Here is a 115,163-nt window from a genome sequence, read left to right as displayed (position 1 = left end):
TTTATTGCTTTGGACAAAGCAGGAGAAGAAGCCGAGTGGCTAAGAAACTTCCTAGAAGACATTTCTTTTTGGAATAAACCAGTGTCTTCTATTGTTATTCATTGTGATAGTCAATCAGCAATAGGAAGATCACAAAGCAGTATGTACAAAGGTAAGTCTCGACATATTCGTCGGAGACATAATACCATAAGACAATTAATCTCAAATGGGGTTATTTCTGTTGAATATGTGAAATCAAAAGAAAACCTAGCGGATCCGTTTACTAAAGGTATAAATCGAGATCAACTGTATAAACTAATAAGGGGAATGGGCTTGAAAGCCACAAATTAAAAATATTTATAGCGGTAACCCAACCTTGTGAATTGGAGATACTCAAATCCTTGGTTCAATGGGAGAACTAAGTTATAAATATTGGTTGAACACTTGGAAACAATGAAGGCTCATTCCTAAAACGTCCAAGTAAAATATACCTGCAACATGTGGTGAGGTTAATTTTTTTTTTTAATGATTCATATACCTAAGAGGTAGAGTATGGCAGGATACTCTTGATAGGAGATCACCTATATAAGTGCGAAGTGATTGCCGCTTCAAGAACACTTATGAATCTAAGATATGGTCAAGGACCGAAACGGACACAACATGAGAACAAAATATGTTAGAGCTATTGTTGTGTAAATGATGTTGACTTGATTTACATAAACGGTTGAATGGTTCAAGACATCACATCAACTAGCAACTAGTAAATCCGATAGTATTTTACTACGGAAGGTTCAAAGCCAAAAGCTACCTTTCCCGATGCAATAATAGTTCAAAAAAACTTTCAAGTGAATCTGCATCCATGCACTAATTTCATTCATGTGGGGATTGTTAGAAAATGTGAATAAAATAGAAATGTGGTTGTCCCACATTGGAAGCCTAGAGGAAGTTACTTCTCCTTATTAGTTCTAGTATGGACTATGGGTTTGGGCCCCAAGAGGTACCGAAGTTTTTAGAAGGGGGGAGACGCTACTAGGCTAGGTCTCGGTGAATTAAACACACGGCGCGCCCGCCCAACCTGGCCCGGCTCGGTGTGGTGCGGTGCGGTGTGGTGTTTGACAAATATTAATCTTTTGGAATAAATTTATTTGGAAAATATATTTTGTCACACTCGCACTCGCACTCACATACATGCACTCAGAATGAGCAAGGCGCGTGGGTGCGCCACATCCCGCGTGGATGCGTGCTTGTTGCTGATTTGAGGGTCATCGAACAGAACATGGCGCGCGGCAGCGCGGGTGCGCGTGCCTTACGGTGCGCAGACAGAACAGGGCGCGCGGCCGCGCCAGTTCTCACGCGGGTGCGCGCGCTTTGCTGTGCGGAAGAAGAACAAGGCGTTCTTTCACCGAAACAACACGTCTATTCACCAAAGATTGCACCTTTGTACGAAAGGTTGTGTCCATTCGAGGTAATCTTTGATGCTCTATAAATACCCCTTACCTGCATTCATTTGGCATATTTTTTGTTGCATCGAATTCCTTCTCCATCTTGCTGCAGATTTTCGTTCATACTCACTTGAAAGATCTTGCGTTTCTTTGTTCGTCGAAATCGAGAGTTTGTTGTGCTACTAATCTAGATAGGAGTTGTTGTATCTTAGGGACGATTGCCATTAACGTACAGCACTTGTATACGGGCAATATCGTCTTGCGGATAAAGGATTTATCCTTGCCTCGACTTAAAAGAATTGTTGTTGTTACTTTGTTCCAGAATTTCGAGAAGGACACCACCAGATACCAACAAGCAACACCCAAGATTTTAAGTTCTTCTATATAAGCAATATGAGATGCTGCTACAGAACACCTGCCGTTAAGTGCGTGTTTGATAATTGTCTTTCATGCACAACGTAGCTGCAGGCTTTTGTCTTCTTCTAATCTGGAGCTCGAGGCTCCCATTAGTATACAAGTTTCAAGCTTACATTAGCATGTCCTGGACTATGTAGCAGAAGTTTAACAAGGGAAATCTAACCTCAAATCTAATATGACTAAACTATGGTTCATAAAGTAAAATAAAACCACCAAATTGAATTAAGATAATCTTAAACAAAAAGAAACATCTACAGTTTCCATAAACATCCTTCTCAAGATCGAAGACATATGCCGCAGTTTGAAAATTAGAAGTCTTAATACATATTCCCTTTTCATCATTTGAACCAAGAACCGATGGTTAATGAGGAGAGATTCAAACACAAAAATATTGAACTAAATCCAAGTAGAAAAGGAGATCTATCCAGGAACAGAGGAGATCTCACCAGGGCACTCACCCATTCACATTATTGTTTTTTCTAGATTTTATGTGTGATTTTTTTTAAAAATAAATATTTAGCCTCTCAAAAACATTGAATCGGCCCCCTTTCGATTCCGGCCAGCTCGACATTCCTAGCCAAATTGATGTAGAAATCCAATAACGCAGTAAAATTCAAACAAGACATGAAATTCAATTCCTAGGAGCAATGCAAAGCGAAATCAATCCATCTTAAACCACTAAGAAACCAGTGTCATGAGAAGAAAGACGGAAACCTGAGCACTAAAACAAAAACCCATAAATAAAAGAACACAGTTAATGACAGGATTTTGATTCCAGTTCCGAAATTTTCCAAAATCTACCAGATAACTCAACCCCAACCCTTCGACTAAAAGCCACTGCAACAAAAAAGACAGAACTTTAACCCACACAAATCAACCAAAACCCAGAAAACTGCAAGCTCGAACGCCATCCAGTGCCCACATCAAGAAAACCAGAGCATTGAACAAACAAAAGGAAAATATATTTCTTGGCCGCACTATTTCAGCTGTATCTCTACTTTAACTGAAAAAAAAAACCTATACTTTTTACCGATTTCGGAAATAAATTTGGTTAATTTCAGCGCATAATGTATAAATAAATAAAGAAAGAATCATTCACGCAAATGTATAAAGCCGGATTGAGCTTTGTGTAAATCTATATCGAGTTGTGCATGCAAACGATGAAAAGAGAGGATACCTTTAACATTAGACAACACAGTAGCGTGGACTGCGTGCCATCACCGACTTTGAAAAAGCAATGGAATTTTATCTAGTTTCTCATCATACGAAAAATTAAAAATTGAATCTTGATTTTGTTCGGGTAAGTTTTTGTTAAGATGATTCTTGATTTAGCAGTGCTCTTGCAGCAAAAGTGAAAATTTTTCACGTACATTTTTCTAATAGCAAGAAGAAAAATATATTTTGTAACAGAGTCCAAAAATTTATGGATGCATACTAAAAAAAAAATTTATGGATGCAAGTAATTTACTCCAGTTCAATTATGTAACTGTTAATATTTAAAGGTTTTGGTAGTGACTGAATGAATCCTATATAAAAAAAAAAAAACTTGCATTTAAATCTTCACCAATATAATTAAATGTGTATTTAATCTAATAAAGACTGAAACATTCTTAGCAATATTTGATTCACATAAAAAAAAAATTCATTCCCTGGTGTTATAATTATTTTTTCGGATGAAATTCGGTTAAAAAAATGAAAATATGAAACATATATATAATATCGTAGAATAAATTGTTTTAGATGGATATAAAAAGTATTATTTTGAGTATAAATTTGAAACAATTATATTAATATCAGTACTCACTAAACTTGTCTGTGTGTTCAAGTATCATATATTAGTATTCGATGTGAAATAGTTTATACTGAAATATCATATATCAGTACCATATATATAATGTTTTGTACCAATTTTCATCCGAAATAACACGTGTCATTAATACAAATTTTTTATACATATTTGAGTACTCAAAAATCATATATTAGTTCCAAATCTGAAACATTTACTACTCAAATATCATATATTAATATTATACTTTCAAGATTTTGTACCGAATTTTAATCCAAAAAGGCTGTAGTTAATATAAAAATTTGTTATACATGTTTGGATACTTAGAAATTATATATCAATAACGTTATATGTTGAAAAAATTGATTCTCTCTTCTGATGAGGCTTAGTTTTTCTCTCTATTGAGAGGTGAGTTTTTTAAACAATGGAGTCCTCGTTTGCAAATCTTTGCCTCTCCATCGAGGAGGAAGAGGAATTGGTTTTTGAATCATCAGACATCCAGTCTCCAGAGCAGAACTCTGAGTTTTGTATGGTTGGGAGATTCCTCATGATCGTCCAATCAATTTTAACATCATGCGCAATAGGTTGGCGAAAATTTGGCGACCTGCTTGGGGTATGGCTGTAAAAGAAATCAGATCTAACATCTATTTGTTCCAGTTTTTCCACTCTATGGACCTGAGCCGAATAATGGATGGTGGCCCCTGGACCTTCGACAACTTTCTGCTTATTCATCACAAACTCCAACCTGGTGAAGTCCCCACAAATGTGCCATTATACTGGGTCAACTTTTGGATTCAAGTGCATGACCTACTCATGGGATTCATGTCTCAAAGCGTAGGCAAACAATTGGGAGACTTTGTTGGAAGATTTATTGAATACGACGACAAAAACAACTCATCATTCTGGAGGAGTTACATGCGTATAAAAGTTAACGTGGACGTTCGTAAACCACTAAAGAGATTCAAGAAGATTAAAAAGGCAGGGAGAGAGTTCTCAATCGTCAATTTTAAATATGAAAAGCTTAGTATTTTCTGCTTCTACTGTGGTATCTTAGGCCACTCAGACAAGTTTAGTGATCTACTTTTCGAAGCAACCAACTCAAATCCTACTAAAGAATGGGGGATATGGCTAAGGGCAACTCCAAGGCGATCAGCGGCCACCGGCGGAGAGCGGTGGTTACGGGATGAGGACGGTGCTGGTAACAGTCAAAACACTATGGAGGGAAATGTTGAATTTTGGAAAGATGGCCGAGATCTCAGGAGAAATCAAGGGATATCCAAAGATTTGACTCCCCACCAATCAGGAACTCAAATGGTGGTTGCCAACTTGAATATCAATTCGCATAACAAAGAAATCAGAGCACCCGAGATTGTAGGCAATCAAATAGAGGAAAATATTGAACTGACCATCCATGATGATAAGAAGAGAAGACGAGATGGGCTGCGATCAGAAGCCCAAGTTAAAATTATGGACATGGACTCCCCCCATGAAGCACAAGACGAGTCTGACAAACTTCCAAATCACCCAAAGATCCAATGCGAGCATTTTTTAGCGGCAGGCCTGGAACACCAGGCCCGCCGAGAAAGATGATTGTTCTGAGCTGGAACTGCAGAGGGCTTGGCCATCCTCGTGCAGTTCCAATCCTTTGTGAGCTTATCAAAGCTCACAAGGCCGATGTGGTGTTCTTATCAGAAACACTAGTGCATGCTGTTAAGATTGAAGAAATTCGGGTGAAGATGAGATTTGCTGGTGCCTTCTCTGTGGATAGATTTGGCCGAAGTGGAGGTCTAGCGGTTTTATGGAAACAAACAGTGGCTTGTACTATTACAGGGTACTCACGCAACCATATAGATATAGAAGTCGATTCGAATAACATCCCAAGATGGCGCCTTACGGGTTTCTATGGATTTCCTGAAAGAGGAAAGAGACCGGAGTCTTGGGCTTTACTCCGCTCTCTCAGCACTCAATCTCCTCTGCCATGGTGCATTATTGGCTATTTCAATGATCTACTGAGCCCAGAAGATAAGAAAGGAAAGCACGGACATCCGCAATGGCTGTACACGGGTTTTAGGCAAGCGGTAATGGATAGTGGACTCTCGGACTTACCATTAATAGGATACCAATTCACTTGGGAAAGAGGGAAAGGGACGACCACGGCTGTTGAAGAACGCCTTGATCGTGCTCTAGTAACATCCTCTTGGATGGAAAAGTTTCCCAATGCTCAGCTCCATAACCTCTGCGCATCTGTGTCCGATCATTCACCTATCCTCATCAACACTGCACCTCGATTGCAAATGGTCAGAACTCGTGAGTTTATGTTTGAAAAAAAATGGTATAAAGAGCCAGATTTACAAGCTTTTATCACCTCCAATTGGGAGAACAACGTAGGGGACAATATCATGGAAAAAATGGAGTCATTATCTACTAAGCTAGCTGAGTGGGGTCGAAAGAAAAACAGGATTTTCAAAGATGAGATCGAACAGTGCAAAAAAGACATTGAAAGCCTCCGTTTGTCCGATAGTGAGGAAGATGCAGTTGGGATTCAAAGAATAAAGTATAATCTCACCAAGCTAATCAGTCAGGAAGAGATGCATTGGAAGCAAAGAGCAAAGGAGTATTGGCTTCAATATGGAGACCTTAACACACAATTCTTTCACTCAGTGGCTACTCAAAGAAAGGAAAGAAACCAAATCAAATCACTCGACGATGACAGTATTGGGTAAAACAAATAAAAGAAATGGCGAAGAATTCTGCGATACGAAATCGGCTTCAAATCGTGTAGGATCTACACTTTCCTTTAGGCTTTATTTGCTCTCTGTTTTGTGCAAATAAATCAGAGCAAATATCCTGTAGGATAAGATGAAGAAACTAGAAGAAACAATGCACTTTGAATGTTCTAGATACAATATACGTAAGAAAGTTTCTTTCAATAATATTCAAACCTTGTAGATAGATTTTCTGCAGCAAACCTAACTCAAGTTGACCCCTTTTATTGACTTCAATAATTGATGAATTAAACATTGCAACTATTCATATATGGCCTTTCAGAAAAGGTGTAAACCATTCCTTTTGAAATTGTATTGTTTCAATACAAATACAACTTTTCATACACACCTTTTCAATATATACGAATATATTTAACAATCCCCTGCCATTTTCTATATATTGAAATGCCTTCAAAGAATCACCGAATATTCTTGAGAATTCATGCATCAACAATGGTATCTTTCGATTGAACCATTATCTTAGTAAATGTGCTTTATAGTTACTGAATACAAATAGGTAGACAAGCTTTGAACCACCTGTATATAAGAATAACCACATAGACAAATACACACAAATTTAAAACTTCCTATTGTCATAAACGATACATTAGGTCTCGTATCTCTATCCTTTCGTGAGTGTTTACAAAGTCTAGTCCATGAAACTTTGTGGATGCCCTAAATCCAACACCCATATAGGCAAGTACTCAATGCCCCTGCCATATGTGGCATTTAACAAGACTTGTTAAGAAAATTATTCAACCTTTAACTACTGGCAGGAATACCAACACTACTCAACTTTTGGGATGACATCGTAGTGTTCAAATCACTATAACAATGTACTTTTAAATCATTGAATTCAAGACCAGAAGATATATCTAGCATTGAATTGAGGTTTCCATTGTTAGTGATTTTATTTGTTGGACTTTAATCCCATCTCTTTTGATGTTCGCAATACCATTTCTCTGTTCAATCCTTTTGTCAAAGGATCTGCTAGATTTTCTTTTGATGGTACAAAATCAATTGTAATTATTCCACTTGTAATCAAGCTTCTTACTATACTGTGTCTCAATCCAATGTGCCTTGATTTACCATTATACACTTCGTTGTAAGCTTTTGCTAGTGTAGAGGCACTATCACAATGAATAGATATTGGTGCCATTGGTTTGGGCCACATTGGAATTTCAAAAAGTAAATTTCGAAGCCATTCGGCTTCCTTGCTAGTTGATGCTAAAGCTACGAATTCAGATGCCATGGTGGAGTCTGAAATACATGTTTGCTTCTTAGAACCCCAAGAAATTGCTCCTCCACCAAACATAAAGATCCAACCACTTGTGGATGAGTGGTCATCTTTGTTAGTTATCCAACTAGCATCTGAGTATCCTTCAAGAACAGAAGGATACCCACAATATCGTAGGCTATAGTCTTTTGTGCCTTCAAGATACCTAAGTATCCTAGTTATTCCAAACCAATGTTGCTTATTTGGATTGCTCGTGTACCTACTTAACACGCTAATAGCATAAGCTATATCAGGTCTTGTGCAAGTCATTGCATACATTAGACTCCCAACAACTTGAGCATACTCCAATTGGGATACTGAACCACTAGAGTTCTTCACATAATTGATCTTGGGATCTATAGGAGTTGAGGCAGGTTTGCATTCTAAATGATTGAACCTCTTGAGAATTTTTTCTATGTAATGAGATTGTGAGAGTTGAATTGATTCTCGATCCCTTACAATTTTTATTCCTAGGATAACATTTGCCTCACCTATGTCTTTCATTTCAAATTTGCTAGATAGCAATTCTTTGGTTTTAATGACTTGTTCTAAATCGGTGCCAAAAATTAGCATGTCATCTACATACAAGCATATAATGACACCTTTGCCTTCGTTATACTTGCTGTAAACACATTTGTCTGATTCATTTATCTTGAATCCATTAGCAGTAATAACACAATCAAATTTTTGATGCCATTGTTTCGGTGCTTGTTTTAGTCCATACAGAGATTTCACAAGTTTGCATACTTTTCTTTCTTGACCTGATAGAATAAACCCTTCTGGTTGTTTCATATATACTTCTTCTTCTAACTCATCATTTAGAAATGCTGTTTTTACATCCATTTGGTGAATTACCCATTTTTGGGTCGAAGCTAAAGCAATAAGTAACCGAATTGTAGTTATTCTAGCTACCGGTGAATAAGTATCAAAATAATCCAAGCAGTGTTTTTGAGTAAAACCTTTGGCTACTAATCTGGCTTTAAACTTGTCTATTGTTCCATCTGTTTTCATCTTCTTTTTGAAGATCCATTTACAATCAATAGGTTTGGAACCAGGTGGTAAATCCACTAATTCCCAAGTTTTATTAGCCATAATTGAATCCATCTCATCATTTATCGCTTCTTTCCAAAACAAGGCATCTTGAGAATTTATTGCCTCATCAAATGTTTTGGGATCACTTTCGGTAATAAAACAATAAGGTATTTTGTTACTTAGTTCTTGTCTTGTTCCTTCAGTAAGATAAGTTACAAAATCTGAGCCAAATGACTTAGTTATCTTGGCTCTTTTGCTCCTTCTTAACTCAATAATTTCTTCTTTGTCATTTGAAGCTTTTAATGCTGTGAAGTCTTGTTTTATTTTATCACAGACTTCCTTGTGCATTGAGGAGAACCTAGACTCATCAAAAATGGCATCTCTTGATTCAATTATAGTATTAACTGAAATTAAATCATGAGGTTCTACCACAATAAATCTATAGGCCTTGCTATTTTGTGCATATCCCAAAAATGTGCATTCAACACCTCTTTCTCTCAACTTTCTTTTCTTTGGTTCAGGAAGCTTCACTACAGCTCTACAACCCCAAACTCTCAAATATTTGATGTTTGGTTTTTTATTGAACCAAAATTCATATGGGGTGACAGAATTTCTCTTAGTAGGAATTCTATTTAGTATATAACAAGCAGTTAAAACTGCTTCTCCCCAATATCCTTGACTTAATTTTGAGTTTGACAACATGGCATTAACCATTTCGATTAATACTCTATTTTTCCTTTCAGCCACACCATTTTGTTGTGGCGTATACGGAGCAGTTACTTGATGTTTGATACCACTAGTTTCAAAGAAATTGTTTTGATAGTATTCACCTCCTCTATCGGTTCTAAGACATTTTATTCTAGATTCACAAAATAACTCAACTTCAGCCTTAAATATTTTAAATTTTTCAATTACTTCATCCTTAGTATGTAATAAAAATACATAGCAAAATCTACTGTAGTCGTCAATAAAAGTAGCAAAGTACTTTTTTCCTCAAAAAGTTGGTGTACCATGTAAATCACAAATATCACTGTGTATCAGTTCTAATTTTGAAGTTTTTCTGTCTATTTTAGGAAATGGTTGTCTAGTTATTTTTGTGAGCATGCAAGTCTTACATTTTCCTGCATCTTGTTTAATCCATGGCAACAAATCAAGTTTTATCATTTGATCAATTCTTTTATAATTCACATGTCCTAATCTATTATGCCATAACGTAAAAGGTGACTCAATAAAGTACACAAAAGAAGATATATCTTTATTCTTGTTTATCGGCATGACATTTAATTTAAACATGCCGTTACAAACGTAACCCTTTCCAACAAACATTCCTCTCTTGCTAAGGACAAACTTATCAGCTTCAAATACAAGTTTGAAACCAAACTTGTTAAGCATACTACCACTAACAAGATTCTTTCTTACTTCTGGCACATACAATACATTTGTCAAAGTTACAACATGTCCAGAAGTGAATTTTAAATCTACTTCTCCTGTACCTAAGATGGAAGTAGTAGATGCATTTCCCATATATACCACTGCATTGGGATCATTCATGACCTTTAAATTCTTGAAAAATTCCTTGTTTTTGCACACATGTTTGGTAGCTCCTGTATCAACCCACCAGGAAAAGTCTTCCTCCACCATGTTCAATTCAGAAATCATGGCAACCATGCTCTGTGTAACTTCTTTTGGTGCTTCACCCTTGTTAATCTTCTTTTTCAAAAGGCGACACTCAAACTTGTAGTGCCCTTCTTTGTTGCAGTGATAACACTTGCCTTTTCTCCTCTTTTTTTCAAGTTGATCATCTTTAGACTGATTTGCCCTTTTTCCTTTGTTGAACTTACTGGTTTGTCCAGATTCCACCACATGCACTTTGCTTGGTGCATCTTTGTATTTTGACTCTTGCAGAACCTGAGAATTGTTTTTCTCTTGCACACGAAATTCTTCTTCTATTCGAAGAGAGTTAGCAAGGGCCTCAAGAGAAATATCTTCCTTTTTATGTTTGAGATCCTTTTTAAAATCTTTCCAAGATGGAGGAAGTTTATCTATGATAGAACTGACAACTATGGTTTCATCCATGTGTAATTTGTGTTGGTTAAATCTATTAAGCATTTTCTCTACTTCTGAAAATTGTTCCATGACAAGCCTTGAATCTATCATTTTGAAATTCAGAAAAGTAGAGACCAGAAATTTCTTACTTGAAGAGTCCTCTTGCATGTATCTTGCCTCTATTCTGTCCCATAACTCTTTAGCGGTGGGTATCAGATGATAGACGTCAAATAAACTGTCACACATGGCGTTGAGTATATGTCCCCTGCATATTTCGTCATCATTCTCCCACTTTTGACGGTTCCTTATTTCTTCAATTGTTTCTCCATCAGTTTCTGTAGGTTTGGGAGTACTGAGAACATATGCTATCTTTAAAGCCACCAACAGGAAGTGAACTCGTTTCTGCCATCGTATGAATTGCCCACCATCAAAACGCTCCAACTTCACGATATTTGTAGCCAGATCCTTGATCGAACTTGCCATTATTTTGAAACAAAGATAAAGCCTAAAGATTATTGGGTAAAACAAATAAAAGAAATGGCGAAGAATTCTGCGATACGAAATCGGCTTCAAATCGTGTAGGATCTACACTTTCCTTTAGGCTTTATTTGCTCTCTGTTTTGTGCAAATAAATCAGAGCAAATATCCTGTAGGATAAAATGAAGAAACTAGAAGAAACAATGCACTTTGAATGTTCTAGATACAATATACGTAAGAAAGTTTCTTTCAATAATATTCAAACCTTGTAGATAGATTTTCTGCAGCAAACCTAACTCAAGTTGACCCCTTTTATTGACTTCAATAATTGATGAATTAAACATTGCAACTATTCATATATGGCCTTTCAGAAAAGGTGTAAACCATTCCTTTTGAAATTGTATTGTTTCAATACAAATACAACTTTTCATACACACCTTTTCAATATATACGAATATATTTAACAGACAGTGGGGTAAGGCACTCAAACACTACAGATATCTGCAAGGTAGTCTCGACATACTTCGAGAAGTTATTCGAGGAAGCTGAAGCAATCTATGAACCTGTCATGCAAGTCGTAGATAGAGTGGTCACAGATGAAGTAAACGAGAGCTTAACAGCGCCATTCAAAGAAGAAGAGTTCAAGAAAGCTATTTTTCAAATGAAAGCTGACAAGTCACCTGGACCAGACGGCTTCAACCCGGGCTTTTTTCAGAAATTCTGGAATTTGGTGGGCTCTCCAGTGACTAGTGATTGTAAAAAATGGCTCCAGAATCTCCAATTTCCACCAAAGTTGAACAATACAAATGTTGTGCTTATTCCAAAATGCGAATCACCCTTATCCATGAAAGACTTGAGGCCCATATCGCTTTGTAATGTTCTATACAAGTTAATAGCGAAAGTTCTCGCTAATCGGATGAAGGGTGTCCTGCCAGACATTATATCCAAGCATCAGTCTGCTTTTACTAAAGGAAGGGCAATCACAGACAATGTCATCCTGGTGTTTGAAACAATACATTCCATGAACCGAAAAACCAGAGGAAAAAAAGGGGATGTAGCTCTGAAAATTGATTTTAGCAAAGCATATGACCGCATCGATTGGGGCTTCCTAAAATCGATCATGTTAAAGCTGGGCTTTTGCAACCGCTGGATGAACTATATCATGCTCTGCATCACATCAGTTTCCTATAACATCAAAGTTAATAATAACAAGGTCGGGCCAATAATAGCAAAGCGGGGTCTTAGACAGGGCTGCCCACTATCCCCTTACCTATTCATCATTTGTACACAAGGACTCTCATCATTGATGTCCAAAGCTGAAGCAAGGGGAGCCATTCATGGGGTCAAAGCTTGTAGGCGGGCGCCGCCTATCTCACACTTAATGTTTGCTGATGACTGCTTTCTGTTCTTCAGGGCAGAAACTGAGGAGAGTAACAAGACCGTGGACATCCTTAAAGCATTTGAAGCAGCATCGGGGCAGATGATCAATTTGCACAAATCTGGAATAATGTTCAGCCGCAATGTTTCTTCATCCCTCTAGGCCGATCTCTCTTCATCTTTGGGAATCTCAAATCCCCTAAACACAGGAAAGTACCTAGGCCTACCATCGCTAATAGGTAGTAAAAAGAAGGCTATCTTCGCATATCTCAAAGACCGATTATGGAAGCGAATCCAGGGTTGGCATGGACGAGCTATCTCAAAGGCCGGGAGAGAAGTACTTATCAAATCAGTTTCACAAGCTATACCAGCTTACTGTATGCAAATATTCCTCCTCCCTGTTTCCTTAGCCGACGAACTCCAAAGAATGATGAACTCTTATTGGTGGGGAACGAGAGGCAACTCACGTGGTATCTGCTGGACAAACTGGGACCAACTCTGTGTGAAGAAAAAGAATGGTGGCCTGGGTTTCCGTAATCTCCATGGTTTTAATCTCGCGATGCTTGGCAAGCAAGGGTGGAATATAATGTCCAACCCCCATACTCTTGTATCTCAAGTCCTCAAAGCAAAATATTTTCCAAACAAGGATTTCCTGAAAGCAGCTTTAGGATCTAATCCTAGCTTCATATGGAGGAGTATTTGGCATTCGCAGGCCTTAATCCGCGAAGGTTATCGTTGGAGAATTGGAAACGGCAGCAACATTTCGGTATGGTCAGAGCCATGGCTACGAAATCTGGACAAACCTCGAGTAGAATCCCAAATCACCCCGGGTCTAGAATCTCTGAAAGTTGCTGATTTAATGGATCCACTTACACATGGATGGGATACAGAGCTCATTGAAGGAATTTTCTGTACAAGAGACACTTCAGAAATCACAAATATTCCCCTAATGACCAACGATCCAGATGTCCGCATATGGAGATACAGCAATGATGGGAATTACACTGTGAGGTCGGGGTATCATCTAGCCATGAACACAATCTACACAGGACGAGGGAACAGCGTATCTGGTGCATGGAATAAATTATGGGATTTAAATATGCCACCCAAGGTTAAAACCTCGCGTGGCGCATGGTGCGGAATTGGCTCCCTACAAGAATAAAGCTTCAGGAAAAAAATCTTCTGGTCCCAGCCACATGTGTAAATTGTAACTCTATGCTAGAACAACCTTGGCATCTATTCTATACATGCCAGTTTGCTCAAGATTGCTGGGAGCTATCTCAAGTGAAGGCTGAAGTCAATTCAACTCCCCCCGAGATCGAGAACTTTGAAGAGTGGTTCTTTAATATCTTGGAAAGGCTGGATGTCGTGAGGCGGCGAAACTTTGTGATGATTCTCTGGAGCATCTGGCACTCACGCAATGACAGAATCTGGAACAACACTTCGCATTCTGCAGATCGGACGATAACATACGCCCTCGACACTCTTAATGATTGGCTTGCCGTAAGATCATTAGAAAACCAGCCAAACCAGTCACCGAACTTGCGAGCGAACGCGGTCTGGAGGAAACCCACGGAAGATTTCTTCAAATGTAATGTTGACGCGAGTTTTGGCATCGATAAAAGATTATTTGCGGTTGGTTTGGTAATCAGGGACTCAAGTGGCTCATTCATAAGTTGTAGAACCAGTCTCCACCATGGAGCAGCACTTGTAAAAGAAGCAGAAGCACTTGCTATCCTCGAAGCTCTAAGCTGGATTAAAGACATGGGCTACGACAAGGTAATAGTGGAAACAGACTCAAAGATAGCAGCAGTTGCAATCCACTCCGATGCACAAGACCATACTGAATTTGGTCTCACTATCACAGCCTGTCGGGCCATCATCAGGAATCAGACTTCTTTCAAAGTTGATCACGTTAGGAGACAAGCTAATAGTGCCGCTCATACTTTGGTTAAAACGGCTCTCTAACAAGCTTGTTTTGGTATTTCTGTAGTCCTCCCTATCTCTATTAGCACAATCATTATGAACGATTGTATCTCTCAAGTTGAAGATTAATAAAGCTGTTAGTTGATGTTAAAAAAAAAAGAAATTATATATCAGGGTCATATAAAATATTTAATCCTGAAAAATCATATATTTATTCTAGATTTTCAATGTTTTATACCAAATTTTATTCGATAAACACATGTGGACCTAAGGAGTACAAAAACATTTTTTTGGGTTAGTCAGGATGACCAAAGAAAAATCGATTTGACAAATATTTGAGATATGAATTTATTCTGATTGAATTTTTATCTAAACTCAAACCGTAAAAAAAAAAAAACCAGCTTATTTATTTAATTTTGAGAAGTAAAACGAAGGAGACACACATATGTCAGACGTTTTTGTATTTTTTTAATAATTACTGCACCTTTTTATTTCTTCGTACGCTTCAAATTTGTTGCAGAGTGATGTGTCACCGACTAAAATATCGGATGCATTTATTAATTTTCCCGACAAATTTACGATTTATAAGTTTTTTTATTGCCGACACATTATTTAATAATTAAAATAAAAATGGGCAATTCATTTAAAATGCAAATGGAAGAAATAAAAAATTTGATTTAGGATATAATATATTTTCGCTGAATATAAGACTTTGACGAGTAATTCAATCAAAAAAGTTATTCTCGTGATGCAGTATTATAAACTTTACCCATTATGATAAAAACTTTATAATGTAAATTCCAACACAATCGATTTGTAGGACTATATTTCCACAAGCCATGTTATGAATATGGGTTGATAAAAAAATACACAAATATCGGGTGGATATAAAATTGTGATTAATCATTCATCCGTAGGTCTACATCAGAAACTGTGGAACATTTAGGCCAGAACCCTTCATTTCTTGTTTTCTAAGAAGAAATACTGAAAAAGAAAATGATTTAGAAATGCCATTTCCTATTAGACAACGGAAAATATTCAAGGAAAGTCACAAGCTAATACGTAATATCTTCGTGTTATTTACAAAGAGTTACCAGACTCAAGTATCTGAGTGAGGAGTCATGGACCACGAAGTTACTAAGATTGTGCATAAACGTTTGTTTTATTGAGTTTTTAAGTTCTTGAATTTGTACAGAAGTGATTCTATTGATTTTTGTATTCTGGAACTCTCCACTTGCTTGACGGCTTGAGATGCCTCATGCAAGCTTCGGATTCCACGGCCCAAACTGGCTATCGATGGAGCCGCAGGCAATGATTCGGCAACACATTCGATTCCATCACCATAGACAAGCAAACCAGCACAAGTTGCAATACTACACCCAAAGGTAGTCCAGGGTAAAGCTCGCATTGGTCGAACTTTTCTTTTTCTCATGATTTCGTAAAACGCTGTTCTCATGGCAGAAAGGCTCGTTTTTTCTGCCGAGGCTATCATACTGTGAGCCACAAAACGTATTTTCTCAGCGGATGCAGCAGCTTTCACGGTAGAGCTTTTCAACATAGAACTTGCCATTCCATGAGCAATCACTTTGCTAGGACCAAAAGCCTTGCCAATAGCAAAAATAACAGCCTTTTGGGTCTGAGCAAACATGAGTTTCAACGAAGCAGGGATGTGGATAAGTGTTGATGCTGGAATAACTTTGGTGAGGGAAGAGACTCCTAAAATTGCTGTTGCACCAGCCCCAACTGCCACCACAGGTTTATCCGCCAATAACCGCTTTCTGTAAGAATAGTCATCGAGCTTACCCTCATCTCCAAGATCAGTGAGGAGTTGTTCGACCATGTTTTTTACGTCAATTGGCACATCGGTTTTCCAGTGTTTCCTAAGCCCAGCTAATGCACTAGCATCAACTACAGCAACTAATGATTTGTACTGCTTAGTATGACTTCGAAGAGCCTGAGCAAGAATAGCATGTGACATGTCCTCTAGAGGAAGTTCAGAAAATTTGGTATTCGCAGAGATGGGATTTCTTAATTTGCCCAATGATACTCGACTGGCATTATTCAGGGCAATTCTCAGCCCCTCAACTGCAATCTGAAATGCATAAACTTCTGAAAGGAGTCGAGTCTCAATAGTTTCTCCCTTTTTCACATCACAAAGCATTTTCTGTGCACATGCCAACGCCGTCTTCATAGATGGAATTTCAACAAATATATCATGCAAATCAACAAGTAATGGATAGACTGATTTTGCGAATTCCGGAACATCATAATCTACTAAAGGCTGAACAACTTCACTACCAACCTTTGAAACAGGACTTGAGTGAACCAAATGTGATGATAACGACTTTACCATTCGAGACTCAATACCATCCGTGACACAAAAGGCCCTTGAATTCACGGAGGCCACCGAACTTACCATTCTTCCAGGAACCAAGTTACTTGTTTGTAGACCGAATGAATTTTGGATTCCAGTACTCGACTTTGCAACCTCGTTCTCAGTGTCCAAATCACACTCACTAACTCCACCTGTGCTGCATTTTGCAAAAGGTGACTCGAGCATGAAAAATGAAGAACCAACTTCCTCTGCCGCCTTCTTGGCTGCCACAAAATGCTGGTTAAAACTCACCCCGAAGATTTCCCTCAACACCACACTCCCTGCCATATCCTCATACTTTTCTTTGTTAATCTTATGCAAAAAACATCTCTTTAACACCTCAAACGACGATGTTGGGACACTGCATTCGTCAATTGTCAGACCATTCTCAACAATACTACTACTACTACTACTACTCTTCGTTGACTCGGTTCCACCATTTGAAAACCCATTACCACCTAAACCATTTGATAGCCCTACTTGAACAACTACAGCGTCAGGTTTAATCTCTTTAATCAGACACTCAGCATCCAAAGCTGATCTCTCAGACAAATTCTGAACAGACAGCACATATATCACAGCCTGAGATTCAGGCTCGGGAATCGCATAAACAAAATGCTTCGTGGTTTCCGGGATCCGCAACTTCCTAACTATTCCATCTGATGCTCTCAAGTCATTGAATACAAACACAGAGAAGGGCCATATATTTTGCACATATTCCACTACAACCCCCATTGATCGAACCTCGCATAAAACATCCAAATCAAGAAATCCCAGTTTCAATCAATTAAATTTCACCCAGCGAATATCTCATCCACTAAAAATCGGAGCAGTCAATCTTAAGCACACGTACGCGAGTGTGAAGAGAGAGTTTGAAAGGGTTTTCCGTACCTGGTGAGAGGAAGGTCTCCACGGTTGTGGGTTAGGGATACGGAGAAGGAAGAGACGGTTTTTCCAAAACCGGGACGGGCAGGTTTTGCCTTTCAATTGAAATGATTCACTTGTAATTTGTAAATTAAGGGAGGTTTTTGTATTAGGCTGTGTTTGGTTCATGGGATTGGGTGGGTTTATTATTATTAAACTTACATAATCAAGTGTTTGATACGATTTTTATTTAACCAATCCAATCCTTATTATAAATGATTAGGTTATATTAGGTAGGTTAAAATAATAACTCGTCACTCCCTAGGATTATTTATCTCACTCTTAATACATCCTATTTTTCCAATTTTACTCTTCTCTTAAATCCAAACTCACCACCACTTCCTTTCACCGACCGCCCACCACCAACCCCTGCCGCCCTCCGCCGCCCATCGCCGGCGCCACTTCCGGCCGACCGACGCCGCCTCCGGTCGATCGCTGCCGCCACCTCTGGCCGACCGCCACTTCCGGCCGGCCAACCTCGCCGCTTCCGACTGGCCGGCCGCCACCACCGACCGACCGCCGCCCCCGCCGACGCAACAATGGAAGGGAAATTTTGTCAATTCACCAAAAAATGATTAATTATCGCATTCTTATCCATCATACCAAACATAATATTATTTTATCATTATATATTATATTTCTACTTCAATCATTCTTCTTATCATTTCTCTCTTAATAATTTCATTATCATATCTTTCAAACCAAACGCAGCCTAATAATACTATTTTTTTCATAATTTAATTAATAATTTGTTGGGTGCAATAATTGTCCCTGCTTGGTAGAGCGATCGAACCGTGGTGCTTGTGCTGCTGTGCGGTTTAAAAGATTTGAGTTGCACCATTACTACTAGCTATATGGTAAAACGGTAAGCACTCGGTCCTACAATTGGTATCAGAGCCAAGGTCACGGGTTCGATTCTCATTGATTGCAAGGAGTGCAATTATTGGGAGGGAGATTGTTGGGTGCAATAATTGTCCCTGCTTGGTAGAGCGATCGAACCGTGGTGCTTGTGCTGCTGTGCGGTTTAAAAAATTTGAGTTACATCATTACTACTAGCTATAGCTTTTGGTAAAACGGTAAGTACTCGGTCCTACATAATTCTTTTTAAGTTGTATTAAAATATTAATAACATTTTTTTCCTTTTTCAAATTGATATTTATAAATTATAATCTTCAGTTTAAATTTTTCCTAGGAAATTTAAATGTTGATTTTGACAATATAAATATTGGTAAGAAGGAATTTTTTTTTGTAACATTTGTGTGTAATAAAAATTTATCGTATATGTATTGATTATGAAAAATTAAAGAAATTATCACTCCCCAATTAAGGATTATACAGAAGATTTTTCTCGAGACGACGATGTTAACACAATTTTCACTTATTAAAATTAAAATGATATTCTATAAACCATTTTTTACATTGCATGAATCTCACAATGCTCGCGTATCTCATAACCTCAGCATGGTAAATAAATATTGTCAAAAGTAATTTTTAGTTTTGATTTGTGATTAGATAAGCAAGGGCAAATATATAACACCGAGTCATATATATACATAGCAAAAACTTGTGTAAGACGATCTCACAGATTGTATTTTATGGAAAATATCTCTGATTTAAATCTTTATGAAAAATATTATTTTTTATGTTAAGATCATATTCGTTTGACAACAAAATTTCATGTGAACAATAAAGACTATATAGGATTAGTCCATACACGATGGGCCGATTGATACTAAAATGATAACTGTGAAAAAGGAACAATTAGATACTACAATCTATAGCCTACGCTTTCAGCTTGCCACTTACTCTACGCTTGCTATGCCAACCACTTTTGTCGCTGTTCATCTGGTTCTTTGCAGCAACTGAACATTGCTCACCTTTGCTACCTTTACCACCAATTTCGGTTTGGAGCTTACGGCGCCTAATCCTGTTTTCAAGCCTTATACCCTTCAAAGCACGGACACTCTGCTCAATCTCCAGAGCTTGTGAAAAGTTCCATATCCTGACAACACCTTCTTCACCACCGCAAACAATACGATCAGAACCGATGCCCACTGAGAACAGATTGCACCCAAACCCATGCAGCATTCTCTGTGGGGGTTCTACATTATTTAGGTGCACACAGTAACCCTTGGAAGTATTACCAGAAAAGGAACTCCGACTTGTCTTCAACAACTTCCTCACATCAATAAGTGAAATCTTACCATCACTGGAGCATGAGACCAACCAAGGGAACTCAAATGCAAGAGAATAAACAGGCCCAGTGTGAGGAACCCACGTCGCAACCTTTAGGGCACGGCATTTGACACTCCTAATCTCAAACATGTGTATAGAACCGTTTTCTCCTCCAGTAAACAAAAGCTTCCCTGTGTGACTTCGTGCCAAAGAATATGCATTACCAACATGAGTGTTATTAATAACAGCAACTTGGCACCCAGATATAGTGTCCCAAATGTAAACACTAGAACCTGCAGTGCTCCCAATTGTAGTATCGTGAGGAGCAAGGTTCCAGACCCAGTCATCATGCATCAAGACCTTCATGCATTTTAAAGAAGAGCGATCCCATATGCGTATAGTCATGTCCCAAGAGCCACTGTACATCTTAACTAAATCCAAAGCAAGACAAGTTATAGGCCCCTCATGTTCACAGACTCGAAATTCCATGTTTTGATTATGAGGTGACCTAATATCAAACAAGTGAGGGTTCCCATTTTCCACCTTCCAACCATGTATGAACCCATCCGTACCCCCAGCAATCAAAAGCTTAGTATCAGCTGTAATCGCACGTATAGTGCAACCAAGAGGACAAGATGATGCAATTGAAAGGCCTTCTTCCATGTCCCACATTCTTACTACCTGATCATATCCTGAGGTGAAGAGCAGCTTTTTAGAAACCAAAACAAAAACGGTCCTAACAGCTTCAGCATGCCCATACAGGGTGTCAATGCTGTAGCGGCCCATAAAGGTCTTACTCCGGAACTCTCTCTCCACAAAGAGTTCCTTCCACGATTTCTCATATGAATATTCTGGCCCTAAATTGACAGCAGATATCAGATGTCCCCACCTCTCGTAGTAAAAATCCTTCCACACTTGGTGATCGGATGCGAGCCTGTACAAAGATGTGCTGACACAAGCAACAATCCCGAGTTCTTTGGGATCAAGAAAATTCAGGATTTCAGAAATTAGTGCCGGAGGTAGATCAGAAAACGAACCACTATGAGACAGCAAAGCTTCACTGAAAGGGGTCTCGATTCTGGCATTAGCTTTTGACACAGTATCTGAGTATACAGTGTTGAACGATCCAAAATTTTTCTTGTTGATCTCAACCAATTGATCTGAGTCACCTTTTTCTACAACTGGATTATCCGAGCAACTTGTAGAAGTGTCTCTCAACAAAATTTCTGTATCCTTCTGGCATTCAAATTCCATAAAACACTTTCCCCAAATTTGATAACAGGAGAAATCGAACTATTAGAACCAAACCTGAACTATTATTTCAAGGATAGAAACGCACAAATCGACAGCACAACAGGGACAAATTGGAGTACACGTAAAAATAACGAAAAATCCAATTCAATCACACCCTCAAGAACAAGAGAGCAAAGTCAAACAATTCAAACCCTAGATCGGCAAAAGTAAAAATCAAACAAATTTCATCTACTTCAAGAAGGTAAAAATAAAAGAATGATAACCCAATTTAATTCAATTAAAGTAGAAATATTTTTCGTGAGAAAATCGGAAATTTATTAAGTACCCAAAAAGAAATCTGACAAAACCTAAATGCAAGGAACAAAAGGAAAAAAAAAAAAAGCTAAGGTGTTAATAAGATTCAGATAGTTAGGGTGTGACTGAAATTGAGGAAAATCTCAAAATATTCTGATTTATTTGCAAATAGCAAACTGTTTCCAAAAAAAAAATTTATATGAGACGTTCTCATGTGTATTTTATGAGACGGATCTTTTATTTGAGTCATTTATGAAAAAATATTACTTTTTATGTAAGAGTATCACTTTTTATTGTAAATATATGTATGATTGACATGTCTCACGGATAAAGATTCGTGAGATCGTCTCACAAGAGACCTAGCGATTCCTTTGTTGATATCAAGAATCTATCTTTTTGTTTCATTTTTTATCCTTTTTTTTAATCTACCAAATTATCATCATGATTTTATTTTTTTAACAAATAAAATCACATTTTTCTTCTTCTCATCAATATCATCTTCTGCAATCTTTGTTACTGTTTAAATTTTTCTTCCCCAGTCTCTCTATTTTTCCCTCCATCTCTAGAAGGTAATACCTAAATTCCTCTTTATAAAATCTTCTTTCTTCATTTTTGTTGTTGTTGAAGTTTTATGTTACATTAGGATATGTGTTTGTTAAATGACGTTCCTTGAATTGGATGCTGAAATTCTAGAAAAAACGACAAAAAATTAATTCTGAAATAAGAGCCAAATCTTGGTTCAAGATATTATCAATGATGATATGTGAAGTTTCTGAATAAATAAATGAGTAATTGATTCATATTTTGGGGTGATGACTAATTTAATTTTTTTTTTTTTGCTCTTTGAAAATAAACAATACATTATTAAATATGTTGGTTATTTGATATTTAGTTGAACTGTTTGGTTATTATCAAGTACAGTTTTTTAAACACACTTTGATAATATATTTTCTCACTTTTAAAAAGAAAAAAAAATCATAAAAGTAAAATAAAGTGAACATACATTCTGTACGCTTGTAGTTTTATTAATTTAACTTATTTAATTTAAAAGGTTATTTGTCAACAGAAATAATTTCATTACATTCTGTTTATTTTGAGTCACCAATCATAGTATTGGTTTATTACATGTATTGTGGTTCAAGACTGGCGAGCTACAAGAAATCTTCACTACAAAATGTACAAGAATCATCTCGGAACCTAATCGGCTCCTGGGCGAATCTTCTCATTTATCTCCAGATTCCTCGGATTCGGTACTAGACTCCTCTTTCTCGAGCTTATAAACTCTGAAAATCGCCAAATTCGTGTCCCCTGGTGATCATCGCGAAAGCCAAATAAGGGAAGCTGGTAGCAATACTAAAGCTCATTTAAATCGGGAAAGATTGAAGAGGTGACAAGCGCAGTGGTACAGTAGTGTATATTAATGTATCTAAGCATACCAAACGTAACAAGATTTCCAGGTAATGCAGCAGATACAACTCCAGGTCGAAGCCGTTTTTCGCCAATAAATGTGCCATTTGTGCTGTCCAAATCTGTTATCAAGAGATTATCCTCCGTTTTCTGAATCCGAGCATGCACAGCAGATACTGTATTGAGTACGACCAGGTCATGAAGAAACAAAAATGTCAAGAAATGATATGAATGCTTGTATCAATACAGTTTCAACCGCGAATCTATGAAAATCCAGAAGGCCGATACGAGAGTCTCCAAACTGAATAATCAGATAAAATTGGGCACCTGTGGGAACTGGTAACACGATGTCTGATTTCTCACGATCTCGTCCGACAGTGACTACACTCTAAGTCGTGTAAAATATTTTAGTATTTATTATTCAACATTATCTCTATTTAGCACTTTCAAGAAAATCTTGAAATACTTACAGAAGCTATTTCGAATTCACCAGGCACTGCAATCTTATAACCAATGTGCTTTGTATCTCCATCACCTGAAACATTCACAATATTATAGCAGATTTCAGTACATGAATGCACGAACACGCTCGCTAACGTAATTCAAAATTAGATCAGAGACTCTCTGAATTGGTACTTTACATCCCTTGGAGAAGCCAACGGTGGCATATTGTTGACAGTATTCAAATGAGAATCTAATCTACCAAATATTATTGATTTACTGGGACAATTTGCCTAGAACATCTGACAAATTTCCGATGAAGGGACCTAAATGAATCCCCCAACAATTTTCTCGGGCATTTTCTATTGAATACAAACTTTACGATATTAAATCATGGCTAGAAGCTAGATCTTGGCTTGACTGAAAGAACAAAATTTACGTCGTCTAAACGACATTCTGCAATGGCTTTGAATTGGTTTTGGATGCTAGTCCTTCATAAAGTAGAAGATGACGAGTTCAAGTTTTGAACACAAGTTTACTAGCTTCAGCCTCGCAAGACTAAATACGTCAGCCTCTATTAAAAATTCCAAGGGAATTGGCCATGTATAAATTAACTCTTATATTGATCTGTTGGGGAATTACCCCGAAGCGATGTTGTGAAAAAGTAAAAATTTATGGTAAAAAGTAAAAATCTCAAACTCTCAAAATTTACCAAACTACACACTTTATAATATTTTTCTCTCTACTCAATTGTGATTTTCTTCACAAATGAGAGATCTATTTATAGAGTTTCATTACACATAATCCAAAAATAAAATACATCATTACCTACATCATCACACACAAATTTCTAACTTTACAACTCTTATTTTCAACATTCAAATATTCAACTATTACTTTTTCCATATTAAAATATATTATTTCAACACTCCCCCTTGTGATGATGATCATGATACGATGATGTCTTCATTACGTGTTTTGTACTGCCTCGTTAAAAACCTTACTTGGAAAAACCCATTGGGATAAAAACCATAGTAAGGGAAAAAGAGTGCAGTCACGTAAACTCCCCCTGATGTTGACATGAATAATTCTTCACAAATTTCGTAGATTGCGCATCCCAATATTATATATGTGCTTTCTGAATATTGACGTAGGAAGTGCCTTTGTGAAGAGATCTGATGAGTTTTCACTTGATTGAATATGACGAACATCAATACATTTATTCTTCTCAAGCTCCTTGGTGAATGCGAAGAACTTAGGAGGAATATGTTTAGTTCTGTCGCTTTTTATGTATCCTTCTTTCATTTGAGCAACACATGCAGCATTATCTTCATATAGTATCACAGGCTTCTCATCGAATGATAATCTGCATGAAATTTGGATATGTTGGGTCATTGATTTTAACCACACATTCACGACTTGCTTCATGTAGTGCAATAATCTTGGCATGATTTGATGAAGTTGTTACGAGCGTTTGTTTCTGTGAACGCCAAGATATTGCAGTGCCTCCACGAGTAAATACATATCCAGTTTGGGAACGTGCCTTGTGTGGATCAGATAAGTATCCAGCATCGGCATAACCAATTATACTTGGATTAGCATCTTTTGAATACAAAAGTCCCAAGTCTGTCATTCCTCGTAGATAACGGAATATATGTTTAATTCCGTTCCAGTGTCTCTTTGTTGGATATGAGCTAAATCTTGCCAACAGATTCACGGCAAAAGATATATCAGGCCTTGTACAATTTGTAAGGTACATAAGGGCACCGATGGCACTTAGATATGGTACTTCTGGACCAAGAATATCTTCATCATCTTCACATGGACGGAATGGATCCTTTTCTTTGTTTAATGATCTAACAACCATTGGAGTACTTAAAGGATTTGCTTTATCCATATTAAAACGTTTAAGGATCTTTTCTGTATAATTTGTTTGGTGAACAAACATTCCACATTCTTTTTGTTCAATTTGTAAACCCAGACAATACTTGGTTTTTCCAAGATCCTTCATTTCAAACTCTTCCTTCAAGTATGACACAACTTCTTGAATTTCCTTATTCGTTCCAATGATGTTTAAATCATCAACATATACAGCAATAATTACGCATCCGGATGTTGTTTTCTTAATGAAAACACAAGGGCATATTGAATTATTTACATATCCCTTTTTTATCAAGTGATCACTTAGTCGATTATACCACATTCGACCTGATTACTTTAACCCATATAATGATCTTTGTAATTTCACAGAATAACATTCTCTGGGTTTTGAATTTTGTGCTTCAGGCATCTTAAATCCTTCAGGGATTTTCATATATATATATTACTATCAAGTGATCCATATAAGTAAGCTGTAACAACATCCATAAGACGCATTTCTAAATTTTCAGATACCGCCAAGCTAATCAAATACCGAAACGTAATTGCATCCATCACAGGAGAATACGTTTCTTCATAATCAATTCCAGGCCTTTGAGAAAAACCTTGTGCAACAAGTCGAGCTTTATATCTTACTATTTCATTTTTCTCATTTCGCTTTCGAATAAAAACCCATTTGTATCCAACAGGTTTTACACCTTCAGGTGTAAGGACTATAGGTCCAAAAACATTACGTTTATTTAGCGAATCCAATTCAACCTGGATGGCTTCTTTCCATTTTATCCAGTCCTGCCGATTTTTACATTCACCAAAAGATTTTGGTACATGATCTTCATTATCATTTATGATGTCGATTGCCACATTATAAGAAAATATATCATCAATTTCATCTATATCTTTTCGGTTCCATATTTTTCCAGTATTAATGTAATTGATAGAGATTTCATGATTCTCGTCAGTTTGTGGTTCTGACAGAACATTTGCATCATCATGTGTTTCTTCAGGAACATCATTCTCTATTTTGTGATCATCATGTGTTTCTTCAGAAACATCATTCTTTATTTTGTGATCATCGTGTTTCTCTATGAATTTTCTTTTTCGAGGATTTTTATCCTTGGAACCGACTGGCATTCCACGCTTCAGGCGTTTAATGACATCATGAGTATCTTCCATTTGTTTCTTTGGAATTTCAATTCGAGCAGGGGCATTTGCAGCATGTATATATGATTTAGTTACCCCTTTTGTGTCTGCAAATGCATCTGGTATTTGATTTGCTATTATTTGCAAGTGTACAATTTGTTGTACATCTTTTTCACATTGTTTTGTTCTTGGATCCAGATGTAACAATGATGATACATACCATGTAATTTCTTTTTCGGTATGTTTTTGTTCTCCCCCTAACATTGGGAAGATTTCCTCATTAAAATGACAATCAGCAAAACGTGCTGTGAACACATCTCCTGTCTGAGGTTCAAGATATCGAATGATTGATGGACTATCATAACCGATATAAATTCCAACCTTTCTTTGAGGTCCCATATTCTTTCGTTGTGGTGGTGCAATAGGCACAAACACCATACATCCAAAAATTCTCAGATGAGAAATGTCTGGTTCTCTACCAAATGCAAGCTGCAATGGGGAGTATTTATGATATGCACTTGGTCTGATGCGAATTAATGAAGCAGCATGTAAAATTGCATGTCCCCATATAGAAATAGGGAGCTTTGTTTTCATAATCATTGGTCTAGCAATCATTTGCAGACGTTTAATCAATTATTCAGCCAATCCATTCTGTGTATGTACATGAGCAACAGGATGCTCAACAATGATTCCCATAGACATACAATAATCATTGAAAGTCTGGGAAGTAAATTCACCAGCATTATCAAGTCTAATTTTCTTGATTGTATAATCGGGAAACTGATTCCTCAATTTTATTATTTGAGCAAGTAATCTTGCAAATGCAACATTTCGAGTTGACAATAAGCATACATGTGACCATCTGCTGGAGGCATCAATCAATACCATAAAGTATCTGAATGGTCCACATGGTGGATGGATTGGTCCACAAATATCACCCTGAATACGTTCAAGAAACATTGGTGATTCAGTTTAGATTTTGACTGGTGATGGTCTTATAATAAGTTTTCCAAGAGAACATGCTTTACATTGAAACTTATTATTCTGAAAGATCTTCTGGTCTTTCAGTGGATGACCATGTGTATTTTCTATAATTCTTCGCATCATTGTTGAACCAGGATGTCCCAATCGATCATGCCAATTGGTTAATATCGAAGAATTATCAACTACCATGTTTGATTCAATGGGACTTATATGTGTATAATGCAATCCAGTAGGGAGCATTGGTAGTTTTTCAATAACATATTTCTTTCCTGATTTATATGTGATAAGACACATATATTTCTCATTCCCTTCATTCATTGTTTGAGTATCATACCCATGGGAATATATATCATTAAAACTCAACAAATTTCTTTTCGATTGTGGTGAATATAAAGCATCATTGATCAAAAATTTTGTACCATTAGGTAACAAAAATTGTGCTTTACCACATCCTTTAATCAAGTCTACAGGACCTGATATTGTATTCACCGTTGTTTTTGTTGGTTTTAGTTCAAAGAAATATCTTTTATCTCGGAGGATAGTGTGCGTTGTACCACTATCGGGTATGCAAACTTCAGCTTTGCTCATAGCATTTTCCATATTTGAACTTCAAAAAAATATGCAATGAAATAAAATTACTGACAATACATATATAAATATAACACATATCATAATTGTACAATAAAACATTATTATATGAATACATGAAAAACAAATTATTGTACATTTATATTCTACCACTATATTGTTCATTTTCAGAAAAATCATTGAGAAAATCTGCAGCATCAAAATTGTTCATTTCTATCCCACCAACATGTTGATCATTTCCAGAAAAATCATTCATAAAATCACCAGCATCAAGATGAGTTGAATCACTCAAACGGTCACTGCGTTCAGTGAAGTTGGTCTCCTTTTCTTTCTCCTTTAATGATTCTTTATAAAGTTTACAAAGGTGCTCAGGGGCTCGACAAACTTTGGACCAATGTCCTGGAGTACCACATCTGTAACAAGAACTTTCATATCTTTTTGAGTGATTCTCATTAACACTTGTATTCTCATGATGTCTTTTCTGTGGATGGTTTGGGACGCTCTTTTGAGATGAGTTATAACTATCTCTATTATTTTCAAAACCACGGCCGCGTCCATGACCACGACCAATTCCACGTCCACGTCCACGTCCACGACCTCGACCTCGACCTCGACCAAAACCTTGTCTTTGAAATTGATTTTGGTTTTCAGGTATAAATTCATTTTTACTTACAGCATTTACTTCTGGAAATGCTGTTGATCCAGTGGGTCGGGACTGATGATTTCTCATTAATAGCTCGTTGTTCTTTTCCGCCACAAGAAGACAGGCGATGAGTTCAGAATATCTCGCAAATCCACGTACTCTATATTGTTGCTTGTAGAGTAATATTTGATGCATGAAATGTGGAAAATGTTTTTTCAAGCATCTCAGATTCTGTGACCTCATGTCCACAAAATTTTAATTGCGAGATTATTCTATACATCGCCGAATTGTAATCACTGACTTTTTTAAAATCTTGGAATCTCAGTGTGTTTCATTCATCCCGGGCGGTCGGAAGTATAACTTCCCTTATATGTTCAAATCTTTCTTTTAATCCCTTCCACAAAGCCATGGGATTTTTTTCAGTCAGATATTCACATTTCAATCCATCGTCGAGATGTCGACGCAAAAATATCATGGCTCTTGCCTTTTCTTGTGACGTGCATATGCCATTTTCTTTAATGGTCTCGCTTAGACCCAATGACTCAAGATGCATTTCTACATCTAGAGTCCATGGCATATAATTCTTTCCCGTGATGTCGAGCGCAATAAATTCGAGCTTTGTTAAATTTGACATGGTGGTACTAAAAAAAATTACGATGCATTTTATTAGTTAATAAATATTGCAATACAAAGTAACGGATAAACAACAAGTACAAGTATTTGTAAAAATAAAGAAAACGCACGAGGAGGATATTCTCCGATAAATACAAGACTCGTGAGTATGATAACCAAAATAATTAAAAATATCCTTGAGAAAGCCATCTTTTCTTCGAAAAAATTGATGATGAATATTTTTTAGAGAAGAAGAGAAAGTTGGAGTGATTGAATGTGTTTGTGAGATGATATTTATAGGGCAAAAACTAGCCGTTTGTTACCGTTTATGACCGTTGGTGTACAAAAAATAAATGTATGTATTTGTATAATTTTATGGTAATAATATGATGTATATAATATTAGACATGTTTAAATAATTATGTATATCATATTATAATATTATAATGAGTGTCATAATTTATTTTGTTTAAAAACCTTATAGGCTTTTATACTTGTCGTATCCCTTACCGGGAGTGTGGGATGTCGTCTTAACATCCTCCCAGGATTTATAACAAGTTTATGAAAAATTTATTTTTATTATTTCTAATAATAACATTATATTGTATATTAAATAAATACACAATAAATAAATAACAGTAAAATAAATATTATTACTTTTGTTACCTTTTTCTTCGGTTTGGAGCTTGGAATAGTATGTAGGACTTTTAGAGCTTCGTGCTGATAACGTGTTGTGAAAAAGTAAAAATTTATGGTAAAAAGTAAAAATCTCAAACTCTCAAAATTTACCAAACTACACACTTTATAATATTTTTCTCTCTACTCAATTGTGATTTTCTTCACAAATGAGAGATCTATTTATAGAATTTACACATAATCCAAAAATAAAATACATCATTACCTACATCATCACACACAAATTTCTAACTTTACAACTCTTATTTCAACATTCAAATATTAAACTATTACTTTTTCACAATTTTTTCCAATCACGATGATAATATAGTGCCAAAATATTGCAGAATAAAACAACCAACAAGAACTCAAAGATTTACGTGGTTCACCCAATATAGGCTACATCCACGGAGCACTGCAACTTTTATAACCGGAAGAATTATTACAACAAGTGTATACACCAATACACTCAATATCTCACGATCTCAACCCCGAGTATACCGAGAAAATATTTTATCTAACTCACAAAACAGAATTCCCGCACTCAAGAAAAAAATACACTCTTTTTTTCTATGCACTTTTTTTTATCAAAGCTGAAAAGCTTTTGATTTTGGGATACAATAACTGAAGGAATTGAGCTATATTTATAACTAATTCTCTCCAGCAACTTTGTAAACTTTCCGATGTGGGATGAGAGATTTCTGAATATTTTATTTTGACGTGGGCCCCACACCTCACCTAACATGATCTACATTATTTTATGACAAAAACTTGTGTGAGACGGTGTCACGGATCGTATTTTATGAGACGAATATCTTATTTGGGTCATCCATGAAAAAATATTACTTTTTATACTAAGAGTATTACTTTTTATTGTTAATATCGGTAGAATTGACTCGTCTCACAGATTAAAAGACCTACTCTTAATGGACTTTCATGCAAAGTTGAACCATATATCGTCAATAGATCTCTTTTATATGTATTGTTGGAAAGATTTATTAAGATATCGAATCTTAAAGTCCTATTAAGTGTCCATACAATGATAATTAAAATATTTAATTATGCATACATTTTATCTTATCTATCGACCATAGATTTGTAAAGATCTAGATGCGCAAAATTTTGCATTGATAAAATTATATTTTGATAAATATATACTTAGTCTCTCTCTTCTATAACTCACAAGCATAATCTTGACGCTCTCGATCGACCTTCGTTGATTTGTTCATGAATTATGCTGTGCATCGCTTCTGCATAAACTTAATTTTTTTTATTCCTACATGAATGCTACAATTCATTGTAGCAAACCCATCAAGATTCAAGACTGAATTCACAGTTCGAAGTCTAAAGGGAGATTGTATGGCTAAGAAAAATCAAAATCTAGGCCAGAACATATGATATACTCCAGGCGGCATTGCCCTTATATTGCATCAGCCAATTAACTTCGACACTTAACCAAAACTAACCATAGAACACATAAAAAACCTTGATCTAGAAAAAAATAATTCGAATCGGGTAGCTTGCTAACCTATAGGCTGAAGAAGCCATCGTACGGAATCATCAGTTGGACTGGTATCAGAATCAGAAGCACTTACAGCACCCAAGTTCCTCGACTGTTTTGCACTGCATTTTAACTTTCTTGGTAGGCAATTGTAGCCCACAAAATTAACAGGCTTGTGGGATAAAACAGTTGGTTGGGGTGGTATGAATGGAAATAAAGATTTAGACTTTGCATATGAAAAACATTGGGTAGTCATTTCCATTCTCTCTTCTTTCTGGGTTATCAAGGAAGATCAGCTTAAGAAATATCTCGGCTGTGATTTTGTGAGGATGATAGAAGAAGAGGTCGAAATAGATGAATGGGCACATGTGTACCGTACGTGTCGCAGCACTTATTATTATTATTTTTTTAAAATCTTGTTTCCATGATATTGCGTAGGAGTAATCAATTTTTTTCAAAGAGTATTTCCTAATCTTTGTATATGAGAGCAACTCTGCTGATATTTATAATAAAAAGTAATATTCTTAGCAAAAAAAATATTTTTTTATTGATGATCCTAAATAAGAGATCCTGTCTCACAAAATACGACCTGTGAGACCGTCTCACACATGTTTTTGTCTTTTTAAATAACCGTCTGAATCGTCTGAACCGAATTACACTACACCGTTTTCCTAATATTTTATAAAAATCACGATTAAAAATATTAATAATAAACTGCACTACATATGTGGTTTGAATTTTTTTTTTTTTGCCAAAAACAGCATCAAGCCGCATCGCCTAAACCGTTTGTCATAATATTTGGCTTATGATTATAATAATTTGTAAACAATATATTCAAGACAAAAACTTGTATGAGACGGTTTCACGGGTCGAATTTGTGAGACGGATCTCTTATTTGGGTCATCCATGAAAAAATATAATTTTTTATGCTAAGAGTATTACTTTTTATTGTGAATATGAGTAGGGTTGACCCGTCTCACAGATTAGTATCCGTGAGACGGTCTCACATGAGACTCACTTTATATTCAATTAAAGAAGTCATAATTCATTATATCTCAACTTTCTTCGAAATTATTACTTATAAAATGAAAACTTATCTTCTTCTTAATTATTCATCATATTAAATTAGAATATATGTTCCTATATTTTAAATTTAAAAAACTGTAACCGACCGCAACCGCATCAAACTGTTCAAAACCGTAAGACTAATTCTACATGTAAAAAAATAAGCATTTTTAAAAAAAATAAATAAAAAAGTAATGAGTTTTAATATTTATTTTGCATAGCTTAATGATAAAATGTTGTTACGCCACTGATTAAAAAAACTGTTTTTATAGCATAATGGAGGCACTTACCAAACTTTAACAACACATCGAACTTATTGTCAAATTTGTATTTTTAAAAATAACAAAGTCTTTATAGGAATATAATAAATATTGTAATAATATCATTATTATTAGTAATAAAAAAATGAAATTTAAAAATTTAAACCAACCTTCCTTCGGATTTGGGCTTTTCGGCTATCGGTGTACTAAATTACAGTGGAGTATTCAGCATGGGACATTATGAGTCCAATCTTTAAAATTACTCTTTTGGGCACCAAATAAAATTCATCAAGCCCAAATTGTATGCGTTTTGGCCCAAACATTGAAAATATTTATATTTATTAGAAAATATATATAAATTATAAAAAGAGGCAATAAAAAGTAAATAATTGAAGTAATGGACTGAGAGTTCAGTTGGACGGCCCCCCCGGAGTTAGAATTAGACTACACGTACGTGGGTAAAAAGTACATCCAAATTTACAGGCCTAAGTAGATGCAGGAACACAGCAAGACAAAGACATCTTTAAAAGATCGGAACGGAACGGAACGGAACGGAATGGACTAAATCGAACCGAATTCATTAATGAATGGATAAGAGAGTCTCATCACTTGTGAAGCTGGATGGACCGGTTCCAGATCGATCTGAAATTAGAATTGGTTTTTAAAAAAATGAAAACAATTTTTAAAATTTAAAAAGAAATCTGAACTGGTTGGAACCGGCAAAAGAACTCGTCCATCCACTACCGAACATGTAGTGGATTGGATTGCTTCCAAGGTATATATCTTGGAATGGGAACGGTTCCAACACCGTAGATCTAAAATCGGTTTGGACCGTCTTGGAACTGGAATCCCGGAACCATTAACACACCCTAACTTCAGTCAGAGTATATGTCTTGTGAGACGGTCTCATTAATATTTATTTTTGAGACGGGTCAATCTTATCGATATTCACAATAAAAAATCATACATTTTCATGGATGACCCAAATAAGATATCGTCCCACAAATTATGACATGCCGTTTCACACAAATTTTTACGCCTCAGCCAACTCTAATAAAATTATCTGCTTCATTTCATTTTGTGTAAAATATAGCTAAATATTAGTCATTAATCGTCAATATAAATATATACATATATATCTTCCATAAGATTTGAGGACCATCAAACAGTATTCGAATTAAATTTCCTGGTTTTGAGAGCTAGTTTTCGACTTCTTTTGTCTTCTCACACGCGCCACGCCAAGTTAACTGGAGAGAGCAGAAACAATGCAACTATGGCGGATCAAGGAAATTCATGAAGGAGAAGGAGCTGGAATTGTTGAGTTTCTCTTTTTGATTTTGCTGATCAATCTGCAAACGGGTTCGAATTTATCCTCTATGTTCTCTCTTCTTCCGCCTTATGATCTTCTAGTTTGCTTTTTATTTTCTCCCGCTCGATTTCCGTTTCCGACTGACACGTGACTTGTTTCTGTATCAGTGATTTTTTTGGATAAGTTGATGTTGCCGTCTTTCCCCTGTTGAAACGACTGGGTTCTTGGAATTTCGTTTCTCCTGGGTTCTGGGCCATCTAAATGTAGAACCGAGAAAGATTGATCGAAGCTGTTTTTGGTTTTCTCATATCCTTCTTATTTGTTTGCCCTTGTAGAATTTTCAGCTCACTGTGTGTGAGAGTTAATTCAGGCTCAGATTTACGTTGTAGTATTTTTCCTGATTTGAAAAATTATTTCTGAAAAACCTGTGCTCACGGATTTCGTCGCGAGGAAGCGCGTAGCATTCCCCTTCCACGGGGTTGGGCTATCAAGGTATAATGAACACGAATGAGACTTTTTATTATATACGTGATTGCTTATTTCGATTTCCGTGATTAGTGTTGCATGCCTGGATACATTCTAATTTTTGTGGTGCAGATTTGTCTGTTTATGTACCGCACTTGAACAATTTCTTGAACTGATTTCTGCTTTTCTTGGATAGATCTTGGGCGTGGCTGATCTGTATTAATATGCTTATTTCGAGTAGTCCAATCTTTTTCCTTCGGCTTTCGATGTCATTGTGGTAGATGATCCTTGTTTTATCGAGAGATATCTTTTGGGATGCGATTGTGCGGTACAGGGATGAAGGCTAGTGTTTTCATTTTTAGGGGAGAATAACCGATATGGAAGATAATTGTTCATTCATTCCAACTGAGAAAATAAATAAAATACAAAGTTCTTCCTTTTTTTCTGTGTTACGATTACAAGAGCATGTAACTTAATCGGTTAACCAACTGGCTAACTGTTCTTCTAACTAATTAACTGCAAATGTGAACTGTAATATTCTTAAGAGTATAAGTTAGTTTGCCAAATTATCGTGCATGTCTTTTGGTTAGGATGCAGCTCAGCAGTTATGTACTATTCTTGGTGAGATTTATGCAATGTTGTATGATTGAGGATAAAAAGTGATGGTTCTTATTTATTTAGTTAAGTCGTCATTCGTGCTGTATACAGGCGGTCTCACACACAAAATGTGCTTTGAATTTTTATTGCCTACCTTGTTTGCAGTGATGAGTTTCTATGACTTGTGTATCTGTTCTGACTCGGGTAACACCTTTGTTTAACACCACATTATAGTGAGTTTGACTTCCAAGGATTAGTTTCAATGATGATCCATAAAAACAAAAGTGTTTGTTTCCCTTGTTTAGACTTTAGATTTAATGATTGGTGTATTTTGGTGAGTTTACTACATTTCTTGGTACGTGATATACTGTCAAATAACTCGAAAATGTTGCTTTCTATCTCCATATCTTGTTAACATGTATGCCTGCTTTACATTTTTCTGGTGTAAATTTTTCTCATTGTCTTTAATATATTCTTGTTTGATTTTGTTATTTTCCCCAACATGTCAATAACAGTTGCATCATATTCTTTTAGAATCTGAGCTTTCGCAATGAGCTGCTGCCTTGCATACCATATTGATACTTTTCCCTACACATTCAGGTGATTAGTATGACAAATGACAGTGAGGACATGATGCCAATGAATGGTGAAGATTCACCATTAGAGGATGCTAATGATGGAGGAAATGTGGGCGGAAATGTTTCGCTTAAAAAGGGTCCCTGGACTACTGTTGAGGACGCAATTTTGGTTGAATATGTCACCAAGCACGGAGAGGGGAACTGGAATGCAATTCAGAAACATACGGGGCTTGCCCGCTGTGGAAAAAGTTGTCGTTTGAGGTGGGCAAATCACCTTAGACCTGATTTGAAAAAAGGTGGATTTACTTTAGAGGAAGAGAACTTTATAATTGAACTTCATGCCAAAATGGGAAATAAATGGGCTAAAATGGCTGCTGAGGTATGCATTTGTTCTTCCTAATGTTTTCACTTAGTACAAAATATTTACCCGTGGTCTATCTGTTGCTGGTTTGGATGTCCTACTTGTTACTTTTTAGTTTTTTTTATATATTTCTACTTAATTATTTAGTGTTTATAACATAGAAAGGAGCTGTGATGTACATTTGATGTGTGTTTATGATATGGTACCCTGTTATCTATTTGTGTATGGTCTTTTCATTCTAGTCATGTACATATTCTACTCTCTACGTGTGATGTGATATATTTGCTAATATGCAAATGGTTTGCATTAAACAAGCAAAATATGATAAATCAGTGCTTCTGGATGAGCTATAGTGTAACGGTGCCATGTTATCCATTTATCTATGTTATTTTCATTCTAGTCAATCAGATACTCTGCCCTTTTGTCTGTGATACAATAGATATGCTAATATGCTAATGTTTTCCCTTAAATGAGTTGAGTATGATGGTTCCATTGCTTCTGAAGAGCTTTAGTGCTATTTTACTGATTTCTTTGTTCTTACTCGTCCTGTTGTCTATTCTTTTTCTTCTTAGTTACCTGGACGCACAGACAATGAGATCAAGAACTACTGGAACACAAGAATCAAAAGAAGGCAACGAGCCGGATTACCCATCTATCCACCTGATTTGCACGTGGAATCATTTAATGAGAACCAACAAAATGATGATACTAATACGTTCTCATCTATGGAAGCACCGAATTTTGACTTATTTAACACGGAGATTCCAGAATTCAAAGTTTTTGAACTCAATCAGCGGTTGTATTCTGTCAACAGCCAGCTAGCACAAGATCAATACTTTTCTCAACCAAACGAGTCTCGTTTCTCATCATCTCATCAATGTAATCACCCTCAAGGGTCCGAATGTTTGTTTCATGGTTTAAATCCGGTTGTTAGTGACATCACCCCAGATGTTAGTCAACATCACTATGATGGTTATTTGCCAACTGCCAACTCTTTTCAATTCTCTTCTGCATTTGAATACAATTCAAGTTCTTATAATGGATTATCCTCAAGTGCACTTCCTTACAGCCAAGCCATATTAAATGGCAAACCTTCTTCTTCTTCAGAGCCTACTTGGGCAACGAAGCTGGAGCTCCCTTCACTCCAAACTGAAATGGGTAGTTGGGGGTCACCCTCTACCCCATTGCCTTCCCTTGAGTCTGTTTACACGTTAACACAAACTCCTCCATATGAATTGTGCACTCCGGCATGCAATCTATCACCGCGAAACAGTGGCCTACTGGATGCAATACTGTATGAATCACAAGCTATGAAAATCTCGTCGAAGAACAGCCACCAGCAGACTTCACATGCTTCTGGCATGGAAGATGATATAGTAGATATTTCATCTCAGGATCTCCAAAAGACGGGATGGGAACCATATGGTGAAACAGTTTCTCCTTTAGGCCATTCTTCTCCTGCCGTGTTCACTGAAAGTACCCCCATCAATGGGAATTCATGGGATGAATTCCAATCTATTGAGGTCATGCCAGGTCTCAATGCTTTATTTTTTACATCGACTTCTTGGCTCCACCTTAGTTTATATATTTCCTCGTGGAGATATTCTGTTTTCGTTTCTATTTCTCCCTTTTTTTTTCTTTCTTTTTTTTTTTTTTCCTTTTTTCAGTTTTTGGCTTTAAGCTGTGCTAAAACAGTTTCTCTTTTATTTGAAGGATGCATAGTTATAGAAGTGTCCCACCTGGCATTAATGACACACGACTCCTACGGACAGACAACAAGCGACTTGATTTTCTCGAGGCCAGATTTCTTACTTGCCACAAATGCTGCATTTGGTCTTAATAAAAACCATATCAAGGACCGTTCCTTGCTTAAAACATGCAGTTGGAAATGCTTCTTGGCAATGATTCATCAGCTCTCGAGCAAAGTAAGGTTCACGTGTACAATTCTTGTGCTTGGAAGGCTGCGTCTTGTGCAACATGCCTTCTGACAGTTTTTTCTGCAGAATCAATAGTATTTCTGGTTTTATGCATAATATTTCATTTGCAGTTATTAAAATCTTCCATGTTAATTGATTGTCATGTGTATCAAATTTGCAACTGTTTTTCATTTCAATATACTAACAAAACTACCACGACAATAAAAACTCAACGCCTTAACCATTGATTGTACACGAAAGTAAATTTATGTATAATTTTTCTAAAATCCAAGTTCAGAAGATTTTTTTTTAGCTGCATACGTTGACATGAATTATAAATGGCAGAAATTAAGCAAGGCGACTTTCATTCACATTAAATTAAAATATATTTACATTCAAATTCCAATCTCCCTCATTGATTCACGACGATTCAAATCTCATCAATGGCATTTCCAACATTAAGCAGTGACTTATTCACCATCAGCAAAACCGTACTGGTTTCCCTCCTGATTCTTTATCAAGTCCTCATTTTTCTTTTCAACTGACAAAACCCTCATCTCTTCTTGATCAAATGGGCATCGACTACAAAAGCGTGCTGTTACATAACGGAATTAGAATAACCGTCGCTAAAATTAGCGATGTTAGCAAAGGTTTTTTCTAAATCCGTAGTTGTTTTGAATTTGCCTACGATTTCCTTAAAACATTACCATAGTTTTATGATACCATGGCAATTTAGCGAGGTTTTTACGACATTATAGCGACGGAAAATGTGAAGTCGTCACAAAATATAGCGACGGTTTATGATAAATTGTTTCAACTAAAGACATAGAGATGGTTTATGATAAATTATTATCATCTAATATTTAATCTAAGTTATATATATAAATTCAAATATTAATATATCTTTGTATATATGTATATACTGTTTTAAAATTTTCATATTAATTGGTTTTATTTTAATTATATATTAAAAATACTTATTTTTTAATGTTATTTTCCTATGTTTTGATATTTTTAAATATTGCAGATACAAATATTTATATATATATATATATATATATATATATATATAAATATATATATATATATATGTATATAATATTTTTTAAAATATTTATAAATTAATATCGATAGTACGTGTGTAGAGAATTTAATTTTTAGTCAATTAATGTACATATTAAGTACTTTTATTTTTTTAAGTTTGGAAATAATAATTAGTTTTGTGTATACATTTTATTATTGTCTCATAGAGCACATAGCAGTTTGGTGACAATGAGTAGTGTAAGAAATTGTTGTTGTGCAGGAAATAAATATAAAAACATTATTATAATGTGTGTATCAGAAGTTAGTGTTGTGTCCGGTGTTGTCAACACTGTACGCAACACGGCAGCGGAATTAAGTATTTAACACACAAATATAACTTTAATAAATTAACTCTAGATTTAAATTATGCACAAGTACGAATACTTGTGTGATGCCTCATGGCAAAAAATTCACTAGAAAATTATGTAAATCGTTTACACCAAAAACAATACTAGTGAGAAAACAAAACAAAATTCCTTGACACTCCAAGGAATTAAAAATGCATCAAAACACACCACATAAAAACTAGATGCATTAAATAAAAAAATTGTGTTGCTTAAAACCAAACGAAACCACTCTTCGATCAACACTCTGCGTCAGTGTTGTTCTTGAGTGTTGGCAACACCAATCGGCAACACGGTATAACAGTGAATCAATCACACAAACACTTCAAAATCCTTGTGTCTCAATGCTAAATCTCACGGTGACTCAGGTAATCATGAAATCCAGGATAATGATTCTGATGAACTCACATTTGAATGTGCACAGGCCTTGTATGGACTGAAACAGGCTCCACGGGTATGGTACGGTAGGTTAGCTGACAATCTGATAAACTTGGGCTTCAAACGAGGTGAGGTTGATAAAACCTTTTTCATTCAAAAACTGAAATCTGATATTTTGATCTGTCAAGTATATGTAGATGATATTATTTTCGATTCTTCATCTCAAATACTTGTGAATAACTTTGTGGATTGCATGTCATCACAGTTCAAAATGAGCATGGTAGGAGAACTAAATTTCTTTCTTAGATTACAAGTTAAGCAATTACATGATGGTATATCGTGACAACTCAAGTGTTATAGCATTTCTAAGAATCCTATTCAACACTCTCGAACAAAACACATAGACATAAGACGTCACTTTATTCGAGATTTGGTTGAAAAAGGCGTAATTCGACTGGAATTTGTTAGGACTGAGAATCAACTGGCTGATATATTCACGAAACCTTTGGATTTTGAGAGATTTTCCAATCTTTGGAAATCTCTCAGCATGTGTGTACTTTAAAAGAAAAACATTTGTTCAGTGTTGTCAGTGGTGTTGCCAACACCAGAGACAACATTTGTTTTTGCATGACCATTACTAGGATATTAGGCATACTGCATATTCATAATCATCCTATTTATTTGTGCAATGACTGAACAGTGGAGGCAAATTTCTGAAAGGTACCCCTGAGTGTTCATACTTCCAATCGTATGTTGAGAAATAGATTTTGCTCAAATCCAAGGCATTGAGTAGTTGAGGACAGTCATGAAAATCGTGATCTTGTATAAAGTGAAAAGATGACTTGGAAAATGTGAGCAAAAGGAGAAAAACAGAAAAGAGGTAAATAAAAAATATTAGAAGAAAATGGAAAAAGCTACCTAGAGGAGTCCATTGAAGACCGTTCTTCTAGTGTGGGAGCTACCACTTCTAAGTAAAAATAGTAATGGAAAAAGCTACCTAGGGGAGTCCATTGAAGACCGTTCTTCTAGTGTGGGAGCTACCATTTTTGAATCAAAGAAAAAAATTTGTGGAAGTTTGAATAAAACTCGGTGGTGTTGCTAGAAGGTGTTGCCAACACCAAGTTCTGTCATAGCACAGTTTATACATTGCCTGACATTTTGATAATTCATCATATTGGAGGCATATTTAGGACATGCATATTGACTTTTGTTTCGTGAATTCATCATGTGCAGTGACATATCAGTGTTGACCTATGACAGTTGATAAAAACCTTGATTATCTAGATTTTGAATTTATGTGTATACTTGTGTCAGTGAGTTATAATCGACGTGGGTTTTACTGGATTTTCTTTTGAAATCGTCGTAACAAGAGTTTGAATCAATTTTACTGTTTGATTTTGGGATAGAATCGTTTTGAGTGTTTTGGGTAAATTTCGGAAATATTACATTTACCATGCGGTTTTTTTTTGGAGCTGAAGGATTGAATCGATGTATTGTTTTTGTTAGAGTAAGAGCACATAAGTTTTGTTATAGTCTGATTTTGGAACTTGGCTTACATTCTGGCCAAAAAGGGGGAGTATGAGGACCAAAAATGCTAAAGAATGATGCTGAGTATCTGGAGTTGCTGAGCTTGAATGAATACTTATACTCTGTCTTTAATGCTCTTTTTAGGTTGCTTTACATGATTAATGAATTTCTCATTCGTATGACTTCTTATGTTTTCAGGTGTTCTAATGATGGTGTTGACAACACTGTCAACAACACCAGTGCTCTAACATGTTTAATTCTGGGGGAGATGAACTTTGACTCACGGGGAGACACACTCCAATGCAGGGGGAGCTTAACTGACTGCGATGCTAACCAAGATTATCATTTTTGGATGTTTTGTCCAGAAAGGCAAAAAGGGGGAGATTGAAAGGAATATTTTATTCCTTTATTATTTTGCTAAATTGATATTATCAATTTATGATTTTGCCTTTCTAGATTATCAAATCTTGCTTGATTTAATTTAAATGATAATATCTTGGTTTACTTATTTGTAGACTATGAGATCTTGCTTTATGTATCTATAGATATTATAGTATTTGTTTTTAATATGATTTGTATCTCCAAGATATTTTATCTTTATTTGAAAGTGTTTTTATCTAATGAAAATCTTGTTTCCATATTTTGTAGGACACTTTTATGGAATAAATTTTAGGTCAAACTATTGATATAAATATGGATACCCTTGCAGCCGTACAGTGGGGTTTTTGGAGAGGAGAGAGTTGGACTAGGAAGCTTTTCACATAGAAGAAATTACAAAATCCAACATATATTTGTTCTACATTTTTATGTGATCGGGTTGTCACTTTATTGTGTAGGTGCTAAAGTTTTGTGTGATTGTGGATCACTTTGTTGTGAAGAGAAGCTGCTGGAGTTTTTGGGAGTCTTCGGGAAGGTCGGCAGAGGAGTTCTTACATAGAAGAATATACGAAAGCCGAGCCTATTTTTGATGAGCAGTTTTCGTGTGATCGATTGATCACTTTGCAACGCAGAAAGCTGCTGGAGCATTTTCTGAATACACAAGTTCAGTATTGGAGATTTTCGTGTGAAGTGTTTGTGTGATTGATTCACTGTTATACCGTGTTGCCGATTGGTGTTGCCAACACTCAAGAACAACACTGACGCAGAGTGTTGATCGAAGAGTGGTTTCGTTTGGTTTTAAGCAACACACTTTTTTTATTTAATGCATCTAGTTTTTATGTGGTGTGTTTTGATGCATTTTTAATTCCTTGGAGTGTCAAGGAATTTTGTTTTGTTTTCTCACTAGTATTGTTTTTGGTGTAAACGATTTACATAATTTTTTAGTGAATTTTTTGCCATGAGGCATCGCACAAGTATTCGTACTTGTGCATAATTTAAATCTAGAGTTAATTTATTAAAGTTATATTTGTGTGTTAAATACTTAATTCCGCTGCCGTGTTGCGTACAGTGTTGACAACACCGGACACAACACTAACTTCTGATACACACATTATAATAATATTTTTATATTTATTTCCTGCACAACAACAATTCCTTACAAGGAGGACTACGACTACGACTATGACGTCGACGAGACGGAGTCGGAGTCGGAGTCGGAGTCGCTTTGGGATTTTATTATATATATCCATGTTATTTCACAAATCGAATAATCATATATATACGATATAATGAAAGTTTAGACAAATATACATATTTCATAATAAATGTCATTTGGTTGAAATTTTTTTAGTTAATTTATTAATGTGATATCTATTAAATCCATTTATTCAAATTATATTTTTATATAAAGAATTAGTAATGATTAGCAATATAAGTATATAAATTATTAATTTTTTAAAAAATAAATATTAATATTTGATACTAAATATAAAAAAAAAATTAATATAAACTATGATTTTTTAAAAATATTTGTGCCGGATATTAACAAATCATCGCTGAAAATGGGCAAACTTCGTTGCAAAATAGCAATGATTTTTAAATTATATTTTCGTTTAGTAGCGACAATTTTTAATTTAAATTTTTTCTTAGTGATGAAATCATTTAATGAACAAGTCGCTTTTTAATTCACGTTTTAATTCAAATTGTCGCTACACCATAAAATCATTTAATTTCCGTTGGTTGGCCACATATTTTTTTATGAATCACGTCACTATTTGTGAAGAAATATACCATGATTATTGTCGCTATAACGATTTTTGTATGCCCAAGATGCTCTACCGTAATCCAGCAGTTGGAATGCCATCTCCTCTCCTCTCCTCTCCATTCCATGATGGTCAAAATCAAAAGGCATGAATATGAGCTGTAGGTGGAAGAGGGTGAAGATGATCAAGCCAGAGAGACAGTCGATGACCAGTTTACAATTGATGATGATGATGATGATGATAGGGTTGGGGTGGATCTGAATAGAAATCAAGCTAGTGACCAACTCGTGATTGAAGTTGAAATGCCTGAGAAAGACACTCAACTGGCAACTCTTCAATACATTATCAACCAGACAGACAGTGAAGATGGTTATCAAGCTTGCTATCCAGAGATAAAAATTCTTTCTTTTTCTCAAAAAAATTGTTATGTTGATGATTCCACCATTGGTCCACATGGTGTGGATGTTTCTATGTCTACCGATGACCCTTCCTCGCTGCCTGAGTCTGTTGAACATCAGATGGCACCCATGCCTGAGGTTCCCTTGACCTCAATGGATGATGTGATCTTATATGTTTCTGAACTTGAATTTTTTATGCGTCCAAGCTAGCCTCTCCTCCTGCAATGCAAAACTTTGTTATGGATGAGGTGGAGATTATTCACAATGAGGATGATTCTATCTCAGACGCTACAATAACTCCTTGCTCTCCACCTCCAATAGCTCAAGATAGCGGAGATCTTAATAATGTAGATGATGATATCACTCCAATTGTCGTTATCATTGTTTGTGAATCATTGAAAGTTCTAGCGGCTAATGCTGAGATGGATGACTAGCCAGACCTTAATTCTTGGAATATAGCTCAAGCAGGTCCTTTCGAGTCTAACGAGGATGATGATTCTTCCGAGAATAAAGAAGAAACAGACGAGTCTGACATGCATCTACGTATATATTCGCTCATATATATGGAGTCCATTGTGAATGAATTCGGCGGTCTTGAAACTCAAAAAACTGATTCAACAAGTTTCTTCATCGATTTCAAGAAACAGATGTTAAAAGAACTCTATTTTCTCTCTATTGTTGTCACAGTGAACTACAAACGTATTGAATCAACGAAGAATGACAAAGAGTCTGCAGTAGTGCTCTTCGACCAGATCAAAAAGTTTAGCAACACTTAGAGGCCCAGATTGACAACTTGCAATTTACCCTAGGCAGCCAGCTACAGGAAATGATAGATTATATGCAACATGGTTATGCCAAAAATGGGGAAGAACAGAAAAGAAAAGACAAGGAACAGAAGAAGAAGAAGAAGAAGAAGAAGAAGAAGGAAAAAGTCATGAGACAGAAGGTCGTGGACTTTCATCAAAAGAGATGAGGTAGTGGTGGACAAAATGGTACGTAGCGGAAGTGGACAATATAGAAATAGGATTGTATGTGTAATATGACATATTTTATACAAATTTTTGTAACGATGTAATTCATTTACTCGATGAAATACATTCTTTATTTTGTTTAAGTGTTGAACTGTTTGGATGTATTTTGTTGAGTCCAGCAGCTTATTTTTGTCTTCACCAAAAAGAGAAAAATTATTTTACTGAAATTTCATAGTTTGGTGATAACAAACAACATCGAAAAATTTCAAAATCCGACTATTATTTTATTGTATTTACAAGTTTTAAGCTGGATGCCATGGACACACGTCGTATTGCTTATTATTCAAGACTTTAGTAGGACTGCATTTCTTACAATTAGTTTTTTTAAGTCATGATAGATAATTCTTCTTTAGCTCAATCTGCTTCAAGATCGAACCTCAATTTTTTAAGTGTAATCAAGCCGTATATTGGTCTCGGCCAGCTAGTATTCTCATGCATCAAGTTATTCTCTATACATAACAGCCGGGCATGTTTTAGAAAATCATTTGATCAATCAATGCACATTATCCGACATCTCCAGTTGTTCAAGAATGTCTCCTAATAAGACGAAAAATGCGCAGAGTTTTCTTTCTTATGAATCAACTTTTCAGAAACCGTTAGTTGTTATATTTGGATACATGCCAAGGAGTATTAATGGCGACTTACTATGAACAGACAAAAGACAATGTTGCTTTTGTGTCGGCCATAGAGTTTTGATTGTTGAAAAAATTTGAACGTTAGATATGTTCAATCATATAAAGACAATGAATCAAGATTAAATAGACGAGTGGAGCATTCTATCACTTGCCTTTAACAAGATCTCGATAACTCTTATTATTTCTATCATCAATCTGCTCAACTTAGCACGCACACACTTATTATCTATATTTGATCATCAAGCATTATCATATGTTGCACAACCAACTCAAGATGTTCAAGCTATTTGTTAGAGTGTTGTGTTTTCTTGTCTATACATAGGGTTCAAAGAGACAGTTTGATTGTGTTTTCTATTGAAGTGTGTACTGGGAGTTTCATTTTAGGTAGTAGATAAAGTCTAACTGAAGTGGGTTGTTACAAAATTTGTAAAACCAAAGTTTTCTAGTGTATTTCTTCTTTGAGTGGAAAAAAGAAAACATGAAAGGATTTTGAATTCGAACTTTCTATATTTTTTGTCATTTACTTTGAACTTTACATTTCATTTATCTATATATCAGTGTTATTTGTTAAAAGATCATCTAAGTATATATGAGGTCACAAAACCATTTGGCCCCTTCCGCACTTTAAAAAACCATTTTCTAGTGGTTAGTTGTGTCTAGCTAGTTGAGAAATAAGAATTAACAATCAACAACTGTTAATACTAGCTTGAATTTAGAAGAAATTTTTTAAAAGAGTTAACTCACTTATTCTAAAATCCATCTTCGTTCCTAACATCAAATCCACACATCCATTACCCGTGCATGTATTTTCTCATAATCAGCTTTGGATATTTTGAGAAGTTTTGCTAAATTTAGATCATATTGCAACATGTCATTTGCCAATTATTTGTTATTTATAATTTCTACAAATTTTAGTTCCAGTTACTGATTATTTTGCATAATAACAAATGCATATTGAGAGCAAAATAATTATCGATAATTATATCATTTCAATTCCAAACTTTATGAGACAACAAATAATTTGTTAAAATCTCATATTTTAATATATTTGTTATTCTTTATGAATAACATCATCCAAATTGGATGCACTGAATTTGTTGGTTGATCATGCACGCTTTTAACTTATTTTATGCTTATTTTCAAGTAAAACAAAACGTGCTCATGCAGGATATCGATTTATTTCAGAATGACCAACTTCCATTATTTTTGAATTTTAGATATTCTCTCATTTTTTTTAATGTGTTATCCGTCACTTGAGACAAGTTGTATACATCATTCAACTTAAACATTAATGCTAAACAACGTCAGTGATATTATACACAAGATCAAAGAAAGTATTTTGAGAATCAAACTTTGAACTTCATGTTCACTTTATATTATAAGATCGAAATATAAAAATAAAATACATTCTTAATAATGTTTTTTAGCTTATATTTTTCCTCCATTAAGGTTGAACACATTGATTTACAGGAATAACAAATGAGAAATATTGTCATAAAAATCTTATTGTTATTAATTCAAAATTGTGACGACCCATAAGTCTCATATACATAAACCCATTTACTTGATGTGTAAATTTAATAATAAACAAACATAATGTACATCTTGCAAAAGACGTACACATGGATCAATCCACACACACCGAAAACTAGGGGTGTTCAAACTTCGGATAAAACCGAAAAAATCGAAAATCCAAATCGAAAAATTCGAACACTAAACCGAATTTTATAATTCGGATATAAATGTTAAAACCGAAATTAATTTGGTTCGGTTTCGGATTATAAATGTCGAAATCGAATCGACCGAAAAAACCGAAATTTAATTAAATTAATAATGTTATTTTTATTTTATATTATTTATTGAGATGATATTAGTGAATGAAGAATTATTTTGAATAATACTTAGTTGATTATTGTTTATGCAATTCATAATTTGTACTTTATATTTAAATATTTTACTAAGAAATCATTTCAAAAGATAACATATTATATTTTATAATATCTTTATATTGTTAATTTAAATAATTGTATCAAAACCGAAATAACCGACCGAAATAACCGAACCGAACCGAAGAAATATGGTTCGGATATCGGATTATATATTTGTAAAACCGAAAATCGAAAAAACCGAAAATCGAACCGAACCGAACCGACCGCTGAACACCTCTACCGAAAACGACTCAATATATGTTACTTTTATGGTACGTCAAAAATTGAAAAAACTTGCTTATTTTCGTAGGAAAAAGGTTACCTTGCGAGTAAATGTATAGAAAAATCAATCCACACACCATACGAACAAAAATCAAAGCATATTTCTGGGATGATATGTCACAAATTGAATTAAACTTGTCTTAGGGGATGAGATATTCCGAGTCCGGAAGTTGATTTATAGCCTCAGATAAATAAAAATAAAAAATAAAAAATAAAAAATCATTGAAGCGAGCAGAGGGTTTTCAAAATATAAAATCACGTTATGCTAGTTTAGAGCCACCAACATCATGATACTTTATGAACACTAATATATCAATAATTATAATTGTGCTACTTCTGGAGCACTATTCAATATATTATAACATTGAATTGAAAACACGTTGTCCTGCTTAAAAAGCATCGACATTAAGATTTATTGTAATCCTCAATTGATTACACTGTCGTGCTAATAACGTTTTATAAACAATAAGAGAATTCATAAGAATCAGTACTCATGTGCAAGTTTTATTGAATTTGATCGTCCTATTTATAGGAAAAAATAATATAATACAAATCTGACATAGATTATCTTGTCATATTTATCTCGATTACAAATATTTTAAATATAACAATATTTATCTACAACAAGAAATTAAATATAACAAAATATACTACTATAATAATTTTTATTAAACTCAATCACCAACTACACAATCCAAATGATGAATATTTGAGACTAAATAATAAAATAAATTCACGATCAATATTCAAAAAAATATTTGTAGTTATTAAGTTATTTGGATTACTTAAGTAATACCACCCTTCTTCTTATCCATATTATTTTTTTATATTTTCTCTCATTTTGCCACAATTTATCAAACTAATTAGATCATTAAAATAATTTACCAGCTGTATGAATCATTAAACAAGGTCTATTGGTCTAATCGATAGTTATATAACATTGATAACGAATATGTCAAATAATGCGTCAAGTTACTTTGTTATTAATGTAACTAGATTTTTTTTATATATAATTTATTTTGGACAAAAACTTGTGTGAGACGGTCTCATGGGTAGTATTCGTGAGACGGATATCTTATTTTGGTTATCCATGAAAAAGTATTATTTTTTATGCTAAGAGTATTACTTTTTATTGTGAATATGGGTAGAGTTGACCCGTCTCAGACATTAAGATCTGTGAGACGGTCTTTCATGAGACTCACTCTTTATTTTGTGAACACTTATCATTCATTAGTTAGTACTTGGTACTTCAAGAAAAATGCTTTGAAGAAAATATATATTAATATCAAGAATAAATATCAGCATTACATTAGAATTAATATTGATGTAGTACAATGTATAATATGGATTCATGCAAGTACCAAAATCGTGAATTAACAACTTTATTGTCGATAAATTGTGTAGGAACGAGCGTTTATCGTTTTATAAAAAGTTATAGTTGACGATAACGATGGAATTCAAATATTTTAAAACGTATAGCAGATCAAGCACCAAGTTTCACTTACTCTATCCAGTATAGACAATTCTTGCACTCAATAATTTCTCTCTCAATTATTGCACTTTTTGCAATAAATTATAATCGAACTCGTGATCTTGACTATGATACAAATTTTAAGGACCACAAACTTATCGTTTTATCAAAAATTATAGTTGGTGGTGATATAGCAACTCAAATATTTTAAACCGTATGACAACTCAAAGACCATATATTTCGGTTAATTATTGCAACCAAAAATATTTATAGTCCCGATAAAATAGATATATTTATTACAGCTAACTGATTTATTATTGTGAATGAATAGTAGCTCTTTATTGTTATCAAGTGAGCCACCAAAGAGGCTTTGACATGTTCTAGTAGGGAAATAAATAACTATATGACGTGCAGTTATGATTTATGCCTTTGTTCTAATAAGGAAAAAGCCATGTTACCGCACCAAACAGAAGGAGTCACATCGCAAATATCGTCCACGCGAGATGATGTAAACCAGTGTGTAACATATTTTAAGAAATGCTATGAAATTACGACAATGATGCTTGGTTTTATTTCAAATATGAGAAAACTGACCCTAAACAAAGCTGCGAATTCTTCAGTATGCTTCAAAAGGAAAATACAAATATATATTCATGGTACAACCATTAATTTTGCCACAGTACAACAATAATTTGCAATTTGCATCATACAATAATTAGCTTCTTACATATGTATGTCTGTATCAGCAAAACACTCCTTCCAGGCAGCACAACAGTACGATGCACTAAAAAATACACAAACTCGCGAAGTTGAACGCGTAGTCTAATCATGAAACTTTCTAGTATAAACACAGAGGGGATGCGATGATACTACTTTGGTGTTTCATCACAAAGCAGTCATGCAGAGTCATTGCTGCTGCCAATTATACTGTTGATTGCGACTCCCAGACATCATATTCGAGCCACGTCCAGCTCCAGAAGAACCATACTGACTACTACCATGAGGGTAATTAGGCCCTCCGGTACTAAAGCCACTACCTCCGCCTCCTCTAGGGACACCACCACCGGACATGCTGCTAGACCCGTATGGAGGAGCGCGTCCTTGAGGTGGATATGGACCATTGTTGTAACCACTGCCACCTTGGCCACGATTCGGGTTATTGTATCCTCCAGAAGGGTTTCTGTTGTTGGGTGGATATCTCCGTGGCCCTGCTGAAGGTCCACGTGGCTTCCCATAATGATGGCTAGGTGCCCCGGCTACCTGAGTCCCAGCATGCAATGGAGGATTCGGACCCGGGCGCATCTGAGGTTGTCCATGGCCAGACTGTTGGATTGGTGGAAGGCGAGAGTACTGCTGCTGATGCTGTAGTTTCTGTCGCTTAGAATTTTCTTCATGTTGTCGTTGCTGCTGACGCTTTTTCTTTGTCTGAAACTCGTGTGAAGATTCGTATTTGGGCAAGCTGATGACATGATTTAGTTTTAATAAAAGATGTTGTAAGAAAAGGGTGCGGTGCAGATGATAGAAGATAAAGAGTGGATGAATGAATGTTGACAGATGAGAACCTCTTAGGATCACAAGGTAAGGGGTCTGTCCAGAAATACTCAGCATCAAGAGCATCCTTAGCTGATATTCTCTGCATATATAGTTACGGCAGTAGGGTAAAAACATAAGCACACTATCTCTTGAAGCATGCATATGTGAGGGTGCTCATACAAGACAAGCATCAAGACAAAATCGAGTACGAACAAAATTTCAAAAAATTCAGGTAACATACCTGAGATGGGTCGAGAGTCAGCATCCTATCTAGTAAATCCAAAGCATGCCGATCAAAGCTAAAAGTTCATTCATACTTCAAATTCATAGATGGAAAAATAGAAATAAAACCTTAGTTAACAACAAAATTTATCACTTACTGCTTAAAATGCTCTTTAAGACGTCTCTTCACAAGCTTTGTTGGCTTGAAGTTGTTATACCAAGGAATCTTTGAGACTCCAGGCCAAATTTCCTCATTAGGAGTACCACAGATGTCAAATATTTTATTTAATTGTTCTGGCTTCAAGAGTAAACCATGACAAATACAGTGGACTGTCACAAACACTTGATATTAAATATAAACAGCACAACATATGCAGAGGGTGAATTGAGGAGGTTTTGGTTTTTATGACATGTTCGCCTGTGTTAAATTCACTCCTGTTGTAGCTGTTCCTGTAATTAGGGAACTGAAAGGGCCCTTCGTCAAACCCTAATGAATGTTACAAAATAACAAATTCAATAAACATATCTGGGCAATTTAATTCCGAGGGAACTCTCTTTATTAAAATAAGTTCTGACTAACAAAGATCTGATTTCTCAAACAATAGCCCCACTAATAAAAATTAGCACATTTATTGTATCTAAAACATCTGATTATTCTTGGTATTTTCATCTTGTTATACCAGCCATACCCACCTGCCTAAAAAAATTAAGCAGCATTAAATTCTGGAGAAAAACCAAACAAAATGACTTGTGCAATACTTCTATGTTTATGAACTATGGAAGTTTTCACGTGTTGCTATCCCCTACCCTATTTGTGTCAAGTAAATACTTTGTATCCCAAAAGGATCGCCACATTGTATTAGCGAGTCTAAGATTTTCCAGGGCTTAGTTATACTAAAAGACATACTTGCAACATGTTTTGGCGAATCGACTAACAGTGGAAGCGACCTACCTCATCCTTCCCAGGAAATATCGGTTTTCCATTTAAAAGTTCTGCGAAAATGCAACCAACTGACCACATATCAACAGCAGGGCCGTACTTTGTTGTTCCAAGTAACAACTCTGGAGGCCTAAAATATGTCATCGAGATTCGAGATTACTGTACCGGCAAGATCAGACAACTTACAAAAAAAACAAGTTTGGACACTACATGGAGGCAGGCATCCACGAAGCTTACCTATACCACAACGTAATGACACGATTTGTAAGATTAGCATTCTGATCACTTGAAAATGACCGAGCTAGACCAAAATCTGCAAGCTTCAAGTTCCCTTCGTTGTCTATTAGAAGATTTGAACCTGCAAATCAAGATATAAGACACCTAATTTTCAGCACCATAAACGGGGAAAGAAACTTGAGCCAAGTACTTATTTTGAATAGAACCTTTAATATCACGGTGAAGCACTTGATTTACATGACAGTAGTGAAGCCCTGTCAAAAGCTGTCGCATGTAGCACTAAAAGGAGGGCAAAATGCAAATCAATATATTGATTGTCACTCTTCTTTTCCAAATTCCATCAGAAGCACCTAATATGAGACTAAATTAAATAGTCTTGCATACTAAGATGCTCTATGCTACCTTAATTTGTGGCACTGAAAATCTCATCCCAGGACGATCAGCAAGACCAGTCAAATCATGGTCCATATACTCAAAGACCATGTAAATTCCACCTTTGTACTTGTTGCCATCTGTAGTAGCAATTGAAATGCAAAGAGTGTGAAACTATCCATCTTAAATTTGCACAGCCTTATCAAAGTCCTCAGATATCAAAATATTCATGTTACTTTAACATAGACTAACAATAACGTTGATTTGATACTGTGAGCACGCATATCAACAGAAGGCACACACATCAAGCAAAAAGAAAATCAATAATTTACCTGATGGCCCTTGCTCATCCTTCTCAGGACCTGGAAAACAATGACAAACTTCAGATGCCATAATCTAAATTCAGTTGGTAGAGAATTTAAATTCAAACTACCATAAACTTAAAAGATTACCAGTAGATGTTACGATCTCTTTCAACTTAATGACATTTTCATGGCGAAGCTTCTTTAATATTTTAATTTCACGAATCGCCGTTATGGGAAACTGTATGGAGAGATGATTTTAAATCAATAGCCATAGAAATGAACTGTCGCTGATGGGGGTGAACCATCAATTTTATTGCTAGCGTAGAACCAGCAACAGTAAGTGTCAACAGACCAAAAATTAAAGATTATACCCCTTCTCTTTCATTGTCCATTCGAATTTTCTTTAAAGCAACAATTTCCCCAGTTTCGATTTCTTTTGCCATGTAAACTTGTCTGCAAGTACAAAATTAACTCGGTTTAAACAAAAGAACATAAGGAAAACTTCATAAACATCGGATACGAGAAAAGGATTGTACAAGCTAGTTCCTTTTCACTTTTAACAAGGAAAAGTTACCATTTCTGTCCTTCAAAAGCCATACCCACACGATAAAGATTAAAGCTTTAACAGGAAACATACAACATAAGAGTATTGCATACAATGAAATTAACCGTTTACTCTTAATGTTTGGCTCTGGAACAATGGGTGGCTTGCAAAGATGTCAATAAGTAGTACCCAGAGAAATTACGACAATTACAAGCGTAAAAGGATAGAAGAGATGAGTATACCCATAGGTTCCTTCACCAATCTGCTCCAATTTCTCGAAGCAGTCAACACTTCTCGAACCCCACGCAGGAACTTCATTTACATTCAGCTGCTCAGGCGCTGCTATTGCCATAATATTCCAAATCAACTAACGGTAATTAATTCCTTACAAGAATAGTAAATTCAGATTTCGATCAAATTCAGCAGATGTGATCGAATCCGAATTTTGTGTTTCCGATTATGGGAATAAGAGGTGACCAATAACAAAATCAGGTAGTAAGAAGAGAAGGGTTTGCGATACTTTCTATATCCAAGTATTTTTCCTATTCCGCAACGATTTAAAAATTTGAATATGGAAATAAAAAAAGAACTGCAGTGATGAGACCAAACTGGAGTCGACCGGCAGTGGGCGGCGGAGGCGCCACGTGGTCCCCCGCGGCGAGGGAGAGGGTATATTTGAGACAAAAACTCCCTATAAGGCGAGTGACCGGTTGGTTAAGCCCGAAACCAGGTTCGATAGTGTGAAACCGGACCCAAAACCACTTCTAATCCATTTCTCAATGGATTGAACCGCTTTAATCACCTATTGAACCGGATCCGGTCTGATTCGGGATCGAACCCAGAAAACTTAAAAAAAAGACGATCGGGCAATTGCACTCGTTGTCGCAAGTAGGGGTGATCACGGTGCGGTTTTGCGGTTTTTTGTAAGAAATTCAAACCGAATTGCCATTTGCAGTTCGGTTATACATTATTTTTTTTATTTCGGTTTTATATGAAAAATCGGTTTCGCGGTTTTGAGCGGTTTTGAGCGGTTTGCGGTCGGTTTGCGGTGTTTTTGTGAATGATTAGTAGAATGGAAAAAATAAAATAAATAATCAAATTATTTAAATTTAAAATAATTAAAGAAAACAATAATGAACAAAATAAAACTAGATAAAATAACAGTAAGAGACAAAATAAAGTTAAACAATTCTAATATGTTTTTTTTTTGTTTAACCATATAATCACAACAATTGAACATGATATTTTCCTTCAAAAATCACATCCTTAGTTGCAATATCCCCATCATTTGTCACTTTCAAACTTTAAACACTAGATATGGAACTAGCAAATATAAGATCTTCTCATTCGGCTGCATAAGAAAAGAATTAGAGTATTCAAGTGTTAAAGAAATAAAATATAAGCATAAGAAAATTAAAACAATAATGCTTATTAAAATTAACCTTTTCAAAATGCTTCTTTAAAATTAATCATCATCTTCATCTATTTTACGACTCGATCCCTCCAATTCTGAGAAATAAATAAAACGTTGATAATAAAACTAACAAGCACTTGAAACAATAATTAATAATAAATAAAAACAGAAAGTACTCACCTTTTTGTAGTTTTTCAAATAATTCGGCATCATCCTCTATTGTTGTGCGAAGATCAACTAAAGAAGTTGTACCACGTAACCAATCTTGACTGCATATAAGAGCCTCTACCATTTTTGGAGATAAAGAACTCCTAAATGGATCAATCACACGACCACTTGTACTAAAAGTAGATTCTGAAGCAATGGTAGACACTGATATAGCTAGCACATCTCTTGCAATATTAGAAAGAACAGGATATTTCGGAGTGTTCACTTTCCACCAATTCAAAATATCAAAATCATTGCTTGACTTTTCACACCCATCAAATAGATATCTTGATAATTCAGATTTACTCTCAACACATTGCTCTTCTTCCAAATGCTTAGCAAATTGAGATTCCAGTAGCTCACTTATGTCATATTCTTCATTTTCTAGCATATACTTGTAGCATTGAGTATTTTCATCTTTGCCACTTTGTTGAGAATTTGAGCTTGCATATTGCTTGTATAACAAATTTAACATTTCTTCTACCTTATCCACCATTTTCACATCAAAACAGCCATTTTTCTCATAAATTGTTGAGAGGACAAAATTAACATACTTTAACTTGTATCTTGGATCCAAAACAACAGCAACAAACAACAACCAATTGACCTTATCAATACTTCCCCAATATTTGTTAAGCTTTTCTTTCATTCGAGTTGTCATAGAAATCATATGATAAACTCCTTTATTAATCATATTGGACAAACCAACATGCATAATCGCAAGCTCACGGAAAAAAATATTTGAAGTGACATATGATGAACCAGAAAACCTTAAAGTCACATTATAAAAAAGTTTCAGAAATTTAACAAAGTTTCTTGCAACAATCCAGTCAATCTCCAATGGAGGACCAATTACCTTCCCTTTTCCTTTTTTCCCATCCGTATTTTCATTTTGATTCAATTCATAACAATCAAAGTAGTTCATGTATTTTTGATCTTCATCCCCATACCTTTCAAAAGCCTTTTCAAATTTTTCAGCAGCCTCAAGCATCATATAAGTTGAATTCCACCGTGTTTCAACATCTAAACAAACAAGTCTCTTAGAATCAATTTTTTCTTTTTCCACAAACTTCTTGAAAGCAGTTAGCCTTGCAGGAGAAGATCTGACATACTTAACAGCATTTCTAATTCTCATAATTGCCTCATTTTGCTCTTCCAATCCCTCTTTGACAATCAAATTAACAATATGAGCACAACACCTTACATGCATGTAATCATTATTCAATATACTATCTTTCCACTTGCATTTCCTTTTCAAGTGATTGATTGCTCTATCATTAGAGGTAGCATTGTCTACGGTAATCGTGAAAACTTTATCAATACCCCAATGAATCAAGCATTCTTCAATTTGTTTCGCAATTGTTTCTCCTTTATGATTCTCAACGATGCAAAAGTTTATAATTCTTTTTTCCAATTTTCAATCACTAGATATCCAATGGGCAGTGAGACACATGTAATTCAAATTTTGTATTGATGTCCATGTATCAGTAGTCAAGCATACTCTTTGCGTTTTCAAAATCCTTTTCATTTTTTTTTTTCTCATCAAGAAAAAGTTTCATGCAATCTCTAGCAATAGTATGCCTAGATGATACTTCAAATCTTGGTTCCATAGCTTCACAAAACAATTTAAATCCTTCACCCTCTACAATTCTAAAAGGTAACTCATCAATGATTATCATTTTTACAAGACTTGTCCTAATTTCTTGAACATTCAAGGTCTTTCCTTTATTTATAAAACTTCCACTCAGATTCTTATAATCTAGCAAAGTCTTTTGCGACTTATCCAATTTGTATGGATACTTCTTGCATGAAGACTCTAAATGTGTCCACATACTAGTTGTTCCATTTAATTTTGGATGAGCAGCATAACTTTTACTACAATAATTACATGCGGCTCTCGGTGGATTACTATCTTTTAATCTCGTGAAATGACCCCATATTTCAGAGCTAATATTTGAACCCTCTTTGGTAACGACATCAACTGCTTGTGCTTTCCTTTTTTTTTCAGGTGGTTTTTTGTGAAAGTTTTTAACTACTTCTTCTGTGACACATGAATTGATATGTAGAGGGACATCACCTGATTGATCAATATTTGAAGCTTGCTCTTGCTCCTTACTTAGAGCCGTTGTTTGGGCTTGAATTTGCAAAGTTGAAACTTCATTCGAAGTTCTCGCATCCTCCTGTTAAAAAATATATAAAAATTCAATTAAATTTAATCTTTAATTTTTGTGTGCAAATTACTGTTTGAAATATTTTAAATTTCAGTAGGAAAATTACTATAAAATAATTTGCTTCTTATTTCTCTGTTGTAATACAACTTGAATCTAGACTAAATTAGAAGTGAATGCCACAACTAGCGTGAGAATTCCACCTACTCTCATTCATAACATACACAGGGTCCAGCAGAATGTGCTGATTAATTCTTAGATTCAGATTTCAGAAGTCCAATAGTTAAAATGACTTATTCGCTTGCTTTGATTCAATACCCATATCAACCACAAAAATTAAACGAGAATGGAATAGATTGACTAGAGCCGTAGCTCCGGGTATTTCTTTAAAACAAAGATGGGTTAAGGATGAAGATTGCTAAAAATTCTTAAACGTGGAGAAACAAATTAAAAAACAAAATCACATATCCAAAATCAAGTTTAAAATAAAAAAATTATATGAAAAACCTAGAGGCAGAAATATAAACTAAAATTTACCATATTTGACATATTCTCATCTTCTAGTGTGCTTGAAGTTTCATTCTTGCTCATGGTTACATGAGAAATTTTTTTCTGAAGAAAAGTTGGAAGAGTGGAGGCGGCGGCACGAATGAGAAAGGCAGAAAGCTATTGAATAATGATATAATATATTGGGCCCATAAATAATAACCCTAGATTCATTCTTTATTTTCAGTTTCATTTCATATTGGGCCCATAAATATATTGGTAATAGGCCTCGATTTCACTCTTGCAAATAAGGTAAATAAAATTGTATATGAAGGGACGGTGCGGTGCGGTGCAGTTTTGGTCCAATATTATAACCGCACCGTGGGGGCAGTGCGGTTTCATTTTTTTTATTGCGGTTATTTATAAAAAAAATAGATACAACGGTGCGGTCGGTTCAAGCGGTTTTCGGAAAATTTTGATCAGCCCTAGTCGCAAGGCCTTATTTTAAAAAAAATGAATACATGAAATTGATTGTAGTTTGGGAGATAAATTGTAATGATATATTTTTTATCCCAGAAATCAATTATAAATACAAATACTTTCTAAACATGTTCACTAATTTCTAAACATTTTCACTGCATTTTTTTATTCAATTCTACATTTCACTACAATCAATTCTCTTTTTTCCATCATTTGTCGATATATATTCAATAAATTTTGTTATAATTTTATTTACACGCAATATTCTCTTTATTGCTATTTCACAATTCACTCTTATAAATAATTCGAATTTCAATGACGTCATTTTCAAAATATGGTAATCGTGAAGGTGAATACATTTCCGACTTTGATGAATATTTTGGCTATATAACCGACTTTAATGAAGTCGAACTTAACCACGAGAAGGAAGAAGCCATGGAACTCCTCAACAAAGACGTAGGGCTATCGTCCGCCCGAGCAGGAAATACGATGGGAACGAGCACAACGACAGTTTGATCAAAGCGAATCAAAGTTTGGGATCATTTCGACATTGAAAAAGAAGGTACAAACAACTCTTCTGTTGTATTTAAAATTTGCAAAGCCAAATATTCTTACAAAACGGTGGTGATTCTGGTGATATCGTTACTCAGAAAAATTATTTGGTCACTGCACACAAACTTGACTTTGATACTCTACAACCATTCGGTACTGAACGAACCCAAGAACAAATTAATCATTCAAGTAGTAAAGCTTTCATAATTAAAAAATATTCTCGAAAATTCCTTATTAAATTTGTTACGAAATGTTGTCAACTCTTTATAATAGCTGAACAAATAGATTTTGATGAATTTACTAATATTACATGTCATTTGATCGATTAAACTTTGACTATGCACAAAAGAAGTTTAGTGCTAGAAAATTTAGAATCGTTACACAATGCATGCACTGTAGCTAGATATGTTTAAAATGTTGTTAAGATTTATGATATACAAAGTAAAATAATGCTGATCACATTAGATAATGTGAGTCACAATATTTTTACGATTAAATACTTTAAAAATTCATTAAAACAGAGAGTGCAGCTAGAGGAGAGATCGACAGAAAAAAGCCAAAGTGGAGCACTCAACTTGTAGCATCCCAAAAATTTGAACGTCCACGTGAACCACATGCATGCAAGTTATCAATTTTTTTTATGTATTTTAATTAAATGATTTTATTTGCATGAATTAAATATGGTGTGCATATTTACATGTTTAAAATATATTCTTATACACGAATGCATAAAAATGTGTTTTAAAAGTTATTTGAGACGCGATCGATGAACAGAGACCGGGACCATATGAGAGAAAATATCTTTATTAAATAATTATTTTTAATTGCTTAATGTTTGGTGTATTTTAAATGAAATTTTTGAAAATGATGTGTTTTGAGGTATTTTGATACACTGAGTTGTATTTTAAACTGGCAATCGATTTTCGAAAAAATAAGGGTTTTTTTTTAGAACTCGGATATTATTTTCACAAACTTTCTCAATCAAAATATTTTAAATATTAACTAATGTGTTTAATCAACATATTATACTTGGTTAATGGATCTAAGCTTGCACTATGTATTTTAATTAAAATATAAGCCAAAACCCTCACCAAAACCCACAAAGTCACTCGCCCCTTCACCCTAATAACACCTTGACTCTCCATCAGTCAAGATGCACGCACATCACACGAAAATTTTGAAGGAAAAACCACGTGGAAGTCGAAGAATTTCAGCAAGATCTTCCCCTCGTCAACGTCTCTCGCATCGTAAGTTGATTTTCGAGCATAATAAACGTAAATTCACATCTTAATCTTCCTTCAAACATCTTTCACATCATATTATGTATATTTGATTATCCTTACCTAGAAAATATGATTCATTATGTTTTCGTTTTTATGGCTTCATATGTATAAAAGTATAGTTTTTTTTAAAAAAAAAAACTCTTCCTACTTATGCACAAAGGATTTGCCATGATAGGGACACTTGAATGGATGTTTTTCTATATGTTTAAGGGTCCTTAGATGCATAGGTAAGGGCTGGACAAAGAGGAAATAAAGTTGAACGAAAATTTGGAGGTTTATGAACTGAGGTTTCGGTTTTGGCTTCCTAGGTGCAGGCGGCTGCTAGCTGATGTTAGGGCTCATCCAGGGCTGAGCCATGATCCTAGGTAGGCTGCATGATGCTAGGTTCGAAGGGCTAAATGATCGCGTGAGACAAGGTAGGAAGCCGCGCATGTTTGGGATGGGTTTGAGGGGCTGTGGGTTTTAGGCTTCTTAAGCTTGGTCTAGTAAGGTCCATAATGATCCACTAGGGTCCTAAGGTGGTCAACTAGGGGATGGTCGGGTTTCTTGAGGGCTAGGGTCGAAGCTTGCATGGCAATATGAGCTAGGGTTTCGAAAATAGGGGCAAAGAGTTCAGTAACTGTCCTAGGCTGGTTGATGCGAGAAATATTATGAACTCAAAGGTTTTTTCATAGAATAATGGATATCTTAATACATTACAAAGCCCATATTTATAGCCAAATTTGGGGCAACCACAAATAAAATATTATTTTTTTTACACATAAATCTTCATTGGTATTCCAAGAAATTATGTCATCATATATATCACTTTTGAAAATCTTCTAATCCGAATTTTCTTTTCCACATAAAACAAAACATTTGGATAATTGAGTTGTTTGAATTGTGGTATTTTTTTTACCATTTGACCAAGTAATTTGAGAGATATGGTCAAAATACTAGAGCATGGTAAAACTGTCACTCCTTTGGTAACTTTATTTGTTTCTTAATTTGATCTCAATTGTGAGATGATTTTTATCTCATGCTTGCCATCAATATTTTAGATATTAACATAAAGTTTCTACAGGTCCAAAAATCATATTAATAACATTTTCAACGCCAACATTATTCTTGTTTTATCTAACCTGTAAAAATAGTAAAAACTTATAATTACACAATAAATATTTTATACAATATATTATAAAACATATAATATTTAAACATTTAGTAAAACAAAAACTATAAATTTATATTATAAAACATTTAATTAATGTACAATTTTTATGTTTATCACTGATCAAAGGATTTAATGGGCTTGAATTGGGTTGTGTATGGTTTAGTTAGGTGTTAATAAGCTTTGGTTCAAATTTGGGAAAGTTTGGTTACATTTCGAGTTCATACGAGTCAAAACCGGGATGCACGTCTAAATTTAAAACTAATTAAGAAATTAGTCGAGAAGTTTAAGTTTAAGTCTAAAAAATATTTATGTGTATATTTTAAGGTGCTATGTTAAGTTTGGAATGATCTGAGTCGTCATTTTAATGTCTAAGAATAAATTGTGAAAGTTAGGGTTTCAGAGATAAAACAGTCATTTTACACCTGAAAAATGTTAGACGTCTTGGCGGTGCCCAGAAATGTTAAAATATTTATTTTAAATGTTTATGAAATTTTATGATGAAACGTTAATGTTAAAAGACATGTTACGTGCTTGGTTTAAAAGAAAAATGATTTATATGTACATTAATTATTGTAAATAATGGAAATATGAAAACTTGAAGGAGGAGGATTGTGTGACTAATACGATGATATGTAAGGCCAAGACTCAGTCGACGGGTGAGAGTGTCACTGATGTCCCCGCCGCCCGTTACCGTGGTAATACATAGATGGATCCATCGACCTACAGCTAATACGAAAGTCGTAATCGATGATCCAAATTCAATAAAAAGGGAAACATATACATATACGATGAAAAGGACAAAATATATGATGAAATGAAATATGTTTTAAGTTTATGTTCGTGAAAAACTATTTTATTAAAATTATTTTCACTTTTGCTTGTGAATATATGTACTGAGTCAATAGACTCACTAGGGTGATTGATGCTGGTGAGCATGAGATAGATGTCGAGGTCTTGATGGTTGAACTAGCTAAACTGAATGTGCACACAATCCGAGGATCATCGCTATAGCTATATATATATAGATGGGAAAAGAAAAAAAATCTAGTATATTAGTGGATGTTTCACAACGATAACAACAAATTACAATGAAATTCAAATATATCTAATAAACTAATATACGTTAAGAAACATCTGCTGCAACTCTGTAGTTGGACTGTAGAGAGCAATCGATAAAAGCCGATAGATACAACCTGACGACACTCAAGTCTGAGAGATAAAATGTTCAATTAATTTTATGAAACCATGATGCCATTTATTAAAAAAAATCAGTAATCTAAAACACGATATATATATATATATACTGAAAACTTTGTGTAGTTACATGTTTTGGAGCTTTATGTTAATGTCACATATTTTAATTATAAAGATTAATGATATTTTTGAAAAAAATAAAAAATAGAGAACTCAACGAACATATAAGAAAATAAAAAATGAGAAGAAAATTATGTTTAGAGATATGAGTTATTAATAATTTGTTATTAAATGTAAATTAACATGAAATTTCTTCAAAAATGATCGATAACCTTTTGGTAAGGTTAGGGACACGACATGTGTTTCAATCAATTCACTTATTATAGGTTAGCTCGTCACACGAAGTCTTTATATTAATTTTGTTTATATATCAGAAGGAAGGCAGGCACCAGCGAGTGGAGGAGGGATAGAGCGAGCGAGAGAGGAAGGGGACAAAAAGTACGGCGGAGAAATCCCGGGAATCGGGCGGTGGCCACCACCTTCTCCATCCGGCGCTGGGCTCGAGGCCTCGTGAATCAAAGCACCATTATCGTTATAGACCCAGCCTTCAGTACTAGACTAGATCTGCGCTGTCCACTCGCCTTTTTTTTACATGCTCATGCTCCCCACCTTCCCACTCTAAATTAACATTCACGCGCATCATATATTAATTATTAATTAAGAGCTAAGAGATAATACCACTATAGTAAGAACTGTTAGTTTACGAAACAGTCTCATATATTTTTATTCATGAGACAGATAAATAATTTTTTATTTACATAAGTGACTCAAATAAATAATATGTATCATAAAATTAATGTGTGAGACTATTTCAAGTGAGTTTTTATGTTATGGTGACTCCTGTAGTTGAGAATTTTGAATTGGAAATAATATTTGTAGTGATTTTTTTTTTGAATTATTTAAATTGAAACAAAGTATGGATTCAATAACTTGAAGCTCAACTAGAAACAAAAGAAGTTATATGTTTTTAAACGTTATATAGATCAATTTTTTAATTTTTAAAAATTCAATATAATATAAGCATGTAATGCATGTGCAGAGTAGTTCGGAATAGATTTAAGAGAAGCTAGAGCGATCAAAATATATTATTAACATTTAGTTACTAAAAAAATATTATTAGAACCGATCGAATTTTATATTTTAGAGGATATTATTGGATGCTTCAAAAGTGTTATACATTAATTAAATATAATAATGCCAATAAATTCCATCCCACAAATGAATTTAAAAAAGGTTGATAATCCCACTTATTTTTTAAAAGTACCAAAAAAGTTATCAAACAATAAACGATACCTGTTTATAAAGTTCCTTAATATTTAAAACATTATATATAACTTAACTTTCCAAAAAATTCCTCAAATTTGATATTAATATATATGATAATTGAAGATTAAATATTTCATATCTGATACTCAAAAATTTATCTTTTGTACTAGATGTAAAACAGTTAGTTATCAAATATTATATATTACTATCAAATTTTTAATGTTTTATACCAAATTTCATCTAAAAAACATACGTGCCTAAAGAGTATATAAATATTTTCACAAAAACTCTTGTGAGACAGTCTCACGGATCAATTTCGTTGGTCGAATATCTTATTTGAATCATCAATGAAAAATTATTACTTTTTATGCTAAGAGTGTTACTTTTTATTGTGAATATCGGTAGGGTTAATCCGTCTCACATCTAAATATTCATGAGACTGTCTCACAAAAAACCTACTCAAATATTTTTTAAATGAATCAAAAATTTCAGGAATAAAATTTCTGACATAGACCGAACATAAATACAATTATATTATTGAAGATTTAAATGTAAATCTTCATATGACATAAGCATATATAAACCCGAAAAGAAAAAGGCCATAATCACAGATACAATCTCTTTTAATTTATTAGTTTAGTTTAATAATGCTCGAGTATTATATATATTATAGTACTAATAAGACAAGACGTTCCCTTTTAATACGTTAAATATATTTCATGCATATCATATATATCTATATCTATATATATAAAAATATAATTTTTATCAAAATAAGAAAGTTCTCGTTCAAATTAATTACTAAAAAAATATAATATTTAATTTTTCTTTAAAAAAATTATTTAAGTATTAAAAATTATAACTTAAAGAATATTTCCAATGAATATTAAATTATCATTTAGTAATTAGAAATGTTTGGCATCAAATGTATATTATTTCGAAATTATCTTAATTTGAAATAATTAATGCATAATAGTTTTCTTCAAAAACCATATCTATATTATATCTCTTGGTCTGCCTTCTTAAAATTCAAATAAGATAATCCAGAAAAATAAAAAAAAGAGATATTCAAAATGGTTTCAAATATAAATTAAACTACCCCTCAATAATCAGAAATGTTTGACATTCAATGTATGCAATTCAAAATTTCCATAATTTGAAATAGTTAATGCATGATATAATTCTGTCAAAAGCACCCGTTGTATAATTTTTTTCCCTCTTGGGCTGTCTTATTTGAATTTTAAATTATAAATAATTCATTGTTGAATAGTATATCGGAAACCAATTTTATTCTATTTTTTTCTTACTAAATTTATGTACTCCAAAACTGAAGTATGAAATACTCTTTTTTTCGGTACCATTTATGAGTTGAATCTTTTCAAGTTGCAATGGACGTTTAAATTTAGATTTGTTCGCTATTATGAACTAGTACATATGGCCTTAACGAGAACAATGAGACATTAAGTTTGGAATTTGTCTTTCATAATCGAGAAGTAAAAAATATTATTATCATATTCGTACAAAATTTGAATTATTATGCATTTGCTAATTTGATACTTTTCTTTTATGTTACAAAGTTAACTGATACAATGCAGTATAAAATGTCTCATAATTGTGGGGATCCGGACGCTAATCAAGTTTTTAATCATCATTGGGACTAATTAATCTCACAATATCACATTGACTTATACCTTTCTTTCGTCGGTTTCTGGCTCAGTCGAAGTCCTGAAGTCACAGTCTGTCTGGCAATGACAATACCAATAATCTCATGTCAATATACCTTTCAAATCAATAACAATTTGATAAATCTGGATTTAATTCAAATCATCGGCATAACGATACAAATTCAATATTTCCGTCAATACAATATCCTCAAATCACAGTTACAATCCATAACCCATATCTAATACAATCCGTAATTCAACCGTAAATCAAATCTGTCCGGTATAAATCAATATACCCCAGAAAATTCATAACAATTCCATAATCAGTTCGTTTCTTAATCTGACTTCGATTCTATGATGTCTAATATGTCAAGAACAACATATATGAGTTCCATTCAATTCTGACAATATCATAATTCCAAAACATGTCACAACGTAGTAAAACTTACGTCCAGTTGTAGCCTACGTCGATAGGAACTCAATACCAAAGTCGGATTCAAAATCAGACGGACAGATTCCTCACAAAAGGCGTAAGGATTTTTCACTCTTTTCCCCAGAGCTTTTCTCGATTTCCCTACTGATTTTCGAAGGAATTCATGTTATATATATATATATATATATATATATATATATATATATATATATATATATATATATATATATATATCATTGCATACATACGGCGAGGTGGCCTCATCTTTGCAAAACACGTCGCACAGCGGGTGCGCTACATTCCGGACCGCGGGTGCGCTCAGCGTACTGATCCACATCCATTTTTCCAGAAACTATGACCGCGGGTGCGGTCTTGTTTGCACCGCGGGTGCGGTCTTGTTTCTTACCGCGGGTGCGGTCACCCTACTGTATCAATTCCCAAAATTCCAGTAGCACGACCGCGGGTGCGGTCCTGCATCATATTTTTTCATAATTCCGTTTTCAAATACGTTTCTCGGTGTCCCGATTGATCCCTTCCTAATCACATGAAATTACAAATCAATCATCATTAATTACAGTGACTAATTATCGGGCATTACAGAAAAAGATTAAACCAATTCTAAAGGAAGTACACATCTTATTAGATGACACCTTGTAAAACGTATTGGCATTGTTTTGGAATACACATAATAAATGTTAATAAAATAAATTTTTGATTCATACATAATTTACTTATAATCACATATTTCATTTTTTAGGAATATTAGGTCGTTGTGTACATTATGAATAGATTTTGTTGATAAAATTACAACATATTTGAATAAAGATATTGATAAAACAATTGTTGTTATCCTTCAAATGCGTCGAACACGTATCAATGTATCATGTCACAAAATTGTTTTGTGAATGAGGATTCGAAGTTATTAATTTTTGAAAATAGTATTTTTCATTAGTTTTATTGAATTTGATTTAAAAATATTTAATTTTCACGTGTTAAAAAATAATAATATATATAACTTCTCGGAAATCAAAGAACTAAATATGTATTTAGGTTAGTGGTCGACATTAATACATTAAACACGATAACAACAATGTCATTTCTTTAGATTAACATAATTAATCTACATACATTATATATAAGAAAGTTTTTCAAAATTAACCAAAAATAGTTTTTATTTTTTATAATTATATTATTTTTCTTACAATTTAAATAGATATTATTTTTTATATTTATTAATTTTTAATAATATCATTCTATACATAGCACATATTCAATATTTTTTATATTTATTAATTTTTAATAATATCATTCTATGCATAGCACATATTCAATATTAGTTAAATATAAAGATTTAGATGCCAATATATATATATAAACATATGTGTATATTTTATTTAAAATACGTATAATGGAATTCTTACGGCTGAAGTGGTTTGTGGGAAGACGAGTGGAATTGTGGCTGCAATAATTGTTTCATTAATGCGTTTTCCGGCAATCCGATGATGTTGTAGCCTTGTAGGAGAATTTCAGAATACCATTATAAAATGAGCAAATTATTTGCTGAATTACATATTAAATATTTTTATATATTTCTTGAAAATATAATTGTTCCATAATTACTATGCCAGCTTGGTTTCGTAAATAGTTCTACTTTTTCAAAAGAAAATACTTAGTACCATATTTTCATTTAATCTATCTAAAATAATGGTCTCTCATAATAAGTATTAATTTAGTTAATATCTCCAAAGATGCATTTTTCCAATATATTTTTAACAAAATATTTTCAAAAGTCACGACATTCAAACTACAACGCCGCCACTATTTCATTCTCTAGGTGTCCAAATATTGCAATTTTGGTGGTATTGTTGTATTTTGGTGGTAAACATGGTTAATAATGCAAAAGTTGAGGATTAGAGAAACTAATCCCATTCTGTTTCATTTCTCAAAATTTGTCAGACTCATATTTTCTTACAATACAAAAACAATGAAAAGGATCCTCAGCCCAAACCCTAAACTACTTGACCCCAGCAAAATAGTATTAATTTGCTTAGCTTTAGAGAATCGATAGATAAAATGAAAAAAATAGATTTTGTTGTGTTTTGAATAATTGATGTCACATATCAGATCGGCATATAATTTGAATAATTGATGTCGATCGAATACATATAACAAATAGTGAGTCTCATATGAGACTGTCTCACGGATCATAATCTGTGAGACGTGTCAATTCTACCGATATTAACAATAAAAGTAATACTCTTAGCATAAAAGATAATTTTTTTCATGGATGACCCAAATAAGAGATCTGTCTCACAAATACGACCCGTGAGATCTTTCACACAAGTTTTTGCCAATAAAAAATACATAAATACTTTCAAAAATACGAGCATAACATATAATAAACGTGAAGAATTGAAATTTATTTTTTCTAGGATTTATGATATTAGTATCTCATTGGTAGTCATTTAAGAGCCGAGATCATACAAAGGTTACAACAATCTTATCGTACATGAGCCATACAACAATTACAATATCGCTTTATAAAGGTTAGATCTTATCATAATTTGAAAATTCTTTCTCATATCACGTCAAAACATATTAGTACGTGAAAACATTTCATATTTAAATAAGAGATGAATGAAAAAATTACGCTCGAACAAAAATTTTGAAAACAAGATTATAGGACGGAGATCTCATACATGGACATACTTTTTAAAAATAAGTCCACATATCGTATTTATTTTGTTTAATAATGCCAAGGGCAAGGGTGTTGCTCGAAAATTTCTTTGCTCTTGCTCGAAAATCTTATATTTATCTCAAAGTTTATTTTATCTCTTGATATACTTATTTCTAAAATTCTTATCTTGGTAGACTTATATCAACATTGCTTTATATTGCCAAAATTCGAAACAAATATCAAAGCTCAACATCATCTTACCAATCTGTTCACACCATTAAACATGCTCTAATAACGAAAATCGTGAGGTTATGGGAAGACGATAATTAATCTCCCGATGAAAATTTTCAATATGACCACAGGTGTTCTTATAAAGTTTAATCTTGCAAACTATCGAGCTTCTATTTTTTGTTATATATACATATAGTTTGGAAAAGATGGAGAATACGAAAAGGGTAGGAGTGTGGCATGTGACTTTAGGGCTTCACATAATATTACAAAAAACCTACAAAACAAAGAATTATTATTTTTCTCTTACTTTTGCTTTGTTTGTTTATTATACTCTCTCCAATAATCACATCCCATAATCTTTGCAGGCGAGAGGCAGACAAGAACCCACCTCATTTCTTCGTCAAACCAATCTAGTATTTTTGATAATTGGTCGGCACCAACACTAGTACACTAGCTCATGCCTTAATTGTGGATGTGGGGGTCTCCTCTTCTTCTCGATCTCCTTCTGGTGTTGGATTTAATTCATAATTAATATCTTGCTGCTTTCGGTTTCTTGAATTCTGTCTTTATCTCTATTGTTGGTACTGGCATGGGAAGCTCACAAGTCCCTCTCTCGGAGAAACTTTTTCCATGAATAAAGCCAAGGGGACAGTATCAGTAAGTAGCAGTAATATATGGTGTGGAAGCTCCAGCAGAAAGGAAGAAGACGACCACATCAGCTCTAGTAATTGCCTCTGTATACTTTGTGTGTTTGTTTTTTTATTTTTTTAATCTGTCTTGTAAATCTTCTCCTGCTCTGAAGAATTTCAGTGACCCCACTTTTTTTTTAAGAGCATAATAACGACTGCTTCTTAGATTCTTCAAGATTTGGAAAAAGATAGAGGCCATCTTGCCCTTGATAGAGACAGATATACTTGTTTGATTTTTTTTAATGTATTTGAGGTGATTATTGAGGAATTATTTGAAGAATATAGAAGAAATTAGCAGTTGTGGCTACTACTCGGAGGTTAGCTTCCGATTCTGGCGCGTTTGCTGATTGGGTGGCTTCTTCTTCATCCGCAGCCGGGGATCTCTCCTTAGGCTTTAATGCGGGATCTGCTGGGGCCGCTGCTCCCGGTGGGAACACCACGAATAATAGCGGAGCTGTTGCTGGGGGAATGTGGTCTTCGGTCGCTTCAACCAGGCACGTTAACTGCGGCCTACCTCCGGAGTTTTTCTTTGTTGCTCCGGCGTCTTCTTTCCAGCATCACCACCCAGATGCCGCCGCCGCCGCTGCAGCCACTACAGTTAACTTCGACACTCATCCATTTAATGCCTCCAGTGCTATCGGAGTCGGTGTAGGTGTGATCCCCCTCCTCACTGCCACCCCATATTTAGCTCAGCAAAATATAGGCAGCGGTGGTTCGGTAGATGACGATGTGTTAAACATGGCACGCAGCCGTAGCAGCGGTGGGATGCAGCTGTGGCAACACCAGCAGAGTCAGAACTCCTCTGGTTATAGCTCCAAAAAACCCATGATTCTAGATCATACGAGTTTGCTTCAAAGTGGAACTGGCGGAAGCACAAGTTGTGGAATTGGAGGGTCTTCTTCCATGGGAGCTACAACTTGTCAAGACTGTGGAAACCAAGCCAAAAAAGACTGTGTCCACGGGAGATGTAGAACTTGTTGTAAAAGTAGAGGTTATGATTGTGTCACACACGTGAGAAGCACCTGGGTTTCTGCTTCCCGCCGCCGCGAGCGGCAGATCGCTAGAGAAAACATCCCGGCAGCGGGGTCTTCGCAATCTACTTCCGGAACCAAGAAACCTAGGCTAGGCGGCACTTCTCAAACCACCACTACCGCTTCCCATACTTCAACATCTAACACCACTCCACCAAGAAGCTTCGATACCAGTTCTAGCCACCAAGGTCCGATCTTTTAACGATTCTCAGTCAATTTTTACAGTTAATGATATTCCCTTTATTTCATGCAACAAATCAGACTATTTTTCCTCGACAAAAACAAAGATTTATACTTAACTGTGTCAATAATGGGACAAATAGATGCATCTTTTAAAGATTCATTGCCGGGCCAAGTGCGTGCTCCCGCAGTTTTCAAGTGTGTAAGAGTAACAGCGCTTGATGATGGAGAAGACGAGTATGCATATCAAGCTATTGTAAAAATAGGAGGCCATGTTTTCAAAGGCTTCCTATACGATCAAGGGATAGAAGGAAGAGATGGATCATTTCCCAGCATATCTGAATTACATTTAGGCGGAGGCGGAGCCAACATCGCCGGAAGAGGCGGCGGTGCTTCCTCCACCCCACTGGTTCTTCACCCACCCGACATTCTTGCAGCACCCGGCGGCGGCTTTCTTGAAGGAACTAGTTATGGTAATCCAATGAACTGATTTTTTTAAATCAGGGTTTAATGAGCAAATCTAAAATGAAACGATATTTTGCTTGCATTATTATCCATCGTCACTGTTGAGGAAATAGGGTCTTGATAATTCTGTATAACCCTCGTCTCACCATAGGTGTAACCAGGTCTTTCCTCTAGCTACCCATCCCTAAAATATTCCTTGCTCTTGTATCATATAATTGCCAAAAAGGATAAAATCCCTTTCTTTACTGTGGAAATAATCAATCGCTGCATGTTACCTCCATTTTTTTTAATTAATGAATGGATAGCAACAACATAGGAGGAGTATTGTGAATTTTTATAATTCAAGTCCTATCAGTTGAAATATATTCCCACCAGATTATATAATTAATTTAATCTCTCGTAAAAACAGTTTCAGTTACTTATCTTGTTGCAATGTGTCAAGAAAATCTCTGTTACAGTGTTTGGGCATGTGAAAGCATCTTTTTTCGGTGCACATGGATGGAAGAATTTTATTTTGGAAGTTCGTATCCCATTTTCCGAAGAAATAAATCTACGTCAGGCACACCCAAGTCAAATCAAATACAAATTTAACTGGTAATTTCGTGAAGAAATTTACTTTGTGTTTAACTGGGAATTGTTGGTAAATGTATTCGTCTTTCCCCTTGTGTTCTAACCTTTGAAAAAATCAGGATCAGGTTCCACTTTTTCAAATGTTCATGTTTATTCAAACGATTTCCTAATCCGCAACCAAAGGGTAAAAGACAATGAGTGCGTCATTCGTAGTTAGATCAACTAAAACCCAATAATAATTACTGCTACATCTCATGATTTTAAGCCCTTGTAAGAACATATAATGTAGTTGTAATTAGTTTACCCTATAAATATGGAAGTTAGTCATCCTCTTCCTCGTATTTGCTTCCCCATATAATACATGCCCGTGAACCCATTATATAATACTAATTTAAAATTTTATACGTTAAATTATGCAAATTTAAATTTTTTTAAATAACAGTATAGATTTTTATATTATTATCAGTGAAGGGGACAGTTTATGCATAGAAAAACACAAAAGTCTCGAACAAACTAAGAAAGTAAAGGGATCACTGCATTAAAATATGGTAATCGTTGGAAATGGTATTTATTTTCAGAAGGAAATTATTTTATGAGAAAAGATGATGTATGATAATCTTGAAAGTAATTTATATATATATATATATATATATATATATATATATATATAGAGCAATGATACCTTGCACACTCTTTTCTTGCACACTTGTGAGCGTCTGTCTACGTGGCACGCCCACAACTACACAAAATTTGTTGTTTTGTTTTTTATAAAAAGGCTGACCAATCATGCACCGCAACGTAGGCGGATATATATATATATATATATATATATATATATATATATATATATATATATATATATATATATATATATATATATATATCGAATTTGTTACCCTGCACACCAGGTGTGCAGGGTATCATGAGCACCACCTATATATATATATATATATATATATATGCACAGACTAGGGATCTTAAACTAAGCAGGAACAATAATTGATATACTAATTTAGACTTGAGTTGTTGCGATGTCACCATCATCATATATGGCTGAAGAAATAAGAGCAGTGCTGAATAATATCGGGGCTTTCCACTTTCGGCTGCTCCTTCCAAACCTGCATGCATTTGACTTTAAAAAACGTTTTATGGCTTTAAATCGCTCTGCCGTTTCTTGGTTCTTGAAATTCGTTGCCTTTTTTTAAAATTTAATTTTGTATTTGTTTATTATTACATTTATGCGTTGCTCGAGAGATTTTGTGCGAGATTGAGGCAAGCAAGCTACGTGGGCTCTGGTGGACAAAATTTCTATGATTTATACGTATTGTATATTAATTTATTTTGGCTGCTATATTTGACCTTCTGCCACTTTCATTCACATGTGTTCCATTTAAGTTTTAATTATATACATATAGAAGAAATGATGCTGTTCATGCGCCAAGTGTTTATCGTTTTTCCGGTCGAGGTAATTATTGTATCATTACAATCATTTTTCAATAATTGAACTCGTAATCATAATACATAAAAATCGAACGCGTACCTTTGAGTCTCGTTGTAGTATCATGTATTTGACGTTGAATCAAAAATTATATTTTTTTAATCATGTTATTCAAATTTTTTAAATCGTATAATAAATAAAATACATACGATTTCTCAATAGAATATTATTATATGGAAAAAAAATAAATATTGTGTGGGCGTAATGGATTGATATGCCACCTTGGGATTCAAGCCACGTTCATTTAATTTGACTAACATCCTTTTACGTGATGCGACTCTTTTAACTTTCGGCGTAAGATATGAGCCATGCTTTGTCTTCACGTATGAATTTTTGTACGCACACATATATAATTGGATTATATATACGCAAAAACTTGTGTGAGACGGTCTCACAAGTTGAATTTGTGAGACGGATTTCTTATTTGGGTCGTCCATGAAAAATTATAATTTTTTATGCTAAGAATATTACTTTTTATTGTGAATATGGGTAGGGTTGACCCGTCTCATATATTAGTATCCGTGAAACGGTCTCACATGAGATCCGCTCTTATATATAAGATATAAAACACATGAATGTTTTATATAGATTACAATTTACACGGAGAATTTTTTCCGTCAAAATTTACGTTTATCTAATATATATTATATACACAATATTATTATAGACAAAAACTCGTGTGAGACGGTCTCACGAGTCGTATTTTATGAGATATCTTATTTAGGTCATCTATGAAAAAATATTATTTTTTATGCTAAGAATATTACTTTTTATTGTGAATATCGGTAGAATTGACCTGTCTTACAGATAAATATTCGTGAGACCGTATCACAAAAGACATATTCTTATTGTATTATTAAGTTTGAAACACTTAGAATAAATAACTTTAATATTGTGGTGAATTTTTAAAATACCAACAATGTCTTTTCAAAAACTATAAAAGTATTCTATTTTATTTAATAAAAAAAAATTATAAAAATTTATTTTATTAATTATGTTTGGGTGCAATGATTCTCTGCTCATTAGAGTAATTGAAACATGGTGTTTGAGCTTTTGTACGATTTAAAAGATTTGAGTTGTACAATTATTATTAAATATAAGTTTTGGTAAAGTGGAAAGCACTCGATGCTACAATTGGTATCATAGACAAGGTTATATGTTAGATTCTTATTCAATGAGCGCAATTATTGAAAGAAATATTATTGAATTGCAATAATCGTCTCTGCTTGTTAGAGATATCGAAATGTGGCTCTTGAACTGCCGCACAATTTAAAATATTTAAGTTGCACCATTATCACCAACTATAGTTTTTGGTAAAGCGTGATCGATCTTACGAACCTTATGTATTCTCATATCACTATCATATCCACTTTTCAAAATTTTAAAATCACTAAAATATTTTCTTTAATCTTTATCCAAACTTTTAAACTTTTATATGATTATATCATTCATAATATAAAAAATTATTATAAGAAATCATTAAATTAAAAATAAAAAAATTAACATAACAAATATCAAATATATGTATACAATGCGTGCCAATTATTACTGATGATTTATTACATGTCAAAAACTTGTGTGAGACGGTCTCACGGGTCATATTCATGAGACAAATTTCTTATTTGGGTTATCCATGAAAAAGTATTATTTTTTATGCTAAGAGTATTACTTTATATTGGGAATATTGATGGGTTGACCCGTCCCACAGATTAAGATCCTTGAGACGGTCTCACATAAGACCCACTCTTATTACATTTGAATTTCACAAAAACTTATTTGAGATCATCTAACATGTCAATTTTATGAGATATATCTTCAAACCAACCTGATTAATGAACAAATATAATCTTTTATGTTAAAAATATTTTTTTAATTATTATTATTATTATTATTATATATATATATATATATATATATCATATTAATTCATCTAATGAAAATAGATACCTGAGATTGCTTTTATAAAGACAAGGAAATTAAAGGGATCAAATGAATATATCAGAAAATAATATAATTTATACATATCTTATCATTCTATATATATATATATATATATATATATATATATATCATATTAATTCATCTAATGAAAATAGATACCTGAGATTGCTTTTATAAAGACAAGGAAATTAAAGGGATCAAATGAATATATCAGAAAATAATATAATTTATACATATCTTATCATTCTATCGTATACCATACGACATGTTTGGCCAATTGTGTTGGTCCCACGTGCGGAATTTGAGATAATAAAACCCGAAAATAAAGAATAAACTGGACACCGAGATTTACGTGGAAAACCCCTAAAAATTATTAGGGTAAAAACCACGGGCAAGATGAAAAGAATTTCCACTATAATATTTTACTGGTGTACAACTCACTCACTGTGTTTCCAAAGAGAACACACACTCTCTTAATACAGGAGAACAAAACACCTCACAAATATTATAGAACTAAGCACTCAAATGCTTATAAGATGAGAGAAAACTCGAAGAAGGGATAATTTCAGAATGAAGGGGGGAGCTCTATTTATAGAGCCCCTGGACCGTGTGAACACGCGTTATAAACGCGTATTTCCGTCCAACTTCCTTACGCGTCAAATATGCAACCTCCACGTTTTTATTTAATGAATTTCATTGGTCCCCCCCTTCCTTTGACTTTTCATACCGACATTTCTCCCACTTGGAGATTTGATTGAGAATCAAACACATCTCCACACATCCTTTCAATCTTGCCATTCCCTGCTGCTTACGTTTCCGCTAGACCATTTGAGAATCTACACCACTCAAACTTATCAGTGTTCACTGGCTTGGTCAGAAAATCAGCTATGTTTTCCTTTGTATGGATCTTCTGCATATCCACACTTCCTTCTTCTACTACTTCCCGCACAAAGTGAAATTGTACTCCAATGTGTTTCGTCCTGGAATGAAAGGCTGGATTCCTTGCGATGTGCAAGGCACTCTGACTGTCACAAAACAAAGGAACACTCTCTTGTTTGTGCCCGATCTCCTCCAATAACCTTTTAATCCATATTGCCTCCTTACAACCTTGAGTAGCTGCCATGTATTCTGCCTCTGTTGTAGATAACGCCACAACCGTCTGCAGTTTTGAAACCCAGCTTACTGCTCCCCCTGCAAGCGTAAACACATAACCAGTAGTAGATTTCCTCTTATCAGGATCACCTGCATAATCTGAATCGACATAGCCCCTGAGTGTAAAATCCGATCCTCCATAACATAATGCAGCATTCGAGGTACCCTTAATGTATCTAAGGATCCTCTTAACAGTGCTCCAATGCTCTCGTCCAGGATTCGTCATATACCGACTAACTGCTCCCACTGCTTGAGCAATGTCCGGTCTTGTACATATCATGGCGAACATCAAACTTCCCACTGCTGATGCATATGGTACTCGAAACATCTCCATCCTCTCTGCTTCACTGCTAGGACACATCTCGGAGGATAACTTGAAGTTAACAGGAAGAGGGGTCGATATTGGCTTACTATCTTGCATGTTGAAGCGTTGCAAGACTTTCTTCAAATAATTTTTCTGGGAAAGCCAAATCTTTCTGTTACTTCTGTCTCGGTGAACTTGCATCCCTAGAATCTTGTTTGCTGGTCCCAAGTCCTTCATATCAAATTCCCTAGCCAACTGTGCCTTCAATCCTTGGACCTGATCTTTGTTGGGGCCTGCTACCAACATGTCGTCCACATACAACAGCAAAATGATATAATCATCACCAGACCTCTTGAAATACGTACAAGGGTCTGCACTCAGTCTGTTGTATCCAAGGCTCATGATATAGGAATCAAATCTCTTGTACCAACACCTCGGCGCCTGTTTGAGACCGTACAAAGATTTCTTCAACCTGCAAACCAAGTTCTCTTTGCCTTTTTTCGCAAAACCTTCTGGCTGGAGCATATAGATTTCTTCTTCAAGATCTCCATGAAGAAACGCCGTTTTTACATCTAGCTGTTCTAGATGTAGGTCAAACACCGCACACAATGCCAACACTACTCTGACTGTTGTAAGCCGAACCACAGGAGAAAATATCTCATTGAAGTCAATACCTTCTTTCTGAGCATACCCTTTTACTACCAATCTAGCACGATACCGTTCCACTTGATTATTGACATCTCGCTTGATCTTATAGACCCATCTGTTACCGATGGCTTTCCTCCCTCGTGGTAGTGTAACAAGATCCCAAGTTTTATTCCTGTCTAATGCCTCCAATTCTTCTTGCATTGCTATCATCCACAAAGATACATCCGAGCTTTGAGTAGCCTCGTGGAAACTCGATGGCTCACCATCTTCTGATAATAGACAATATGCAATGTTGCTTTCAGTGACATAATCTGAAAGCCAACCTGGTGGTCTTCTGTCTCGAGTTGACTGCCTCACATTGGAAACCTCAGACTCAACTTGTTCTTGTTCTTCGTGCTCTGGTACTGCTTCACAAGAAACTTGACCTTCGTCTGTCTTATTTTCTACCTGAAAAATAGTAGTTTCTGAATTCTGTGTGCCTTTGTCTCCCTTTACTTTATCTTCCTCGAAGATAACATCCCTGCTGATGACAAGCTTGTGAACAGTAGGATCCCACAAGCGAAACCCCTTTACTCCATCAGCATAACCCAAGAAGATACATTTTCTGGATTTCGAATCCAACTTCGATCTTTCTTGCTCATTGTACAGAACGTACATCGGACTTCCAAATGTATGCAAATGAGAATAATCTGTTGGCTTCCCAGTCCACATCTCCATCGGAGTCTTCAGATCAATCGCCACTGAAGGAGAACGATTGATAATATAACAAGCGGTTTTGACTGCTTCCGCCCAAAATGACTTTTCTAGACCCGCAGTCCTCAACATAGCTCTTGTTCTGTCCAACAAGGTCCTGTTCATCCGCTCCGCCACTCCATTCTGTTGAGGTGTGTAAGCCGTCGTGAACTGTCTTTTGATGCCCTCATGTTGACAAAATGCATCAAACTCGTCACTGGTATATTCTCCTCCATTGTCAGTCCTCAGACACTTGATTTTCTTTTCAGAATCAAGTTCAACCCGCGCTTTGAAATCTTTGAAGATCTGGAAAGCATCTGATTTCTTCTTGATTGGATACACCCAACATCTCCTAGAGAAATCATCAATAAACGAGACAAAGTATCTCGCTCCTCCTAGGGATACAACCGGTGCTTGCCAAACATCCGAATGAATCAGCTCCAATATGCTTTTGCTCCTGGCAGTAGAAGTGCCAAACTTTAATCTGTGTTGTTTACTGGTAACACAGTGCTCACAAAAGGGTAGCGACACTTTTGTAAGTCCCGGCAGCAGCTTCCGTTCTGAGAGAATTTTCAACCCTCGTTCTGACATATGCCCGAGCTTTCTATGCTATAACACTGTTAATTCTTCTTCTGAACCAATTGATGCAACAGCTAATTCTGCCTCTTTGTGTGTTTCTCCCAAAAGTACATACAGATTTGCAGCAACCTTTTCCGCCTTCATAACCACAAGCGCGCCTTTCACAATTTTCATGATCCCATTCTCGATACGAGTTTTGCACCCGATGTCATCCAATTGCCCCAAGGACAAAAGATTTTTCGTCAGTCCTTTCACATGTCGTACCTCCTGTATGGTGCGAATGGTGCCATTAAACATTTTAATTTTGATAGTACCGACCCCAGCGATTTCCAAGGCATGATCATTTCCCATGAATACAGATCCTCCTGAGATTGGTTCATAATGATCAAACCATTCTCTCCGAGACGTCATGTGCCACGTCGCTCCTGAATCCATAATCCATGTGTCACAAAATTTGTGTCTGCCTTCTGCAACTGTTGTTGCTTCGCTGAATAATATTTCACCACTGCCTGAAGTACTGGCCACATTTCCTTCATCCGTAATCTCCACCGGTCTATCTCCAATAGCCGCCAAGCAATTTTCATTTCTTAAAAATGCTTGTATCTTTATTTTCCACAGCATAAATTTGCTTCCATTGAACTTTGCTATCTCGTACCTTCCCGCCATTATGTCTACGACAATTTTAGTAGACCGGACAAAATAATCCCGCCTTAAATAAAAAATCTCAAAAAATCTTTTCTGATGTGGAAGATCAGTCTAGGCTGCAACCACAGAGCATACTCAGAATTTTAAGAAATTTTAAACCAAGGCTCTGATACCACTTGTTGGTCCCACGTGCGGAATTTGAGATAATAAAACCCGAAAATAAAGAATAAACTGGACACCGAGATTTACGTGGAAAACCCCTAAAAATTATTAGGGTAAAAACCACGGGCAAGATGAAAAGAATTTCCACTATAATATTTTACTGGTGTACAACTCACTCACTGTGTTTCCAAAGAGAACACACACTCTCTTAATACAGGAGAACAAAACACCTCACAAATATTATAGAACTAAGCACTCAAATGCTTATAAGATGAGAGAAAACTCGAAGAAGGGATAATTTCAGAATGAAGGGGGGAGCTCTATTTATAGAGCCCCTGGACCGTGTGAACACGCGTTATAAACGCGTATTTCCGTCCAACTTCCTTACGCGTCAAATATGCAACCTCCACGTTTTTATTAAATGAATTTCATTGGTCCCCCCTTCCTTTGACTTTTCATACCGACAAATTGTTCATTTGAACGAGCGCTCGTGTTGTGTCCACGACAGATTGCATAAATTTGATAATCAAGTTGAGCCAATAAAAACTTCTGCTCGATAGGGAAAAGTTTTAAAATTTTGTCATTCGTTTATTTAATTTTTTTAACCTTCATTATTTTCTAAAAAGTAAATTAACATTTCAATTAAAATTATTGTTATCTCGTGGTGAGAAATATAAATCATTTTTTTAAAAAAAATATTACAGCTTATTTCCACATGTCATGGAATTAATTCTTAAAAGTATAAAACTATGATGAAATTATTTTATGAACTCTGATGGAAAGAAAAGAGTCAAACTTAAAACAAGTAAACAACCATGCATCAGAGAGTATCACTTGGCATCGTCTGTAGAAAATTTGAGCTATGACGTAGAGATTGTAGGACGGAGAGGTAGCAGGAAAACTAATCAGCATCGTCACGTCCTCAAATGAGACCCGAATAATCTCATCCTGAGACGAGACATGAACAACCTCATCTTGAGATGAGACTTGAATAACCTCATCTTGAGACGAGGGCCGAGCAACCTCGTCCCAATGAGAATATGGGGAACCTGACCTTGGAAAAGTTGTGTCAATTCATTAACAAGACAATAGACGATGCCATGAAGAGGAACCGAGATTCTATGTTTGCCGAAGAACAGGCCACTTGCCATGAACGAGAGGAGAATGTGGAGGGCCGTCAGAGCAGGGTTGAAGAGACACGGCCCCTCCCAAGTGAAGAGAATCCGGAGCTGGAGGAGATGTGGAGGGAGATAAAAATGTTGAGGCAAGAATTAGAAAACATAGCTCCAACTCCCAAGAAATAGAGTCATTTTCCCCGGCCATTTTGGAGGAGTTAGATGATGAGGGCATTGAGGTTTTATTTTTCTGCTGAGGCATTGCCTAGCAGAGAATTCAGAGGGGAGTTGCGGAAGTTTTATTATCTGGGTTATGCCCTAGTAGAGGAGAAAAGTTGATGAGCAGAAATTAAATTTTACATACTTAGGCTGCGCCTAGTAGAGTATAAGAGTTGATGAGGATAAATTAAATTTTACCTACTTGAACTGCGCCTAGTAGAGGAGAAGAGTTGATGAGAAGAAAAATTAAATTTTATCTACTTAGGCGCTTAGTAGAAGAGAAGAGTCGAAAAGAAGAAAAAATAAAATTTAACCTACTTAAGTTGTGCCTAGTAGAGGAGAAGAGTTGTGGAGAAGAAAAATTATATTTTACCTACTTAGGCTGCGCCTAATAGAGGAGAAAAATTGAGTAGAAGAAAATTTCAAATTTTACTTACTTGGGTTGTGCCTAGTAGAGGAGAAGAAAAAAATTAAATTTTATCTACTTAGGCCCCGCCTAGTAGATGAGTAGAAGAAAAATTAAATTTTACCTACTTAAGTTGTTCCTAGTAGATGAGAATAGTTGAGTGGAAGAAAAATCAAATTTTACCTATTTGGCTGCGCCTAGTAGAGGAGAAGAGTTGATGAGAAGAAAAATTAAATTTTACTTACTTATGTTGCGCCTAATAGAGGAGCAGAAAGTGAGTAGGTGAAACTTTTATTTTCTTGCTAAGGCATCACATAGCAGATGAGTCAGGGTGAGGAAGTAAAACTTTTATTTTCCTGCTAATCCATCACCTAGCAGATGAGTCATGGGTGAGGAGGTGGAATTTTTACTATCTGGGCTGTGTTTAGTAGAGGAGTAGTATTGGAAGATTGAAAATCATATTTTGCCTACGTAAGTTATGCCTAGTAGAGGAGAAGAAGAAAGGAAAACAAAAGTTAGATTTTATTTGCTAAGCTAAGCATGACAGAAAAAATATGTGACGAAAGGGAGAGAGCTTCGATAAGCTCGCACTCGAGCTGATTTTATTTATCCAAGTGGTTCCAAAACATCGGAGATAATCTCAGAAGAAACGGTATATTCAAACAGAAGATACTGAATGTGGCATAAAATGAGTCTCATACATACCAAAAGTGTGCAAAAAGAGAGAACCAAATATAAGCATCGTAAAATCCATAATTACATAATAGTACAGAAAGTAAAGCAGTGCAGCGCGTGACAAATACGACTCGAAGGCATGCTCGTCTGCGTAAATGAGAAATAGCATAAGTAAAGGAACATGGTCTAAGGGTCAGGAGAGAAACTTGCTATGAAGTCCTCGAGGTTGATGAAGTCGGTGGAATCACATGTCGGAGGGTAGCCTCGAGCCTTGAAGAGGTCGACTGCACCCTCAAAACCCACCTCCAAGTAGTGAAAATCTTTCGGGCCACAAATCTCATTAAACTCTTCAGACTTGAGGAATTCTTTCTTGAATGAGGATGCTTCTTTCACATGTTGCGCCTTTGCGTCTTTAAGGTCCCTACAGGCTTGTGCTGCTTCAGCTCGGGAAGTCTTTGACTCTTCCTTCAACTTTTGGATCTCTTTTGTCTGGTCTTCTATTAGTCGTTGAAGCTCCTTGTAATGACCATGGACTATCCCGATCTTGGGCTCTCTCGGGAGGCCTTTTCCCGTCTTGAGTTCCCACTTAGGCCTTTTCTCTTACGGGCTTTCCCATGCACCAGTACTCATAGGACTCTCCACACCAATTTGGTGGAGTGATATCTTTCCAAGTCTCGAACCCATGACCTCCTAGTATAAGTACATATTTCAAAAAGACTTGGTACCAATTGAGCTATTGAGAACCCAAGACGGGAAAAGGCTCCTGAGAAAACCCAAGATCGGGATAGCCCATGGTCACTACAATAAAATGCGGGTTTTATTGTAATGACCCGACACCACTCACCCGCGACCATTACTCATAAGACTTCTCAATCTCAGGCACTGAAGCTTTTACCTTCCTAGGATTCGAACCCAAGACATCTTGGACATATATGTCAAGACAGTTAAGAGTATTAGTTAGGAGCCGACCATTTGTAGAACATGACAAGTTTATCTAAGTGGAATCCATTTGTGCGCATTAAAGAAATCAATTGTCCGATCAAAAGACAATAATGAACGTTGCATTAGAGCTTAAAGTCAATACTTTCCAAAATGACTTTCGGAAAGTACAAGACAAATTGAGGAACGAATTCAAACTGAAACGAGCATATTTAATGAGTCTTGATGTACGGTCACGAAGCCTCTTTAAATACAAGATCAAGACCATCAACAAACAAGTGTGAAAATAAAGAGAGAAGGGCACGATCAATGCATATCAGCTTACAAGAAGCAATCCGTCAAGATTTGAGGGAACACTTCAAAGTGTTATCAGTTTAGATTAGAAACGCAATTCCCTTAATGTGTGAGAACACTTTCGCATTGTATTCATAGATCAATTCTCATATATGCAGAAAATCGAGCGTATTGATAAGTTGAGTGAGTCTTGCACAAAGAAATTAAACTTGTGTATGTAGTCTTTAACACATAAACGTTAAACAAGTGTTGGCTAGAAGGTGCTGCCTTCAGTCTAGGCTAGGAGTTTAATTAGGCAGTAGTGTAAGTCCTAGGCTGAATGGATTTATACAAGGCATTGTATAAATCGAAGTCTTCTAGTGGATCCTACCCGAGGTGGTAGAAATGGTGACGTATGAGCAGTTGAAGTCTCCAAACATCCATGAACATATTTTGTGTTCCTAACTGTTTAACTTATTTTAAAACTGATTTTATCAGTTCAGCTCTTACCATAACTGAACTGATACAAGCCAGCTGAGCTGATACAAGCCGGAACTGATCCCCTTACTTCAGTTACTCAGTTGACACAAGCTAAAAGCTTTAAACTGGTCAGTTTTCTTAACGAATGATTAATTCGAGTATTTTCAGCTTGGTTTAAAACCAAACTCGATCTAATTCATCGATGTCATTTTCAGAACACGAGCTATTGCAGCTCATTGAGAATATTGTGTTTGAAGCACATTTGCATGTTTTAGAACCGATCCAACAGAACTCTTTCAACGATCATGTTTTATCCACCATCAATTGTACTATACACATGCTTCATTGGTTTTTATTGGGCTTATTTTAAAATTTTAGGCATCTGCATTTTGGATCAGGACAACTTTGTCTGGGCTTTGACTCACACAGAAGACAATTTTGTCTGGACTTGTTTGTAATTAAAAAATTAATAAAAAAGTGAAAAAACAGATAAACAATTATGTGAATATTTTAAAGTAATTAATTTTCATTTTTGCAGCATACCAATTTCTTTTCCTTCATCGATCATTTTATGAAAAATAAATACAATGAAATATAAATTCAAAAATAACTAACTAAACTATAATTAATATAATGTGAGGTTGGTATTAAGATAAGTGAGAGGGGTAAAAGTGAGAAACCGACAATCTTTTCCCATGCGGCATTCGGCATATGCTTGGGTGTATTTACGTGACCCAAAATCAAATGTAGGCGCTAGGTTTCTGCCTCCATTTCCCCATTCTGCCCTTTCTGGAATCAGAATTATTCCTCAGATTCCTTCGCCCTTATTATTTTGGTTCCAATTTTATCTGCAAGATTTGTGCAGCTATTGTCTAGATCTGTTTTCATAATCAAGCTGAACATTTTTTTTTCGCTGTGTAAATAAATAGTTCAAGATTCGCTATGTCGGCTGTAGTTGAAATCGTCGATCAACAATTCGTTGACGGTCTTAAAGATCTCGCGATGCATAACCAGGTTTCGCTCTTTTTTGTCCTGATTCATCGAATTTTCTTTAGTAATCGATCGATTTCTGGGGTATTTTTTTTTTTTTTACCTGAAAAGGTGGTTGAACTGATTCGAGTTGTGGGATCTTTTTTTCCTTCGAATCTGGATGTGGTTTGTTTGAATATTTGTTGATTGTTGATGTGGTGTGGATGATCAAGGATTTGATTTGTTTTTCTTAGCATATGTTGTGAGATGAGTGTTGAATGTGTTGATTTCAGAAGGGAAGTTGTACAGAAGCAGAAATTGACCCAGTAGTTTGTGAGACTAACCGCATGGAGAGCTACTATTATAATGGGGATTGTGCTATATGTTTGAACAAGATTGTGCTTCAAGAAACTGCCCTTGTAAAAGGTTGCGAGCATGCCTACTGGTTTGTCTGAATCTCTTTCGATGTACTTGTCCCTTCTGTCATGTTCACCATGAATTTCTATGCTATAGCCTGTGTATACCAACTTGTGTGTGATCCCGCGTTATTGAAGGATGTGGCAAATCGCAAACCTCTGCGTTTGTTAATAACGTGAATTGATTGATGCTTGGATAAGCTGGGTTTCTCATTCTTCTTTTGTATAATTTTAAAGGCATTTGGGATTTATCTATTTCATTTAATGAATTGAAACTTAACTGCCAGTTTTCAATCTTTTCTTGAAATATGTGAAATCCAGTTTCAACAGACAATGCTTCAGTTTCTTCCGTAGAAGTAAGATGTGGGAGTTGTTCTTTCTGAATATTATGTTATAGTTAATCAATACAAGTTGGTCAGTTAATTATTGCCATTTCTGTTGGTTACAACAACCTTGTTATTGGTTTGGAAATGATGACATGTTTTGATTTGCCTATTGCCAATGATTAAAATGCCATCAAGGCTCTCCACTTATTGACGTTTTTTTCGGTCCAGTGTGACTTGCATCTTGCGATGGGCCTCTTATAAAAAGGAACCCACATGCCCTCAGTGTAAAATTCCATTTGAGTTCCTCAATATTCATCGCAAACTTGATGGAAGGTAATTTGGTGTTTCATTCTTATCTTGAGATGTCATCTTTTTGGGCAATCTGGTAATAGATGTGGGTTATTTCAGGATGCTGGGCCGTAGAAACACTGATTCTGTCTCTTACTTTCACATTTTCTAGATTAATAGTCGTGAAACTCTAAACTTATGTCAATTATGGGATGCCACAATAACATTATAGAAGCTAAGAGATTTTGTTAAAAATATTTTGTTGTTTCTTTGTTCTCTATATCTTACAAAACGTGCCCTTTAAACAGCATCAACGATTTCATGTTTGAGGAGAGTGTATGCCTTCTTCTTAGAGCTTCATGGTTCAATCCATTGGTTGTGGTGGAACGGGAGGAGGCAGATTATGAAATAGAAGATTATTACTACGAGGACGAGGAAGAAGATTTAGATGATGTTTACTTAAGTAGTTCCTCCAGTCTCCGTATTGGCAACCGAAGATGGGGAGACAATGGCTTTGTTAGGTCAGGGAGGCAAGAAGCAAGGCCTGTTTATCACCCAAACATTCAGAATGCAGGTGCTGGTTCGTCCCGTCAGCCTAAGAAGAAAGAGACAGACTCCAAAGAAATAGTCGGGCGACGTGCAAAACGGGCATTAAAGCGCGAAGCTGCCGACAAGGCTGCAGCCGAAAAGCATCAGCAGCGTTTGGTGAGGTTGGGCCGCAAGTAGATCTGTTTCACAGAGAAGAAAACTTCAAGTCCTAAGTGCAGGCACATTGTACAGTATTTTAATGCTTTTGTGTCTTCTGTGTAATAAGGAGACTAGATAGTAAACCTGAGCTGTAACACTAACATGTATATGGCTCCTTGTGTCCCCTCCAAGATTTAGCTGCTGTTACCTTAATACTGTACATTTAATTCTTAATTTAATTTTTCTTCCTAATATCCATTTTCCTTTTATGTATTTGTTTTTCATATACATTTGTAAAGAATTTTCCTTCATTTCACAGAAACACGATCAATTAACGGCTGTCCTGTCTGTACTCTTAGCTAGTTTGTTTTGTATTTTCCAAAGTTCGTTGATGAATAATGGATTCAAACTTGTATGCAGTGCATGATTTATCAACAAAAGGAAAAAGTACTGTGGAATCACTTGCGTATATGCAATAAATGTAAATGTTGTTGAATATTGAAAAACATATATTCTTAGGAAATTGTAAATAACGCGGACTGATTTTATGATCAATAAAGATGACCGAATATTTAATAAATCATCATCTCCTTTCAAAGATTATTTGACTTGACCAAAAATATAAATTAGTTAACCGACAATCGACATATAAATCCAGACATGCAAATAATTTAAAAGTAATCATATTAATGTTGTTAAATAAATTTATATTATTTTTTTAATTTAAAAATACAAAAAATGAAAAATGGAACGAAATTGGCTAAAAATTGGGTTGATAAAAAAAGTCCACGCCTGAGTTACAGGCTCTCCCGGAAACATTAATATTTAGGCCCAGTTTGGTAGGTAGGATTAAAGCTGGATACACTATTAATCATTTGTTTGCTTCGGTTTTTGAACTTGTGATTGACTATTAGTTGGACAACATTCACTGTTCAAGTTGGAGTATAAATCAATGCATTCTAGGGTGGATTATTTTTATCCGGTAGATTGGAAATAAAAATGACCATAGTAGCCCTTGCTCTGAATTAAAATAATAATTCAAATTAGCGACGGTTTGTAAAATTCCGTCGCAAATAGCGACAGTTTTTTTATAAACTGTCGCTAAATTTAAAATTAGCGACGCTTTTTCAAAATAGATCGGCGACGGTTTCACAAAACAAGATCGGCGACGGTTTCGTGAACCAATAAACCGTCGCTAAAACTCGAATTAGCGACGGTTTCTCAAAAACCGTCGCTATTAGCGACGGGTTTTCAGAAGCCGTCGATAATTTTCCGGTAGGAAGGAAACCGTCTCCGACCGGCCGCCTACCGGCGCCGCCACTATCGCCGTCGCGAAGGGGAAGGACAATTTCGTCTCTTCATCAAAAAAGTCAAAATTATCCTACACTTAAAAATCGTACCAAACTTAATATTATTTTACACCATATATTACAATCCTACCACAATCATTTTCTTTATCATTTACGTACTAATTATTAGTTTATCCTATCCTTCAACCAAACGGACCCTTAATTTATTGTACTGCACGATTACTTTGCACTTCGCAGTTAAATAAATATATATAATATTATTAAATTTTTATATTATTAAGTTTGAGATATTTAAAGTGACTAATTTAATTAAGTGGATAGAGTATTTATTTTTAAGGCATAATTCGTGTTCGATTTCTAATATATATATGTATATGTATGAATCCTAATGAATTAAATTAAATTCTCCGCGTCTGCTCTGTGCCACTGTGTCAAAGCTTTGACATCTCTCGGTTCTTGTACAATTTCGTTCGTCTTTTTTTTCTTGTTTCGGGATTTCATCGACATGCTTCTTCTTAATCGGTATGTCAGCAGATCTGCCTTTTTTACGCATTTCTTATCTTTATTGACATGGTTTTTAAGTCACCTTTTTTTTTTTTGGTCTGGGAGTTTGTGAGGGCTTGGACAATGTTTTGTTGTATCTTTTGTTTCTATTGCTTGATCAGATGAATAAATTTTGGGGTTCACTTTTTTTTTTTTGTAAATTTGTTTACTGGTGATACTTAGCAGTGACGGTGGAATTTCTGTCGTTGGTTGTATTGCCTTCTGTTGGGATTGAAGCTGCCTTCTTTAGCAGGTGATTTTTTTTCAAGCCTTTTGTTTGTGCGGCGATGTTATGTTTTATTGCTTCATAATATGTGGTGATGATGATAAAGATTTTTCTCTCGTTTATGGCGTTTTCTTGTCAGGAGAAATATTGCCCTGATCACTGGGTGTATTTGCTAAAGTTTTAAAGTTTTTGGGACTTGGAAAGGCTGAATTTGAGGATATTTTGAGTTTGGTTTTGGTTACCGTTGAAGATTGAACAACTGGTTTGACGGGTTGGCCTGAAATTTTTGAAAGAGTTTGACTGAATTTATTTTATTCAGAAATGTCTGCGAGGAAGAACATGGGGAGTGCATCACCCGTTCTATTAGTATTGTTGGGTTTTGGTTCTTTCTTTGTTACATATAACTTGTTGACTTTGGTGATGCATAAGAAGGTTACGACTAGTACTGAGAAGTGGAATGATCCCATAATTAGCAGGCCTGATAAAACGAAGTTTGAAACAGGTGCAAAATTTCATGTTGCATTGACGGCCACTGATGCACCTTATAGCAAGTGGCAGTGTCGAATTATGTATTACTGGTACAGAAAGATGAAAGATTTGTCTGGATCAGATATGGGAGGATTTACTCGGGTTTTGCATTCAGGAAAGCCTGATAATTTAATGGATGAAATCCCCACTGTTATTGTAGATCCTCTACCAGAAGGGCTTGATCGGGTGAGCAAGTACTACTGTTATAATTTGTTGTTACTACATTCATAATTCTGGACTTTTCCTTTTAGCACCGTGAAGTAATATATGTTGAATTGCATTTGAGTCATCATTAATCCTATCAGCTTTTACTTGAAAGAGCTTAAAATCTTGTAAGGCCAGATACAGCGAAAAAAATTGTAATGTTTCACTGCATTTATTGTGCAAATCATGTTTATGCAAGATTTGAGTAGCTACTCTGTGCTAACATGGCTTTATCTATTTATTCATTTAGTTGATGCTGCACTAATTGTTTGGTGCACTAAATATGCACCAATCATAGGAGTTCAATCTGTTTGTAGCCAGAAAGAGGGATATGCATGAAAATGTGTTTTTGCAGATTTTCATTTTACTGTAACAATTTGTCAGCTGGATGAAACTCAGAATTTATACTCTAGTTTGATGCTCAGAATTTAAACATTTTGGGCTGCAAATGTCTTTTCCTTGATGTAATTAATTTCTTGCTCCTGTTTCTGTCCAATTCAAAGGTTGGATTTACAATGTGCACTATATTTGGATATTGTGACAGGGTTACATTGTTTTAAATAGACCATGGGCCTTTGTACAGTGGCTGGAGAAAGCCACTATTGAGGAAGAGTATGTTTCCCATTCTTGATATTGATTAGTCTATTTTATCTGCATTTGTATTCCCTAAATCTTTACCCCATGTTATGATTAATGCAGGTACATTCTAATGGCAGAACCTGATCACGTTTTTGTTAATCCATTGCCAAATTTGGCTCATGGAGATCACCCAGCTGCCTTCCCTTTTTTCTACATAAAACCAACTGATCATGAGAAAATTGTAAGAAAATATTTTCCCGAAGAGAAAGGTCCTGTGACAAATATTGATCCAATCGGAAACTCTCCAGTGATTATTAAGAAGGTAGGAGTCATGTCCTCTTTCAAACTTTTGAAAGGATAAGTACATGATCTCTAGAAGATGTAGTTTATATATTTTACTTGATACATTGTGTTGACTAATCTTGCTGGTGCAGTCTACTTTGGAGAAAATTGCTCCTACGTGGATGAATGTGTCTTTGCAGATGAAAGATGATCCAGAGACTGACAAGGCTTTTGGATGGGTTCTAGAAATGTATGCAGGATTCTAATTTACTTTGCATTAAATGTCTATTTAGTCTTGAAATCTTCGGACTTGGTGGGAGTGGGACATATATAGTTGTTGAGGTTGCTATATATGGCAGGTATGGTTATGCAGTTGCATCTGCTTTGCATGGCGTGCGACATATTCTTCGTAAGGATTTCATGTTACAGGTCTGTAAAATTGCTGTCAATGGACCATATTTTTATTATTGTTACTGTTATTTTATCTCATCTACCATTGTTAACTTTTTAGTCTCCTATAATTTCCAGCCTCCATGGGATCTGGAAGTTGGCAACAAGTTCATCATCCATTATACGTATGGATGTGATTACAACATGAAGGTATATTCTTTTCTATTGATTTTATGAATGGTATTGGGATTGGGAGGCCTCATTTTTACAGGCACGCAATGTCATGTTCTGCTATTTTCTGACCACATGATATACTAGTATATTGGCATTGGACTGTTATCTTGGGTTTATGATCAAAATGTTAGTGACAAAAAAACGGCATCGAACAGGGAGAATTAACTTATGGGAAGATCGGTGAATGGAGATTCGACAAGCGATCACATCTTCGTGGTCCTCCACCCAAAAATATCTCATTACCCCCTCCCGGCGTTCCTGAAAGTGTGGTATGTTTTCGTATTATTGCAGCATGGTAACAGCATTTGCTATTACCAAATAATAACTGTAATCTAATTGCTTTTCTTTGGTTGTTATGCTAAAACCAAGACTGTCACACTCTTCCTTTAACGTGCAGTTCTTGCTTCATTGTTTCTTTTTTATGGTTCACTCCGCAGGTGAGGCTTGTGAAAGCTGTGAATGAGGCAACTGCAAATATCCCTAACTGGGAGACAGAAAATTCGAGCTGAGATTTATGCCTTACTTCAACTTATTTGGAAAATCCAACAGAAAGAGCAGTTCCCACCCTTGGATTTCACAAGCGTTACATATACAAGTGCTAAAAAGTAATGACAAACAATACAAGATGGAAGATGATATGATTTTTGTCCAAAGTTGGATCCTTTATTTGTATCTCAAGCATCGATACGCTTTTGTTTACACTTGAAATCTTTTGTTTTAATCTAATTGTAGAGGCAATCTTCTTGATTCTCGTCCTATTTAAGTTTAACTTTATGATACCAAGAATGTAAAATATAATAAACATAACTTTTTCTCATGTTTACCCTATTACAGAAACTCAGGCGAATAATTTGGAAAAATTAGAAGCTTATTGTCTCATATTTACAAGAACGTACAGCATTAGAAGCAGTTCCAAACAAGACAAACTTAAAAATTCGAATCGCTTAGCATCACCCAGTTTCTAACATTAGCAAATCGCATTACAAATGAAAGTTGCCTAGGACTAGAAGGCATCCAATGGCTGCTTCTGTTGACGAGGTTTAACCTAACCTAAAGATGACTAAGTCTTAGCAAAAGTTGGTTCTTTCCATTTCATATTACTCAGCCAACTCGACGGAATGAAAAATTTTCCTGTCTGCAAGCTCAAAAGGTTCTGTCTGTAAGGTATCAGTAAATTCCTTAGACCTGCTTGATGAAAAATGGCAAGATTAAAATGTGAGAAAATGCAACCAAGGGTCAAGTGGAAGTTGAGTTTTTAAGAAAGGCAGGTTCGTGTGATACCTGAAATGCACATAAACTTATAGATATTAGCAATTTGAGGGTCGCCTTTTGTACTCATGTGAGGCTTCTCTAGGCACTCCAAGAATGCTAGATCAGCCTTCAAAAGCTCGGCTTGATCATAAGTATCATATCCAATATCATGACAGTAGCAACAGAAATCCAACCAATCAATTGGACGTTTGTCCCAAATAAGAGAGCCTGTGTCCTTCCCACTTGACCAGTTAGGACCACAATAATGTCCATATCGTGGGAACAATTGAGATAGAAAACCTCTCGGACCTGTATGCCATGGAACTTTTGAAACGTAAGGTTTAAATCGTATCGTTGTGTACTGAGAAGCAGATTCCGCGTTCCCACGAGGACGTGAATGCTTCTTTAACTTCCTATTGACAGTGGTGGGCAACTGAAATTTGTCTCTGGTCCTGATAACCCAAGGAACGAGCGAAAGGAGAGACCATTGCCAAAATTTGGCACCAACAGAAGCCTTCTGCTTAGGTTCTTCCAAAATGATGCCACTAGAAGAGAGAGGTGCTGATATGTCCCCGTTCGGTTGGGATCTATTACAAGGAACATACTGTCGCAGTTGAAGATTCATTTAACAAACACTTCTCAGCCTCTACCACCCACCGTTGGAATGTTGGATCACATGTGAAAATAAATTGGAAGTCCCGAAGAGTAATATGCAGTGCAAACTTCAAACTTTATCAAAACAGCTGCAGTAGGTTCAAACAAATATTACAAGAGATGGCCCTATGTTACTGTTAGTAGTAATGTCAAAATGGCCAATAAAATAAGGGTTGCCCAATACTTTAAATGAGAGACCAGCTAACTCGATCGAATTGAATTCAAGAAACTTACAAGTAAGGATTAGAATTATGGTTTGCTTCTGGTAAAATCAATCACAACTACAACAAATACACCAAACACTTCTCCCACAGAACAAACAAACGTAATTCAAATCAATAACAGACATATCCTGTGTATATAAAATGTTCCTCCAAAACACTATTTAATTGCAAAAGGTGATAAAGTTTCAAAAACTCAGACTCCAAATCTTCCGCTCTTCAAGCAAGAAACTGCTGGAAATCAGGAACAGTTCAAAACCCCAACAACATAAAATCTTCCAACTATATTTCACCGATCAGTGAAACTTTCCGGTATTCATGAAACCAAAAAACAGTGAAGAAAATCAAAACCACAAAACCGGACAGCTTGAATTACCTGGACTGTAGAATCATACCTCAGAACCCTCCATCAGCAGCAGCTATAGACAAGATGCAGCACAAACTCGTGTTACAGTGGCAAAGACGAGAGGGAGATAGATAACGAGAGAATTTCGAGGAATTGATTCGATATTGTGAGTGGGCGGTGGGTTTGGATAAATCGTCGGCGTTTCTTAATGGCCACAAAAGGTGGGAGAAAGCTCAAACCGACTTTCTTTCACATTTTTTTGGCTATTTGTGTCGTGTGATTTTCGTTACTTATCAGCAGACAGCAATGTAAGCCAACTCCAAATATTTTAACATTAAATACATAAATATGATAAATTTAAGTCTCCACATTAATTTTTATATTTATAAATGCATAAAAATCTCAAAATTATAATTTTTATTTGTTTTGTAACTAACTACATTAAAAAATACTAAATATTTATCAAATCATTGTCAGACATACTTAATCATGATTAAAATTAAAAAATAATTATCTAATTTATAAACTTAATTTATTATTTTAAAAGAAAAGACATACCTTCAAAATAAAAAAAATTAAAAATAAATAAATGTGATTAATTGTACTTAAACACACTTAATTAAACGTCTTAATTCAGTCAAACTACAATTTAACCGTTTTTCTCTGAAATAGGGCATTTTTGTGAAGCTTCAAGCTTAAGCGTGCTCTTTAGAACACTGCTTCTGAGGTAGCTGGTTTTCCATATTTAATAATACGACAAATTTATAATTGATATGCTTTATAAAACACAACATAATTAAAACATTCATAGTTAATAATAAACACCAATATAATGACAAAAGCAAACATAAATAAAAAAAATGTTTACAAGTGACAAATACAAAGACAAATTTATAAAACATAAACATACACAATCGATAAATTGAATGAATAAACTTATTTTTCATTAATCACATCCGTATCGTGTCCAGATGTGTTCAACCAAGTCGACAAGTAGCTCACTATAATTATGGAGTTACTATTAGAATGCTTGGGTAGAGCCCATGGCAATTCGTGTCGGTGAAGGAGAGTCTTCATCCGACTAATTGACAGATTCATCTCCCTCATTCTCAATAATCATGTTGTACAAAATAATGCAAATATACATGATATTCCTTAGATCATGATCTCTAACTATTGCCCAACGAGCTTGGAGCACTCCAAATACATGTTCCACATCCTTTCTTACATATTCTTGTATGTCCTTGAATCTTTTTCTCTTGAAATCCTCGGGACACGGAAAGCTCTTAACAAAAGCAGCCCATTTTGGATAGATCTCATATGTAAGATAATATCCTTTTGTATAAGATGTTCCCGTTCAATGTGATATGAACACTCCAATATATGATTTTTGAGTACTCAAATATATATCAAATATTGACAGAAAATGTGTTTGAACTTCATGGGCCACATGTATTTTCTTGGATAAAAATCGATACAAAACATTAAAAATATGATAATAATATATGATACTTGAATACTAATTGTTTCAGATTCGGTACAAATATATGATTTTTGAGTAGCAAAATATGTATAATATTGGTATTAATGAAAAATTTATTTTTTCGGATGAAAATGATACAAAACAATGAAAATAAGGTATAAATATATGATATTTGCTGGCCAACGATTTTATATCTAGTACAAAATATAAGATTGTGTATATAATTGAAAAAACTTTATAATATCAACATTTGCTACAAATGTTTGAATACTAAAAAAATCATATAACAATGTCAAATTTGAAATAAATAATACTCAAATATCATATATTAATACTGTATTTTCAATGTTTTGTAACATTTTAATCCGAAAAACAAATGTTTCATTAATACAAATATTTGTTAGACATGCCTGGGTACTCAAAAATCATATATTAATATCATATCTTAAACAGTTGATACTCAAATATTGTACATAGTATCATATTTTAAATTTTTTGTATATATTTTCATTCGAAAAAGACACGAGGGATCATAGAAAGCAAACACATTTTGTTGTAGATCTGATAGTGGTGCAAACAATAATTTTTTGAATGAGACTCAAAAATTTAGGGTGCAGAGATTTAAAACAAATTTTCCCAAAGTAGCTAGCTTTTTAATCAGATAAACGTAGCAAATGTCTACTTCTACGCAAGAGGTTATTTTTAAATTCAAATTAATATGGTCATTGACCTCATTCTCTCAGTATTGTTATCCAACATTGTTTTAAAAAATTAATGTATTTCACCCAAAAAATTTCAAATATTCACTATTATAATTATTTTCAAAACAATTATCAGATACATACACTTATTATCAAGCAATTTAAGAATAGAGGTGGCCATGAAATAAAGTAGGGATAGATATGTAAAATTTTATTTTTATGAAAAGTTTTTTTTTATGTTAAAAATAACTTAAAACAAAAGGAATTATTAGTTAAGAATTTAAAAGTGTGGATACAAGAAAAAAAAGAATAAAACACACAAATACAAGGGTGTCTCACGTAAATGCCAAATATAACATTTGAGTGAATCAAATGCAAAAAAGTTTGGTGAGCTTTGTGGCCGAAAAGAATTGCACAGTTCGAATTGAAGATTTAAAATCGAAAGTTATTTGAAAATACAGATAAGAACAAATTCAATTAGATCATTTCAACAACGGAATCGTCGTTACTGGTATTAAAGATTGAAATTAAGAGTTAATTCAACCTCAAAAACTATCTCAAAATATATAATTTCAAAAACTTAATCTAACCGATGTGAGAGTTTAACAAACCTCCATAATGTCCATGAATGAACTGGACCATTAAGTTTACAAGAAATTATCGGGTAGCTCATAGGATAATCCAACATATACATTGAGCAGAGACTTGTACATAACTCAACCACAAAAACTAGAGGAGAAGATTGTCCAAATTCATATATCTAATCTGAAGCATAAAGTACACAAGATCGGGTGACCCATAAGTCAATTCAATGCATAACCATGTATCTAGACTAAAATTGAGATTTAGACCTGACTCAATCTCAAAAACTAATTCAAAAAGAAGGATTGTTCAACTCCATATACAACTATCAAGGTCTTAATCTAATCGACGTAGAACATTTAACAAATATAAAACACAGACAATTTTGACCAAAATCAAACAAAATAATCAACCAAATGTAAAAATCACAATACATAAAACACAAATGTAGGCATCCTTACACAGGTTAGTTTACGTGCATAGCATGGTCACATTACTCGATGAAATGGATAGGTTGCAGCAAATCATAGCAATTTGCCACTTTACAATCAACCAAGTTTTGGTTAAATAAAGTACAAATTCAAAAGTTTGACATAAATCTGAACTCGCCCTTCATACTAGTTACATTCTCAAAATTCCCACCAAAAATAATAAATAAAAAATAAAAGAAAAAAGACAGGGAACAAGATTGCAAATATATACTAACTTGTCAAGGAGGAAGGATATACGAGAGAAAGATGCTGATAATTTGTCTGAGACAAACATTAGAAGCAGCAACGTCTAGTTCCATCGAGGAGATGATGGTTTATACACGAAATCTTGAGGTATGGATCCATAGTTCAAATCCAGATTGTGCAGTTGCTCCATCAACTGAGACCTCCTTTCCTTGAAAAAGTCGAGACGAGTTGTCAATTCAACCAAAGTCAATGAAGCTGCCGGTGGATGTCGAGAATAATCCAACGACTGTGGGCAAAACACAGCACTTGGTAATTTAAAAGATGACCGTGAACAGAGAATAAAGGTAATGCTCAACACTTCTCAGTATTGGTCAAATCGTATTCTGCTATTAGAGTACTTTTATGATGATTCTGTTTTGATACACGGTTGGTGTTTTGATTACGGCCGATCATATATGTATGACACGCATGAGACCAACAAGCATATATATCAGGTGCATGTAAACTTGCATTTCCCGATAGTACCTAGTTCATGCATTGAATCTCTAATCTAAACTAGAGACGCCAGGATCCATTGTACCTCAGCTGCTCTAGAAGTAGATGGTAAAGATGCAGAATCCACAGCACAAAGATCATCCATGGATAAGCTTGTGGATGCCTCGGTACTTTTAGAATCACTCAAGCTAGTTGCTTCCATGAACTGCTTTCGAGAAGGCTGCCTACTACTGCCACCAGAAGTCAAGATTTGGCCCTTCATATTTCTCAGGTCAGTCCCTAAATATTCCTGCAACCATTAAGGGTAGAGGAGCAAAGACTAAATTTTAGCCAATCTGAGGCAAAAAATCTAAAGGGTGTCAGTTTCTAATCAAAAGAAAAGGAAAACAAAAGCATTCATCCATTTATAAATTTGTTGATTTTCATTAGCATTGAGCAAAGCGAATAGAATGTATGATGCCATGAACAGGATATAGAATATAGCATGTACCTGTTTTACAATAAGCCTCGTAACAATAACCCGGAGAATAAGAAGCTCGACAGAAGCCACCAGTAGATGTGGATCAAGGGCTATTATTTTATGATTGATTTTGCTCTTAGCGGCAATCATGTCCAGAGATTCATACAAAATGTTTCTCCAAACATGCATGTGAAGGGGTAGACCAACATATATGTAGTACTCTTTAAAGTAAAAATGTGTAGATGAATATAGAGAAAATAATAACCTCGCTCGAGGAAAATATTGCCAAGATTCAAATAATGCACGAGTTGCAAGAAATAAAAGGCATAAAACTGATTACATGATAGTGAAAAAGAATAGACGTAACTGACAACGTGAAACTAGAATTGCATGTTAAAAAGAAGACAAGACTGATCACCTCGGTTCTTTGTTTTCTTTCATGGTTACAAACAGCAAGTGTTGAATCAAAATCCTGCTGGAAATATTTCCTGCATCCAAGGATTAAGCTCTTCCAGTAACAATTGTACTTCCCTCCAAAAGTTAAGAACGGTAAGCTTGTTTGAAGCGCAGGGAGATTGCGAAAGGTGAAGACTTCAACAAACTGTAAGTAATGCTCCTACTTAACTTGTTTTAAAAAATTTAGAAAAATACACACAATTTATAGTTGATGTTACGGACCTGGGAATTGGGCTTAGAAGAAAAAAAATTGAACGGAAGCCCATTAACAGAAAAAATTATTCTAGAAGGCTTGGGGAAGGCCTATGGGGAAAGAAATAAACGTGAAGGATGAGAGAACAGTTATTCATTCGGTTATTTTGTTTTCCTCGAGTTTATTTACTAGAATAGGCTAGGGAAAATAGAGTGAAATCTCTTTGTACAGAGGATCTCCTCTAGGAAGTATATTTCCAGTTAAAGTCACTAAATTGCAGCTTCATTTCTTCTTGGTTTTGTTGAATATGGTTAATAAATTGAAAGAAACTTGTGGTTCTAACAGTTGAAAAATTATATTTCGATAATTGAAACTTTGATTTTAAGGATAGTATTTTGGTTAATACATATTAAGCATGTTAACATTAAAAGATATCTAAACAAGTGTTAGAAATCTATGGATACAACCACATAACATGAATATTAGCTCAGATGCAATCCTCTCCCCACACTTTCTACCCTGGTATACAAACATCTACTAAAGCTAAGGCAGCAAGCTACAACAATTTTCATCAAAACAAGAGATTTGCTAAGCAAACCGTACATCTACCAATGAAGTCTGTTGTGTCAATATAATATCTTAAGAAACAAGTCCACCCTGTGTCATCGAAATTTTTACCATCAACAGTATATTGTTCAACTCTCAACCTAGTATTCTAAGCAAAAAAGTAACAGCTTCACTAATCCATGAAATGCATCTAGAAATTTTTTAAGTACTGTAAGGATGCAAAGGACGTTCAGATAGGACAATCGAATTTTCACTCACTGCTGTGAACTCGTATTGGTTGCACGTTGATAGCGATCGCTCGTGTCAGAGAGAGTGCCATAATGATGCTGGCGTTGCTGATTTAATTGATGGTGAAGTTCAGCAACTTTCTGCTTCAATCTGGCCACATCTGCCTCAGCAAGAGCGATCTCCTCAAGCTCAGCCCTTGTCTGCATCAGATGTGAAATGTTACCGCACTTACAAGCTTGGTTGGATAACTGATGACTTGCACGTATAACAAATTGCTACAGACCTTAGAATCCATGCTGCGAGATCCAGAAAACTGATCAGAAGACATGCTCAAACCAACTTCCAAAGCAGCTCGTAAATCTCTCTCAGCTTGCAGCTGTTCTTGCAGTCTTGCCACCTATAAATAGACAACATAAATTCATCAAGTTAACATGTATACGGAACATAGATAGGAAAATATTAGGTTATTATGTCCATGAAAAGATGTGAATGCGGCAAATTTTTTTCCCACAAAATTGAAGTAAAGATGCACAAAATATAGCTTGTTCAAATTAACTATTCAAGGCCAGCCTTCACCAGTTTAATACACTGCGACACGACCATGCCCGAAAAAAGTCTTCGCAAGTTCAAAACAGACATCGATATCAAGAATTGAGCTACAACATGGAATGCACTTACATCTTGTTCGAGAGCCAGGCGACGTTCATGCAACGCTTGCTTCCTACGCTCCAAACTGGCTTGCAAAATGGCATTTCCTCTTGCCTAATAAAGATGAACAGAAAATTCCAATTACCTAACAGTGAATGGCAACATGATATAGAATGAACACTCCCTAAAATTCAATGACGACCTCTTTTGCAATCCTCTGACGCAAATCACTCTTTGCAATCTCCAATCTTTGTATGGCAAGCCTATAATTGAAGCCATTGAACTTCAATATGACAAGAAAACATGATGGAACAAATGATCCAAAGATGGAACAAAAATATCCTTCTAAATAATACAAAATAATAATCAGATATGCTAGCAACATATCAATTTAGCTTCTCTACAATTTAATTACTACCCAATGGAAAAAAAAAATATAACATTTGCCCCAGACAGATGTATTCTCATGAAGGGAATCTCCAAGAAGCTTGGAGAAATAAGGTTTTGCATAAGATAGCAACTCTTGATTTGATAAAGCAGAGAAACGTGTGAATGCTTATAATCTTACTCTTCCTCCCCGGATGAATCTACTGATTCTGTCGAAGATGTTTTTCTCGCCTACAAAAATTCAGAAATAAAGTTCAAATAAAAATTCGAAAGCTTGATTAAGTGCGTGCAAAAGTTAAAAATTTAAAACAATAATCTAAAAAACATGTACAAAAAAAATCACAAAAAAGGGCAGAAAGAAATACAATTCACGTACGAATTTAATTAATACAGTATGTTGCCTTCTTGTGATATGGACGGATGCCCATGCTCAGTAGCTTCTCTTTCAGCTTCTTCCCCGAGGAATAGTACTAGAACTACTACGAAAGAATTCATTACTAAAGGTCATTATCCTCATTTTTGGGATACAATGGAAGAACCACAGGCTACATAGACAGGCCAAAGGCAATTGCTTTAAATATATCTCACCCAGAATTTGGCGAATCTCAATAAATCGATTATCATCCATGAGCGGTACAGACGAGAAACTCGTCGAAAATGTTCTTGAGCAAATTATGGTCAAGACAGAGTGAATTTATATGGTTTTTACAGAGAAGACGCACATTGATATAGTTCTTACAATCCAAATCATTCATGACGCCATTAAGAAAAGGTACATGTCAAGGTGTTTGTGGTGAATGCTTTAGTCTCCGAAGATAAACTGGCGAGTAAAATAATTAACATATATAGTTCATCACCCAACTTGTCTGCGAACGTGCACTAATTGATATGCAGATGTGAGAAAAAAGGACCGGAGCGAGTAAGTGCTAGTTTTGTCCAGCAGATGAAAATATACATTCAAAGAAAGAGGACTACAAAACTAAGACATTTTTGGTTCGGATAAACATGGTTCAATCATAAAGAAGATTGGGCAAAAGTACTTAGATTTGAGCCAAATCCAGGTAACTTAAGATAAGAGAGTAGAATAACCAAAAGCATCTTCTGAATTAAAATATACACCTTTTGCATTTATTAATAGGTTTGATTATTTATTCCTCTGTATATAGTAATTCTAATCACCAGGGAAACTAACGTGAAAAACTCACATTTTTCCTTCCCCAAAAGGTTGATTTCTTGGCATTGAAATTCAAAGTAGTCAGTCTCGGAGTTGGCTTTTCATCCAACATTTCTGGTACAGGAATTGATTGATGTAGCTCTGAATCCATAGATGACAGAATTTCTCCCATAGATCGCTGAGACTCATTACCAATTATTTCTACAGAAGCATCCATCATGTTTTCACACGCGTTCTTTTGTTGTTCTAGCGGCTCATTAACTGAACGACTAGAATCATTAAGAGTTATAGTGTCCAACGCTGGATTAGGTTTTCTTCTAGAGGTATGATTGTGCATGGGAGATCCATTTTCTGAATCATCATTTCCAATGGCCTGGCATAAAAATGCACCAAAAGCAGCTTTTTGGTCAACAAGTTAGGAAAAGGTGCTACATGTCTTACAGGGAATTGTCAAAATGAAAAACAAAACAAAGAGAAAATGAAGAAGTCGTATTCAAGATTTTGAAAAAATGTAGGATCAATTGTTAATGTGGTACAAGAATAATAAACTATCATTCATCGGCATTCCAGGGTAGAGATACCGATTAGTCTAATTTTACAGCAATATGAGATCATACAAAAAGATTATGGAAATTCCAACTTAGACTCAGCCATATTTTTCTTAAGTTGAAATATTCACTTCATGCTCTTACAGCCATATTTTTCTTTAGATGAATGAAAAGACCAAAAGAGGTTGAGAATATATAAAACTCTTACTGGGGCATAAATTTAAAAGTTCGAAATGCAAAGTGTTTTTTAACTACCATCTGTAGCAGCAGTGAAATAGGAATTCTACCCCACCTGTAATATCTTTTTGTCTGTGATTTCTTGATAAGGGCCTCATTTTGGAAATGAAAATTGATCGCCTAAAAGCTACAAGTGAATATGCAATCTTCTTATATTAACATCATACTAACTACAATTTCTGTTATTATTGTTATTGTTCATATTATATAAATACTACAAAATTTAGCAGTGACAGAAACAGTATGCCGTCGATATATTTTTAGGTTCCATTGCTATATTTTTATATTGCCATATTGTTTCCCAAGAAAACGAGGCACATAGAGAAAATTAGAGAAATCAAGGTATAAATGAGTGAGCATAATTAATTCATGGAGCAAGATTCAATGACCCTAAAATTAATTTTAGGTAAGTAAAGAATGCATGCAGAGTGTTTTGGGGGCTGGGTTGGGGGCAGAGACAGACCTTGCAGTCATAAAGATCACTAGCAGCAGAACCACTGCTCTCACTTAATTTCCCACTCAGTCTACGATCACGATCACGATCATAGTCTGTTTCAGGGTCAACTTCATTTTCAGCATCATGGTAACCATTGACTTTTATGTCAGGATTGTCATCATCACTCGTGTCTTCACTTTCATTATCGGTTTGAGAATCAGCAGATATGGAGCATCTGTTCAGATTATCATCCTGGCATGAAAAGCATAGTCATGGTCCCGAAACATCTCAACTATCACCCAATAGAATTATTCTTAAAAACAGGACAATCGATTATAATTACATGTTAACCATGAAAGGGAAAACCAAAGAACAATCAACAAAGAATATAGAACCGACACAGAGACTTTTTGCAGTATTTCTGTCTATGAATGGATAATTAATGTGTATGTTTTGAACAAGGACTTACATGTAGAGCAAACTCTGAAACAAATAACAGTTTGCAAAAGGAATTTATTTAGACATTCAAAATAACTAAATTACTAGACCACATCTAATGGGATTGGTTATGATTTGCTCCCGTTTAGCTGAAGTGCATAATGTCAACATTTTCCAAGAACTTTAATAAATAGCTACAATGACCAATATGACTGGAAATTGGAAACTTAATGAAGGTTGAAGATCTCGCATGAGAGGAGAAATGAGAATAGAAATAATTTCTAATGGCACTGCATCCCTTACAAAAGAAACCCTCTTATTGACAGACTAAAAAGAAAAATAACTTACATCAAATATATTATCGAACTCCTCCAGGAGTGTTGTAATAATTGCTTGTGCATTATTAGCAGCATTGGCAGCAGCAAGTAGCTGAGAAGAATTATCTCCATTGATATCATAATCATCCTCTAACTCACAGTCACCGGCTAAAAGTGGGCGTAAGAGCAATGGAGCCATACAAGCAGCAACTGCGGACGGAGTCATCCGATTCTCAGAAGCATGAGAGGAAATACTATCCATCATCTTGAGAATCCTACAAAATGAAACGATGGACTAGGAAATAAACCTAAACATTTTCTAAGAAAGATAAAGTTTATATGCATATCTTTTTTTTTTTTGAAAGGAAACTAGAAATTTATACGCATATCAATTGCTCATGAGCAGGTGTGTGCAAAACACAAACATGCAGTATACTGCTACCTCTGTAAGAGGCGTCTATTGGGTTCAGGAAATGTTTCCTGTACAGCAGAACGCATTGCATTCACCCGAGCTTCCTTTGGGTCAATTTCTGCTCAAGCAAAGAGAGATCATATTTTGAGCATCCCAGGCATTTCTTGAGCAAATGCAAGAACTGAGGATTGGAAAATATACAGACAGCTTGAGCAACCAATGTGGACAAAACTTACTGTAGGCTTCCAACAGAGCAGTACAACAGGCAGCAGGAACAGGGGATGAAGGTAGCTCTCGCAGAACATGCTGAACAACACCTTGTTAGAATCAGTTAAAATTAAATCCAGAATACAAAACAAAAACTGAGAGTAAGCAATCAAACCTTAACACAGTCACCGATGACATGAGGATCCTCATTATCACCAAATTCAGTCTTGCCTACAGTCAAGTAGCTTTCAAATTGATAAGCATGCCTCAAAAAGTATGGACATTCAAATTCAATTTGTCACGAGGGAGGGAAAAGATTATTACAAGGGTGTGCAAAAGAAATAAATTTTTCTAAGTACACTTTTACTAACTTCAAACATCCCAATTGATATGGATGCCGTTTCTCTTTATATTTATCAAAATTGTCTCTTCAACTGAGAAACTGTATTTAGAGTCATCTGATCTGTGTTCTGTCACGGCATTTCAGTATTTATTTTTTCAATTGATCTTTACAACTAAGATGAACTTTGATTCAGCGGAGTTTTGTTTTGAGTTTCTCCCTATTTTTCAATGAAGAGTAAATAAAAATAAACAAAGACATGAGGGTGCCAACAGTTTCTAACTAAGAAATGACTACATGCTGTTCACATTTAAGAGGTCAAGAGACAGGACAATGTTGGTTGACCAAGTGGAATGAGTTGTAAAAAACGTAATGATCAAATGTTGGCACATTTCACAAAAAAATGGTGAGTATTCACCCTAGTATGATTTGATCAAGTCGGTATTATGTGTTAATGGGCTATTTTTCTAGAAAATATAAAATAAATAGGCAAACATATTGGGCATCCATCTCTACATTAAATATAATGTCTCCACCCTACAACTTTTTTCAAATTAGTGGAACACAATTCTTATAAGGAAACAACGGAACAGAACCCAACCGCCTAAGCAAGAGGTCGACTGAGTGTGACCAAAGCAAAAGACAGAATGCAACCACAACATATAAAAACAGAACAAACAAACAAATGATTTCACAATGACTTGAATGAAGAAAAGACCTTGCTCGTATTCTTGAACTCTTCGGTCAACTTCCTCAACATCTGCAGACTGGCGCAATATTCCTTCTACCTTAATTCCTGTAAAACAGAATAGAAAGGTGAAGAAAACCAAATCTTTTTTTGTTAAAAATAAACCCAATATTATAATCTCTAGTTAAATAACTTTTCACAATTAATCCCATGAAGTGTTTTAAATTTCGGGTTAGGCGGCCGCCTAGGGGCTAGGCGCAGGCTGACAGCACCGAAAAAGTGCTAGTCGGCCAGCCTAGGCGGCTCGGGGTGGCCCAAGGCGCGACTAATCGTCTATGTGCTGTAGGCTTTCAAGATTTTTTTCTTTTGGGCTTTTACATTTAAAATCCCAACTAATAAAATTGGTGTCTCATTTGTTGGCTTGCCCTAACAATTAAAAACTCAGTTTTTAGTCCCTGAGGCCTAAACTAACGTCCAAGAGGTAACAAGAAAACCTAGTCTGCGCCCTGCGATTTGCAGATCATATCTTATGTTGAATATTGTTTCATCTTCATCATTCGAGCCGTCGATCTTGATACTGTTGAATCCACCTAGGCTGCTAGCTGCCTAGACGCTGGTTTAACGCCCGTCTAGCGCCTAACGAATTTTAGAACCTTGATCTCATGATAATGTAAGCATATAAAATCAGACAAAAGAACTACAAAAATGTTTCTGAGTGCCCTGGAAACATATCCGGCATGAAACTCAAACATTTAATCCAGTAATAACATAGCTTCAAGAAATCGTGAGAAAGTGTTTTGGACCACTTGGGAATTACAAAAATAAAAACTTACCATGCTTCTCCAGAAACCGGAGTGCTTTTTCAAGAAATGATGGGCCACCATCAATATCTTCTAATGCGAGTAAAATTGGGCGTCCAACAACCAAAGACTTAACTGGGCGCTTGTCTCTCCCTGAAATCCAATCCTAACGGAATTAGAGCATATAAAAGCCTCCACATGGATTTTAGGAGCATATGGACAATCTATGTGAAAACATTCCAAATGAGTTGAAGAACATGAAAGCAGTTAAAATGCATGCACATACATTGGTGAAAAGAACCCTCAATGGTATCATTAGCGTCACTTCTGAATATTCCATTGTGTCCCATCACAAGGGCGGCACTTGGTGCTTGTGCAAGAGCATGTTCAAGGGCAGTCTTCCAATCATACAAGTCCTCTGATGTCTCGGCCTTAAGTTTTTAAACAAAAATCATAGGAAACTTATTACATTACAAGTTCAACATGATATAAATGCCAAAAGAAGAGACCACTTGAATACAATAAATAGAGGGTTTGACACACTAAATTTTATGCACCTTGAGAGTAAATGCCCGTCCATCGCGTCCATCGGGAAACAAAACAGTGAGGAGTTTCTTGTCTTCTCTAACAACAACACTGCACACAAGAAAGCATTAGAAAGCTGCAAGAGAAAAATAGACATAACATCGTGAAAAGAGAGACCATTTACCTCCCTGAATTATTGAGATCGATGCCGCCCAAAGTCAAATTCACTTCACCGCCACGCTGTGGAAGTGCACTCTAAATGGAGGGGAAGTTGGTCATATTCAGTCATTTCAATATCATATGACAGATTAACAAACTTTAAATATATGAAACTGCTCCAGCAAAGTCATTGTGCAGATAAAACAATGAGTTTACTGAATCGATTTCACAGGCACATTAAAGAGAAGGGAACCAGAGATGTTCATGTACTAACAGGGTCATTCTTGAAGAAAACCAGAGAGGTGCGTGTAAGAATAAACCATCTCTTCTTCCAAGACTTCCACCCCAAACCTGCAAATGTTTGAGTGGTCAGTGAACTCACAAACCGACAATAACACCAATGAGACTGACGCGTCAATCACAATAAAGAATGGAAGCCAAGAATCGGTCCAATTTTTATCATGCACTCATATGTAAGTCAGTAAGTCCAATTTTTTTTTTGTATGTGCCATAATAAATGAGTGCATGCTTATCTCATTTTACTTTTCCATTTCACACATTCATAAACCGTATGCTTTTAGTTACGAGCGTTTTATTAATTTCCCCCCATTTTGCAAACGAATGAATACTACAATTCAAAAACACAAAGAAGGTATGAATTGCAGGTGTCAAATCCTTGAGCAGCTTGTTTTTCCTCATCCAGCAAATTGCCCATACCATGCACAGAAGGTAATTAAATGGACACAAACCTCAAATAACCAGATAAATCCAACAAATTTCATATAATATGTAACCAAAATATTTTTATTCACTCCTCATTTAATTTCCCCGCCTGTACTTTCCCATCTTCCCCATTCTCATTCAAGATAACACAGATTCTAGGGACATACTATTACTACCAGGCCTGCCATCTCATGCCCACCAGTATCCTTCCTCCATTAAATACTAAAAAAACACAAAATGATCTGTGTTCAGAATTACAAGTAATCATTCATTGCTAGGGTCAACAACTCCATAATACAGGCCTTCACCTATATTTTAAGAATCTTCAAACGCTAAACCCATTTATTTTAGCATATTATCATCTGATAAGTCTAAATTCTAAGACTTGCGAATTTATAGTCCCGGGACAAACTGAGGATATAACTCAAACTAAAAGCAGAAAACTTACATAAAGATAGTTATCTTAAACTCCATTACCATTGACAATATCATCATGAGAATCTGTAAGTGTCATAATCCAGATGTTGCCATGATATAATACGCAGGACTGGTGGCAGGGCTGAGTGGGGCAGTTCCCCCAATATAAAAGTTGCAAATATCACACATAATATTCTAAAGTTACGTTTGGATCGATGGATTTGATTTAGGTGGAAGAACTTGATTTGGGAAAATATTTGAAGCATAGATATCAAATGAGAACTTGTATGGATGAATTTTCCCATCACGAGTACAATTGAAAAGGCTTAAATTGAATTTAAAATTCACTTGAATTTCTTCCATCCAGATGAGTCAAGAAATTAAAATCCGTAGCTTACGGAACACATCAATCCACATGCACCCTAAAAGAATTCAAAATCCCCCCCACCCCACCCCCCACCCCACCCCACCCCACCCCGAAGCTAAATTGCTGAGACATGGAAGAAAATTCACAAACGGTTCTCAAATAGATGGAGTGCAAACATCAGCCTTAGAAACTAATTAACGGGAAACCGTGACAAATCATCATCGATAAGCCAGAAAGCTCTAACCTTTTGAAGATATGAGCAGATGCCCGCTCTTGAATACCTACAAATAATCAAGAACATCAAAATCCCAAGTGATAAAACGTAACAAAAAACCAAATGTTAACTACAACACAATATAGTAATCTCTCATCCAACTGAAAGAATGCAAACTCGAACTCAAGACTTCACACTCAATTGACCATTCGTTGACTAAATTTGACTAGAAAAAAAAAAATCGACATCCGAGCCCCCTCATTTCCTCCCCTTTTCAGATAATGGTAAAATCAATAGAATAACTCAAAACATTATTACCGTGTTCAAGTTCCCAATACGAGGACGCTCAAATGCGGCAACAGAAGCAGACATTTCACCGTCCCACACCCACACTACCCTTTCACGGCCGTATCAACATCTGAGCTGACATTCCAATACTAAATCGACCCGGATCTAACTCACACAAAACGATCGGATAAGATCTGAACAAGCGAAACAGATGAACAACCCGAAAAGGGTTTTCTCCTTTTACCCAGTATTTTCAACAAAATAGGAAAAAAAAAAGATAGAAGAAGCAACAGCAGCAACAAACCAGAGGTGCTTTTTTCACAAGTCCTTTTCTTTCTTGTTTTTTTGTTTACGTTCCATTATTGTTTATAAATAATAAATAAAAATACTGAGGAGAGAGAGAGAGCCAGAGCCCAAAGGTGGGCAGGTAAATGCAACAGTGGTTGAGGAAAGTAATCTTCCTTGGTATTAATCTATTTTGTTGCTTTTCACCTACTTCTTGGTCATTACAAAGCAAACTCACTTGTTCTAAATTTAAGAAACAAGAAAATAATATTTTACCCTGCAATTTTAGCTTATCCAAGAAGCAAATGGAATATCCTTTATTTTTTAATTTACTTTTGCGTTTTTAATTTTAATTTTTTGCCTAATTATATCTAATTTTTAAAATTATTTGATTGCTATTTAAATTTCTGATTCAAAAATTATTAGAACCACTATCCAGAGACAGAGCCTACTGGATGGAGAAGAAGACAATATCGGAAAATTTATTATTCTTCTTAAAACTTGATATCTGGTTGGTTTTTTATTTTAAGTAAATACTTAAAATCCCCTAAAACACACACAATTGTATTATTCAGTATTCACCAACCAATATCTCATTCGTCTATGTCTTTTATGAGATGATATCGTGAATTATATTTGTAAGAGGAGTCGACTCGATATATATTTGTGTAAACATTAATATATTTTGCATAAAAATGATATTTTTTTTGGTGAAATAGATTGGATTTTGAGATCTGTATCACAAAATTACACGATCATAAAAGTTTTTGTTATACCATTTATAGTTTTATTATAGAGATTTTCTTTGCCTATCCATTGTATTTATTTACGTATACATAAAAGCAAGTTTTACTAGAAAACACGCGAACAGATGAACAATAAATGAATTATGAAAAATAAATAAAAATACACGCAAATTACATACATTACATTTCTTAAATAATAGAGGGGAAAATAAGAGTTGCACAAAGAAATTGTCTTCCTTTTTTTTAATCTGTTATGAAAAATAATTTAAAAACAGTAATTATTTTGAGTGTTATGGCCAGAAATTATGTAGTCGAAATTACTAAATTCAATGTACCTCGTAAAAATATCAGTAAATGTGTACGAAGACAACTAGGGCCGCTAATTAATGACTGGCTCAAGGGTGAGCTAAGAGTTTAGGTAAAAACTTGTGTGAGACGGTCTCACGGGTCGTATTTGTGAAACGGATCTCTTATTTGGGTCACCCATGAAAAAGTATCACTTTTTATGCTAAGAGTATTATTTTTTATTGTGAATATGGGTAGGATCGACCGTCTCACAGATTATGATCCGTGAGACGGTCTCACATGAGACTCACTCAAGAGTTTATATGTATATTTTGCTCCTAAAACCATATTTCGGACATAACTAATTATGGGGAATATAATAATTTGTTCTTTACAATATATTTTTGCACTATAATTTTTGGAATTCTGGAAATGGGGAGAAAAACTTAGAACTCTCTCGATTATATAAATATCTTTTTACATCATTTGCACCTTCAAAACTTCACAATTTCTTATATTTTCATTTCAAAAATCAAAGTTTCTTCCTCTTCAATTCATTTTCCATCGAAATAAGCAATGAATCCATGGAAAAATGATTATATTAATACTCCTTCATCAAATTTTTCTCAATTTAATTCTCAATACTAGGATGACCAAACCTTGGTCTCCCAAATCGTAATGACGTCCCAACTCCAAAACCAAAAAGAAAAGGGAAGAAGATTGTTGTTGACAATGGAGGTGAAGGCGTTACAATGAAACATTGGACATAGACCAAAGATGAAAGCATGGCAAAGGCATGGTGCATCACTTCCACCAATTTGACACTTGACAATGATCAAAGCAATGCTAATTTTTTTAGATTAGTTTGGAAATAATGTAACAATGAATTGCCAAATGGATGGAAAGTATGTACATGGTACAACATGCGACAACATTCAACTGTTAAGATTGGAACTTGGACCTAACTCAACCCCAAAAACTAGCTCTAGGGGGGAGGATGAATATATTCATTCTGATTTTTTTAAAACTAAAATTTAGCAAATTCTTAATTATGTATAAATGTGTTTAGTATGCCTAAGCTCAAACAATGTTCGAGCAAAATTACGGAAGTCCATGGTCCGATGAGAAAGCTTGGTTAGTATTGAGAGATCGACCAAAATGGAAGATATGTCCTTAGAAAAATTCAAATGAATTTCACAAATGCTACCAAAAAATGGAAGAATATTGATGTTGATTCATCTTCCTCTTCTTTTTTTACAGCTCCAATACACTCATCGTCGAAAAAGCTTTAGTACTTGGGTTTGCCAGATTTTGGATCCAACACTATGCTCAATAAGCGGGCTTTTGAAAAACAATTAAGTGGAGGGTTAAGTATATGATTCTATGCTAAATCTAAAATAATAATCTATTTTTATTTTAATTTAATAAGTTCAATTGATAATCTTAATTTTAAATAAAAATATGCGAGGATAAGAAAACCTTCTTTAACTGTATGAGAAAATCATGTAAATTTTTTTGCTAGCTTTTTTATGGTAAATGTAAAGAATACGCCATAATATAGGGGATACTTATTCTCAAAACAAAAGCAAGTATGGATTAATAGAAATAAGATCGAATTTGTTTGGGTCACATAAACATCAGTTCCCGCGATCATCGAAACTTTTAATTTTTCTGCACGGCTGCACAAAATAATCTTCAAAGTCAGATTTCTTTCTTGGACCAATCCAATTAATATTGGAGTAGGTAGATGGTCTTACGAATCTTTATCCGTGAGACGGATCAGTTCTACTAATATTTACAATAAAAGGTAATACTCTTAGCATAGAAAGTAATACTCTTACATGTATGACGCAAATAAGCGATCGTTCTCACAAAATATGAACCGTGAGATCGTTTCACACAAACTTTTGTCTTAATATTGATGTATATATATTTGATTTTTGTTAGCTTCCTAAGATCCAAAGTAATATGAGTTATAAAATAAAAGAACATATACACGAATTTAACTAAAAATTAAGTTTATATTTTATTTTTTTAATATTTTGAAAATTTTAAATTAAACTAGATATGTTCTTACTTATCCTTTTGCCATGACAGCAGAAGTATATACAAAAACGAGCCATTGACCGGAAATGGCTCCACACCATTCCTAAAACAGAATTGTGTCTCAATTTCTCCAAAATATCTTCAATTTACAGAAATCTTTCTTCCCTACAATCTCTCCACCCTCCACCCTTAGCTTCTCTCTGAAATATTTTGAATGCATGCAAACATCCTTTCGTTAATCTCTTCTCTTTCACGTTTCAACCCCTCAAAAAACCCGTCAAATTCCTCCCCTCGCAGTCGTATCCTCCTCGCGCGGGTTGTATCAATAACAAGATATACATACATTTCCGATGGGTAACTGTTGCTCCGGGAGCACCGTGGATGCTCCACCAGACCCCACTGCAGCCGCAACAGCCACCTCCGTTCCGGACCATACCTCCTCCACAACCCCACCGCGGGCTTCCCCGAACCACTCCACCAAACCCTCCAAACCCACCCCGATAGGCCCGGTCCTCAACCGTCCCATGGAAGACGTGCGCTCCACCTACACCATCGGGAAAGAGCTCGGCCGCGGACAATTCGGCGTGACCCATCTCTGCACCCACAAGCAAACGGGAGAAAAGTTCGCATGCAAGACGATCGCAAAGAGGAAGCTGGCGAACAAGGAGGATATCGAGGATGTTAGGCGGGAGGTTCAAATCATGCACCATTTGACGGGGCAACCCAATATCGTGGAGCTGAAAGGCGCGTACGAAGATAAGCATTCTGTTCATCTGGTCATGGAGCTGTGCGCCGGAGGGGAGCTCTTTGATCGGATCATCGCTAACGGGCATTTCACAGAACGCGTCCGCCGCGTCGCTGCTGAGGACTATTGTACAGACTGTTCATACCTGTCATTCAATGGGGGTTATACATAGAGATCTCAAGCCTGAGAATTTCTTGCTATTGAACAAGGATGAGGATGCGCCGCTCAAGGTCACAGATTTCGGGTTATCTGTCTTCTATAAACAGGGTTAGATTTCAACTTCTGCAATTTTTTCTAGCTGTCCCACTATTTTATTTTAATTTATTAAGCATTTTCCAAGATTTTCTTCCATTGCTATTATTGAAAAAGGTTTATCAACACATACAAAATTAACATAGCCAAACAATCTCATAGTCATTGTTCGGTTCATGGGATAGATGATAGATAGCTAATATATTTGGATAGCAGAATAATGTACAAGTTTAATCATTTTTAAAACTCGAACAAAATGTCAGATGAAACAAAGATATCTAATAATTTATGTCTTATCTTTTGCTCCAAACGGTGTCACAATGTATTAGGTATTAGAGTCCTTAATCTTGATTTCACATGTATAATAATACATTGGATATATTGTAGGAGAAGTTTGTAAAGACATAGTTGGGAGTGCTTACTATATTGCCCCGGAAGTGTTGAAGAGAAGATATGGACCAGAAGTTGATATTTGGAGTGTTGGTGTTATGCTATACATCCTTCTCAGTGGAGTTCCTCCTTTCTGGGCAGGTATATTGGATACAGTCACATGGATCTCATCTCATTTTGTGGTATATTTTCGTCACGAATTCAATGTTACGATGATTGATCATTTTGCAGAGTCGGAGAACGGAATTTTCAATGCAATTTTACGGGGACACGTTGATTTTTCTAGCGACCCCTGGCCTTCGATTTCTAATGGAGCAAAGGATCTTGTTAGAAAGATGCTGAATTCAGACCCCAAGCTAAGGCTCACAGCCTTTGAAGTTCTAAGTATGATATTTACAAAAATCAGAATTAGCTAGATGACAAAATGTCTAATGTGATTCTAGCTTGATCATGGGAAGTTAACATTCTTGCATGTTTAATTTCGTAAGGTCATCCATGGATCAAGGAAGATGGTGAGGCACCGGATACTCCACTGGATAACTCCGTCCTTGATAGGCTCAAACAATTCAGGGCCATGAACAAATTCAAGAAAGTTGCACTAAGGGTACTTAATTATATAAATGGACAGTAAATCATTTTGTTTTGAAATTTTTAACGAATAATAATAAATTTCATGGATTTGTAGGTGATTGCAGGGTGCCTCTCAGAGGAAGAAATAATGGGATTGAAGGAAATGTTCAAAGGAATTGATGCGGATAACAGTGGGACAATAACTCTTGAAGAACTAAAGCAAGGACTGGCCAAACAAGGAACAAAGCTAACCGAATATGAAGTTAAACAGTTGATGGAAGCTGTAAATTTCCCCCACAAACTACACATTCTACTTATGTAAATTTTTCTATAAAATCATCGGTATATTAATTCATCATTTATTCGTCGAATTTAGGCTGATGCAGATGGGAACGGGACCATAGACTACGAAGAATTCATTACCGCAACAATGCATATGAACAGAATGGACAGAGAAGAGCATCTGTACACTGCATTCCAGTATTTCGATAAAGACAATAGCGGGTAATGAAGTATACATTGGAAAAAAGACACCGAAAAATATGATATCATGATATTAAAGAGGAATTTGTTCATAACTTTGGAGTTCATGGATGGAATTTTTTTATGTTTTTTTCATTTGATATCAAGGTATGTTACTATAGAAGAACTCGAACAGGCACTCAGAGAGTTCGGCATGCATGATGGGAAAGACATAAAGGAAATTATTTCTGAAGTTGATGCTGATAATGTAAGCATTGGCATATATGTAACATGGTTTTTATCGCGACAAAATATATGCGCGTATATAATTTCGTTCCACGATTAATCAGATTCTTTAAATATACATATAGGATGGTCGGATCAACTATGATGAATTTGTTGCCATGATGAAGAAAGGCGACCCTGATGTAGCAGTGAATCCCAAGAAGCGAAGAGATGGTGTCTTCACTGAGTAATTTAGCACAAGATTAAACATGAAATGAAGATGGTAACAATTTATTAGGCTTGATGATACAAATCAATGATGATAGCATGACTTCTAAAATTTGGAGGGAAGATGTAATTATTAATTTGAGGATACTTCTAATAGAAGTCTATAAATGTGGTTTGAGGGATTGTGAGATTGGTTAGTTTAGTTTCCATTTGTGGAAATTACAGCCATGTGAAAGCTCTTTGTTAACCTGGAAAATTTGGAGGTACTTTAAAGTTTCTCTGTGCTGATGTTCTTGGTAAGCAAGGACCATAATGTAAGCCTAAATTAACAACGTCATTTGTTTAGGAAAGTACATGCAGAATCTTGCATTTGTGTTTTTAGGTCAAATCAAAATCTTATGATATAAGAAAAATAATAAATAAGAGTATTTGTACGTTTTTTCAACAAGTATGGGCATTTAATTTCAGTCTTCAGCCATAGTTTAACACAAGCTAACTCATATTTAAAATAAATAATATATATTTAAGACATAAATATTAATTCTTTAATACAAGCTAAACTCTGCGGGGAAAAAGTTTTGGATTTGAAAATATATTTGTTTCATTTAATTAGGTGATACAAATTACATAAATAAAAACTCGCAGCTATGTGTCTTGTCTTATAACTCAAAATAACCCACCAGATCCTTATTCTCCCCAAATCCGTCTTTCAATAATTTAAAAATTCTCGGTAAGCTGTTTCTAAAATAGTCCTTAAAGATTACTTGAAGTTGTTTTCCTCTACACATGAAATGCTTTAATTAACCAAAACGGATGCTATCCTACATATACAGACTACATTGATTAATGATATATCTAATTATCAGGCTTTGATATTTTAATGGGATTTAAGGGCAAACATATAATCGTACTGCAAAATAAAAGATTTACCGGATGTTTGAAATTAGATATGGAATTCGAATTTTCAGGCCTGGACAGAAGATTATTTTCGAAATTATCCAA

The 115,163-nt window shown here is 35.1% G+C and overlaps 11 protein-coding genes and 1 pseudogene across 19 annotated transcripts; 6 read left to right on the top strand and 6 right to left on the bottom strand.

The window, feature by feature from the left end:
• The first annotated feature begins 5,210 nt into the window (after positions 1-5,210).
• Positions 5,211-6,347, top strand: LOC140810420 (uncharacterized). Its single transcript, XM_073168284.1, has one exon. The coding sequence runs from the start codon at positions 5,211-5,213 to the stop codon at positions 6,345-6,347; it is 1,137 nt and encodes a 378-aa protein (XP_073024385.1).
• A 9,208-nt stretch (positions 6,348-15,555) lies between these two features.
• On the bottom strand, positions 15,556-17,890 carry LOC140809480 (uncharacterized). The gene has a single exon (XM_073167121.1). The coding sequence runs from the start codon at positions 17,630-17,632 to the stop codon at positions 15,686-15,688; it is 1,947 nt and encodes a 648-aa protein (XP_073023222.1). The 5' UTR covers positions 17,633-17,890; the 3' UTR covers positions 15,556-15,685.
• Positions 17,891-19,490: 1,600 nt separating this feature from the next.
• Positions 19,491-21,637, bottom strand: LOC140809598 (F-box/WD-40 repeat-containing protein At5g21040-like). Its single transcript, XM_073167286.1, has one exon. It carries the CDS (start codon positions 21,248-21,250, stop codon positions 19,604-19,606), a length of 1,647 nt encoding a protein of 548 aa, XP_073023387.1. The 5' UTR covers positions 21,251-21,637; the 3' UTR covers positions 19,491-19,603.
• A 927-nt stretch (positions 21,638-22,564) lies between these two features.
• On the bottom strand, positions 22,565-31,793 carry LOC140809238 (zeaxanthin epoxidase, chloroplastic). Its single transcript, XM_073166787.1, has 5 exons — positions 31,441-31,793; positions 23,422-23,486; positions 23,279-23,339; positions 22,981-23,127; positions 22,565-22,852 (listed from the first exon to the last, which is right to left on the bottom strand). The coding sequence occupies exons 1-5, from the start codon at positions 31,673-31,675 to the stop codon at positions 22,767-22,769; spliced, it is 594 nt and encodes a 197-aa protein (XP_073022888.1). The 5' UTR covers positions 31,676-31,793; the 3' UTR covers positions 22,565-22,766.
• Positions 31,794-34,071: 2,278 nt separating this feature from the next.
• On the top strand, positions 34,072-38,167 carry LOC140809719 (transcription factor GAMYB-like). 2 transcript variants are annotated; one of them, XM_073167431.1, is made up of 4 exons: positions 34,072-34,539; positions 35,710-36,066; positions 36,621-37,581; positions 37,762-38,167. In XM_073167431.1, exons 2-4 carry the CDS (start codon positions 35,719-35,721, stop codon positions 38,034-38,036), a joined length of 1,584 nt encoding a protein of 527 aa, XP_073023532.1. In that variant the 5' UTR covers positions 34,072-34,539; positions 35,710-35,718; the 3' UTR covers positions 38,037-38,167. The 2 variants fall into 2 exon arrangements, with proteins under 2 accessions (XP_073023532.1, XP_073023533.1); XM_073167432.1 differs by having other exon boundaries at positions 36,621-37,571; positions 37,762-37,978.
• An 11,637-nt stretch (positions 38,168-49,804) lies between these two features.
• On the bottom strand, positions 49,805-54,071 carry LOC140810963 (cyclin-dependent kinase C-2-like). 3 transcript variants are annotated; one of them, XM_073168898.1, is made up of 13 exons: positions 53,945-54,071; positions 53,578-53,677; positions 53,163-53,244; positions 52,939-53,029; positions 52,819-52,848; positions 52,517-52,626; positions 52,321-52,393; positions 52,115-52,235; positions 51,890-52,007; positions 51,096-51,235; positions 50,957-51,014; positions 50,745-50,815; positions 49,805-50,641 (listed from the first exon to the last, which is right to left on the bottom strand). In XM_073168898.1, exons 3-13 carry the CDS (start codon positions 53,232-53,234, stop codon positions 50,089-50,091), a joined length of 1,437 nt encoding a protein of 478 aa, XP_073024999.1. In that variant the 5' UTR covers positions 53,235-53,244; positions 53,578-53,677; positions 53,945-54,071; the 3' UTR covers positions 49,805-50,088. The 3 variants fall into 3 exon arrangements, with proteins under 3 accessions (XP_073024999.1, XP_073024998.1, XP_073024997.1); XM_073168897.1 differs by having other exon boundaries at positions 53,578-53,674; positions 53,945-54,065; XM_073168896.1 differs by having other exon boundaries at positions 53,578-54,028.
• Positions 54,072-68,805: 14,734 nt separating this feature from the next.
• Positions 68,806-71,248, top strand: LOC140809608 (protein LATERAL ROOT PRIMORDIUM 1-like). Its single transcript, XM_073167297.1, has 2 exons — positions 68,806-70,511; positions 70,647-71,248. Exons 1-2 carry the CDS (start codon positions 69,761-69,763, stop codon positions 70,991-70,993), a joined length of 1,098 nt encoding a protein of 365 aa, XP_073023398.1. The 5' UTR covers positions 68,806-69,760; the 3' UTR covers positions 70,994-71,248.
• Positions 71,249-84,022: 12,774 nt separating this feature from the next.
• Positions 84,023-86,246, top strand: LOC140809859 (uncharacterized). Its single transcript, XM_073167617.1, has 4 exons — positions 84,023-84,320; positions 84,569-84,720; positions 85,246-85,350; positions 85,614-86,246. Exons 1-4 carry the CDS (start codon positions 84,249-84,251, stop codon positions 86,029-86,031), a joined length of 747 nt encoding a protein of 248 aa, XP_073023718.1. The 5' UTR covers positions 84,023-84,248; the 3' UTR covers positions 86,032-86,246.
• Positions 86,247-87,673: 1,427 nt separating this feature from the next.
• LOC140808649 (hydroxyproline O-arabinosyltransferase 3-like) lies at positions 87,674-91,035 on the top strand. Of its 2 annotated transcripts, none has more exons than XM_073165788.1 (10): positions 87,674-87,824; positions 88,032-88,098; positions 88,211-88,785; positions 89,348-89,415; positions 89,503-89,704; positions 89,817-89,914; positions 90,024-90,093; positions 90,193-90,264; positions 90,444-90,557; positions 90,726-91,035. In XM_073165788.1, the coding sequence occupies exons 3-10, from the start codon at positions 88,393-88,395 to the stop codon at positions 90,795-90,797; spliced, it is 1,089 nt and encodes a 362-aa protein (XP_073021889.1). In that variant the 5' UTR covers positions 87,674-87,824; positions 88,032-88,098; positions 88,211-88,392; the 3' UTR covers positions 90,798-91,035. The 2 variants fall into 2 exon arrangements, with proteins under 2 accessions (XP_073021889.1, XP_073021890.1); XM_073165789.1 differs by having other exon boundaries at positions 87,695-87,824; positions 88,029-88,098.
• A 100-nt stretch (positions 91,036-91,135) lies between these two features.
• On the bottom strand, positions 91,136-93,049 carry LOC140808650 (uncharacterized). 3 transcript variants are annotated; one of them, XM_073165792.1, is made up of 3 exons: positions 92,791-93,049; positions 91,570-92,126; positions 91,136-91,473 (listed from the first exon to the last, which is right to left on the bottom strand). In XM_073165792.1, exons 1-3 carry the CDS (start codon positions 92,805-92,807, stop codon positions 91,349-91,351), a joined length of 699 nt encoding a protein of 232 aa, XP_073021893.1. In that variant the 5' UTR covers positions 92,808-93,049; the 3' UTR covers positions 91,136-91,348. The 3 variants fall into 3 exon arrangements, with proteins under 3 accessions (XP_073021893.1, XP_073021891.1, XP_073021892.1); XM_073165790.1 differs by having other exon boundaries at positions 91,570-92,282; positions 92,791-93,048; XM_073165791.1 differs by having other exon boundaries at positions 91,570-92,282; positions 92,810-93,048.
• A 2,882-nt stretch (positions 93,050-95,931) lies between these two features.
• LOC140808600 (rho GTPase-activating protein 7-like) lies at positions 95,932-108,366 on the bottom strand. 3 transcript variants are annotated; one of them, XM_073165714.1, is made up of 23 exons: positions 108,232-108,366; positions 107,958-108,121; positions 107,670-107,706; positions 106,193-106,269; positions 105,944-106,014; positions 105,792-105,870; positions 105,521-105,665; positions 105,268-105,387; positions 104,465-104,542; positions 103,582-103,637; positions 103,436-103,505; positions 103,230-103,317; positions 102,819-103,062; positions 102,060-102,284; positions 100,843-101,184; positions 99,819-99,868; positions 99,453-99,513; positions 99,281-99,364; positions 98,886-98,999; positions 98,633-98,802; positions 97,577-97,646; positions 96,784-96,987; positions 95,932-96,489 (listed from the first exon to the last, which is right to left on the bottom strand). In XM_073165714.1, the coding sequence occupies exons 2-23, from the start codon at positions 108,009-108,011 to the stop codon at positions 96,307-96,309; spliced, it is 2,622 nt and encodes an 873-aa protein (XP_073021815.1). In that variant the 5' UTR covers positions 108,012-108,121; positions 108,232-108,366; the 3' UTR covers positions 95,932-96,306. The 3 variants fall into 3 exon arrangements, with proteins under 3 accessions (XP_073021815.1, XP_073021816.1, XP_073021814.1); XM_073165715.1 differs by having other exon boundaries at positions 95,932-96,411; positions 107,958-108,363; XM_073165713.1 differs by having other exon boundaries at positions 107,958-108,358.
• A 2,980-nt stretch (positions 108,367-111,346) lies between these two features.
• On the top strand, positions 111,347-114,238 carry LOC140810695 (calcium-dependent protein kinase 2-like; annotated as a pseudogene).
• The last annotated feature ends 925 nt before the right edge of the window (positions 114,239-115,163 follow it).

Source organism: Primulina eburnea, chromosome 13 (genome assembly GCF_022965805.1).
Source record: "Primulina eburnea isolate SZY01 chromosome 13, ASM2296580v1, whole genome shotgun sequence".
Classification (NCBI taxonomy): domain Eukaryota; kingdom Viridiplantae; phylum Streptophyta; class Magnoliopsida; order Lamiales; family Gesneriaceae; genus Primulina; species Primulina eburnea.
This window is presented reverse-complemented; position numbering and strand designations above follow the sequence as displayed.

Excerpts from the sequence above, each read along its gene's own strand:
- LOC140810420 (XM_073168284.1), top strand. The coding sequence starts at position 5,211 with ATGATTGTTCTGAGCTGGAACTGCAGAGGGCTTGGCCATCCTCGTGCA.
- LOC140809480 (XM_073167121.1), bottom strand. The coding sequence starts at position 17,632 with ATGGGGGTTGTAGTGGAATATGTGCAAAATATATGGCCCTTCTCTGTG.
- LOC140809598 (XM_073167286.1), bottom strand. The coding sequence starts at position 21,250 with ATGGAATTTGAATGCCAGAAGGATACAGAAATTTTGTTGAGAGACACT.
- LOC140809238 (XM_073166787.1), bottom strand. The coding sequence starts at position 31,675 with ATGGAAATGACTACCCAATGTTTTTCATATGCAAAGTCTAAATCTTTA. Across the intron at positions 23,487-31,440 it reads ATGGCTTCTTCAGCCTATAG|GTGATGGAGATACAAAGCAC; the intron begins GTTAGCAAGCTA and ends TGAATGTTTCAG. Across the intron at positions 22,853-22,980 it reads TGGAAATCTTGTTACGTTTG|GGGACACGAATTTGGCGATT; the intron begins GTATGCTTAGAT and ends GATGATCACCAG.
- LOC140809719 (XM_073167431.1), top strand. The coding sequence starts at position 35,719 with ATGACAAATGACAGTGAGGACATGATGCCAATGAATGGTGAAGATTCA. Across the intron at positions 36,067-36,620 it reads GGGCTAAAATGGCTGCTGAG|TTACCTGGACGCACAGACAA; the intron begins GTATGCATTTGT and ends TTTTCTTCTTAG. Across the intron at positions 37,582-37,761 it reads ATCTATTGAGGTCATGCCAG|GATGCATAGTTATAGAAGTG; the intron begins GTCTCAATGCTT and ends TTTTATTTGAAG.
- LOC140810963 (XM_073168896.1), bottom strand. The coding sequence starts at position 53,687 with ATGGCAATAGCAGCGCCTGAGCAGCTGAATGTAAATGAAGTTCCTGCG. Across the intron at positions 53,030-53,162 it reads TGGACAATGAAAGAGAAGGG|TTTCCCATAACGGCGATTCG; the intron begins GTATAATCTTTA and ends CTCTCCATACAG. Across the intron at positions 50,642-50,744 it reads TTACCTTGTGATCCTAAGAG|CTTGCCCAAATACGAATCTT; the intron begins GTTCTCATCTGT and ends TCATGTCATCAG.
- LOC140809608 (XM_073167297.1), top strand. The coding sequence starts at position 69,761 with ATGTGGTCTTCGGTCGCTTCAACCAGGCACGTTAACTGCGGCCTACCT. Across the intron at positions 70,512-70,646 it reads TACCAGTTCTAGCCACCAAG|ATGCATCTTTTAAAGATTCA; the intron begins GTCCGATCTTTT and ends TGGGACAAATAG.
- LOC140809859 (XM_073167617.1), top strand. The coding sequence starts at position 84,249 with ATGTCGGCTGTAGTTGAAATCGTCGATCAACAATTCGTTGACGGTCTT. Across the intron at positions 84,321-84,568 it reads ATCTCGCGATGCATAACCAG|AAGGGAAGTTGTACAGAAGC; the intron begins GTTTCGCTCTTT and ends TGTTGATTTCAG. Across the intron at positions 85,351-85,613 it reads CATCGCAAACTTGATGGAAG|CATCAACGATTTCATGTTTG; the intron begins GTAATTTGGTGT and ends CCCTTTAAACAG.
- LOC140808649 (XM_073165788.1), top strand. The coding sequence starts at position 88,393 with ATGTCTGCGAGGAAGAACATGGGGAGTGCATCACCCGTTCTATTAGTA. Across the intron at positions 89,416-89,502 it reads AAAGCCACTATTGAGGAAGA|GTACATTCTAATGGCAGAAC; the intron begins GTATGTTTCCCA and ends TGATTAATGCAG. Across the intron at positions 89,705-89,816 it reads CTCCAGTGATTATTAAGAAG|TCTACTTTGGAGAAAATTGC; the intron begins GTAGGAGTCATG and ends TTGCTGGTGCAG.
- LOC140808650 (XM_073165790.1), bottom strand. The coding sequence starts at position 92,164 with ATGAATCTTCAACTGCGACAGTATGTTCCTTGTAATAGATCCCAACCG. Across the intron at positions 91,474-91,569 it reads TAAGTTTATGTGCATTTCAG|GTCTAAGGAATTTACTGATA; the intron begins GTATCACACGAA and ends TTCATCAAGCAG.
- LOC140808600 (XM_073165714.1), bottom strand. The coding sequence starts at position 108,011 with ATGTCTGCTTCTGTTGCCGCATTTGAGCGTCCTCGTATTGGGAACTTG. Across the intron at positions 106,015-106,192 it reads TTTTCTTCAAGAATGACCCT|AGTGCACTTCCACAGCGTGG; the intron begins GTTAGTACATGA and ends CCCTCCATTTAG. Across the intron at positions 103,506-103,581 it reads TCATCGGTGACTGTGTTAAG|CATGTTCTGCGAGAGCTACC; the intron begins GTTTGATTGCTT and ends GGTGTTGTTCAG.